Genomic DNA, 144,179 nt, shown 5'->3' on the forward strand with positions numbered 1-144,179 from the left:
TGGAAGAACCCTCCTTTTTCTGGGTGTACATGGAAGATTATGGACGCAGGATGGAGTGTACATGTGTGTGGTGGGGAGCGTGTGTGTGCATGACTCATTACCTTGACGTAGAGCGAGATCTCGTAGGCCTGGTCTTCAGGGGCTGTGCTGTTCCTCATAGGAGGCAAAGGACTCTCCACCTTCTTATGAGAGAGCAGTTTTACCTCCTCTCTCCTCTCCTCCTCCCTCCTCTCCTCCCGCCGGGGGATATACGATTGGCCATCCTCCATCAATACCACTCGCTTTTTCTTCACCTGCTCATCCTTCTTTTTTGGCAGGGATTCATCTTTTATCACAGACTTCAGCTCTTTTATCCAGTCCTCCTTCCTTGGAGGACTTTTGTTCTCCGTCAATACCTCTTTCTTCACCCACTCCTTCCTTCCTCCCTCAGTTCCCTGGATGTCTTTTTTCACAGGCCTCAGTTCTTTCCTCCAGTCTTTCTTTTCCACGGTACTCTCTTCCTCTGGTTGGTCTTTTTTTATCCAGTCATTATCTTTTCTCCTGAGTGACGTCACTCTTGCTGTCCCCCATCCTTCTCTCCTGTTCGGGGAAAATGGCTGCCGCTCAGGACACAGGATCCCATTCTCCATCACCTGCCTCAGTCCTTTCACTCTTCCATTTAGCTCCATCTCTACCTCTTTGTTTTCATCTTTCTGTTCCTCATCCTTCCCTCTACCTGTTTCAGCCCTCCTTCCATCCAGTTCTTGATTCTCTCCATCCTTCGTATTGGCTATGGCACCCTCAGAAGCAGCTGTAGTGGCAGCAGACTTTGGCTCTTCTAATTCTTTACTTCTATCCTCCTCTGTCACTTCAATTTCATCATCTAAAACAGTCACCGGCTCCTCCGCCATGTCTACTCCTCCCTCCATTGCTTCCTCTTCTGCTCCTCCTCTTCCCCTCTCCTCTTCTACAAGGGCCTTTTCTAATAGTTGTTCTCTCAATTTGTCTCCTATGAAGAGCTGGGAAAGCTGTTCTTGGAATTCAACTCCCCGTTCTGTTGTGGACTTGGGCTCCTCTGAAGTGACCTCTCCTCCTGGCTGGTCTGATTCAATTTCACCGCCCTCCTCCATCTCGATGGCCTCTTCCACCTGGTCCAAATCCACATCTTGCTGTGCATCTAAAGTTAAGTCCTCCAAAATCTCTGGTATTGACTGTGGAGGACCAACTTTAGCCTGGTTTTTAATCAGGTCTTCTTTGTTTGAAGTTTCAAGCTCTAGAATCTTCCGTTCCTCCATTGCTACACCTCCTCTTCCTCTGTGCTCCTTCTCATCCATTACTTCCCCAACAACATTATCACCTGTCTTCTCCTCCTCCTCTACTGTCCTCTTCCCTCCCCCATCCATCCCTGTTAGAGTATTAACCCCAACCTGTTGCTTCTCCTCCCCCTGCTGCCTCTGTTTGATCCCTCCCTTTCCTGTTCCTTCGCTTCCTCCTTCTGTCACCAGTGGGTGTTCTGTACATGAGCCAATCACCACCTCTATAGCACAAGTCTTAGTCAATTCACCCTCTGGAGTTTGAGTCTGAGGCTGTTCTGCACATTCATCAACCTCCTCTTCTAAAACAGCAGGTACAGAGGCCAAATCTGGTTGCTCTACCTTTTGTATCGTTTCACCTCCTATGTCTAGAACATCATCAGAAATGGACATTGCATCTTTCACAGGTTCATTGGTTGCTTCATCTTCCACTTTTGCTTCTCTGCCATCCTCATCTTGCCATGTGATGTTATTATTAATAGACTTAACTTCCTGGTTGTTGGCTTGAGAGTTGTCCGTCTTGTTAATATTTTTCATACTTGCTTCATTCTCATTGGTTGATTGGCTGTTCTGATTGGCCACCACTTCCATTGCAGCACTTGTCTGCACAGTTATGACATTGTCACTAATAAATGCAGTTTGGCAGAAATCATCTTGAATTTTCACCTTTTCATTTATCCCCATGGTAACAGGGGTCAACACTGACGACATCACATCTATTGCTGCATACTCAACACTTCCTGTTAGCTCACAATTAGTGGATGGAATAGCAGCCTCTGTTTTGTCAGTGTTATCAAAGGACAACTTGGTGCTCTTTGTCTTTCCCAACTCATCCTGTCCACACTCCACATCATTGCAGGTGGACAATACCTGGTCATTTGACCCCCTGTCTCCCTCGTCTTTCTCTCCATCCCTCCCCTTTTCTGTCGCTTCCTTTTCTGCACTTTGTATCACTGTCTCTTCTATATTTTCTTCTTTTCCCCTGTCTTCTTCATTATCTCTATCTAATGATGGTTGGCTACCTTTCTCAACCTCTGGCGATGCTGATAAACAAGATGAACTCTGAATGTTTCTCCGTGTTTCTTTTGACTCTTCCTCTCCCTCCCTTTTGCACTCTCTTTCAGTTTGTTCATCTGTCTTTTCATGCTCTTCCTCCATCACTTCCATTCCTCTTTCACCCTCTTCCCCTCCTCTTTCTCCTTCTCCTCCCTCCTCCACTCCTATTTCTCCATTCGGTAACAGGGCCACTTGGATAATTTTTATTTCCTCTCTTTCTCCCTGCTCTCCATCTCCTTCTCCCTCGGCTTGCTCCTCTCCTGCTTCTCCCATCATCAAAACATCCTCCCCTACCTCTTCTGCTAGTTCCACCTCCTCATCATCCTCTTCTCCTCCCTCCTTGTCCTCTCTCCCCCTCTGGGTATCCAGGTCTGAACAAGAACCTACAGGGCTGTGGACAGCTGTGCCATTTGACAGGTCTGGGCTGGGTTGGGAGTCCGATTGAGCCATTGGGGCAGTTTTGGAAGATGTTGGGACACTTACTTAGGAAAACTGGGTGCCTGAGATTACAGGATCAGTCCGATGTTCTGCAAGATTCTGAAATGGGTCCAGTATTCCAGATTGGGTCCAAGAGGGATTGTAGAGTATGGAGTATTTCTGATGTACCAAAGCAGAAGGCTAAGATTCTGGAATGGGTCCAATATTCCCAATCAGGTCCAAGATGGATCTCAGCGTGTTTCCGTGGTTGACGAGGTTCCACAGATTCTGGAATGAGTCCAATATTCCAGAATAGTCCAAAATGAATCTAAGACTCTGAAATGGATCCCAGATTCCAAAATGGGTCCAAGGTGGATCTTAGTGTGTTTCTGAGGTTCCAAGAGGCCTCGGATTCTGGAATGACTCTGAGATTCCCAGCTAGCTACAAAATTGCTGGAATTTGAATGAGAGAGAGGGATTCTGCAGTCGGTTGAAGTTCTGCAAAGAGGATATGATCTTGGAATGCTTCCAGTATTCCAGAATGGATCCAAAATGGTTCTCAGAGAGTTTCCAAGGTTCCAAAGATTGTGGAATGCCTCTAAGATTCCCAACTAGTTCCCAGATTCCGGGCAGACGCCAGAGATTCTAGATTCTGAGATTGCAGGTCCAAAATTCCAAGGACAATGTGTATTATCCGGGTATAGATGTTTAGAGTTTGTATGAAATTTACAAACTCCTTTTGCTTGTGGCTATGGGGATCTCTAGTCTGTACTGCGCCTTAAGCACAGTTGGTCAACAATAAGTACAATCGACCCCTCTCTCTCCCTTGATTTCTCTCTCTCTCTCTCTCTCTCTCTCTCTCTCTCCAGAGGATTAAATGGAGGTTGATCCCCACATGACCAGGAGCTTAAACCCCTCTGCCACCCAGGGACCAGCACCACTCAAGTTAAAGTTCCTTACACGCACACACACACACACAATCACACGCTACATATACATATTATATACACAGCACACACACACATACCTACAGCAGACACATGAGTGCACACATACAGTATTTGCACTTACACATACAGTATATAGAATACACTCACATGTTCACACATACACATACAGAGACGCAAACACACAGCATTCCACTTCTTTAACAAAATCCCCACAATGGCCCCCTGTTGGTTTAAATATTATTTTAAATCTTTTTGAAGACTTGCAGGGACTGACTGAGTTTCCCTGGCGCAGTGAATACAATATAATAAGCTCTAGCCGAGTATATTTGCTTTGTTTTCAACCCTTACCGGGCAAGTTGCTCAATTTTACTTAAAGCAATATTCCACTTAGTTTTAACATGGGGGTTATTTGGCACTTGACCGCCATGAAATCCATAATATAAACTAATCACCATGATTGGATGCAGCTGGGACGAGTTTGTAGCGTCCAGATTTTTATTTCCAAATCATTTGAATGAGGCCACGAAAATAGCCTGAAAACTGACATTTAACACGTTTGTGAACAGATTCAACAACAGATCCCGCTACTGTGATTTTCAACTGACGTTTGGTCATATTTTTTAGAGCATAATTTCACCAAATAGCATTTTTATTGATAGAAGAGAACATAGCGGAGGCATGTATCCCTCCACTATGTTCTCGTCTATCAATAAAAATTGGGCTCTTGGATTGGACTCTCTGGCTCTACCTTGACCTGGTTTCAGTCCTACCTCTCTGGTAGAACTGAATATATTTCACTGAGAGACTACAGATCCATGGCACACCTTGTCACCGGCGGGATCCCACAAGGGGTCCTGGCTGTGTCATAATCATCAGGCTTGAATTTAAAACCCTTCTCCTGACTCTCCAGTGCATCCATGGAAATGCCCCACACTACCTCAAGGAACTTCTAACCCTCTAACCCTCAGGTCAGTGCAGCCTCTAAGCCCCCAGGACTAAGCTCCACACAGCTTCATACATAGGAGACCATGTTATGAACTGCCCGACCACCAGAGGGCACCTCAGACATTGGGCTTTTTGGCTGGACCGCAACAGCGGGGCCAGCCCTATAAACGCGAATGTCTGTCACTCACTCACTGACTGACTGAGTGACTGACTGAGTGATGAAGTCACACCAATTCAATTCAATTCAATGTGCTTTATTGGCATGAAAGTTCACAGACAATATTGCCAAAACATCAAGATGAATATCAGCATTGGTCGGCCGTGGCACGTGGCACATCATAGGATCACAGAGCCAGACATTTAAGATTCATTTTCTCGGCCATCTTGTTTCTCCGCTGAGATCGGGAGCCCGTTTCTCCCACACAGTAAGCAGGCTGACCAATATCATGCATGTAAGCTGAAGCTAAAGTAGAATCTATACAATTATATCATATCGCGGTTTATTTCGATGCATATGCGCGAGGTCAGTCCACCTGACAGCCCTCTGTTCTGTCGGCGGAGAGAGAGACACAGCCAAGCATGGAGGTTTCGGCGCGCTGAAGGCTACTGCTGACGCTTCCCGGAGTTTCCTGGGGGCACGGTTCCGGCCAGTGCCGATAGCTGGGCGCCGATTTGTTCCCGGTGATCCGGCCGAGATTTTGGCGGGGGTTCCGATGCCGATGCGTCACCGGGTGTCCGGCGAACGCCATTTTCGGCACCGATGGGTACCAGAGCGACTGGCGCTTGGTTCGGGAGGATCAATGCGGGCCGTGGCCGCGGTGGAGAGGACAGCGGCGGAGAGAGGAGACGGGACGCGCTGGAACGGAGAACAGTATGGATGTATGGACTATTATTCTGTATTAACAGTCTACAGCGGAGTTAGTTACACCATTGGTCGGCCGTGGCACGTGGCACACCCATACACGGTCCAGCCATATACTAGGTTTTGACCTAGTCTTGTTTTTTTAAACAGGCCTGAAAACCTTTCTTTAGACAAAAGGCATTTTCTGCACACTAGTAAATAACCTGCCACTTCTTTGCTTTGCATTTCATTTTCTTTCCTGTTGTGTTTTACCAAATTTTACTCATCTTTTTCATGAAGCATTTTCGGGTTAGCTTTAAATGAAAAGTGTGTTCTAAATAAAATACATTAAAAATAATAAGGTCCCTTGAAATCCAAGGAGGTGGTTCACAAAAATTTGCTCAAAGGATTGGCATTTTGAATATCATTTTTAGTAACCCTATACTAATTTTGAAGGGAATAATGTAAGTTTATCTAATAAAATTAATATGGGAGGCACTATAGGCTACATATGACTCCATTAATTTTCCAGTGCAATTTGTTATTCCAGTTACATTGGTCATTTTACAATTGCCTCGAAGGAGTTCTGTGGCAGTCTTTTTGCTCACTGACATTAAACACTAAACATCTCACTAAACATTCTGCACATCTCAGTTCCCTGCTGATGCATCCTATTCAGTAATTACACACTGTGGAATGTGTTTCTTCTATTTATTTTTTCCAATAGCAGAGGTGGATAGGAGTCATTTTGATTTTCATTGTTTCCATTTTGGTCTCAGTGTCCATACAGTGTAGGTTGTAGCATTAAAATAGGTCTTCAATTATTATTATTTTTTTTTATACATAAGTGGTTTTCAGCATTTATATTCAGCACCCTTATAATTATATATATATATATATATGTATATATATATATATATATATATATATATATATATATATATATATATATATATGTGTGTGTATATATATATATATATATATATAATATGTATATATATATATATATATATATATATATATATATATATATATATATATAATTATAAGGGTGCTCTCCTGAATGCGCTTACATTATGCATGGTAATCTTCCATATATTCAGATTTCAGTATCAACTGCAGGTTGTTAAAAGTTGTAATATTGAAGCCTGCCACAAGAGGGAAGAGTAGTCTATTCTATTCTATTCTATTCTATTCATGCACTATACTTATATTTGCCATATGAATTTTTACAAAAACAGCATAACAGTAATACTATCAGGAGTAGTAGTAGCAGTAGTAGCAGTATATTGGTAATACTATTACTCTTATAAGTACTCAAGTAATTCATAGTATCCCCATTATGTTACATGCATTTCCTACCAATATGGTGCTTTACCATATACACAGCTAATTGGCTGTGGCTGTCTTTTGATCATAATCACCTGTTAATATATTACAATCACCTGTTACTTTCCAAGAAGGCCGCGTGGCGATGCAACAGAATACTATGAATACGTGACGATATAAAATACAACCGAAGTATGAAACAGTTGCTACTAAAGAGAGAGGCCCTAAAATGACAAGGGGTATCTGAGATTTACAGTATCAATTTCCAGCACAACTGATAGACGTGTCTTGTCTCATAAATATGTTCTTTACGATTCATATCATTTGTAGATCTGTGAAAACGTTGTGCGAGCATTCTAAACCGGAAACTCCCATCAGCTGTTACTGGCAACTTACGTCATCTCCCTTATCCGCATCCTCTGGGCCGTTGCTAATAAAATTATCCGCGGTGCTACTTTTTAGTTAATATTACAGAATACTGTCCTGCTTTAGTTTAAAATATTAACTATTTCCAGCCTGTCGGCTTCGTCCATGACTAAGTGAGTGAATGTATTTATGGAATATCGTGTGTTTCGCTTGTTTAATAGCATCATTTCGTATCCTAGGTTAGCATAACTTGCAAGGCATCTTAGTGTGGGTCCCACATAATTACTATCAGCTTGTATTACACTCTCGAGAGTAGAAGGGTTGTTTGACTTCTGGAGGACCATTTAACTCCAAATTGTCATGAAATAACGTCTACAGCTTTGTTGGTATGTATGACTGCATATTAATTGTTATGTAAGTTAGCCATCTAGACGTGCCTGGTTTGCATTAAGTCGGTTTTCTTCATATCTGAATCAGACTGACTAATGTACATGTGTGAAATTCAGCGTTGTTGAAATGGTGTACTCCCTCTATTTGCAGAAAACAGTCTAGGTAATCCTAATCGTGATGCAGAAGTCAGAGAATGGCGGCGAGGAGGCGACGGTAGACGTCCAGTTTACCGATTTACCCAACGCCCTCATAGCCTGCAAAGTAACGGAGGATTTGTTCAATGACAACAGCCTGAAGGTAAGGACAAAGTGTCGTATATCTGTACAGTGCAGCTGCTAGTTTACAATTGCGCGGATACATGACCCATAGGCTCTGATATGTCCTGTTCTGAGATCCATACGCCGAACTCTATTCAAAATATGCCAAATAAATGCACCCTTACTTCATCGGCAAACATATACACCTCGTAGAACATGACTTACGACCTTTTGCAAATTGTTAGGGTCCCCCGGTAAATTCGGTATACAAGTGATCCACCTAGCAGCATTTTATTAATTAAAATCTCAACTTTTAAAACTGGTTCGCACTGCTCGCTATGCCCTCCTCGTATTTTGGTGGAAGACTGAATTACAGGCAAACCAATTCTGAAAGTTCAAGTTATATTGAAATAAGTGCTGCCTGGTGTATTCGATGTATGCCAAATTGAACAGTGGATCTAATCGATTAATAAAAGGTCTTAAGTGGTGCTGTATGAGGTGTGTATTTTTTGCCAGTACACAATGTATCGTTATATGCCTGATTTTTGAATGGCATTCAGTGTGATGTTCTCTCCATGTAAGAACAGGGAGAACAGCATGTATTGGGGCCACATGACCCCCAGGTTGTGTGAGAGTAGTGTTAGAGTGAGAGAGATCTAACATCCTTCTTTGTGTGAAAAAGGCATTACATTTTGTCACTTTGATTTCTGATATGCTCCAAGCGGCTTTTGGGATCACATTTTAGTCGTAGTTTCTAGATATTGAGATTCTGTTTTAGCCCGCTATCTGCCCAGTATCTGGGACAAGTATGAGAATCAGTGTCTGTGCAATTTTAATCAGATGAAGAAAAAGCCAGGTGGGAGGCCCTTGCAGGTTACTTTATTTAATGGTTACAAAAGCTACAGCCAACTCGACATGCTCTCTATTTTCATTCAGAAAGTGTCACCCACAAGAGTAAGATTGTAAATATCTGGCAGAGAAAATGTGAAGTATAAAACATTTTTTATAAAGTTGTAATGGGCCACAGGTTAGAATTAGTGTTGTTTTTTTCATCACAAAGAGTTGAAGTAACAAACATTTTAGAGATAGAACCAACACCAGGACCAAAACACATACAGACTTGGAACCAAGTCCAAAAATACCCCCAGCCATCACTGCCACCAAAAATTGCACTGGAAATGCTCCACCTGAGGCTATTTTGAATCATGATCCCTACAAGGTGAAAATGTTGTGAACATTTTGGGTTGAAAATCCAAAGCTGGAGGTTGGTAGTGCCTCTGTGCATGCTATGTGAACAGGGATTGATGTACATGCAAGGCTAGGTTAGCACTGCTTGGTGGGCTGAGAATACTCAATCCAGGAGGCTGACTGTGATGATGACAGCTTGTGAAAATCTACTGTGAGTCAAGGAGACAAGTCTTTTCCCTCAAAATCTATAGATACGGTATCTAGAGATATATGTGAGGCGGGGCAAAGTGGGGAAAAGTCAGTTTCAGCCTATTTAGATTGTTATGAATCAACACATCTTTTTTTGTATTTGCGTAGCTGTCTCCACTGTAGTGCTAACAGAGAGACGGGTAGCAAAGCTTGTAGCAAGCTGTAGTGCACAAGTACTCAGATGGGCCATTTGAATGCAGGGTTTCTCTTGCAAAGGGAAATTTTTGATGGCTGCCAGAGCATTTTCCGCTAGCGCCAAAGTGCAAAAATGAGGAACTGAAAAACAAGCTGGAAAAAAAACAGCGCTTTGAATCAATTGAGTTTTGGCACAATGTGACTGTCGACCAAGAGAGGGTATTAATAACACAATTGTGTAATTGGCTAAGTGCAAGGAGCAGCAGCAGGTGCATCCTCATTGGTTGTGTAGTAGGGACTTCCCGCTGTGTGGCTTACTGGGCTTTGTCACTAGATTTGGTGACTTTTCTGACTGTAATAAATCTAGCTACTTCTTTGCACCATGGGTAAAATGCTGACTCTCAAAGCCTTTGGCAACAAATTCAAGGTGTCTGCAGATCCTGTCTTCATATGTCTTAAACTTGATTACCTATATTCAAAGACTTTCACTAGAAGTCTTTAGAAATGTTTCTTGCCAGCCCAGTCATTCAGACCTGGGCAACACTTATTTTCACATTCATTTCAGTGGCAAAATTTAGTCTTACATTCCATTCTAACTGGCATTAAAAAGGCCTTCCATGTACATGAAACTTCCAGGCATCCTGAAATTAGCATGTGACATCATCTTGCCCTCTAAACATGGGCATCAGCAAAGACCCAATTTAAACCAGGAAAACCCCTGTGTAATTAACAAAAGGGGATACATTCAGTAAATTGGGCTTCACCCCTGACCCCCCCTTTATTCAATTGCCTTTGCTTGGTCACATAGTCCATTACATTCTATTCCTGTGAGTAGAATTGAGTAGAATTCCTGAATACAAAATTGTAGCTGAGTCATTGAGGGTGTGGCAGGGTGGGAATGGTGGTTTGGACTGTGTCATTAGTGTGTGTGTGTGTGTGTGTGTGTGTGTGTGTGTGTGTGTGTGTCTGTGTGTGGCAGGTGTCTTTCCAGTAGAAAACAACAGTCAGACAGTGGAAAAACAGACACAGTGGAAAACAGCCATGGACTCTTTAGGGCGCCGACCAAGCTCTATATACATATCATTAAGGAGAATTTTTTTTTCTGGAAGAAGTGGTTCATCTGGGGGAAAACAGTGCTACTTCTTTAAAAGAAGTTGGATGTATTGTATTCAGTGTGCTGTACAAAAACATAACTTGTTCATCTTCCTCCAGCAAACAGCCATTATTATTTGTTGATTAACATCTTCACAGTTCATACCTGCTATTCACATCTTTTTGAGATGATCCATGCTGTGTTATATGAAGAATATAAAGTAAGAAACCATAACATTTTCATATAAATAAATGTCTGTCTATGGCCAATTGATATACCACAATAGTGACTCAACTTATAGCCAGTTCATGACAACTTTAATATTTGCTGTTATAAACACTTGGTGTCTGGTTGGTCCTCTGGCACACAAACATTTTACGTTTCTGGTTTCTTTAGAATATTAATAGAAGAAGAACTGGGTAGTTAGCATGAGCAGTGATAGCCACCATGGCTGAACAGACAAAGAAAAGAGCGTCACCTACAGAAACTCAAACTTCATCAACAGAAAATCCAAGGGAAAAGATGTTGCAGTACTGGACACACTGTTTGATTGACAGGTGATCTCTAGGAAGTGCAGTGCAGAAACACCACAGCGATGAGTGGTTAGCACCAAAGATGGAGACTAAGTAACAAAAAGCCACAGATTCCCACTTTAAACGTGGTTAAAGGAAGATGCCAAACTGTGATTTGATGTGACTCATTAATAATTATATGGTTGTAATACTTTGACTGAGGCATCATTGCGTTGAACTGCTGAGTAACTGCTCAGCTCTACGGCTTCCTTACATGTTGTAAAGATCACATTCAGACTTACACACGACAGTGTTTTTCTGACAAAAAATGAAAACTAACCTCCACATTTGCAACTCTTCAAATGTTGGCTCTAGCAATACATTAAATATTGACAAAAAATAAAAAAATGTAAAATGGCTAGATAACAGAAAAATTGGCATAGTTACTAAAAATAGGCATAGTCTCACAAAAAATTAAACGTAAGCTATACATTCTTTTACAGATAAAGGCACCTTTACAAACGGGTACTTTTTTTTTCATGATCATCTTCACGTTATCATTATAGCACCGCGGTTCAAGAGTGGCAGGTTGTAGTGCAGGAAGCAGAGCTTCTCTTTGTGTTCCCTGGAGAGGGAGCTCCGTTTGTCCTCATAAATGTTTCCCACAATGCTCACCAGGAAGGGACGGGGTGGAGAGGTGAGGAATCTCCTTGCCTGTAGTGAGAGGTGATGGAAACAACCACTGTTGTGGCTCCACCACTCGGATAGGGTTGCCTGTTGTCCTGTATTGACGAGTCAGCTCTGCTCATCTCCAGAGTGGTCTTCTCAAGTAGGCCCAAGGTGTCAATTTGTTGGCGATGATGTCCCACTCTGCAGACAGGTGAAATTCCCTCGCATATGCAATGATGACACTCCTCTGCAGCGGATGATGGCATTCCATCTGGTGAGCACAGCTTGTGTGATCGAATGCAAGGGGACTCCAAGCTGCACATTGGCACAGTTTCTCAATTTTGCTAGTATGTCTTTCACCACTCTGTGACTCAATGCCACCATTTGTCACAAGCTGGAGAAGGTGTGGGCTGCAGCTCAAACCAGGCATATCCAGCAGGCTCTTAGCCTTAATCATGTTGAAGCCACTTTCACAGAGCACCAGCAGCACATGCTCAGCTTCAATATCCCATTCTTCCAAAGGCTGATGAACTCACCAGTGTGGGCCCCTGACATTGCCTTGACATTCAGGATAGCTTGTATTTGTTTCCAATTTTTGTCTATGAATTGAGTAGTTAAACTCATTAACAGTGGACCCTGACCAGCAGTCAGTCATAAAGGCAAGAATGCTCCCAGCAATTTCAGTGCACATCATTTCCTTTACCTTTCCCTTGACTTTGGTGTGAATCTTGTTCAGCAAATCTGTACAGAATTATTTTTCACTTTTCAGAATGTGTCTTGGTTCTGCTTTTGTCATTAGCCTTTTAAAGCCAATATTCTCTCTTACATTATATGCTAGGATGTCAGTAGCAGTAATTTCCATGATTAGTTTGTCTGTTTCTTTTGTTCTTGGGTCATATTGGGGAGAGTGGGCTGCCGTAGAGATGACTTACCTTGTGCTGCTTTTTGCTGTGCCTCATGCCTCATATTCCTTGCTGTTTCTTCAAGTGGTATCACACATTGCTTGTATTCATCAGGCTAGCTTGATCCCTGGCTAACCTTTTGTCACTCAGCTAATTCCAACAATTCTACCCGTAATTAATTCATATATTGTCACGGCATTCAAAGCTTTATTTTTAGCAGCAAGTAGCCCAGTGCGTAGCAGGGCTGTCATTTTTATACTTAAATTTGACATTAATGAAGATTTGTCATGGAAAATTTGATTCAATAGTACTCACCTAACTGACATAGCGTAGACCCAAATGCATTATGAAATTGTTGGTATGATTTAAGCTGTATGACAGCATCGACAAAACATGATGATCGGCATGTTATTCAACACATCTGACCGTGCCAGTCGGTTCACTGTCCTCCGTACACGCAGTTGGAATGATTTAAAATAGCAACACTCATTGGAACACTTAAGCAGCTTTCTCCCCATCATTTGACTTTACTAACAGGAGTTTGTAGTTAACACTAACACTGCTAAAACTATTGACCACATTATGGTTTCACAACTGACCAAGCTCCTAATGCAACACGTTGCTATGCATGCATACTATATCCCACAACGGCAGTGGTGTATTTAATACTTTCAGTTTCTAGTCTAGTTTAATTTCAAGACTGCAAGAGTTTTGAAACCTATACAAATGATTTTCTTTGGTAATGCATTTACTCAGAACAATTTGGAGGAAGGAGACAGTCCAGTTACACATTAGTCTCTTACTGTTGCATCCTTACAAACTACTGAACTGCTGTAAACGTGACACAAATACGCGAACTTTAAGACAGCCCGAGTCTCTTGGATTATTTTGCACATCTTTCACACAAAAAGTAGACTGCTGCCGTCTTAAAGGGCTGCTAATACTGCCAAAGGAATACAATTTAGGTAATGGTCACATTTGGGAGCTTTCACATGAGATGTTGCTGTTCATTGTTACGAGGGAGTATCTTGCTGGTCTTGTCACTACTGGCTGGCTGAGCATTAACTCCCTTGCTAGCCAGTTGTTATCTGTTAGAGTGGCTACAGCTGCTCCCATGCTAATGAGCTTCAAAAATCACCTGCTGGCATTCAGTGATTTGTACAGGGCAAGTGGTATGGGACATTTGTTTCCTGACAGTGAAACTTAAATGACAAGGTCAGTCATTTTGTCTACCCAGTTGTTACCTTCAAATCTGCTGACTCAGCAGCTGGCATGATGGAGGTGGCCTTGGCTCTGTATTAACTCGCGTGGAGCTGTCGAGGCTTTTGTTTACCAAGGGTTTTCTGAGTGAACAGCGACTTCGCTGGCCAAATGCTTTTACTGTGTGAACCTACTCACTGCCACAGGCGATGGGTATTTTCACCATTTCCAAGGAGGAATTCTATTGGTGTGTCATCGGTGGCACTGTTCCGATAACAATATATCTGTAAAAGCTTTATATCAGCCGATAATATTGGCTCACCAATGTATGTCGAGCCCTAATATCTCGTAGAAACTAGCGTTAGTAGTGGCTAGTAGTTGTATGTTAATATTAACATCAGTGTCTTTGCTAAATGAGCCTGCTGACTAGTTAGCTAGCTAACTGATTTTTCTCAAGCTACAACTCAGAGTGTTTTGGAGTAGAGACTAGGGCTAAAGACAAACAAGTTTACTGTGTCACAGTAACCTTGGAAACAAATCCACCTCATCAGACTATTCACTTTTACTTACAAAGTTACCGTCGCAACATTCACAATAAAACTCTTAAATGCTGCAGGACACTGATACATTCTTAAACCACTGATCTGAAAATCCACCCACACACACATGCATACACACAAAAGCAAGAACAAACTTGACATACACACAAACACAAGGAGACAATTACACACACACATGCGTGCACGCACACGCACGCACAAGCCAGCGAGATGAGCCAGTCGGTGTTTGGTGGCATGCTATAGGGGTTTGCTGACGTTGATGGAAAAGGAAAAACAAAAGAGGAGAAGGCCAAAGGGCGAACAGTGAAAAGATGACTCTCCTTTTTTTTTTTTTCTTTCCTTCCATCCGTCCCGCTGCTTTTCCACTTGTCGTCTGCAAGGAATTCAGGGTCAGCTGACAGCTCATATGGCAGAATATTCCATTGTGTATGTGTGTGAATGGTTTGTGTATTCCTGAGAACATTTAGTTCTAGTAAGGGGTTTGTTAAGGAATGAATGTAGCTCATTGGAATGACCTTACGTTGAGTGCAGCAATACAAGTGTGTGTGTGTGTGCGTTTCAGTGTCTGTGACTATGTGCCAAGACTATTTTTACCTCCAATGTGGTTCTTGTCAGACTTTCTTCATACCAGGATTGAACAGCAATCTTCAGAGGCAATAAAGAAGGGCAATTTTGCAAACTTTTAGGACCAGCTAATTTCTCTCAACCAAATTTTCACTAAAATGTGAATTTTAAATTAGAATTTTCACCGGTTTCACAGAGAGTCCATGTTTTTTTTTTTATGCTACCGAAATGTGTTTTTGTTCATTATTAGAATAACTTCTTCATTCATTCATTCCCTTTTTTGTCTGTCCGGAAAGTTAGGGAATTTATTCCGTGGAGAAGTCAGGGAGTATGAGGGAATTTTACAAATGGGTCACTTTACAGGAATATAGCAGAATGTATTTTCCAACTTGTTTCACACATGCATTACATTAGATGTAACTAAGAGTGAAAACCAGACTGAAAAACAGCATTAACAAACGAGAAAGGAAGAACATTTTTAGGTCATAGAAGAGTGCCAGCTGTGGTTGAAAATCAAAAGTTGGAAAAAAACCCCACAAATAATCAAGAGTGTATGATCACAATTTCCAATGGAATGATTGGGATCATTCATTTTAGCCATAATAGTACAGCGCTGCACTGAATCTTTCTAACTCCGGCACTATGACTAATAAGGTAAAAACCACACCACATTTCCCAGGTCACCAGCACAAGAACAACAGGTTGAATTAGCCAATAGGAAAGTCTGAGTGTTTTTTTTTTGTTGTTGTGTATGCACTGACTCAGAGTTACTGTATTTCTGTAGAGAGACAGAGATTTGATATCGTTGACATCCCGACATTGCCCATAAATTAGCTGATGGGGAAAAATAGCTGCCTGCACTGTATTCTATGACTCCCACTACAGGTTTCCCCCAGTGTTTTAAAGCAATATTCCACTTAGTTTTAACATGGGGGTTATTTGGCACTTGATCGCCATGAAAACCAGAATATAAATTACTCACCAAGATCGGATGCAGCTGGATGAGTTTGTATGAGGCCACGGAAATAGCCTGAAAACTTACATTTAACACGTTTGTGAACAGATTCAACAAAAGATTCCGCTACTGTGATTTTCAATGGACCTTTGGTCCGGCATTTTACATAATGTTGCCAAATAGCATTTTTATTGATAGAAGAGAACATGGCGGAGAGATACCATTTAGGAGAGAGAGTTCCTGTTTGGGAGACCGGATCTACTTTTATTTTTAAACACAAATTTTAGTGTAAACCAAAAATAAAAATGCAAAATGAGGAGGGACAATTTGTTGTCTTAAAAGCAGGATCTGTTGTTGAACCTGTTAACAAACGTGTTAAATGTCAGTTTTCAGGCTATTTCCATGGCCTCATTCAAACACTACAAACTGATCTTGGTGAGTTGTTTATATTCTGGTTTTCATGGCGGTCAAGTGCCAAATAACCCCCATGTTAAAACTAAGTGGAATATTGCTTTAAGTAGGTTAGGTTAAGTAGGCCGGGCAGCCCACCTGGCCTACTTAACCTAACCTCTAACCACCACTACACCTCTACACCTAGTCTACCTAACCTACCCACCTCTACATAAATGCATCTAACATCACTTTGGCATGACTTGCATTCAGTCAGCATTTCAATGGTGTCTTGCTTCCGTAATTCAATGTAATTCCAGTTGAAACAGAATGTTGGGCAGGGACATAACATGGGGAGGGACTGTTCAAAAGTGGGGCGGTTGAAACATGAAAAGAGAACGGCAATGAAGGCTGTTGCACACTGTGTGTAGCTGGTGAAATAATCCACTGTGAGAATGAATAAATTCAGCCATTGGGATACAACCATGATGTCCATGAAAAGTAAACAGGGTTTTCACTGCCATATCATATTGCCACTCTGTCACTTTGAAAGGTTTTATGGGAGGGGTGGTGGGTGAATTGTTCAAATATCTGTGATGGTGAATCTTTATGTACTGTTTTTCAAGGAAGTGAAAATCTGAGAAAATACAAAGTGTATCATTCTATTGGCATTTATTGTTAAGTAGGTGTACATTATGATACAGAGAATTTCTAACGAGGTGAAAACATTATTTTTCTGAAATTAAAAAACTTTACAGAGCTGCTAACCCACCTACTGTTTCACAAGTATGGCTTTCAATGGAGCATTTTAGTGTCCCATGTTGGTCTAAATGCTGTTGCAGAGGCTTTTCCACCCTGACAAGAATAAAATTCTAGGGGAAACACTGAATACCTGATGATGAATGTATTTGCTGTTGGTAGTTTCAATCCAAAAACATCAGGATTGGTATCAGCTTTCAAAAAGCCATATCAGCTGAACCCTATTGCTTACACCCAGGCTTTGGAAAGAAGAGCACGGTGCAATAAACTCCAGGATAAAAATGTAATAAAGCACCAATCAGTAACACAACACAAGGTTGTGTCCAGTGTGTGTGTGGGTGTGTGAGGCGCTCAAGAATTTTCCTAACTACATTCTTGTGAGCTTTTTGTGTGTGTCCGTGCGTGTGCACACCTGTGTCTGTGTGCGTGCGCGTGTGCCTGCTTGTGTGTGCGTGTCTCTCGCCTGCCTGCCTGTCTGTCTATCTAGTGAGGGAATGGAAAAAATGGGAAGATGAAACAAAAACATAGGGATGGAAAAAAGGCAGGGCTGATCTCTCTCTCTCTCTCTCTCTCTCTCTCTCTCTCTCTCTCTCTCTCTCTCTCTCTCTCTCTCTCTCTCTCTCTCTCTCTCTCTCTCTCTCTCTCTCTCTCTCTCTCTCTCTCTCTCTCTCTCTCTCTCTCTCTCTCTCTCTCTCTCTCTCTCTCTCTCTCTCTCACACACACACACACGGCCGCAGCGGGGTGAGATTGAGGTCTGGAGATGATTAGCACCTACATACACATACTCACACGGTAATGTTTAACATCAACAAACAACACTTACATGAGAGCATCAGCTTCACTGTTGGGAGGCTCACCACCATTACACCACTCTATTTTCCACACACTCATTTTCCATCCAACACACACACAAAAATGCACAGCACGATACTATTAGTCATTTCACTGTGCATCAACACCTGCAGTCAGTGTGCCATACAAATCACATGTGCCTAATAGTTTACGATGGGCACGTTCCAACTGGTTTACATTGCGACCAGCTGCTAGATCTCAGCGCCTGGATAGATGTCTGACATTTAGTTCCTAAATGAAGGGTTTGCAGCCCCAAGAGTTCCTTTTAATGGTCAATCAGGTGAGATGGCATGATGTCTTGGTGTCACAATTGATTTTGTGTCTGTGGACATCAGTTTCCCCCCCTGTCTAAAATAATTTATTGAATTTTGGTTTCAATAGCTGTTTTCATCCAACTGTGGATTTTACGCAAACTTTAGAACTGTCGCAAAAAATATATGCAAATTAAGTGTGTTTCCATCAGCTGGGTTGAAGCAAATAAATAGGCGTCCTAAATGTCAGAAAAAAATACATAAATCATCCACCAGAAAAATGAAAAGCCTTTCAGGAATTGATTATAGGGCAAGTTGGTATTGTTCTTTAATGCTGGTTATATTGCATGCTTTCATCTGAAGACCAAAACAAAGAAATGTACTGTATGTAATGTGCCAACTAATGGTCATACAACCACCATGGAGACCGTGTGTTAGAAACACGTATGACATGCGAGGTCATGGTGGACAGATATTTTACAGAAAGTCCAAAGCAGCTGTCTGGCAATGAGATTAAACAATTCATTCCTTATCAACAAAACAATATCCACTTCAAGTAAACATAAAAACTTTTGTGATTTTCCAGTATGATACATCATAATTTGCAAAAGAAAACGTTGACGGAAACCTATCTATGGAGACTCTTGGCAGCACATGGTCTAGATGTTTCACAGGTGTTTTCATGGTATGTGTACTTGTCTTCTGCCGTTCTTTGTTAAAGGCTCATGAACTCAAAGGATGAGAACCAGTGACAATGGTGGAGAAATGGTAGAGCTCCCAAAATAGTATTATCAACATACTAAGGTCATAGTGAGAAACGCACTGTAGGTGCCAGACACATGTACTCAATGGCATGGCTTGTTTGTAATGGCCCAATGCACACTAAAAGCATCCTGTCACCTTAACACGTCCCCTCAGAACTTGGTATGATTTTGGAGTGTCTGCTGGACCATTGACTTATTTTTAGGTAAATGATTTACAATAGTAATGCAATGACTGCTAAACCTGTTGTCTCCCTCTGGGTCAACAGGGACCAATATGTCACTTTGTGGTTGTTTATTGTGTGGAACAAGAATAACTGACAAGGAGCTGTCAGTCAGTGGAGTGGACTTTTGAAATGGACTTATTTATGTAGTCATTATTGCTGTCTTTCACCTAATCAGAAAATGGCAATGAAAAAGCATTATGCTCAAAACTGTTTTTCAAGAAACTCAAAATGGCTGAAAATTCTGTATAGTGTACATTAATGGTCCTGGAGGCAAATTGTAGAGCAAGGTCCGCTGCATATGTGCACCATTCATGTCACATTCATCATCTCAATATGAACACATCATATACAGTATATTGTATACTTGCTGGTCTCAGATGTAAGAGGCAGTCTGTATAAGGAGCGCTTTGTCTTACTCACACAGCAGCCATATTTGATTCACGTCATAATTACGTTGTATTTATCCACAAACCAACAAGGTCTAATTATGTAAGTTATAGCTGACAATTTGGTTTCACAGTAGCAGTTTTATCCAGCTGAAGTAACGCAGTGCTAGCGTTAGCTAGCAGACACAGCTAACATAAACTATGTAACTGTCAAAGAAGTGCCACTATGAAGCATAATGTTAGCATATTCCTAATGGTAAAGATAAAGGCTGTTAATGCTGACCGTTAAGAAGCTGGTTTGGAGATAAATTAAAATGTTAACAACATGAAGGAGCTGACTGCTAACATTAGCTAACGTTCTGGATCAACATAATCCTGTTGCTAGCCTTTAATTTGGAAGCTTCTCCAGCTCTGCTCATCTCTCCACCATATCCAAGGGTAATTTTGGTATAGATTTTGAATTTCTTGTCCAAAGACCGCTTGAGTTTGCTTCCGTTTCCATCCGCTTCATTGTCTTCCGGGTATGCTTTCCCACCCCCCAAGTACAACGAAAATCAAATATGGCCACCGTGTGAATAAAGCGAATGGACCATCTTTTATGCCGCTCTGTCTCAGACGGCAAAATCGCTGGTCGGTTTCTAAAAATAAAAAACGCTGTTGCTGACTTTTAATGTGGGAATGTGAAGAGGGTTAAACGCACAAAACGGCAACGACTGCACTTTGTCGCAACTGCGCAGACCTCATGTTCTCAATGAAGTATTGTTTGAGTAGGCTACTCAGACACACACACACACACACAGGTGCAAGTGTTTGGGAATTGGCCGCACAGTCTGGTCTTGTTTTTTTCCAAGTGCAGGCAACACACATACCCCCACCCCCACTCCATGCTTTCTGCTATTAATACCTCATAAAAGCCTGTTATCAAACTGCATACTTTCCATGAGCACCACCTCTCTTTCACCTCTCTTTCTATCCTTTCATCCTTCCATCCTGCATTCTTCCAACCAGTCATCTCTCTTTCTCTTCCCTCTCTTTTTTTTCTATTTCTGCCTTCCCCTCCTCCCTGTCCTCATTATATCTCTCTCTCTGCCTCACTGTATCCGTCCATTTACATCCCCTATCTCTCCCTTTTTGTCTCAGTGTCTCCTTTCCTCTCTCTCTCTTCCTTTCTCCGTCTGTGTCTCTTTACCACCTTCTCTGCCTCTCTCTGCTTCATCCATATTTACTAAGAATGACGTGTGTTTTCCGAGTCTTGCTCCATGCACTCAGTAGTCAAGTGCACCGATAAGCTTGTTCACTCCTGCGTGTGTGTGTGTCTTAACATCGAAGGGCAAGAGAGGCTTATTGTCCCATATTTTCCATTCCAAAAGAAATATTTTTGTTGCAGTTTAAATGTGAGAGAAAGGAGATTAACACGTCAGTTTGCTCGGTGGTGAGGTCATTATTTTCCAATATCTCTCTCTCTCTTGCTCCCTCTCTCTTTACACATACACATACACACTGTCCCTCTTTCTGTCTGATTAGTCAGCATTGGGTACTATCTGACGGTAGAGGAATAGAAAGAAGGGAAAAAAAAAAAAGAAAGACCCACCCCCTTTCACAGGCGATTGGCTTTGAGTGAATGAACGCATGAATGGGACGCGGAAGACTGGAGGGAGGGGACTGTGGGTAATGCGTCATCGGCTGGCAAAGGCTCATATAAGCGGCTGTAAGGCAGGAGAAAAGAGAGAGAGAGGGGAAGAGAGAGAGAGAGCTTAGAAGAGGCTGGAACACAGCTTTTCCTCCCCACACTCAAATCTCTGGAAAATTCCTTCAGTTTGCAGAGCGTTGCAGAGCTGGTTGAATAAGAAAGGGGAAAGAAAAGGGTTGAATATTGACTGACGAATAGACAGTGTGCATAACTGAAGAAGAGCCAGACGTTGGAAGACTGACAGTTGCATCTCATCATTGAAAGTGTCCACAGTCAGGCTGACACTAACGAGAGTAGATAACCTTGGAATCTGGGTTAGGAGGCTAGGAGACCAAGGATACTGGAGTTTACCAGTAAGAAGAAGAAGATACCAGAGGAAGAAGGACGAAAGCGAATTAAGCAGGAACCAGCGGCGGCCAAAACAAACCTATTTCCTGTTTGGGAGCAGCTACTACTTCCTGGTTGCCTGTCACCCTGGGGAAGGCAACACCCCCCCGATTCCCCCCTTCCTCTTCATCATCATCGACACCATCGTCCCCGTCCCCTGTCAGCCCCAGTTCCGCTTCCCGCCGCGCGTCTCTGACCTCAGGTATCAGGTGGAGAAGGTTCCGCCTCCCAGGACTGCCCATCATGCACATCAAGACCACCAAATGCAACCGCTTCTGCCTGGTCGCCTCGGTGACCAACCAGGAAGTGTTCGACCGCCCCGAGGCGCAGGTAAGGGAGAGAGCGCTCTGCTTCTGGTGTTCCCCGTCTCGTGATTGTTGGATCGCGGATGTTTCCTTAGTACTATGAAAATGATTGGAAACTGTCACTACACTGTGTTGCGTTTAGGGTTCAAGTGATATGGGTTTTCTCAAGGCCGATGCAGATACCGATAGTTTGGGATTAAAGCTGCTCATAGGCTCCATAAAGTATTCAGTATTTCCCCCCAGAATTTTATTCTTGTCAGGGTAGAAAAGCCTCTGAAAGCATTTAGACCATGAGACACTAAAACTCTCTACTAATAATAAAATATATTCATTCATACTTGTGTGGATCCAAAACGCTTCCCATAGACAACCAATGTAGTATTGATCAATTCTACAACAAGTATGTAATCAAACAAACTGCATCATATCAGAGGTGAACCACACTGACTGGACCAGATCTGTTTTTTAATAAAAGGACAATATCTGCCTCCATACAATATCTGAACTCCATACATGCAACTTTTCAGCTAAAACTGGCTGATTTTCAATGTGGGACATTGATGATATGGCTGTGGGTCATGGTAATTGTGTGTATGTGTGTGTGGACATCTAAGCCATTTTATCATAACCTCTGCTCTCAGCACACTCACGGCTTCCCAAACGTTTTTATGCCAAGGAGCTCCGGATAGATGCACATTGGCCCATAAACCCCTATTTGATACTTTTTCCCCCCATTTTTTGTTTTTTAATACTACTGTACTGTACTAAATCATAACTGTCTATACTGTAGGTGGATAGATAAAAAAATATGGTACGTACATTCTCTCATTGGGCTAGCTTCTATTAAATGAAATACGAGTGACTTTAAACTAGGGCTGAACAATTAATCAAAAAATTAAATATTGTCGTGCTGCAGAGATGTCCTGGCCTACACATCATATTCTACAGACTTAAGAAAACATCTTTGTTTGGTACAGATCCCCGCAAAAATCAAACCATAATCATTTTAATATGTTTTTCAATGAAAATGAGAATAATGATGTAAAAATGATCATTCCCTCTAATATCGCAAATCATATCGCAATTGCAATATCAGTCAAAATAATCGCAATTAGATATTTTTTCAAAATCATTCAGCCCTACTTTAAACTATCTTTCATTTTCCTGGAGTCCCATTGGAAACCCTTCGCAAGGACACTGGAGAGGGAAACGGCGTTTTTGGAGGAAGAACAAGGAGTGCCGACCTGCAACGTCTCGCTTATGACAGACTGGAACACGGCAGGGTTTTCCTACAGTACCCTAGAGCGTTAGGTTTGAGTGGCCAGTGTGTCGTGGGTTTTGTGTGGTAATAATAGGCTTGAGGATGTCCCAAGGCCAGGCTGAGTACCCCTCCCTCCTTTGGCTTTCCCATGACTCATTGTACAAGTCCACGGGAATGAATGCACTTTTACTGCAGTGCAGTCCAGTGTTTCCAACAGGTTTGCAGTTCACTTAAGTGGAGGGGGCAGAAGTGATTGCTCTATTCAAATAACGACATTCAACACTTTTAGTCCCTCTAATCAAATATAAGTCGTCTGTATTTTGGTTGCATTTTTATTAGGGCTGCAACTATTAGTTACATTGAAGATTCAAATAATCTATAATCAAGAGCATGTTTTTTTTTGTTACATTTCAATGTATGTTTTAAACTAAATGGCCCAATAAACCCAAGTATTAAGGATACCAAAATGTAAAAAAGCAGCATGTTTGTCATTAGCTGACTATTATACTCCCATCTGATTATGGCAAGGTTTTTTTTTGTTTTTTTGTTTTTTTTTTTTTGTTTAAGCAAATCCAGTTGTAAATAGGCTACCTCCTCACATACACCGAAGTCCATCATTAGGCTACATTTCTGTTTCTACGTCTTCGCGTCTCAAAGGAGCACCAACTACGCGCTGCCATTCAGGCAGTGGTTAATTTCCCTGGGTGGGCCGCCCAAATATAATGACTATGGGAAATCCTGCACTCCAGCATTATTATGGCTGTCTTTTAGGTGGTGTAACTGCTCATCATATTGTTCTGTTGTAGTTTTTCTCCTAGTGTGTATACACTGACCCAACTAGACTAAAGACTAGAGTGAGAAGATTGAGTGGTTGGTGTGTGTGTGTGTGTGTGTGTGTGTGTGTGTGTGTGTGTGTGTGTGTGTGTGATCCACTGAAACGAACTGCCTGGATAGATAGCCTCTTCTGCAGCAACTGTTCCATTAAGTGTGTGTGTGTGTTTAAATAGCCTGTTTTCAGACACTGCTATTTCAAGGTGTGTGTATTTCAGTATTTCAGCCTCTTCAATTTCAGATATGCTGCCATCTCAAGTATGTCTATGTAAAAGGCCTGTTTTCAGCTACTGCTATTTATTTGTGTTTGTGTGTGTGTGCGATCTTGGGAGTGGTAGCCAAGGCCAGCTGTCTGGTTTATTTTTCTCTCTTAATTAGGTTCTCTGACAATAATTGGTCATCTCAAATTGAGGCCATAACTCTCCGCAAGACGCACACAGACACACACACACAGGCTACAGACTCTCCTGAGGTGAGAGGAGGGACAGATATAGTGTCTGGTAATAGAGGCTATTTTTATTAATTTTATTCATAGCGGCTCCAAGCTCATAACTTTATTCATGGCCGCCTGTGGCTCACAGTATTTAGTATTTTTAGATAAGAAGAGGAGACAGAAAAGCTAAACAGACCAAATGGTGTGTAACTGGACAATTTTCTGTGGAAACACTGCATTGTATCTTGTTTTGCTTTTCGTTTAACATGGAGGCCAATAAAGACTCAGATTCTTTTGCTTCATCTTTTAAAGTAATAATCTTGGACATTTCCATCTATATAAACAGAGAGGAGAAGAGTATTTATCTTTACTTTTGTTCATGCGCATTATGTTTTTTTGTTTTTTTTAACTCTGTCCTCTTGTCTTCAAGATTAAATGGGTTTTTTTAAGCATCTCATAACTTCTGAGTACATTTTAAATTAGCTACTTTTTACTGCTTTTTACTACTTAATAACTTTACTTAAAGCTACACTGTAGTTTTGGTAGTATGGCAGCGATTGATAACTTTGAATTCTGATTAATTCTCTCCCTCTCTGTTTCTCCCTCGATATCTCCCTCCTCCTCTTCCTCATCTCCCTTTCTCCTTCTTCCCTTCTTGTCCTCCTTTCCTCTATATCTCTACCGTCTCTACCATTTTTCTCTGCTCCTTTCTTCGTCTCTCGTTTTCCAGGCCAGTTTCGAGGCCCTGTTTCGGTCCTTCGACCCGGAGGTCCAGTTCCAGTACTTCAAGTCTTTCCGCCGGGTCCGGATCAGCTTCGGCGATGCCCTGGCGGCGGCTGAGGCGAGACTCCGACTGCACAAGACCGACTTCAACGGCAAGGAGATGAGACTCTATTTCGCTCAGGTAACTTTTTCCATTTATTCATACTGTTTTTATGCTGGTCTACAAGAGGCAAATTGAGTTCATTCAGTTCTTCAGTTTGAATTTTTTGTCAAACTGTTACCTCTAGTGTAGCTCTAATCACACTCTTCTTTCTACTCTGCAATCACCAACACTTGTGTGTGTGCCCCTCTAACTCTTCCCCCCCTCCCTCCTACAGTCCGTCCACATAGGAAGTCCCCGGCTGGAGCCTCCCAAGCCAGACAAACAGTTCCTGATCTCCCCCCCCGCCTCGCCTCCAGTCGGGTGGGAACAGTCGCAGGACGCCATGCCGGTTATCAACTACGACCTGCTGTGTGCCATCTCCAAACTAGGACCAGGTACAACACACGCACACACACACAAACATCTGTATTACTGTAATCCGGGTTCCCACCGGTCATAGAGTTCCTGGAATATCATGGAGTTGTATTCCAGACAGGGAAAGTTGGATAAATTCTCTGGGGAAGTCTGGGAATTTTACAAATGGGTTATTGGCTCATAAATGAAAATTAAGAGACGAGTGCACAGCCTGCAATTCCTACAGCTGTTTGTTCCATTGTAAAAGCACAGGAAGGATTAAAAAATCAAAGCTGACATGAACTGAATTAAACATCCGGATTTGGTCAAGACTTTCCATTTTGGAAACCATTTTGTGGACACTAAGGGAGAAAAACGTACATGTTACGGTAAAAATGATGGTAAACTGTAAAAAAGACAGACACGGCATGATTAATTTCATGAGAAACTGAAATGAGAACAGAACAAGGTCAATAACATTCATTGTTAATTGTAAATTCTTTGAGTTAAGATTGGATTTTGCAGTTGTAGGGAAATTTTCAATTAGCAAGAATCTACCTATAACTGATTAACTCAGAAAAACCCTGCATTGGGTCTTTGTTTCCTTTTTGTGTGTGTGTTTCCCAGGCGACAAGTACGAGCTCCACACCGCCACGCCCACCACCCCCAGCGTGGTCGTCCACGTCTGCGAGGACGAGCGCGGCGACAGCTCGGGCCCCGACGACAGCGACCACGACGACAAGCCCCGCCCGCCGCGCCCCAAAATCATCCAGACGCGCCGCCCCGACTACACGGCCGGCGTCAAGCAGTGAGCGGCGGCCCGAGGGGAGGGGGCGCTATTTAACGGCTTCAACATCCATCCCGAAGTGATTCGTCAAGAGCAAAACAAAAAAAAAAGCTCTCAGAGCTCTGAAGAAGGTTTTGGGACTTGTGACGCGCCTGAACACTAGTGGGCGCTGTGTTGTCCCGTAGACGTGCATTTCATAAGAAAAAGATGGAGAGAGAGAACATAGTGTCTAATGCTGCATTCATGTCCCATGGGAAAAACGGTAGATATGAACTTTCTACTTGAAAATACTGTTCACCTCAGCTTTCAGATGGTAAATTCTACTTGGGAACTCGACTTCTCCGACTTCTGAATTCTGACGTCACCAACAAGAAAATACCTGTCCTGAAGTGTAGGGAATGATAGATTAATTTCAAATGAAACCAACAAAATGATTGATTTTCATCACGAGTCATTTTGTGATCACAGCTCGTAAAAAGCCATGGCAGGACACAACTACTTGCTGGATTCTCTGTTTGTGGTTGACGTTGTAATGTTCAGTTTGCTGTAAAACATGAACACAAACGCATCATCAGTAAGCGCATGTGTGTAAAGTGTGAAAAAGCTGATCAGAGAGAAAGGAAAGGCTACAGAAAACTACAATTGCGACGTCTTGACTGTTTCAAACCGGCTCGAACACACGGACGCTTCCAAGCCGTCGCTTTGAGCCGCCGAGTCATTCCGACGGTTATTCCCATGTGGCATGAATGCAGCATCATTATGTCGAGTCATGTTTGCGTTTTTTTCCTCATCTATAGTTTTGAACTAAACGGACAGACTGAAGAGGGGAAAGTTGAAGAGAGGAAAAGTGGTTTTTGATCAGATTTATTTTGTTGTTTTGGACCGTTTTGGATCTGTTTTTTTGCTAGGGTGCTATATTTATGTCGATCAGTTGTAGGCGGTTCAGGAGCTTAAACAGAAGACAGGGATTTCTCGGTTCTCCTTCACAACTGTAGGCTTCATGGACATTGCACTCCCCTTCATCTATTATAATGATTCCTAAACAGGATATCTTGGCACTGCAACTTCCCGCTATCCTTCACAGCATCGCCTCTGCAGCTATTTTGTAGTGGTCTTACCTAATATGTAGTCTGTTTAGAAAGTAAAAGCTCACCTTATTCATATTTTATAGGCAACTCCTTGGTGTATACTGCTTACGTTGGAACATTTGTCCCAATCAGGATTCTTTTGCACCCAGTATTGCTCCTTTAATGATTTCGAACAGTGGTATTTGGGGATTATTTTTGTCTGTCCTGTAGGTTGCAGTACAATAAAACAGTTCTTATTTGTTATGTTAAACGTCCAAAGCAGTAGGACTATACTATACTTTTTTGGGGGGGGCTTTGAGGTAGATGGAGCTAAATGACATTGTTTCTTATGGAGCGGTGGTAGGCTTTTCCTTTTTGAATGTAAGACCCCCATCCCCCTCTCCAGCCCTAGGTAATGTGAGGGCTTAATGTGTACTAACCATGGTAGTTTTAAAACAAAAAAACAGGGCTAACTTTTTTTTTTTTAGTTTATACTCGGGCTACTCCTACTTGAAAGAGCATTGTAAAAGCTGCGTTCTGAGTGAGTCTCTCAGCAAATATAGGTCATTCTGTGTGAAAAATGAAACGGAACTAAAAGCACTGTTTCCCAAGCTATGACTCAGGGCCCAAATTAGCTCGCCGGCCTGTTTCTGCTGGGTCCCCCATATAATAAAGAGCGCTAGTGCGTTTTAAACTAGTTCCCAGGGCAAGACTTTAAAATAATCCGTTTTGGTCCGAGATGAGAAGGGATTTGCCTGTAGCTCACATCTTGTCGTGTTTATACAGGACGTTTGTAATGCTTGTGTAACACCACTATATGTAGGAAAATATGCACACTCATTGTGCGTGTGTGTGTGTCTTATTGATGTTCAGACAGGTGTGCGGGCGTTGCTTCCCCAAGCACTGAATAAGCAGCAAAGAATTTCATTACCACTGGTTTCATTAGTGTTGTCTAAGTCGTCATCTAAGTCAGGGGTTTGCAAACATTTTCATGTCATGGACCCACAGAATAGATAATTTGGATGACCATTTGTTAAGATTTTGTCAAAAAGACTGCATATAAAAAGACCGGGAAGACTTTTGTGGTTATTGTTGATTATTGAATTGTAGAACTGTCTACACTGTACCTGGAGAGATAACAGTGGTGAGAGTGAAACCTAGGGCTGTAATAGTCATTATTATACTGTACATTCTCTAATTGTGATGATTTCAACTGAATTCAATTACAGTGAAATGAAACTATTCCCCATTTTGCTGGAGACACTCCGAACCCGCTGGAGGATCCTGCAATCACAGGACGAGAGGTCGCGACATTTTTCACCTTTAAGTGCTAATCCACCAATGAAGAGTTCTTGGGGCAACACTGGTGTGAACAGATGTATGTGTGTGTTATTGGGCTCCGTTATCTGTATTCTGCCATTGCTGTGTTAGCTGTTCTACTGTATTCTATGTGTTGCCTCACTTAAAACATCACACTCGCCTCAATCACAACAACAAACACTGAGTGTAAGAAATATAAAGATCGCCTTCCTAATATTGACTTGCACTTCCTTTTACAAAAATGATGACAAAATGAACTAAACATACCGAGACAAAGGAAAAATAGATGGAAAATATACCAGAAAGTCAATAGTAAAATCAATTTCATGAAAAGAGCTGGTGGTCCTAATGTTTTTTACACTCTGTGTCGAACACACTGTTCATGGCTGCAACTAGCCAAGCTGATTATTTCCATTTGACCCCATTCATATTTTGAATAGTGAGAACACACTTTGCATGTGTATTTACATGGCGCTCTATCTGTCTTCTTCTGTGGCCAGTATTGTCTGTTGTCTTGGCTTGAAAAACTATATTTTCCATTTTGGGGCTACTTGTAGCAACCGATAATGTAGTACGTGTCAGATAATGTAATATAATAAGATAATTTTGCAGCATAACATGTCAAAATGTAATAAAACATCCCTCTAATAGGGTTGAAAAGGGAATAAAACCCGTTATTTTCCCAGATATAACATCTTCAAACTGATACTGTGTTAATTAAGTTACACCACTTGTAATAATTGTAATAATTAATTAAAATGTAAACAAAAAAATACATTATGGGGTTTTATTACATTTGTACTCATTTATAGGGACATTTTATTACATTTTGATAAGTTCTGACATTATTTGACAGTTTATTCGATTATCAATTGCTACAGGCCTTTTGAATTATCGTCATGCTTTTCTTCTCCAAGAGGACTTTTATGCAGGTCTTGAGAGAAGGACTGCGGAGCCCTTGTTGGCTAGTGTTAGCAGCACTGTGAAATGCATTATGCACTGCCAGCACATTGAAAAGAGCTCATCAGTCCCAGAGGAGAGGATCGGAGGTTGCATTTGGCTTGGTCAATTTAGCTACTTTTTTACTACTGGTATTTTCAGTTCATATATCTTGATCCAGTAATTAACCTTATTGAGTTACCATTGAATAAAGATTTGACCATCTACTAAGTTGTGTGTGTCCTTGTGATTTGTATCAGTCAAATAATAAATCGAGCAAAAATAAACACTATCAATACATATAGTGTATGTTAAAGTGTGGAGCCTACTATCACTCAAAATAGCGCTTAAGTGTTAGAATAAGGCCTACTATCACTCAACATAGTGTACGCTAAAGTGTTAGCAAGGAGCCTACTATCACTCAACATAATGTACGCTAAAGTGTTAGCAAGGAGCCAACTATCACTCAACATAGTGTATGCTAAAGTGTTAGCAAGGAGCCTACTATCACTCAACATAGTGTACGCTAAAGTGTTAGCAAGGAGCCTACTATCACTCAACATAGTGTATGCTAAAGTGTTAGCATGGAGCCTACTATCACTCAACATAGTGTACGCTTAAGTGTTAGCATGGAGCATGGGAGCCAATGGACACACGGATGATTTTCATGTCCATGTATGGTAAATTGACCATTGGGACAATATCCCAAAAAAAGAAGTGGTATATTCCTTTAAGCCTGGTGGTGGCAGCATCATGCTGGACAGGGGCTCTGAGGGAAACGAAGAGCTCTAGATACCAACATATTTTGTGTGAATGGCTGGAAAAAGGAAGACAGGTATCCTAGACTCAGACCCCAATCCTATAGAAAACCTTTCAACTGACCTTAAGGGGATTGTACATAAGAGGTGCCCTTGCAATTTAAGTGAGTGATAAGCTAAGTTTGTAGACACATAACCAAATAGACTTACTGCTGTTATCAGAGCAAAATGTGCTTCTACTAAGTGTAAAGGTGTGCACACTTAAGCAACCAAGATGTTTTAGTTTTCCATTGTTAATACTTTGTCAGAAATTAGTAGCATGTTTTAGCATGATTTTGAAGGTTACTATATCCAAATGAAAGTTGCATTTGGATTCCAGGCCTCAAAGCAAGAAAACTAGAAAATTGTAAAATTACCATTTATAATAATTAAGTCTATTATAACACAGCATGACATATCCCCAAAATTAAAAGTTTACCTGTTCACCACCTCCCTGTCACAATTCAACCCATTCACTTTGTCCCACTGCTGCCATCTAGTGATGCTTCCTGAGTTATGACATGCAGAGTTTTATTCTGTCACTCAGTTCCTCAAGTAGAAACCTCTCATCACTGAAGTTTAGCTGATCAGACTCGCATCAGTAAACTCTGGTAGACAAAGTAACCAAGATCACACAAACACACTTTATTTTTTTCCTTTCTTTATCTACAAACAGAGGTGATCCATTGTGTCTTAAATGCAAATATTGTATCAAAAAGAAATTAAATATGAAAGAGACGAGCTATTGCGTTGTGGAGAGAAGCATTTTTTCTTCATCTTTGCAGCAACTGGGTTGGTTTTCCAAAAACATCTTAGCACTAAGACTGGATTTACACAAACATAAAAGCTCTGGGTTTTTTATTTTATTTCTCTATGTAGCACAGATCAGAGACAAACCACACATAATCTGTTTTTTCCATGTATAGTCTGCCAAGAGGGGACCAGATCTGTGCCGTAAAGAGTTAAACATCAGATTGTTCCATGTTCCTGAGTGAATCCAGCCTTAAATCACCTTTGACTACAGGATTACAGTAGGGCAGAGATATGAGAATTACCTCTCTTTAATTACACTCAGTCAAGGTAGCCAAAAACATCAAAAATTGAAAATAATGGCCTCATCTTGCACACCTCGAATAAACCTTTAGTTTCTGCACTAAAGTGAAAAAGCGGTAAAACCAACAGCTGACAGTTTTATCGCTATTCCTCTCTCCGATGCTCATTTTTCAGAACAGACAGCATAACTAATGAGAAAAAGTGATACGCAAAGCTGTTACAGAAAACATTTCATATTCAGAATAAATAACCATGATGCAGTTAGGTACATAGAAATAAGCTTTGACTGGGTTTGGCAAGCCTTGATCTTCTTACTACTGGTTGCTTGTAATGTTGGCGAGTACAAATTCAAACTTAGAGAACTGAGCTCATCTACAGTATGCTGAAAAGGAAACTTTCAGTAGCTTCCTTTCCCACAGGGATTTGGTTGCTTATAAAAACACAGACAAAACCTGTTTTTGTAAAATGTTGAAACTACACATACAAAACTGACTTGGTGAACAGTCCTGATAGGCAGCAGTCATGGACATGGAACTGCAAACAATTTCCCGAAACACAGAATGGCTTCCTGTTGCCACCAGTCAGTCGGACAGCAACATGGTTCCCTAGACAGAGGAGAGGAATAGTAGGAAAGTCAATGAGATGGTTCATCGTCGATAATCTGTTAACTAACTAGCTAACTCGCTGTGTGCTATATTGACACACAAACTTCACCGGTGTTTCGACTGACATGAGAGTGAGTAGACAATGACGACATTTTCATTTTTGGGTGAACTATTCCTTTAATACTAATGTGCTGACCTCATAAATACCTCATTCAAGAGTAACTTCAGGAAACACATTTTATAGGGAATATTTAGACCTGTCTTGACTCAGACTAGCTCTATCAATCGTGTCGATCCAGATGTCCTATTAAACCTTCCAATTAAACTCTTTTCTTCTTTTGAGCGAGTCTTGTGTACACAACGCCTCTTCTCACCTCCTCTCCTCCCTCCTCAGTCGTCCTTCTTGTTGTCTATGAGCTCCTGCGTCTGCTGGGCCAACCTCCTCCTCTCTGCCTGCTGCCTCTTCACGGCCTCCTCCGCTTTCTTGCTCTGGTAGATCTTCACCCCGGCGAAGCCCAGACAGAGGAGCAGCGTCTTCAAGGCCAGGATGTAGAAGAGGAGGGGCACGTTGTCCAAAGCCTGAGGGCGGACAGAGGAGGGAAAAAGAGAAAAGGTGATAATGGAAAGCAGGGACAGTGGACTTTCGAGTTCTTCTGACTAAAGGCGGAAATTAATTTCCGCAGGTTCTTACAGACAAAAGTGCACATTTGCGGAGAAAACGAAGCTGCACATTGGCTTCAGACTCACAGACCCACACCAGCCTTCGCTGTGACCTACTGTGATTGGTCTAAAATATCACCTGATTTGTTGTGTTGATTTGTTGTGTTGGGAAAGCTTCTCCATTTGCTCTTCTGGTTCATTGTCTTTGTTTCTATCCCTGTGTTAAACTCTCCTGTGCAACTCTTTTCAAAATGAATAGTTCGGAGGCTCAAGCTCTGTTGATTTGACCAAAATTGTTGTCATTTTGCAAAATTACAAGTTCTTGCAAATATTGCTGTGATTGGTTAAAATTTGCATTAATTATTGCAATTGTAAAATCAAAAAATCTAGACTATTGGTGACAACAGAGAACTTTTCCCATCGACTAGAGGAGACACAGAAGAAGTTCTTCCATTGACTGGAGGATACAGAAGAATTTTTTCCATCGACTAGAGACAGAAGAACTTTTTTTGCGACTGACCAAGAGAAAAGAAAAGAAAACTGGAACATTCAGGGATCCTACAGAAGATGCCCCCCTCCCCACGAAAACCACAAGACTCAGCTGCTTTAGATGGGGAGAGAGAGAAGCAGCTGCAAGCCATGTGCATTCAGGGGTTGTAGTCTTGTGTCATTGTCACTCACACAGAAATCCAAAGGTTTTCCTTGCTCAAATAGGGCCAACTGCATTCAAAAATCTGCCAAATTATTGCTGCCACGCAAATCGACAAAAGTACATACCTCATAAAATGCGACTTAAGATATTTCTAAATCGATAGGAGCCACTCTTCAATTCGGCATACATCCAATACACCAAGCAGTTTTTATTTCAATAAAATGTCAACTTTTACAACTGGTTTGCCTGTTATTGTCACAGTCTTGTTTCACCAAAATACACCATGGTGGGGAGGTAGCGAGCAGTGTGAAACAATTCTAAAAATTGAGATTTTATTGAAATAAGTGCTGCTTGGTGGATTATATGTATGCCGAATTCAAGAGTGCCTCCTAACGATTCAATAAAATGTCTGGAGTCACATTTTTAGGTATGTTCTTTTGCCGACAAGCAAGGCAATATTACATTTCTGTAATTTCTGAACAGAGTTTGGCGTGACTCTCTCCAAGTGAAAAAGACACGTATTGATACGAGGGTTTCCCTGCCCGTTTAGCTGCCCACCCAACTGCCTTTTCTGACCGCCAAAGAATGTGAAACCTTAATGTAGTATCCTTACATCTTTTAAACATCATATCAGTGTCTATTCCATTGTCTTTTGTTAGTCAAAATCGATAAGCAGAAAGGTAGCAGGTCTAAAAGAGAACGTATAATTGTAAAGGTTTCGTTTATAAACGTGAAGTGTAACGGTATAGTAACAAATACATGGTGAGAACGGTAGCTAGTGGTCTCATTACATGCTAATGCCAACTTCCTCAGGTGTAGTAACATTGGCTAGTGACAGTCAAGACAACCAAACATTTATGAAAAAGTAAAAAAAACGAAGTAGTTCTTATATATCAATAAGCAAACATGCATCAAGTCGTTATAGGTCTGTGAATTTGAGCTTATTTACCTTCCAGTTGATCATTGTAGCGGTATAGCAAGGGCTTCTTGCTTAGCGTGACAAGAGGCTACTAATGTTCCTTATAGGATGAGGCGGGACTTGTAGTGGTGCGCCAATAGCGACGCACGTTTTGTTGGACATACTTTATGCTGCATTCACTTCACTTGGGAAAAACTGTTGACAGCTGCTCAAAGCAGCACTGATATATCATAACCTATACATGTATTTCCTTGATAGTGACGTCAGAATTCAGGAAGTCAGAGAAAGGAGGGACAACTGGCAAAACCGGAGTTCCCACGGATTATTTACCATCTGAAAGCTGAAGTGTACAGCATATTCTAGTAGTATTTACCAGCTGGCACCTGAGGTGAATGAGATTTCCATATAAGAAAGTTTATTTACCATCTTTTTCATGGGACGTGAACGCATCGTTATCCTGGTCCCCGGAACGCCATGCTAGGCAAGAACAGCTGCAGAAAGTTCTGGCACTTTCATGACACCTCGGAATTGTTTCAGTTTCTTGTTTAATCTTTTCTGTATCCTCTCCTGGCATAAACACATGACGTCCCAAGAGCAATCCTGTGTAGATTTTCAAAATCACACAGTTATATTTGTATTTCACTTGACAGCTTGTTGGCCTTCTCTTAAGTGTTAACTTGTTTGGTAGTCCTGACCTCTTTACGCCCTCAATGCCTCTAACTACCCCATGCCTTATCTACTCAATCTGTCTCTTGTCATGTAAAACCACATCATGCCACCTTCCTAAGCTTTTGACAGGCTTCTCTCTTCTCGCATTAACATTATGTAAAATCATACTGACAGTAATAAACATGATATCTTGATAGTCAAATGACTATAGGAAGAGCTGTAGTCAAGTATAGGGAATGATATAAAACCATCAAGTGATTGATTTTCATCACATAAGTCATTTTGTGATCACAACTCTTAAAAAGCGATGGCAGACACAACTGCTTGCTGGATTTTCGGTTTGTGGTTGACATTGCAATGTTTGGTTTGCTGTAAAACATGAACTGAAATGCATCACTAGGTTTATGTGTGTGTTAAAACGCAGATTAAGAACCAGAAGCTAGCTACATTTTACCCGTGTCAGAAAGTCTACACGACGTCGTTCCTGCGATTTGTGCCATGTCACATGAATGCAGCATCGACGCAAACAAACGATAAGGACGGAGGTACACGCACATACATACACACACTCCAAACAGCGTTAATTTTATAGCTTCCTCGTTTTCACACACACGCGTAAGACCAAGTAGAATGTGTCTTCTTCATTACAAAGACACTCCGTCAAAAACTGGGAAACTCGGTACGTAAAACGACTCCGAATGTGTTTGCTAACACGGATAAAATGTTTTTTTTTTTGTTTTTTTTTTTTTAAACAAAGGAATAATATACAAACATTCAGGTAAACAATAGCAGCACATATAGATCAAATTTAAGGACACAAATGTATATGAGGAACATAGAGGGATAATTTAAAAGACAATTACATAAAAATAAAAACAGGAGTACACATACACACAAATATAACATATTTAGTCAGAGGTTTCAGGGAAAAAAGTTCAACACGGATAAAATGTAGCTTTGAGGCTAAGTAGCGTATAACGTTATCTGTAGCAAACAAATGTGTAGCAAACAAATATCTTAGAATAGCTTCTTATCTTCTGATATTCTCCAAAATACAGATCCTGATGGTAGTATATGTTATATATTCCCCTCGACTCCTCACACATGCGTAGTCACGGTGGCCGAGAGGTTAAGGCGTTGGACTCGAAATCCAATGGGGTTTCCCCGCACAGGTTCGAATCCTGTTCGTGACGACCTTGTTTTATACAATTTTGATAATTGGTACCAACAATAACTGTGAAGATTCACATGATACGGAGCATTACTACATTGTAGGAATAGGCAGATGTATCAGTTTGTAGATTTTAAAAACCAGATCTGGTCCAGTCAGTGTGGTCCACCTCTGATATGATGGATATGATGCAGTTTGATTGATTACATATTTATTGCAGAATTTATCAATACTACACTGGAAATCCTTAACCTGAACTGATCCTAATGAGACATTTTGATCACATTACACACAAGTACACAGTAAATATTTATTGTAATCATCCTGGATTTCAGTGGAGAGTTTTAGTATCCCAATGCTGTGTCAGAGTTTTTTTTCACCCTGATAAGAATACAATTTTGAGGTAAACACTGAATATTTGTAATGTTTTTTTAATTTTTGGCATGAAAATGGTCAAATTGGAAGATACTGGATATGAGCACAAAATATTGTCTATTGGTGGCTTCAATCTAAAAAGTTTTCAGTTTTCAGTGAAATAAAAATCAGGGATGGCCTTCAAAAACCCATATGAACCCCTCTAAGTAAAAGCTGATCTGGTGTTACAGTATGAGGAGAGATGGCTGACATGGAAAAATGAAGCTCTCAACTTGTTAATCATTGATGTTGTGGATTAACTACAGTATATAGGCATTTTTACTCAACTAATGATGGTAAATTTTTTCTATTATTTTGTGTCCCACTACAGTAAATTACGGAAGAGTATTAGGTGTAGGTGAATTTTTTTTTTTCACTGCAGCCGGGGGGGAGTGGAGTAATATTTTGAGATTTTGAGTTCTCGCAAATTTCTGAGTGTTTTTTTCTCTTGCAAATTTCTGACTTTAAACTCAGAAAAAAAAAGTTTTTCTCAGAAGTTTTTTCCCCTCCTTCAGGCTGCCTTAAAAAAGGTTCTGTAGTAAATGTATAGTCTGCTATTCAAACTAAAAATGTATATGTGCTAATAGCTAACTTTAACTCTCCCACTAAAGGAGCGGAAGGCACTTTGAATACATTTTTAATTCGATTTTTTTTTTTTTTTCATTTTGATTGAACAGAGTACATCGCACAGAATTCAGCGCAATAATAATCCCTTATGCATTATGAAATATTTTGCTCGCACAAAAATGTATGAAAAGTGAAGTGTAATAAATACATTTTGAGCGACTGACAGATGAAAGCTCCTCTGATTAAACAACATTGAGACAGAGAAAGAGATAGGACAGCTTCTACTATATGACACAAATATTTATTTACAACAGCAAAACAAAACATATGTACAATCTTGAAACTTTTCTGTAAAACATGCTGTAAACGAAAACATAAAACACGGAACAACTATTCTACAGCTGTGCAGCTGTGTGTAGCATTTTTGTCAAAAAATGATGGCGGACACACATTACAGGATTCTGGGCAGATTTAGCCTCAATTGGACCACAATAAACATACTTAGAGGGTGAGGGAATCATTATAGATTCATTTAATAACTTGGTCCAGAGTAGTAAACTACATCTATGTATATATATGATGTAAAACCCCAAGACATAGTTGTCCTTGTAAGCTTCCTGGGTTTGTTTTGGCTGGAATAACCACAGTGAGGCTGCACTGGGTGAGAAAATCTTGTAATCTTGTGCTCACCCTCATTAGAGCTTCTTGGTGACTCTTTAGATTCCAGCGGTCTCATCTACATGATTGCAGTGTTATTTAGACAGTAACAAAGAAGATAAATGATAAAGGAAATTTAACGGTGTTGTTGATGTCTTTGTATTGAAGCTGCCAATAGCCTATATTTTGTGCTGATATTTAATATCTTTAAATTTATAGCTTACAATTATTCAGTGTTTCCCCCAGAATTTATTCTTTTCTTATTCTTCTTTCTCATTTACCAAATCCAGTAATCTGAGTAGGAAATATTCAATATATCAAGCAACAGATCCAGCTGGGTTACGTTTTGCTGCTGTATAATTCTACTGGAATTACAAAAACAGGGAGCCATGACCTAATGGGTTACTAGCAATTTGATTGTCTTCTCAGGCACTTGTGAAGGCTTGGGCACACTGGGCGCCATATTGGGCAACTTGACGGAGAAACACGTTCCTACTGACAACAAATTATGTTTTTTTTACTGTAATTGAAAGCTGCCATTTTGCCTCATGTTTAGGATTAGTTTTGTAATCCCATCAAAAAGTCAGTGCTGGGGAAAAAAATCAAAAGGTGTCTCTCATTTCCTGAACATTTGACTTTTTTGGAGATATTCCAGCAGAACAATGAAGAAATCTTATCAAAACCTTTAGGGCAAAACTGTTGCCCCAACTATCTAAGTATACTATATGGCAAAATATCAGCGGTTATGTGGAGAATGCATACTGCAAGAAAAAAAAAAAGGACCTGGACACTAGTTTTCTCTCGGTTTGCAATGGTTTATTTTACTCAAGCTGTAACCGAATCCAACAATCTGAGGAGTAAATATTCGGTCGAGGTTGTTTGGACGCAACCAGATGCCTCACATTTTGTTATTGTCTATAATTAGATTGTCATAGTGGAAAAAAGGAGATGTAACTTAAAATGATACTAGGGTTCACATCTTATCAGAGGCCATATGGATGCATTCTACCTGAACCCCTATAAATACATACATGCATACACACATAGATGTGCTGCTATAATGCACATCAATCTATAACAATGGCTAAAAGAAGAGATTAGATTGCACATTTTGTGATAAAAATAAAAACACCATCAATGGTTCATATTCAAGTATAATGTCATATCTGTTGTGGGCAATATTTTTTGAGCTTGGAGTTATAAGGTTCTATCTGAGTGGAGTGCAATTCTGAGATATTGAGCATCAAAGATTTGACATACCAGCTGGAAAACTGTTCCTTTCTATCTTTTTAAACATTAAAGTTTTTTTTTATTATAATTGAATCATCCACATATTCATGATCTTGGAATGCTATTTTATGCATGTGTGGTGTTATTTAAAAAAAATAAAATAAAAAGTCAGATAGAAAAAACACCCTGTGTTTTCTAATTATTCCAATTTGTGATATATGTTTTTTGTGTTATACAGTGAAGAGAAAACAAAAACCATGGTTCTGTGTGAGCATGCTTGAGGGTTGTGAGGATGAGGAATTACTCTTTCTAATTTTAGCAGACAGTCAAACAAAAATGAAGAATGGAATTGAATAAAACAGCAGTTTAAAGGGATGCGCGTGCAAACGTGTGTATTGGCCTCGTAGCATGATTTTGAATGAGCAATAAAACATGGAAATCAAATAGGAAATAATCTGTACAGTAACTGATAGGTTCTATATAATGGGTTGCATTCCAAATATACATTTTGAAAAATAAGATGTATAATAAATAAATAATGTCAGCGTTCCATGCCAGCAGCCATTTACTAAAGTAGATGATAATGTTTTCAAATGGCGGATACCTCGTTTTGGAATGAAGCTTTCCATATTCACTTGGTATTTTCCATCAGCTACGTATCCTAAGCTATGGCTTGGAGTCCAAAATGAGGTGGCGGGGAGGAGTATGTTTTAATGAGCCTTGGTTACAATAAGTCAAAGCGCTCCAGAGCTGAAAAAGTTGTAGAGGGCCAGACGTTCTTTATTCTGCTCCGACCATAACAAGAAACCTCATGAATGTGTCACTGTTGTAACCATAACAATGGTTTCTGAATATATGAATTCTGGGTGTATGCACATGCAGTCTTGAAGGGTATGACTTTCAGACCCCACAGTAACTCTACATACTGCTCCCATGTTTACAAGTAAGGCAAGGGACACACTACATGACCTTAAGGCTGATTTTAGCCACAATTTGGCATCAGAATGAGGCTGTACCACAGGATTAGCCCGTCTCGACGACAAGTCTTGACGACAAGTCTTGTAGTGTGAGCTGGTCAACCCCTCAAATCTGAATGAAGACCAATGAGAGTTGAGTGCTGTAGTAGCGCAAGAGTTTGTGTTTTCATCAGAATGGGGTGTTGCGTGACATCCTATGGGAATAACTGTCAGAATGACGTGAAGGTGTGAATTTGTTTGAAGCTATCAACATGCCATGACTGTAGTTTTCTGTAGGCTTTGGTTGCTCCTGATCAGATTTCTCACACTTAACACGCAGGAACATAGTGATGACACATTTGTGTTAATGCTTTAAAGCAAAAACAAACATTGCAATGCCAACCACAAACCAAAAATCCAGCAAGTAGTTGGAGTTTGATCAGAAAATGACATATGTTGAAAATCCTTCATTTTGTTGGTTTTATTTGAAGTGAGTATTTTCATTCCCTACACTTGAGTACTTGAAGGTATTTCCTTGTTGATGACGTGAATTCGGGGTCCTTTTTTTCCATAAATGTTCACCATCTGATATGAATGCTATCCTATTTACCATCTTTCCCATGTGAACGCAACAACTCAGGTAGTGTGGTCCAACTTATGGTCCAGTGAGTGGGGAAAAAACCCCGACAAATTCTGAGAATGCCAGTCGTTCCGTAGGTTATGCCCAGTCTTTCCGGTCTGTTCGGTCGTGTAGTGTGTCTCCAGCTTAATACAAATATAAAGAGACCCCATGAAGTTTCAAAAATATCTTGAAACACATGCTGTCATCCCTTGCATCAAGAGCTCAGTCATTCAGGTTGAGAGTGAAGAAATTACTTCCAATATGACTTTAATCTATGAGTCAGCAATGGGTCAAAGTGCCACCCCAGGGTGCCCTACATTGTTGTGGATTGGGCCTTTAAACAAGAGAGCAGTCACACCGATGTTTTGGCTCCAAATGGCTCAAAATCCATCCATTAATTTAGCTGACTAAGAATCCTATCCAGCTGCCCACACATCTATGTGTCCATTCTTTAGTCTATCCATCCAACTATGTATCCATTTATTTATCCACTGATTCCATTTATCAATCTGTCCATTCTAAAGTCCATCCATTTTTCCATTTATGTCCATCCAATCATCTATCCATCCACTTCCATCTAGTTATCCTTTGATTCGGCGGTCAATCCAACCACATACCCATTCATGGGATGGGACGCTCTTAAGATCGATGTATTTTTACATAAAAATATTTCTTAGTACAGCTTTAAGAGAGAATGTGCTGGCACCACCTCAGAAACACTGCCATGCAATGGATCACTGATGATATTCAGCCATTTGTTCAAATTGAACCAAGGAGATAGTGGGGAGGTAAACTGCTGTTTTCCTTGCTTCTCTTAAAAAAATCTACAATTAGTAAGGGGGATGCATTCAATTGCATTCTGTATCCCAAACTAAATCCCTGCATCCCTCCTAGAAAGCAGAGTTGTGGCATCAAGTGAAAGCCAAGGACAGATCAGATTTTCAGAGTTTCACTAAATGAGTTCTATCAGTTTACTTGTCCTTCCTTAACCAAACGCCCTAGCAATGCAGTGGTGAAGTGTTTCCCCGTAGTGTCCTCGATGGTAGGGAGGAAAGACAAATCCTGTGATTCCACTGTCTGCATGAGCCGAGAATGACAAGTTTATATTTGTGTCCTTTGTAGAGAACGTTCCTCCCAAGTTTGAACTAACTTATTAGGAAATGTAAGAACAGAGAACATCTTTACAGTTTGAGATGGGCAGGTGTTCATTTTCCCGGCTGTTTCAACCATCTCTGGATGATACACTACAGCGCTGTTAATTTGTCCTAGCAAGTTTGGACATGATGTGTCATTGTCGCAATGAATCTTGGGGCGTCCCATTCGTTCTCGTCAGCCAGGTCACCGGCCGATGCATCCTCGAAACTTTGAGGTTGGCAATTAAACTTCTGGCATTCCGTCTTCGTGTCCTTTTGTTTTGGAATCGTACTTTGGCCATTAGATATTATGTCAAACACGATATGGAGAACACACAAGAATGCACAAGAAAGCATACTGAGAAAAATCTTGTATCCAATTTCCCTGTGGTGCCGCATTAAATATCTTTCCTACTGCTATGCAACACCTTCAAATCTTGCCTTACAATAAGAAGTGGAGGAATTAGAGAGGCCGTCTTGTAGTGATGGTGGTTCCCTCCATAAATCACACATATCAAGAGGTAGGGTGTTGCAGTAAATATGTTCCCCTTGCTGCTCTGTCAGCTTTGCCATGGTTCCCTGGGCATATAGTATGAGGGAAGAGACTTCCTGGGGTAACAGTAAATATGCTCCCCCTCTCTTTACTAGTGGCCATTATTATTTCCAATGGATACAGTTAACAGCAGAACTTCCTATGGTGTAACAGTACTGCTTCTTCTTAGTGCTCATGATAGTTCCCCGCCCTCCACATGGTGGGTGGTAAAGGGAGGGCACGCCCCGTGGTGTTGTGGCAAATGAGTTCTCCCTTGCCCATGGTGGTAAGGTAAGGAATCCCAGTGAGCGTGCTCAGTAGCGCCCCCTCTGGTTCGCCCTGGACATGGTGAGTGGCAGAGAGACGGAGGAGAGAGAGGAGACCTCCCAGTAGAGAGAGCGAGAGAGGAAGAGCTGGTAGAGAATCACCATGGAGATGGCCTGGCAGAGGATCACACCGATCGTCACCACCTGGAGAAGGAGAGACGACACGGGGAGGGAAGAAAGAGAGAGAGTTTGAGTGAGAGTGAGGGAGATAGAAAGAGATGAAGGGAGAGGCAGGAGGGGGTACAATATAAGCAAGTAAGCGTGAGTGAAAGATTGAAGAGAGAAAGAGAGAGGCGAGGGGAGACCGTAATAAAACAAGAGAAAGAGAGGGAGAAAGACAAAGAAAGTGAATGAGTCGGTCAGTTTGAAATCAAGAGGAGAGAGGGAAAAAATAATGCAGTCCTAATCTTTATATAGCGGCTTTACAGTCTCCCAGCAGCTTGTCTGGCTCCATCATGGACGTCCACTGGAGAATTGGCTTTGCACAAATAATGTCTAAATATATAAGAACCAGGCTGGAACTGTGGGGGCTAACTCACTCTCTTTTTGTTTTTGTACAAACTTCAATGGTGTTTCCACTGACATGGGGGTGAGTAGTTGGCTGAATTTTCATTTTGGGGTGAACTATTCCTTTAATGTTAACATGCAACTACTACACTGAACAAAATTATAAACGTAACACTTTTGTTTATGCTCCCATTTTTCATGAGTTGAAATAAAAGATCGAAGATTTTTTCTATGCACACAAAAGGCTTATTTCTCTCAAATTTTGTTCACAAATTTGTTTAAATCCGTGTTAGTGAGCACTTCTCCTTTGCCAAGATAATCCATCCACCTGACAGGTGTGGCATATCAAGATGCTCATTAAACAGCATGATTATTGCACAGGTGTGCCTTGGGCTGGTCACAATAAAAGGCCACTCTAAAATGTGCAGTTTTATCTTAAAAAAAGACATTTATTAGGCACTGAACTATGGATCTCACATGACTAGGGCTACAGATATGCATTTTTTGAAAACCAGTCAGTATCTGGTGTGACCACCATTTGCCTCATGCAGTACGACACATCTCCTTCGCATAGAGTTGATCAGGTTGTTGATTGTGGCCTGTGGAATGTTGGTCCACTCCTCTTCAATGGCTGTGCGTAGTTGCTGGATATTGGCAGGAATTGGAACACGCTGTCGTACACGCCGATCCAGAGCATCCCAAACATGCTCAATGGGTAATATGTCTGGTGAGTATGCAGGCCATGCAAGAACTGGGATGTTTTCAGCTTCCAGGAATTGTGTACAGATCCTTGCAACATGGGGCCGTGCATTATCATGCTGCAACATGAGGTGATGGCGGTGGATGAATGGAACGACAATGGGCCTCAGGATCTCGTCACGGTATCTCTGTGCATTCAGATTGCTATCAATAAAATGCACCTGTGTTCGTTGTCCGTAGCTTATGCCTGCCCATACCATAACCCCACCGCCACCATGGGGCACTCTGTTTACAACGTTGACATCAGCAAACCGCTCGCCCACACAACGCCATACACGCTGTCTGCCATCTGCCCGGTACAGTGAAAACCAGGATTCATCTGTGAAGAGAACACTTCTCCAAAGTGCCAGACGAAGGTGAGCATTTGCCCACTCAAGTCGGTTACGACGACGAACTGCAGTCAGGTCAAGACCCTGGTGAGGACGACGAGCACGCAGATGAGCTTCCCTGAGACGGTTTGTGACAGTTTGTGCAGAAATTCTTTGGTTTTGCAAACCAACTGTTGCATCAGCTGTCCGGGTGGCTGGTCTCAGACGATCTCGCAGGTGAAGAAGCCGGATGTGGAGGTCCTGGGCTGGCGTGGTTACACGTGGTCTGCGGTTGTGAGGCCGGTTGGATGTACTGCCAAATTCTCGGAAACGACATTGAAGACGGCTTATGGTAGTGAAATGAACATTCAATTCATGGGCAACAGCTCTGGTGGACATTCCTGCAGTCAGCATGCCAATTGCACGCTCCCTCAAAACTTGCGACATCTGTGGCATTGTGTTGTGTGATAAAACTGCACATTTTAGAGTGGCCTTTTTTTTTTATCATGCTGTTTAATGAGCATCTTGATATGCCACACCTGTCAGGTGGATGGATTATCTTGGCAAAGGAGAAGTGCTCACTAACACGGATTTAAACAAATTTGTGAACAAAATTTGAGAGAAATAAGCCTTTTGTGTGCATAGAAAAAATCTTCGATCTTTTATTTCAACTCATGAAAAATGGGAGCAAAAACAAAAGTATTGCGTTTATATTTTTGTTCAGTATAGCTACTATCAGCTACTAGCTACATAACATTAGCTACTGTGCAAATCAGATGTGTCAAGAAGACAGCGATGGTTATCTGGCCAGATGCCATAGTTAGCTAGCTACATTACCAAAACACAAAATTTGATCAGTGATGAAATGATCAGTTCCCAGTCAAAAACAGCACAGAAATGAACCATGGCTATTCCATACTGTTGAGATGGCCAAGCCCGAAGTTTAGAAATACAATCAGCTGTCCTCAGCCATTATTGCCAAGACCAGCGGGCCTCCAATATGGCCGACTGAGGCCGTATTACACCACCTGAAAGCCACCTATACTGTAAATACAACTTAGGCTAGCTCATAAAGTAGACACTTCTTTGTGGCTTGGCTAAAGTGTGGTTTGTCTGTGTTCGCACCTTCTCCTTCTGGTGCTCGTTAAAGACGATAGAGATGAGGACAAGGATGGGATGACAGAGGAACCACAGGAAGCATCCCTGCAGAAAACATAAGTTACACCACAGGACATATTGTACGTTACAAAATAGGATATATTCTTCATAGTCAGTTACACCATAGGACATTTTGTACAAAAGTTACACAATAGGACATATTCAATAATAGACAGTTACAACATATGACATATTCTATGATCATCAGTTACACCTAGTCTTTGCATCAAATATTGCGGTATTTCGTGAATATCGCGATATTTTCCGCGGTATTGAATATCGCTTGGTTGATGTACATAAAACATCTAATTTAGAATAATTAATATAAACATTTTTAGAATTGTTTTGGTATTGTTGTTGAGAAATTGCTGAGACAAAAACTCGACTGACCTCCCTACCCCCGTATAATATTGTATATCGCAATATTTTGGCAGGACAGCATTGTGATATTAAATGTTGGATATCGCCCAAGCCAAGTTACACCACAGGACATATTCTATAATTGTGACAATGTAGGACATATTCTGTGATAGTTACACCAGAGGACATGTTCTGCTGCAACACAGGACATCTATAATAGCCAGTTACAACATAGGACATATTATATGATAGTCAGTTACACAGTATATTCTACAATATTATACCGCAGGACATCTTTTGTAATAGCCAGTTACAACATAAGATATACGGATTCTACAAAAGTTACACCAAAAGACATAGTCTACTAGCCAGTTCCACCATAGCACATAAAGCTATTATTACCTCTTTGAAGTTGGAAGCAGGTTATACTGATAATAGAACTAATGATAAATGATAAACTTGAACTATTGATATAGCACTTTTACAAAAACTGCACTGCGTGCATATAAAGTAGTTTACCTTGGTGAAGGTGAGGTAGAAGTCTCTTTTCAGGGTGCTCCTCTCGGTGGAGATGATCTGGTAGAGGACAGAGGCCAGCAGGAGGGCCAGGCTGACTCTCAGGGCGATGAGGAGGATACCGGCCAGACTCCGCTGGGCGTGGTAGCTGTGATGTTCAGTCTCGGAGTCTGAATACTGCTCCCACAGCAGCAAAACGCCCTGAAAACACCACCAAGAATTAACTCTTCTAGTTAAAACAGCTCCGGGATCGTTAAGAATCTGATCATATCCATCATATCAGAGGTGGACCGCACTGACTGGACCAGATGTGATATTTAATAAAAGGACAATATCGGCCCCATATATCAGCTAACCAAGATATGGGTCTAACCTGAGTGTTCACTTTAATGCGTACCTGTGTTACGACCCCCCCAACAGCGACGGCCCTGGAGGCCGGAGACGAGTCCCACTGCAGAGGCCTGGACTGAGTCTTCCTGCCTCGACTCAGAGTCCAACCCATACACAGGCTCAGTAACATGTACAGCATGGATACCTGGGATACCATATCCCAGACTGCACAGGGACAGGAGGGGAAAAGAAGAGGGAACATAACAAAGATTAATTTCCTGCCCACTTACATATGAATTATTCTGAAATGTCCAGGTACAGAAGTTCCTCTTATTGTTAGTACCGAATCAAGGTTCAGAAGCAGACATAAAACAGATGGAGAGAATTGGAAAAGTTTGGAAATATTTAAGAAAGAGAGAGAGAGGGAATGTGAGGACTTACACTCTGCTAGGCTGCCCATCAGCGGAAAACCAACGCCGTCCCTGGAATACCTGCAGCAGAGGAAGAGGGAACAGAAATCAGCATTATTTCACATCTTTCAGTATTATTTCATATCTGAGTTTCAACCACAGGTGCAGCTGTGTGTGTTTGTATGCCTTCCAGTATCTCTGCATTAGGATTCGACCGATTTTTAAAGCCTAATGCCAATACTGATATTTTTGAAGTATTCAGTGTTTCCCCCAGAATTGTATTCTTGTCAGGGTGGAAAAGCCTCTGAAACAGCATTTAGACCCTCATGGGACACTAAAACTCTCCACTGAAAGTCATACTAATGAAATTCTTTTTGGTGGGTCAGCAGTTCCTTAAGGCAGGGTGAGGCAGGTTTTACAGACCGAAACCCATGAAGCTGCTGAGTAAAAAAAGAAGGAGCCTCCATCGTATCGGAAGCAGACGACACTGATATCCTGATATGCCAGCAGGCCAGCATCTGCATGATATATCAGCAAACTGAGGTGTGCTTGATTTATCTACCTTGCCAGATGGATGTAGTTGCAGAGAGCGGAGCCGCCCTGCAACGCCAGCGCTGTGGACAGCACTTTGAGGACAGTGTGCATGGGGCCGCCTTTCCTCAGAGCCTGGTACAACGGCTGGATGTAGATACAGGAGGCCACGAAGTAGGCCAGCAGCAGGATGAAGTAGAAGCTGTGGAGTCCTGAGGTAGAGAGAGAGAGAGAGAGAGATAGAGATAGAGATAGAGAGAGGGAGAGAGAGAGAGAGAGAGAGAGAGAGAGAGAGAGAGAGAGAGAGAGAAACATGTCATCCCTTGCAAATGTCGCCGTTACCCTTTGGGTAACAAATCAGTGATTGTATTCTGGGAGTATTCTGGGATGTCTGACCTGCCTCCTCGGCACTGAAATGCTCCAGAGGGTTTCCTGCCGAGTCGGCGTTAAACAACAAGACGGTGAAACTGAGATCAGCATGAGAGGGAATCGCCATACCGTCCTGGAGAGAGAGAGAGAGAGAGACAGAGAGAGAGAGAGAGACAGAGACAGAGAGAGAGACAGAGAGAGAGAGAGAAAGAGAGAGAATACTGAAAGTAATATGAGTAATTGCTGCTCCCAGTAATATTATTACTTTTAAAAATGAGTAACAAGTAGTAAGTAATATATTCCTTTTTTGAGTAACAAGACCAACTACTGTTTCTACTACTACTGCTTCTACTGCTACTGTTTCTACTACTGTTTCTACTACTGCTGCTACTGTTTCTACTACTGTTTCTACTACTGCTTCTACTACTGTTTCTACTACTGCTACTACTACTGCTACTACTTCTACTACTGCTTCTACTGCTACTACTACTGTTTCTACTACTGTTTCTACTACTACTACTACTACTAATAATAATAATAGTAATACTACTACTAATAATAATATTGTTACCTGACATGTGTATCTGTCAGCGTAGAGGGTCTGCCAGGCTGTAGGGGAGGACTGACGAGGAATTGTCTGGTTGTGTTCCTCCTGACTGAGAGAAACTGGAGGAGGAGGGAGAGGAAGAGGAGGGAGAGGAAGAAGAGGAAAAGCAGTGAGATATGGTGATAGTTTAGAGGAGGGTGAGCAGGAGATGGAAAGGGAGGACAAGGGTGGGATTAAGAAGAAATGGTGAACATCAAAAAGAGGAGAAGAGGAGGTGGTTAGTTATCAGCTCTGTGTATGTGTGTGGCATACAAGGGTTCAACCAAGATGGGGTTTAAAAGCTGATATTGATATGTTTGCATCGTAGCTGCCAATAGACTAAATGTTCTGCCAATATTCAATATCTTTAAATCTGACCATTTTCATGCCAAACATTCCAAGTATTCAGTGTTTCCCCCAAAATTGTATTCTTGTCAGGGGGGGAAAAACCTCTGAAACAGCATCTAGACCATCATGGGACACTAAAACCAGATGTGATTTTTAAGAATAGGCCAATATCGGCTATATATATGAGTCTAGCCCTAGTACTTACTGGTGAGCTGGGCTCTAGCGAGCCTCTCAGAGCAGCTGAGGTTGTCCAGGCCTTCGTCCATATCCTGGTACAGCAGCAGTCTGGACTCTTTCTCCACAGCTAGAGGAGAGTTGTCCAGCCTGCACACCAACAGACCATGATCTCCTAGAGAGAGACAGGAGAGAGGAGGAGGGCGAGTGGATCAGATGGGTGATAGGATGAATGAACATGTGTTGCACTTGGTTCATTTAGGTTCACACTGCCCAATAGTCATCTCAAGTGTTGTCGTCATTTCGGGGCTTTCGGTTTATATTCTCTATGGCAAAAATGAATGGATTTTGGATCGCGTTTGACAATTGTTCTGTTCTTAAAAGGGGTGAAATAATGTCAGTAGAAATGACCTATGACAGTTATTACAAGTTATTACATTTTCATCTTCAAAGCCCTTCTCAACAATAAAAGAAACTTGCATTACATAGGAACCCTCAAAAGCAAAAATAGTCAATATTAGCTCTGGACGTAGTTAAAGGCAATCCGACCCTATTCATTTTCACATTTGACTGAAAGGAGGCAGGATCCAGAATCCCTTATTTGGGCCAAAAAATGATGTCATGTTTGAGAGGACAATTACAAGAGAACCAGGGCTTGTAAACAAAAGTCACATGACTCATAAGTAGCTCATTTGTTGGACAGAGTCTTGGTAACCCGTCATCCCACCAGGTTAGGGGTGTGGCTTAATATGAAGAAATAGCTGAACATGAGCATTGAGCATCAGTCCAGACTTAATTTTGTTCTGCTAGGCTTTCCAAGCATGAGGAGCTGCTGGCTATCAGATGTCAACATCCGTCTCCTTCTAAACCCTTGTGTTTTGGGGTTGTTTCCTGTAGTTTGTTCAGATTACGATTTCACTCCTAACGAACCGCACCTCACTTCTCTTGTTAGAGGACTGAGTCTCACATTTTCATGCGTCTCGGTGCCGTTATTTGGTGTCACCCGAGTTCGAATGACATTGTTCTCACCTGGCCAAACCGAACTAAAGGAGGAAACGCTCCAGAATTCAAATAAACCGCTCAGAACATGCCTGGCGTGAATGCATCCCAAGACACCCTGGCCTGAGATTTTTCTTTCTGTCCACATCGGATGTGTTCTCTCTCTAACTTAGGCAGGGTTGCCTAGTGTAGAGGCACCGCCTTTCAATCGGGCAAGCATCCACCCTGCTGACCTCTGACCTCCCTGTGGAGAGGAGGCGAGAGAACAGACTATTTCCCTACTGGGATCAGTGAAGAACATTTGGATTAGAGAGGCTGTCCTGTAAACGGAAGGTCTCAGGTTCAATCCCAGCAACTATGCGACCTGTCAAAGTGGCCTTGAGCAAGTCACTGAACCCCTAACTGATCACTTTGGATAACATCAGCTAAATGACTAATGTAAATCCTCTGATGGAGCTGTTGAAAACCAGACTTCAGCAGCAAACTGATCAAGAGAAACTTCTGTGTGGCTGTGAAACGAAGGAGTAGGCTACTCATCAATGCAAACATCGTCATCAGCTGAAGTGATTTGATAAGCTAGTTGCATTGATGGGTGAGTCAATGGCAAGTTAAAAGAGCAAGAAAAGCAACAGTGCTGGTGAAAACACAAAAGCAGTGAATTACACAAATGCATCACCGTCATGTTTGACTGATGAGTAATGATTAACCACGGCGTTATCAGAAGTGACACGTTAGCAGCAACACGTCCAGTATCATTACCTTGGTACATGAATTTAGTGATGAACTGGCCGTTCTGCTCTCTCGCCACTTCGCTCTTAAAAAGTCCCGTTACGGTTTTTCCAAAAGCCTCCGGACTCCAAAGCACAGCAGCTACAAGTGCGGCTATTAAATAAGACATGTTTTCCTATTGTCATTGGACGCTATCAATAAATAAACGTTAGCTAATCAATTGAATGGTCCACGAAGCCAGAAGTGAAGCAGTTGTGTCAGGCTAGCTAGAGTTAGCCAGGATAAAACGGGAGTTAAGGCGATTTTACCTTCAAAATAAAAGCACAAAACGTGTCACTTTTGAAAAAAAGGAACAAGTAAGAATTGGGGTGTATAGAACAACACAAAAAATCATAAAGACACACTCACTGGAATCATTACATCAGATAAGGATTAAAACTATAGTTGTAAAATGGATTTATATGGATTTATTTATATTGTATTGGTACATGGTATTTCCTAATGAAAGAATGTCTAATGGACAGGTAAATCCAAGACTTAAAATACTATATCGTGACTCAGAACATATAAACATACTAGAAAGCTTAAGAGGATATCTATTATCTGAAATAAATTCATTTAAACTCATAACAGTGTCACAAAATGTTCCCAAAGTCAATAAGGTTTATATTTTGAAAGCTGTGAGCGGAAGTTTTACCATTGTATTCTAACTAGCTTAACACTGGTAAATATTGCCCAGCCTAGTCGGCACTGTTTTACAGTTTGATTGATTTAGAATTTACCCTATCAGAGAACAAGGTATTTTAGGTGTCACAAATTACAACCAATCAGAGAGCAGACTGAAGCTGCACTAAAAGTCACGCGTCCCGCCCAGTTTCCTACGTGTCCACAATACCGTAAAACGGCTACTGACTGTCGCAAGTTACACAATGTATCTACTGTACTAAAGAAGAGTAAACGCTCCAGATATCCAGCAGGCTGGAGAATCAAATCAACAATATAACAGCTAAATCTCCCATGTTGGAGTGTATAAACGAGTAAAGATGTCGTTATTGCGTCTATAGGAGACCTTACTGTGACTTGAAATCAGCTGGTCAAGTGTTGTTATGACCAGAAGATGGACTTCAACAGGACTGTTCTGGTGACTGGAGGCTCTGGATTCATGTGAGTTCGTGGATTCATGTAGCCTAATTCATACAGTCTCATAATTAACACATTTATCATTTGAATAATCGACGAGGTACAAGTGGTATCAGAAGTTAACTGTTCAGTGTCAATAGGCTACGAAACTTTCACCCTCTTTCAGTATCACACCAAGCTCAATTCAAAATCTGACAATTTAAACAATGTAAACAAACACACCTCAAAGAACATGACTTAAGACATTTTGATTAATCATAGTTATATTGTAGTAAATTCGGATTAACTGGATTCACGAAGTAGCACTTTATTTCAATTAAATCTCAATTTTAATTGGTTCGTACTGCTGGCCTCCGCCCACCACGGTATATATTGGCGGAGGAAGATGAAGGAATAACATTCGAACCAGTTAGAAAAGTTGAAATTCTATTGAAACAAGTGCTGCTTAGTGTATTGGATGCACGCCGAATTGAAGAGTGTAATTATTTGTAAAATGTCTTAATTCATGTTGTGCTGGGTCTGTACGCTTGCCTATAAGCAAAGCAGCATTAAATTGTCATCATTTTTGATAGTTTGGTGTGTTTTCAGACGCAGCCTGGTTGCTATCACTTGTAGGACACAGTTACATTTACAGAAGAAATACACAAGTACAGTTTGACGGGGCACGTGCAGGCACTCAAACCTGTGCCCTTGTGGTTACAGGGTATACTAATTTGCGGTATGTCTCTCACCAGTGGCTCCCATCTAGTGTGTTCTCTGGTCAACAGACACCCTGACTGGAGAATCATCAACTTAGATAATGTAAGTCCTTCTCTTCTTTCTCTCTGTGGGATATAGGGCCAATATTGTCCTTTTATTAAAAATCAGATCTGCTCCAGTCAGTGTGGTCCACCTCTGATATGATGGATATGATGCAGTTTGATTGATTACGTTTTTATTGTAGTTGATCAATACTACACTGGTTGTCTATGGGAAGCCCTTAACCTGAACTGATTCTAACAAGACATTTTGATCAGTTTTCACACAGGAATATATCAGTAGTAGTATTATCCTGGGTTTCAATGGAGAGTTTTAGTGTACCATGATGATCTAAATGCTGTTTCAGAGGCTTTCCCACCCGGACAAGAATACAATTCTAGGGGAAACACTGAATACTTGGAACTTTTGGAATTGAATATTGCGACAAAATATCAGCTATCAGCAGCTTCAATCCAAAAATATATGTATTGGCAAAAAATCATAAATGTGTATATGTGTGTGTGATCTCTTCCAGTTGGACTACTGCTGCAGCCCCAGGAGTCTGGAGAGTGTTGAAGATAGACTGAACTACACCTTCATCAGGGTGAGAACTGATGACATTTATATTAAATGTCTAGAGACAACCTCTGATACCAGCTGGCTGTTTCATATCGTACATATTTTCATTCATGTTTTTTTCTTTCTTCAATATGTTTGACTGCTGTTATTTTAATTTCCCTCATGTTATTTTTATTTTCCCTGTTGTTTCTACATTTCCTCATGCTGTAATTATGCTGTAACTCATATTGTTTTATGCGTTTCATTCATAAATATGTGCACTTAATATGTTCTTGAACCATTGGAATGGTCGGTATACCCTCATTTGCTCTATTTTTATATTTCTTTGCTGTATCCTATTACTAATTGCTGCTGCAGCAAATTCTCCACAGGGATCAGTAGAGTTAACTTATTTTTTCTTGTGTAACTCTGTGTGTTTTATACTAGTCATATACTAGTCATATCTATGACTCTCTTTAACAGGGTGATGTGTGTAATCCATGGCTGGTCAACCACATCTTCAACACAGAAAACATCGATGTCGTCTTTCACCTGGCGGCCAAAACGCACGTTGGTGAGCAGCAGTTATTGAAAATAGGGTTAGACTGAAGTGGGGCTGATATTGTCCCTTTATTAAAAATGGGATCTGGTTCAGTCAGTATGAACCAGGTTGGTCATGGTGCGGTTTCTTCAAGTTCATTATTGGCTTACCATGCGTTGTGCCTCCTCCTCCTCCTCCCCTCTCCCCTCCCTCAGAGTCGTCCTTTGTATCTCCGTCCAGTTTCCAGCGGGTTAACATTGATGGGACCAGGGTTGTACTGGGAGCTGCCCATCAAGCCCGATACCAACCACAGCGCTTCATCTACGTCAGCACAGACGAAGTCTATGGAGCCAGTCTGGATGAGGCCAGTACACACTTAGTGATCCATGGATTGTTTTTTTGGCTGAATGAGTAATTGATTGATTGATTGGGGACCAGGGTTGGTGGGTTTGGTTGGTGGATGGGTGGGTTGGTTGGTCTGTTGGTTGGTTGGTTGCTTGGTCTGTTGGTCATTGGTTGGTTGATTGTTTGGTCTGTTGGTTGGTCTTTGTTGGTTGGTTGGTGGGTCGGTTGTTTGGTTGGTTGGTTGATGGATAGGTAGAACAACCCACCAGGTCTCTACTGATAAGGTCTATGGCACCAGTCTAGATCAGCTCAGCACATGATACTTATAAATCCTTGTACGTGCTGACTGGTTGAATGAGTAATGACTGACTGGAGATCAGTGGATTCCCATGCTAAACAGAGACAGACAGAGCTGGGATTCATCATGTCTGTCCTGATGAAGTTCACTGGATGTCTCCTCTGTAGGTGTTTGATGAGAGCAGTCCAATGAGGCCCTCCAACCCGTACTCCACTACTAAAGCTGCTGCTGAGTACCTGGTCAGATCTTACTGGGACAAATATAAGGTACACACACACATACACACAGGCAGCAAGGCAGCTTCAGAATGGCAGGTTGTACTGAATCCTAAGGCGTAAATCCAGCTATTAAGTGTACACAGAGTACCTATGAGTCCTTAAAAAGTCTGAAAAAGTCTTAAATTAAATGATCTAAATTGAAGGCCTTACAAAGCATTTATGTTGTAAATATGCAGCTATAAAATTAGATAGTGGTATTGACAGATTTTTTACATTCAGTGATATTTAGTTGAGGCAGAGTTTTTGCCAGCTTTGTTTTATTTTGTTTTTTAAATTGGTGTTAAATTTGCCTTTCTGAATCTTGCACAGACCCTGATACAGGTTATGTTCCTCACGGTTCCCCTGTTAATGCCGGTCTGCTTTTACATCACCAGTTTCCCATCATCATAACCAGGAGCAACAACATCTACGGGCCCAGGCAGTACACTGAGAAGGTACAGTATACTGTCTGACACTGCTGCCGCTTTTTCGGGTTTTTAGAACCAACAGTGAATGGAGGTTATTGTTGTAAACTATGGATCGAACCTCCATTCATTATGTGTTTGTGATATCTCAGATACTACTCATTGAATTTTGACAGAACTTGGGGGAATGGTGCATCTCACCGCTGATGCATCTTAGTATCAAATTACTATTACTATTATTATTACTATTACTATTGATTGGCCCAAGGGTGCCGCTCCAATTACAGGTGAAAATTAAAAATGGTAATAATCAGTCATATCTCCAACACCACAAGTCTGATTGACATGAAATTTGGAGCACATATCTACTATTGTTGATCTACAAATTTGCCCCTAGGACCATCAATGTAGGTCATATTGGGTTTTCAGCCATTTTCAGTTACAGTTTCAATAGTTTTTCCCTTTAAGTTTTTTTTCATTTATTTACTGATTGGTCCAAGGGATGATAATCAACCAATACCAAAAAGACTAATTAACGATGTAAATTAAGTTTATGAATTTTGTGACTGTCAATTTGTTACATATGTATGTACTGTGATGTCCACTTGATTTTAAGATCAGAATGGGATGCAACCCGATTTTCTGAGAAATCTCATCTCACATTGATAAACCGATTCTGTGCCTCCGACTGACTTTTCAAGTACTCAAACATCGTCTTGTTGTTTCAGGTCATTCCAAGATTTCTAACTCTCTTGCAAATGAACAAGAAATGGTAAGTGTTTTGTAACCTTTACTTATTTATCCTGCTCTACATACATTTTCTTTACTGGTTTGGGGATTTGACCTGGCAACCCTCTAGTCATGAACTCACTTCCCCAATTGTTTCCCACAGTATATAAAGAAAAAAAAAACAGAAATAAATATGGTATTAAATCTAGATTCCTCTCATGCTCCTCTCTGCCTCAGCACCATCCAGGGAACCCTCCCGAAATCCCGCCACTTCCTGTTTGTCGACGATGTCATCGAGGCCTTCCTGGCAGTTCTGGAGAAGGGGATTGTGGGCGAAATCTACAACGTGGGGACAAGCTGCGAGGTTCCCATCACGCAGCTGGCCAGGGAACTGGTCAAGATGGTGGGTGCAGTCAAAAGAAAACCCCGCCGCCAAGATTTATACTAATTTAAACAAAATTTTTCGTGAGAAATTAAAGGCACACTACTTCAAAGTGGCTTCATGTGGCAGCAATAGGTGCGGGGGAGATGTAAATATGTACAGAAAGTGTCTACACATGCAAACGTGTTGTAAAAACTATTCACCTTATCAAATATATTCAATTTGCAGATGTAGATAAGTACAGAACGTGTAGATTTTGATATGTGCATTACTATCTGTTCACATTTTCAGAAACTCGTGCATTAAGGTCTGTTCTCATAATCGGAACATATTTATAGAGGGATACAGGGCATACATACAGAAAAGTCTCCAGAGATATATATATTTGTACCAACTCATATTCAGACAATGTGCAAAAATATGCATATATATATAAAATACATGGAATTATTAAAAATCTGTGTGTGTGTTACAGGTAAAGAACGTGCCCGACTCTGAGCTTAATGACTGGCTGGAGTTTGTGCCTGACAGGTGAAACAAGTTTGATTGATTGCATATTTATTGTAGAATTGATCAATACTACACTGGTTGTCTATGGGAAGACCTTCACCTGAACTGACTCTAATGAGATGTCTTGATCACATTACACGCAAGTAATTCATGAGGCTCAGAATCAAACATCTGGAATATCAATGAAAAATACAGAACAGTCATACTTATTCATAGACGTGACTGAACTTGGATGGAGCGTTTGAAGTATGGAGGTAAACACGTCGATGAATATTGACGTTTTTCCCTCTGATGCAAGTTTATAATCAACAGGTTTTGGCTTGACAACCTGTGTGCCTCTGCTCATGAATATTTATAAGAACACCAAAAATATAGCCCACATGAGAATAGAGGCTTTACTGTCTGTGACACAGTAAACCGTCTTGTCTTTAGCCCTAGTCTCTACTCCAAAACACTCTGAGTTTTAGCTTGAGAAGAAGCACAGACCTACCTCACTTTGCCAGTCGTGACCCCGTCTAACCTTTGACCTCTGACCTGTAGGCCGCGGGTCGACCTGCGCTACCCCATCAGCTCCGAGAAGCTGCAGCAGCTGGGATGGAGAGCCGAGGTGTCCTGGGCTGAAGGCATCCGTCAGACCGGTACAGCAATATCATGATAATAAATACTGAAAATAGAATTGATATGTTAATAACCTGGGCTGATGGCACCACACAGACAGGTACATGAAGAAAAAAGGAAGAAAAATCTACAGCCTTTGAAAAACAAGAGATAACAGAATTTTTATTAAATGTGAGTAAAAACAAATTTAAGATAAACAACTCCATAACCACATTACAAGTGAATGGGGTACAGTCACAAATATGGCACCATTTATCAGAGGGTAATATTTAAGAGAAATTACATCATACCTCAGCTGTTTGGTTGGTGTTTTTCACACTGGGCTGGTACAGTCATGTACACTGTATGTTTAAATTCTACTGTAAAATGTGGAGCGAAATAATGTAGTTCATACAAAATAATTAATTAGCAAGCAAACAGGAATTATAATTTATGTTTTAATCAGGAATTTGCTGATTAAAACATAGGCTACTGTATATATTAAAGCAGTGATTCTCAACCTTTTTGATATCAAGGACCCTAATTTAGTCCACATTAGAGCCACGGACCCCCATTTGATGAGATTTTGTCTCTCGGACCCAAATCTGAGAATATTTTTATTGTTCGGTATGATTTTGTCCAGAATTCCATGACTGTCTGTATTGTAGGTAGAGAGTTAACAGTGAAACTATGATCAAAATAGTCATTCCTTTACATTCTCTAATTGTGTTAACTTCTTGTAAATTAAATAATGGTGAAGTTGAATAATTCGTCAATTTGCTGGGGACCCCCTGGAACCCCCTCAAGGACCCCTGGTGGTCCCCGGACCCCACGTTGAGAACCACTATATTAAAGAACACTGTAAATAGTATAAACAGTTACACTTAAACCAAGGTTTGACTGTGTGTGTGTGTGTGTCCTCCAGTCAAGTGGTACCAAGACAACCCAGACTTCTGGCCAGATGCATCAGAAGACCAAGGACCAATCGGTAGCAAGCTTGAAGATGCTACGGACCAATAAGGATGCAAGATGCAGATTGAACTGAGATACCAAACAGTGATTTTTATTTTCACTTAGTCTGCAAGTCTGGAAGCTGCAAATATTCATTATTTCTTCATTATTTTTTGGGGATATTTGTGTCAGATTCAGTCTTTTAATTTGACCATTTCCATGCCCAAAAAAACAAAAAAATTACTCAGTGTTTGAATTTTATTCTTGTCAGGGTGGAAAAGCCTCTGAAACATTGAAATCCAGGATGACGACAAAAATATGAAAAAAATACCTGCATACTTGTGCGGAATCTGATCAAAATGTCTCATTAGAATCAATTCTTACAATGACTGGCTGATATACGACTCAATTATTAGCCTAATATATCTGCAAACTGATATCAGTCAAATCCTACAGCGCATTATGTTTCTTTCTAGTTTTTCCTAATTTTCCTTGGTCCAGCAGGCCCTGAACTGCCGGCCAATAGGAAAGCAGAATTTTTCCAAGACCCTCCCTTCAAACATGAGAACGAAAAGAACTCAGTATTTGACTTCATAGGGACCGGTAAGCAAATTGAATGTTTACACGATTTTAATCAACTCTTTTCTAATCCAGTCTTAAGAATCAGAAGTTGTGACTTTTTTCTTCTTTCTCTGATAAATTTAAGGTCACACAATGGATTACGAACATGTTAAAAGTAATGCTGTGTAGCGCTTACAGTGTATGGCGCCATGTTGACGTGAAAACTCTGGGGCTTCCTACTTCCAACTTGAAGGACCATTCTAATGCATTTTTGGTAGGAAGTCAGAATTTCTGACTTTCCAACATGCAGCATTAATATACAATGCACACATGCAGTCAAGAATGTAATGAAAGCAACATGGATATGGGGGTGGTGATAGTCTAACGAGAAGTTAGAGAAGTGGGCTTATGACAAGGTTGCCAGGTTCTAATCTCCAAATCAGCGAGCAGGGACACTGAATGGTGGCTGTAATCTCAATCAAATGTTATTTATATTGTTTTGTACGAGATCCAAAGAGATATTTTTTTTCACACAATGTATAATGTATTTAACTGGAAATAAACTATTAATTCAACGCCAGTGTTTTTATAATGGATCTGACTTCATTTCTGCTCATTGGAAAGGTGGATCAGTACGCATAAAGAAAAGACAAAACACTCGGAACACATTTGCAAATCCAAACTTTTAATTGTGGTAAAATCAGAATAGATGCACAGATAAGTCTTTTTTTTTTTTTTTTCTTCGTGCAGTGCTCCTCTTCGTGCACAACTGCTAAACTAATACATAAAGCAAATACTAACTACCAGGCCAACGGTGCTGTGCGTCCACACTGAGGAGTCTGGCCAGTCAGTCGTGCTCCATTCATTTTCAATTCAATCACTTCAAAATGTAAATAGAAACTGAAGTCTATTTGCTAACTGAAAAGCATTCATCCCCATTATTTTTCTTTGCTTGGCTCAATATGACTACCTACTCAAATTGTTTCTACTAGTGGAACTTTGGGGGAAAAAAAAGATTTGATCAAATTGAAAGTGAAGTGAAGCCAGCCGCAATTCTTAGGCTGTTTTTCTTGATTTCATGAATTTACATTAGGAGCTGAAAACATTCCAATAGTCTCATATTTCCTACAAGTTGTTCTGTGTCCTTGCTGAGTCTTAAAGGAAAAATCCCCCCTCGGATACTGTTATATATAATCAATCTGTGATGTTCAATGCATTCCAGGACTTACTTTGTGATGAAGTGTTGTAATCTACTTTTTCGGTGAACCCAATTTCCCTCAACCTGCCTCATCTACTTCTACTTCAGTTAGTGATTTCCTACGTTTCCCAGAATGCCTTTCGACAACCCCCAGAGAAGGGACGTGAATTTGTTGCAGTCAAGCAAAACACCCAAAACAACATGTCTTGTAGCTGCATTGCATTCTGGTCTATTGGACCCAGGAATGCAAGGTACATCACAAGTGTCTTAGTATTTTTAAGCGGATTCTTCCTTTAAGTGACCGGATGTCATCTTGTTGTCTACAACCAATCAGGTGCATCTCTGGTCACTTTTAAATACATTTCCCCCCATTTCTGATTGGCCATAAATTTCCAGAGTAGAGCATCAACACAAAGAGGCCTGAAATATGCAAATTACAACAACATAGCAATAGAACCACATGTTTAATTCTGTTATAAAGACTTTAAAGATCGCCACTTGCCAGACATTCACAACAAGGGTGTTAAGGGGAAGGAAAAGGAAAACAACTCAAATGAAAAAACAAAAACAAAAAAAACAACTGAATTGACTTTGAGAGAATCTGGACACTTTTGTTTTTTGTACTGCATGTTTTGTCTTTTTTAGAAAATGGTTTTTGATCATAACATTTTATTTGAATTGTATTTTTTTTTTTAATCCAAACCTTGGCATTGGTGGTTGTATTGTCGCAAATTTCGTTCGCCAATTAAAACGACGGATTTCGGTAGATTATCACTATTGGCAATGGATCCTGTTGCAGGAACAGGTTATGGATCTGATATTGAGTCCAATATGACTTTAAAGGTAACCCGTGTAGGATTTTCTCTAAATATATCACTGTCAAATCGACTCCGATCACAACCGTCAGCGCTACGCTCTATAGCCTTTTTTTTTTTTATTGTCCTTTTTCATCATTTCTCCTTTTGGAAACATTTGGTGTGTAATTTAGCAGTGTGACATCTACCAAAAGGGATTTCTTTCCAATCGAATAACGGCGAAAGTTTTTTTTTTTTTTTTTTTTTTGGCTTGCATTCAAATGTGTCATCACAGCTTGCTACACAGCGATACATTAAAAAGAGAAATCCCTACACGTTGCATCTTTAACATTAAAAAGCTCACACTACCCCAGAAAAATAGAAATTTCCACTCATACCAATGACATTCGACATTCAAGAGCCAGTGTTTTTGTTTACTGTCTTTTGGTCAAGTCACTTTTAAAATATCAACTTTTTATTAGGCTTATAAAAATAAATATTTCTCAAAAATGCTTGATAAATTACACAAACTAGCAGCGAAAGTAGACTCTAGTATTCTGTGTGTGCAAATAGCTGAATCCCTCAGTTACTGTTAACTAGAATTCCCCCTGGTCCCAAAGAAACTCTGCTTCATTGCTGGGGGAACGCTTCCCCAGTTTAACACGCACGCACACACACACACACTCTGGAAGCTGTGAAGGACCCTTTCCTTTTTATGACACCTAATTGCACTCAGTTGCAACCGCTCCATCTCTTTCACTCACACACACACACACACACACACACACACACACCTCTTGGAGGTTTTGAAGGACATGCGCTCCAGAAGACATCTGTTGAACATAAAACTCTAAATGTGCAATAAAATAAAGGTTTATTTGTAAAACTTGATGGGATTTGAAGTTTTACCAGAAACAGAGGAGCCGCCAGGCCGCAGCGATGGGATTATAGCACCATTAATTGTTGAGTGACCATGGAAACACCGCTGCTGGTAAGTCGGTTACCAATGCGATGCGGACTCAGTTGCCATGGTGACACTGTCAGTGTGTCTGTTGCTGTGGTGATGCTGTATAAAGTGTAACCGCCTTCACTGTCAGCTCCATTAGGGCTGGGTATCGCTGAATTTAAGGCATCACAAGGTATCGACTCAAAGTGTTGGAGTTTTCAAATGAGAACTTGAGTATGGACATTTTTACAGAGGAAATCAATTAAACATGGTCTGATTCAATTTAGTAAAGCGGATGGCACTAACAAATGTTACATATAAAATTATCTACTAGTGCATAATGAAATTGACTTTCATCCAACCAAGAAAGGTATTACAAAAACTATCAGTTTAGAATAGTTTGTATTGAATTTTAGATCTGGTAAAACTTCTAATACCCAGCCCCAACCACCATGTTTCAATCTTAAGTGATTCAGTAATGTCAAGGCACCATGCACTTCTCAGAGTATGGGTTGCATTCGGTTGCACCATTTTGTGCTCCAAAGCCAAGCGGGCGCAGACTAGGGACGCAAAATGGGTGTAACAAAATTCATGCAGAGGGTCTCGGTGATGTCAAAGTGAAAGCAAGCCACAAAATATAATATTGACCTACTGCGCTTAAAAGGTCAGTCCGGGTGGTGGAGGGGGTGACATCAGTGGCGTAGTGCTACTTAAAGAGGTGGCCACCATCCAACACAGGTCAATGGTAATATGGGCTGATAGGTGGGTTTACTCTATCTGCCCAGAGAAAGATGTGAGTATACTGCGTATTTATGCATATACTCTCAACTACACTAACGCTGCTCTTACGAATGAGATTTGGGGATAAAGTGAGGTCAACTAAAATTTTCTCTCCCCACCATTCCCTTGTTTGATGTTAACAAATTGCCTGCCTACACCCACTCATGGGCTGCATTTCCCTAAAGTATCTCAACACTAACATTATACCATGGGTTATACCAACAATATCTAGCTTTTATGTCATTTTTAAAGGGATACCTTGACATTTTCTTAAATTGTCCAACGGTTACCATAAAAATGGCGTTTTAGCATTTTTTATTGAAATAGAGACGCCACTAGTTGCACTAGTACTGAACGAGCCTTCATGGATCACACTTAAAAACACTTTTTACCTCTAAGAGCGATTGGTATTGGGAAACGAGTCCCTGGCTTTTTGGCCAATGACTGATTCCCTAGACAGAATGGGAAGAGTTGAAAAGAAGACGAGCTCATTGTTATTCAGTCATTTCTTTTTTTTAAATTACACTCTAAGGTAATGGATTTCAGTTTGCCATTTATCTGCCCATTTATTCCGTGTATGGAGGAGGCTAGTTATTCTGTTGGAAGTGCATCTCTAGTCATCCCTGATAACTGCCAATTTGTTTATTCGTATGCCAGGAATATCACTAGGTTTTGACGTGGCAAAGAGACCAAAGGTGACTTTTCCAAATTTTGACACTCATTAACACAAGATCTCTAAATGGAAAGGCTGCATGACCACATTTGGTGGTCCAATTTACTGCCAGAACAATGACTCTTTCCCCTTCCCATGACAAATGTATGGTCAACATTCTAAAGAAGAACTCTAAATTTTAAGGTATCCCTGTAATAATTATAAATGTACGACTTAAATTAGGCAAAGGAAATACTGGTGCTGAAGCAGGTTTTGGGAAACTATGACCTGGAAAGAAACTCTTTGCCCTGCATTTTGGGACTCGAAGCTCCAGCTGAGCTGTCCTACATTTTGAAACAAGCAGTAAGCAACATGGAAGTTGGCAGCCAGTTTACATAGCTTTTATGCAGTCTTTATTCTGGACTCCACACGAAAGGAGCAGTTAACTCGCACTGCAAGCAAAGGCCTGGTAAAGGCTTGGTGTGGTGAGGATAAATCTGAAACTGGTACTAGAAGAGGAAATGAAGACTTTGGGTGATGAAACATCTTCTTGGACCCCAAGGAAGCCAACCAAGAAACGCTAACCACCAAGGACATCTAATTAACCCTCCAATATTAATCAGATGTTCTTGAACTGAGTGGGGTCATCACCCATTTGGATTTTAATCTGCCTAATGCAAATTAGCAAAAGCCTAATAGTAACCTTCAAATGTGAAAATAAACACAAAAATTCTCCATCCTTTGAACCGTATTCCCACGGCAGTGATTTTGAACTTAAGTCACACATGGGAGTGAGCAAGTACAGTCCAGCCATGTCCTACTGTTGTGTACCAAGATCTACATTATACAAATGTTGGGAATTGGACAAACATTTATCATTTCACCACTGAAAAACCTTTCAGAAATGAATGGATCTCAAGAATCTGGAGGGATAAAGGTTCACATTTTACGGTAATATACCTGGTGCTCTATAGCTAGCAACTGGAATCTAGCTTTGATAGCTAGCTGCTAGCAAACTCCCCTGCTAAATTGTAGTTGTTGCAGAGATTGCTAGCTGATTTGATAACTGTTAGGTCTATCAGAAGTCCTCACTTATGTGTTGAAGTAACGCTAGTTTCATATATACATGTATGCCAATCTTCCAGGTAGAGTAAACTTCAGTTAATTGCAATTAATCCTACATCATGGTTATAATAGAACATCATATGCGATTATCATATACAACACGTTTTGTAAGGCCTTCACTTGTACCAAACAGGATTTTTGGAGAAAATTTAACTTTAATCCTTCAAAGAATGTGTAAAGTATGCTTAGTTTTTTTTCACTCAAGTCATTCTATAAGTGATTGTCATGTGCACTTTTCTCTTCAACTTACTGATTTCTGTCTTCCTGTTGGTTATGCCTTCCTACTGAACAGCAACATAAGTTTTTTGTGAGAAATACTGGGTGGAGGTCATCCCCAACCATTGGTGCGGGGAGTAATTACAAAGTGTAATCAGACTACTTTCTCCAACATTCCTAGCTGCATGTGTGTAGTTCTTTAGTTACCTTGCATGGTGTGGGTTTTCCAAAAGTATCTCAGCACCAAACTCATTCCTCCCATCATGAATTAAAAAACAAAGAAGTTGGTGTCTGCACCAAGACGCCAAGATGCTTTTGGAAAATGAAGTTTGTAGATGACCTGCTTTCTGCTTCAACTCTGAGGCCTCAGACACAGTCTAGGACTACATTTTGCAAACTTTAATGGTTTTCTTTTTCATGACTCTGCGGTCAGAGCCATCAAACTTTCCAAACCTCTCTATCAACTGTACTCGCGTAGAAGGGTATAGTTTGTGTCAGAGTTTAAAGTTTAAACTGAAAATTACTTCAAAAGACTTCAAAAGTAGCCAAAAAACATAGAAGACAGGGAAAATTAAAATGTGTACAAAGTGTTGTAACAAAATTAAAAGCCTGCTGTGGAATTTCCATTTTTGCTTGGCATTTTAACTCCTTGACCAAAAAACAACAACACTCGCATGTTTTATTGCCTTGGTCTGGCCTTGGCATTTTTTGAATCCAGTGGGCAATTTGAGAGGATGAAGGAGATGGCATCTTCCTTGTGAGCATAAATTGGTAATTGAATCCCCCATGTTGATTGAGGATTTTAGAGAAACTGGCCCATAATCCTGTGATAAATTTGTACAAATTGCCCACTGAACTAAGCTGACCAGGCACTGTATGGTCCAATGGCAAGCGATCCATCTTAACTTTCTATATGTTAAGTGTTGTTTCATTCGTGATTCCTATTCTGTTTTCATTGGAGATTCTTGTCTCTTTTGTCATTTGGATTTCTTTATCAGTTCAGAGTTGTTTCAATCTGTTTTTCACCATTTACATTTAATCTATCAATTTCCTTCCACTAAAGTGGTTCATGTAAACAAAACAAATTAAACCCCTGATGAAAATTAATAAACAATTTCTCCCACCAGGCAGCAACAGAACGTTTTCTTTGCCTTGCTCTGCTGCAAATTTACAAAGTGGGGAACTGAACTTCAACCGCTAAACAGTCCAAATGTTCAGTGGACTTTCTTTTAGAATCTCAATCAGGGCTGAAACCTAGACATCCTGGGCACTAGTCGACTGCCCCCTATAACCTGGTTCCACCACAGGGCCAAACAGGGCTATCAGGGCTTACGCACTGATTACATCACTCAAACATAAGTTTCTGTGATCATCTTGTCGCCAAAGAGAGGCGTTTTGTCAGTTGGGCTATAGTTTGAGTCCTGCTCTATCCCTCTGGAAGCCCCAGTTGTCCCTGCTGTGAAATGGGGCAGATTAGAGTAGCCCTGTCTATATTTTTATCCCTGACCTAAATGTATCATCTTAAAGACCTAGATGACTAAACTGGAATGGCTTATTTTAGAGAAGACTCTTCATGTAACTCTCCAGGATAGAGTGAGCGAGAAAAAATTGAACTCTTTTAATCTTTTGTTTTTTTGTGTATCCCCTTGAAAGACGCTTTTGACAAGGGTTTCAACGTCTGTGGTGGAACTGGAGCCAGTTTCCCAAGAGCATGGTGGCACTAAGAGTAAGTCTACTAGCTACAGCCACTGATTCCAAGAATTTGGTCGTGGCCGTTTTCAGCGGCAGCCATGTTAGATCCGCCAGCCTGCTCCATGGCTGTTGCTGAGAAACGTGACTCTACTCTGATTTTTATGCCGCGTTCACGTCATATCGGAAGAAGCGGAAGAACGGGGTGACGTCTCGTTGCTACAACATGGAAGCATTCATGTGTTTAGCTAACGAACTGGACCGCTCACATCGGAAATAATTTAAATTTATGAATTAAAAATCAACCGTGAACAAACTTCTGCAGATATTGCTGGCTTTTTTGGAAGCAGAGTTGATCGTATCAGTGTGAATCTAAATGATCATTTTGATTATTATCCTGGACTGTTGACATTGGTAGATTTGCTGCCATGTTTACCACCTGTGTTGAAACATTTCTGTGATTCACGACGCCAACTGATAGATATCGATGCCTACAAAAATATTCCCACATATCCTACTTGTAATTGCCACTAGGAGGCAGAAGTGAACAGTTATTCCCTGTGGGCAGCTCATATGCTAAATTGATGGTAAATCTGATATGACGTGAAGGCAGCATTACACTCTTTGGTGTCTCGCTATGGTACATTATGGAGGACATTGTTCCATATTCGCAGCCACATTTTTTAATGCTCGAGAAGGAGCAGCAACATGGCACCCGCTGCACGACTAGGCTCAACTCTTTATCAGTGGCTCTGCTACTGACATAAAATGATCCAAAAATTAGTGACAAGATGGCTTTGGGAAACCCTAACTAGACCCCAAAGCAGAGCTCTAGATGTGACATATAGGTCAATGAACAAGGCTTGGTTTCCCAAAAGCATATCACCACGATAATAATCCTTGTTCGCAGACTTGTAATTATAACGGCTGTTTTGTTGTCCCTAGCACTTTTACCAGGCTAAATGTGATTTTGGTGATACACATTTATTTTATTGTTTTACTGTATTCTATTGATTGCACTGGATTGTTCATTCCCTCGTTCATTCCGTCATAACCCGTGCAAGTTACTCTTGATAAGGGTGTATTACAGAACCTGTAAATATAATTATAGTAGTAAGATGCTTTTGGGAATCAGCTCATCAGAGACCCTGTAACAAATTTGAACTTCATTGGACGAATGAGGAATCGCGTTGAGTCGCGTCATCGCAGTTTTTTTTTTTTTGCCAAGGTTTGATTTAGTTCAAGCCTAGTTTGTTTTCCTTCCAAATAGAAATAAAACAAAACAAAAAACACATTTAAACCGAAATATTAAATTAAATACATATTTTAGTCACAGTTGGCCAATACTTCTAGCCAGTTATATATGGCAATAGAAACAAAGACAAATAACTACGAGAGAAAGTTCTAATTCTTAAAGGCACAGTACATAAACAAATGATCCTCCATTTTGTTTTGTTACAAAGAAAGAAAATGCAGTCATTTGTAGCTGTGAAATTAAGAACCACAAGTCCCAAGATTCTATGTTTGCTAGCATCATTGCTAAGGGGCAACCATACAATGTCTCCTGGCAGACCCACTGACTGGGCATTTCAATTTCATTTCCTTCAGTCCTTAGTCCCTTCTTTCTCTATGTTAGACCTCTTTCTCAGACCTGGGCGAAATAAGAGTTGAATACATTTTGAACAAGTGAAAAAAACAAAAGCATCTTGCGATTGATGTGGCCTCTTTTGAGGCAGTTTAAATATTTGTCATGTAAGTGAACATCTCAGCCAGTTCCCGTTTTTTAAACCATATTTTGATAAAAATTTTGCCCAGGTCTGATCTCTTGTCCATCTTTCTGCTCATTATTTTGGAATCACAGCCTGGTCATGTACTGAATTCAGAGTTCAGATGTGGAGCTACACAGGAAGTCTGGCTGGCTTAGGGTGGATGCAGATTACAAGACTTTGAAGCCAAAACTTAAGACCAAAGTGAAAATCTATGATGTTTTCACCCTGATCTTCTACAGGTGCATGGGAGGACTCAACTCATTCAAAATCTTAGAATCTCCACCCACTCTTACGGGGGTAAAGGAACACCTTGAATTTGGAATTTAGTTGGTAATTTTTCTTCAGACAATTGTCACAGTGAGGAAAAGTTCAAAATGTCTCCTTCAGGTTCCCCCACAATGGCTTGTTAGCATTGGCAGCATTCCTCATTGAAACCATAGGGCGCTGCTAGGTGGAAGCTAACGAGCAAGTTTGTGGCTAGTGCTGCCCATTGAAAAATAACCAACTCAAACTGAGGAATCCCTTTATGGTGTGGCCTCTTTAGGGAGGTGAGATTTACCAGGAAAGAAGGCAGGGAAGGAGGAAGGGGTGGGGGGACTATAAAGAGGAAGGTGGAGATGGAGAGAAGGACAGAAAGGTAAAATGTAAAAAGGAGAGATGATGAGGTGCATAACGGAAAATGATGGAAGAAGAGATGTATAGATGGATGTTAGTAGTTTAGTAGCATGCATGTGGGCTCTGGGGAGGTGATGACTTTAGGGAAGACGTGGTGTAGAGAGGAGTGTGGAGAGAGGGAAGAAGGAGGAGGATGAGAGTGAAGGGAGAGAAAGGAGGATGAGTGAGGAGAGATGGAGGAAGCCTAGTTGCCCCACCAGTCAACCTGGGAGTGGGAGTAGTTCCCTCCGTAGCCGTCACTGCTGTAGAAGTTACCAAAGCCACCTGAGAGGGAGGGAATAGAAAAGAGAAAGTTAACAAAGTTACAGTCACCATGTTGTTCCCTATGAATGATGCAGTCCCATTTTGGACCAAGCAGTAACAAGTTCTACAAATGTGAAAGAGGTCAAAGTTTCAATTCTTATTGTGTTATTATTATGATGGTGCCTCCTATTGGCTGATTGTACAAATGATGCAGTCATCCCTTCAGGCCAATCAGTAAATAAATGAACAAGACAACAGTAATCATATCGTCTCCCATGAATGATGCAGTCCCCCTCACGATCAATCAGTAATATGTCACCTTGCTTTGACCTGTAATTGTAGTACCCCTCTTAAGGCCAGTAAGCTTTGTACAGCAAGTATAGCGGGATATGTGCACTAAATGCCGTGTAATTACAACTTACAGTGTGGGAGATATCACTGGTTATTGCAATTTCTTAATTATGACCTGTAATCTTATCGCCCCCCCTTAAGCAAATCTGTGTAATTTTGAAAATGCTCCAGCAGTGGTGAGATGCATCGTTCCTAAGTTTAGTCAAAGCGTTGTCTGAGGGTGTGACCAACGAGCAAATGGATCCATAGTGCCACTGCCAATTTCACTGTGAGGGTCAAAAGTGAGCCCATGTTTTTGAAGTTTTTGAACCAATGCATTATTACCAGTTTGACAATTGGACCATCATCATGTTAACAGTATTTCCACTACAGTAATAGTTGGGGGGTGATTTCCATGTTAGCGTCATGTCCTGCTATTGATCCCTGTTTTGGTTGTAGTGCTAAACTTTTTATATGGGCGCTGTTAATGTCCAAAGCTCTGTCTTTAAATCAGAATATCTGCAAATTTTATTTTAATGCCACTGAGAATTAAATAAGACACCAATTTTGCAAATGAACTGAATATGAAAATGAAAACCACTGTAGTTCTATCAGAATACAGGTACAGCACACCAAAAGTTCTAAGACTTAAAGGCTGTATTTAACAAAAGCACCTTTAAGGCCTTTAATTTAGATATGTTATTTCTTTCACATTTTCTTTGGCAGTAGTGGGAATTGTCTTGTTGTAGCAGAATGAGTATAGAGTATATGACAACTATGAATGCATGAATTACTGAATGTTGTAGAGAACAGATCCTCACCTCCTCCGAACCCACGGGTCCCTCCATGTCCTGATTGGTTGCGAGCGCCACGACCTCCAAACCCTCCACTGCTGCCACCGGCGCTTGTCTGGCGATAATCTCGTGCTCCAAAACCACCGGAGAACCTTTAAATTAACCAAATACACAGTGAACTTCACAAGAATTTGGACAACAACTCAATGTTTCATGTTTTGGCTACATATTGTTATTAGCAGGGATGTAGTGGAGGGCTAGACTCCGTTTACTCATCCTTTTTATTGTGGGAAATAGTTTACCATCTTTGTTAGTCTGGCATAAATCTATATAGTACACGGCATGGTAAGTGGTATCCAATTGATATAAGTTATATTAAGATAGGGTCTTTTAAGGAAAAAAGCTAATTTTATAATTTATTGCTTTTCTGAAAATAATGGATTTTTGTTCATATTGGTGGTCGTTTTTGAAGTAGAGACTGACTGCCAGCAGCCAATATGAGCAACTCTGTACCAAAAACCCTGAAGTCCTGAGTCCAGCAACAGAACAGTTGACACCAAAATGCTCCATTGAAATAAAGAGGAACTAAAGCAACCCTATAAGTGTCCTCCGTTACTACTCTTGTATTGTCTGTGGCCCAGACTGTTTAAGAGGAGACTGTGTGTGTATACCTCTTAGAGCGTCCTCTGTTGCTGCTCTTATGCTGGTGTTCATAGGCCAGGCTCTCAAGCCATGAGGGAACTTCCTGTTTGGCCTCCACCAAGATGTCCAGCAGGTCTTTAGTGATGTTCCCGTTCTTGTCGTTGAAGAACGACGTGGCCAGACCTACAGGAAACACACAGACTCTTTCAGACCTTTTCCAATGCTACCTAGAATTGGATTTAAGACCAATTTAACAACCACAACTAAGAAACAAAAATCTGGCAAAAACAAACCATTTCTGGCCGAACATAGCTAAGGGGCAAAGGGATGACTGCATCATTCGTGGGGGAACAACATGTTTCAAGCATTTAATATGGTAATTTAACAGTTGTGTCAGAGCTGTTTGCTAAAATTAACCATTTCAACATTACAACATGTTTAGTATAAATATATGAATTAAAGTATGAAAAAATATCAACTTATTATGAGCATTATGAGGGTGTGCAAAAAAGCAGAAGTAGAACAGACAGACAAAGAAAAACAAGTAAACATGCCATTCCCCATGAATGATGCAGGCACGCCTTGGGCCAATCAGTAAGAAGATGCATCATCCCTCCAACTTTCATCAAAATTGGACTGTTGGTGTAGCAGTTATGGCAAAATTTTCAAAGTTTGAAAATGTGACTTTTCATTACAGTACCCCATTAGGCCATGAGTGAAATTTTAAAAAGCTGGAACACAGTGCGAAGACGCATCATTCCTCCAAGTTTCATTAAAATCAGACCAGTGAAGCATGAAGGCCAACATGAAAATTATGAAGAGTTAGGCTGTGCGTCCTCCATTCAAATCATTTAACATACTCTTATTAATTGTAGTCTTACCCAGGTTTCCTACGCGTCCTGTACGTCCAATACGATGGACATACTCCTCGATGTCGCTGGGCAAGTCAAAGTTAATGACATGCTTCACATTGGAGATGTCCAGACCCCGAGCTGCTACCTACACACAGAGAGACAAGAACAGAAAGAAAGAAAAACAAAGTGAGTTTGATAAAGGAGAGGTCAGAGGTAAGATTTTTTCGCACACATTCACCTTCACACGCAGTGATACTCTACACTTGGGTTCGACAGATTTGAAGGCCAATACTGGTACCGATATTTTTGGATTGAAGCCGTCAACCCAATACTCGCCCCATAAATCAGTCTAACCCAACTATTCACCACTGTAGCAAGCAGTTTAGAACAGTTTCTATCTGCAACACACACACACACACACACACTGACCGCTGTGGCCACCAGAATGGGGCATTTTCCTGATCTGAACTGGCTTAGCGCCTCCTCTCGGTCTCTCTGGGAGCGGTCGCCATGGATACTGGTGCAAGCGTAGCCCTCCCGATACAGGAAGTCCTCCAAGGCGTCTGCGCCTTTCTTGGTCTCCACGAACACCAAAGTCAAGGAATCCTTACCTGGACGACAATATGTGACACTTGATTAACATGTTGATTTTCATTTGCTGAGAATAAAGCAGAATTAATGTGGCTCAATCATCCATAATTACAATTTAAGAAAAAGTTCAAAGAGCAGATTTTATCGCAATGCTGTTAGCATTTATTAGTAAGGGCCACCGGCTTTATTTACCTTTCCTTTTAAGTGATTATACAATAGTAACTTTGAAAGGCAGTAGAGATAGACAATATTTCCATCAGCAGCAACAGTTGCTAGTTATTGAGATAAAATCTATGTGGGGTATAAGGCAAAAAGGGGAAAATAACTTGCATTTTCAGCAAAATTATCCATCTACTTTGTTTCAAAACCGTGCATGTATATCATGTCCTTGACATTCAGAGAAGAGATGAGTGACACAGCCTTTGAGTTCAAGAACATTTAAGCTGTTCATCACAAACATTTTCTCTGTGTTATAGGAAGGCAAATATGAACTCTGCTCTGGTATTTTCGTTTACTAGCATCTGGGTTTCAGGAGTTACTATGTCAAAATTATGTCATGAATCCAAACACGGATTTGTGATTTTGAATCATCATTCTGGAGCACCTGCAGAGGTTCAGTGATTGGTGGTGGATGTGTCAATATTGCACAGCCATGCCCACAGAGTATATGCTGCAACAAATGGGACCGTCCTAGTTTTTGCTTGAATCCATGGCTGACATTGAAAAACAGGGATCATTGTGTGTTACTCAGCATCAAATGTTTGATGTACACATGGACAGCAGAGACTTTCCTCCGCACAACCAACTAAACCAGCAAAAAAGAAAGACACCAGCTGGACCGAGAAAGCAAATGACTAACAAGTAAGTTCCTTCAACTGGCTCAAATATGAACTTGACAAATATAATACATTGGCAATAATAAGCTGTTATTTATTATCTGACCTATGGGCTGCGCTTGTATAATTGTATGCACTTTGTTATGTTTTGTGAAAGGCAATCACTATTTTGGTCACCATAATTGTTTAGCCAACATGATTATGCTAAGCTAATATTGTCATCCCTTTTGCAAACTGTAGGTAGGCAATGTTAGCTGTATTTGGTGTGCATTGGTAAATAAACCAGACCTGACCACGATGACAACAAATTGTAAACACTCAAAAAAGGATATGGAGTACGTGATTCATCTCATCTTGTAAGCAAATATGTGCCACAATATTTTGACACAATTTGAACATTGTGTTATTGTCATCAGACAAGCATAAGATCTGAATAACTACACCCGGTTAGCAAAATTCCTCAATCAATATGGACATTTCAAAAAGTAGCAAGTCATCATCCACCTTATCCATTTATTTGCTAATATTAAAGAAGAAATAAGTTGCCTAGCTAAAATATGTTAGATCATATTGCCCAATTTATTTTCAGTTCTTAATTTCCAATATTGTGACAATCTTGTATGGTAAATCCTTGATGATTTAACTCATATTACTAGCTGAGCATATTTTTACAGTCCTTCTTGCAAGTGATGTGTCCACTTGTGAAGTGGTTTTAGTTTCTGACGAGATAAATGAGATAAATCAAGATGAGATGCAAATCAACTCTCAAGTAGTTCAATTTGTTTAGACCACATTCCAACAGAATTTTGCTGGGAACAGAAGAGTGCAGCAGGCAGTACAGGCAACAAATAACCACCAGAACAAAAAAACTAACAGCATCAACACAGTGTTTTCTTTTAAGCACTGTGACCAGAGCCACTGATAAAAAGAGTTTGGTCATAGTGGTTTTCCTCCACAGTCCTGCTCCATAGACATTGTTATTGCTAACTGGTGGTGTTAGCGGAGTGCGCGGGTCCATATTTATAGCCAAAGTCTTGTTAGAGAAGAGAAGTAGCAGCATCATGGCGTTGACAGACATAACCTGACCAGACTCTCTCCATTGAGGCTCTGGTTCTGACATGAAGACATCACAGAGACACAAATGAAGATGCCCAACACAACACACAAAACTCAACTAAACCATCTCGAACCAAGAAAAAAGAAAAGGGAAAAAAAAAGAATCCACAACTGAAACAGGCATGATCGATTTAAGCCAAGCAAACTTGACTCAAATATGAAATGGTATATAGAACCTAAAACAACAGGCTAAACAAAGGCTTCTACATCCAGAGAGGAAAAATATTCATGGCAAGCAAAAGTAAGTATGGAATGATAGAAAAAAAAAAATCTTGGGTAAAGAGCTTACCAGGTTTCTCTATGTTGTCTCCTGTATTGTCCTGTACCTCGCTGGGGATCACTTGGGATAAAACCACATCAAACCACCAACATGTAAACCACAACGAAGCACCAGTAGAAAACCACTTGGAAATAAAAATGTTCCTGATAGAACAGGGCTTTCCCTTCTTAAGAAGAAACTTTTAACCAGCACAAACAAGTCATTTTTCGGACCTAATCCCACTGTGTCATGTTAAAAAGGGTTCTTAATGTGACTTAGGATACTTAAGGAACAGCACACCTAACTTGAGACTACAAGTAGGGATGGATGTGGCAAATATTTTAACTTCTTAATTGCTTTCCTGAGTTCCTATACTTTGATGAGGCCAGGAAAACTTTGCTCTAATAAATATTTGACACATTTTCCTTGCTCAAGGCTTGTTAATTATTGGCCTTACTAAGAAGCTCTATCTGCACGTTTCAGTAAGCCAAAATTAAGACTTTTAAAATCTTTTTAATGTTGCGTGGAATTAAATTTAAGACCATTTTAAAAACCAAAATAAAGAAACAAAAACCTGCCAAAATCCAGCCCATTTCTCACTGAACATGTCTGACATACACTGACATACATTAACCCCTTTACATATTCATCTAGTAGTGGCACAGTGGAAGGTGGTCCCAGTGTCTCCCTATGTGGAGCTTGCATGTTCTCTCCATTTTTGCATTTTAATACTTTAAGGACTTAAATTAAGAGAATTTAGAGACTTTTTCTGACTTTTTGAGGTCCTGCGGATCCCCTGTTATCTCCTGCCTTGTTTGAGAGACCATCATGAAATTTTGCAATGACATGCATCCATTTCTCATGAACCCCTATGAGGTCCTCTAATTACATTTTCCAAAAATTAAGACTTTTTCCTCCCACATAATGGACATTTTAATTGTCATCGATCACAGGTTCACTGTAGGCTGCAGGGTAAATGATGATAGTGTCTAGTGAGTTTCTACGGGGGGATACCATCCCTGTTCATGACGGTACACATAGAACACTGAAAAATCTGCCATTTAACAGTTTCTAGTAAAATATGGTTGGAGCTCACGTATACTTTGCTGCATTTTAAAGTCGGTAAACACATGGATTTGAATTCAGTTTTGACAGTTGAGCAATGTCCTAATTTAGCTTGGTTTATATTTAGTCTAAAACCTTATTTACGGAGGAATAGTATTATATGGGGATCTCATGTAATTAATGAATTACCCCCCCAACCTCTGCATTTTGTGAAACACATTTGAACGGGATAATGAAATTCACTAAAATTGCCATTGCCCCGGACACAATAGTATGAGTTGAAGATCTTACAATTTGTCATGTACTAATTTAGCAAAGCAAAACTTGAAGAAAAAATGCATTCAAAACCTTCCTCTATAGAGTCAACTACTGCCTCCATTTTTCTTGACAGTAAGATGGAAATCATGTATCTAGAAGAAGAAAGAGCCAGTGTGTGCCAAAAACTAATTTTGGCTGAAATTAGAATGCTCAATTCACACTGAATTAGTATCATCAGGGGACCTCTCTCTGCACAAAAACACAATGGGCAATTTCAGATGGAATTTTGACTTTACAAATTACAGACATGACAGATTCACACGGGATTAAATTCACTGACAATCTCTACAATTATTACAAATCATTGGGCGTCCCCACATGATATTTGTCCTGTGCGAAGAGGACTCATCTCAAAATAAAGTACACAAACTCATAACCATCCACCATCCAACTCACAAACCCACGCTGACACACATAAAACAACTCAGAAGGAGAATTTTAGCTATAGCATGTTAGAGAAAATGCAGAGGCTGTGGTCAAGCGTGCATTGAACCCAAGCAGCTGTAACACAGTGGAAAAGATGGAATTGTGTTCCTGCTTTCTCAGTCTTGTATGTACAGACTATTTACTTTTTTAGCGCTGTGCCAACCGCAGATGTGAGGATAAGGATGTGTGTGTGGCGAAGGGATAGGGGGAAAAAACCAACAACCGCTGTGTGAGTGTCTCAGCAGTAGCTCTACATAGATGTAGAAATTCCACTGAGTGAGGTTGTATTTTATACTGAATGTGTCTCTCACCTGCAGTGCAGTACATATGTAGAGGTTCTAGTGAGTTAGTAGTGTGTGTTTATGTGTGTGTCTCACCTGTAGCACTGAGCAGGTCCAGGAGGAAAGACCTCTTATCGCTCTCCTCCACCCACACCACTTTCTGCGTGATGTTTTCGGAGGTGGAACCCACTCTGCCCACGGCCAGGAAGATGTACTCCTCCAGGAAATCCCTGGCCAGGATCTGGAGAGGGAGCAGAGGAGGTGTTTATTACTTGATTTACTAGCGCTGGGTTTGAAAACATTTCACTTCACATTCAGATCCTATAAATCCTGAAACGAGTACTTCTAACCCCCATTGTTTTACAGAAGAGCAGGTTTTGTTTTTATCTTTAAGCTTTGCCATTCAGTATTAAAATACTGCAGAACACAACAAATTTACACACTTGTCTAGGCATCAATTAGATGCTAAGTCTGACATAACTGTGCCAGTTTACTGTCGCTCAGGTAAAGCCCATGTATGGGAAACACTGTAGGGATACATAAGCATACTAGTTGTATTGAATCGTGAACCCCATATCGCATATTGAATTGTATCGTGATATCGTGTATCGCATATCATCTAGGGCTGGGTATCGGTACTCAATACCTTTAAGGTATCGACCGAAATAACCCAGTACCAAGTAGTATCGAAACTTCTCCAGTCAAACGATACCTGCATTCGATACTTTTTGTACACAGATCTAGAAAAAAATGACTATTTGTATGGTTTTGCTCGCAGCCAATCATCGCAAGCGTTCTTCGATTTAATGCGACGTGTGATTGGCCCACTACCGCAGCAGCTACAACCCATACAGTCTGTGGTGGTGAAGACGAGCGCGGTGCATGTGACGGAGTTGGCAGTTCAGCGTGCCGAGATGCCACCAAAACGTTAAAAAAAAGGTATCGAATGAAGTACTCTATTGGTATCGGTATCACTTTAAGGGTACTGGTATTGGTACTGGTATCGTAATTTTTTAAACGATACCCAGCCCTAATATCATCCCATCCCTACCAAAGTGTCATTGCGAAGTGTACCTGGATCTCTTTAGGGAAGGTAGCGCTGAACATCATGGTTTGTCGGATGCCTTTAGGCGGCATGGTGTCCTGTTCGACAATGCGTCTGATCTGTGGTTCAAATCCCATGTCCAGCATACGATCTGCCTCATCCAGGACCAGGTAGCTAGAGTGAAGATGACATGGAGGCAGGGTTCTCACTATATCTGCATTGTCATGTATGGCCACAGACTGTTATTGTAATGGTCCTCATTTTAATAGTCCCCCATTGCTTTCCACACACAAAAAAAAAAAAAAAACATTATCAGCAAAATCAGTGGTGAACAAAAAGAAATAGGACAAGCATAGCGAAAAACCCAAGGTAGACAAGAGCAGATTTTAGCAAAACAATCTACCTATTCTACATAGCCTAGCCTTGCCATAATGTCTATTGATCTATCCTCCTCCCATAATCCATCACCCGCAGTAGTCCAGTCCCAATTATCTATCATCTATCTATCTCTCCCTCCATCTCTTACTTGCAGTAGTCCAGTCCGATTTTGCCTCGCTCCATCATGTCCACCAGTCTTCCTGGTGTGGCCACCAGTAGATGGCAGCCTCGCTCCAGATCTCTGATCTGCTGGCCGATGTCTGCGCCTCCATAGACAACACAGGGACGCACTCTGGACCGATAGGAAAACTAGCAAGACAAAGATAAAAAGAATGTAATGGATTTTTCAGGGTTTTCTTCTTACATTCTTACTTACATTCATTCCCAACAGAGATTAGCAATTTTCTTTTTTTTACTTTAACTTTCAATAATATTAAATTTCATGTACAATCATTTTTATGAATTATGTCTAATATATTAGACATAATTGGAAGAGAAAGTTGAATCTTTTTTGCACATGTATTTTGTTAATCATTCCTTCATAGGGTCTACTTTTTTTTTTTTTTTTGCTTTTTGTCACTGTATTGATTTAGGCATAAAATATTGTTTAACTAGTATCAGTATAAAAGCACAAGAGGAAAAGAAAGAGAGAGACAGACAATATTTTATGTTGATCAGCAATTCCTCTAATCCACCCTGTCCGTCTGGTCAAGCCCAGTCTGGTCTAGTATTATCTGTCTTGTGTGTGCATGTGTGTGTGTGTGTGTGTGTGTGTGTGTGTATACCTTCCTGGCCTCGTCATATATCTGCAGGGCCAGTTCTCTGGTCGGAGCCAGCACCAGAGAGATAGGGTACTGCTTGCGACGTCCGTACTTCCCATTCTCCTGCAATACAGTTAAAACACAACAGAATGGCTAAGGATGAAGTATAATAACAGGGGATGTTTTCAATTGAATAAATCACAACATAAACAAATCCAAAGGTGGATTATCACCAGCTGCGAGTTAAAAAAAGTTCAACTCAGGGCAGAGCACAAAGGTGCCCTATATCACGATTGTTTTTTTTCCTCTACTGTCCAGTGGGATCAACGGAGAGGCGGGGCTACTCCGGAGACTCTTGCAAAGAGCTTTACGACTCTAAACAGAAAACAGCAGGACTGGAGGCAAATTAGAGCTACACTCGAAATTTCTGGTAACTTTTTATCATGGATTTTTATTGTTCATAATTATTTTTAACTAACTCACATTGACACTAGTCAACACAATAAACAACAGCTGTAGGCTTCAAACAGGCAGGGCAGCGCACCTCACATTGCTCAGCCTTCAAAATGCATCATGTGTGATCTAGACCTAAGACATCATAAGCGCATTCTAATCATGAGTGCATGATAATTACTATAAGCATGATATACTAAACACAATATGCAAAAAATGTCGGAGGGTTGAATACTTTAGATGGCAACTATAGTTAATTACATGATATTACACTGAATGTAATTTTCTGGTGTCTGGTGATTTTACTGTGAGAAAAGTTTATTTCTGCTTCCAATGGGATTATAATTTGCTTGTAGTGCACCATACTGCACTAGTATCACCGTTTTTTAATTTCCATCTATTGATTTCATTTAAATTTCATCTATTGATCAATGCTGTTTTACTCCTAGTTATGCTTGATTTTGACATTTTAGCTTAGACTTGGAAATCTAAAGGCCTGTCTCTTTGTTTTACCTGTCCAGAGGCTTTGGCTGCAGCCAGGGCTTCTCCTGGTCCATCGGTGTAGATCTGGCTGAGAATTGGCAGCAGAAACGCTGCTGTCTTCCCAGAACCTGCAGACACACAGTCAACCTCATCAAGTTTCACATACATACAGTACAGTGGGCTATTGACAGCATTACATGTGGAATCTAGCAATCAACTGCAAAATGGCTAAGTTCAACACAGTGGCTCAATACAATACTATTTCCTATTTCAGGAAAGGTTAAGTGTGTGTGTGTGTGTGTGTGTGTGTGTGTGTGTGTGTCCTACCTGTCTGTGCGCAGGCCATTAAGTCCCTCTTGGACTTGATAATAGGAATGGCATATTTCTGGACAGGGGTTGGTCTGGTGTAGCGACTCAGAGCAATGTTACCCATAACGATCTCACCCATCTCCACGTCTTGGAACTACACAACATACACACACACAATAATAAACACAGGGACCACTGCATAGTGACAATGGATGAGATTTGTGACTAAATTTCATGTATATTCCCACAGATTCTTGAAGTTTGAATGGCTCCATATAGCCATTACAGGCTGGGGCTTTAGCAGAGCGTACTGCTGTCATGTAGATTATTTCTCATTATGTTTTGCCTGTCAGTGCACATACGCGCCTGCTGTTTGCTGTCAGACAATCTATTCAATGTTTCCATACAGGAAACATTGTGCTTACCACACACCTCACTTTAATAAGCTGAGCCACCGAGTAGAGCGCGTACCATATAAGGCTCAGTCCTTCCCGCAGCGACCCGGGTTCGAATCCAGCCCGCGGTCATTTGCTGCATGTCCTCCCCTCTCTCTCTCCCATACCTTCCTGTCTCTCTCTCACTATATGTCAATAAAGCATAAAATGCCTGAAAATAAATCTTTAAAAAAAAACAAAAAAAACGCAAAAGCACATCTACAATTAATCTAAAACAGCATGTGTGTTGCACACAGCAAAACCTTAGCCAATGATTTCTGCTTGAGTTTTGAGTTTGTTTAGAAAGACACAGGAGTTACTAGCAGTTAAGGGGTAATGGAGGGTAGAGCTGCACGATTAATCAAATTAAAATCGTGATCCTGATTCATACCTCTATGCGATCTCATTCCTAAATGACAACGATTCTGCCGCATGTTCATTAGGGACATCCATTGCATCAAACCAAGCGCTCCTAACAAGTGACAACACTGCGTTACACCATGTGATGAAATGCACACATGCAGAGCGGGCAGAAACCGGCAGAAAGGAAAACAACTCCAGAGAGAGACATGATGGAGAACAGTAGACACACACAGTAAAACACTTGTTCAAAGGTTGTGTTCTAAATAAGAGAAGAAGAGAGATGTAAGTTGATTTTTGTCTGATAAGTGTTGGATTCATCAAGCATTTGAATTAAGCTATTTTGTCTGTTAAAAAACAAGCGCATATCTTTGACAGGCCGACAGCGCGTGTGTTGAGCTCAATTCAATTCAATGCATTGTCACATGGTTATCAATTAATTCCACTAACGTTACTTAAATACCACAAGGCAATGATGCTACCTACCGTTAACGTTTGTAGGGCAGCAGATCACGAGTTATCAGGTTACTGTTTACATTCGTGATGTGCCGGTCAGGTTTTTGACCATCCGCGACCGTCCAATCCCACACATGTATCCGAACCCGCCCGACCCATTTTCATACATAAAACAACGACCCGAAACGAGAGTTACGCATGTAACTACGGTTCTATGAATTCTGGATGACCGCCAGAGGCAGTGCTTAACACTGGATATCATCCTTCTCACGCACGCGCAGGTCGAGTTGTTTATACCAACAGAGTCACCTGTGACCCAGGATGACATAGGGCGCTACCAGCCCCACCGTATAAATGGCTCCGTCATCCTGAGTTTTATCCCTACAGAATCTTCTCGTCAGGATTCTGAGTGACAAGGAACTCTGGCGGTCATCCAGAATTCATAGAACCGTAGTTACATGCGTAACTCTCGTTCTATATCATTCTTCCAGACCGCCAGAGGCAGTGCTTAACACTGGATGACTATTACCAACAAGGTCACGAGGAATCCCTCACCCACCTCACTGAGAGCAGGCCGCCATCGCTTGGGGAGCAGCGACATTGACCCTGTAGAATCTGGCAACGGTGGACGGCGAAGCCCAGGTAGCCGCCGCGCATGTGTCACCTAGAGGCACACCCCTTAGTGCTGCCCAGGATGTGGAGACACGGCCATTCCACCAGACACTGGCCCCTAACATTAAAGGGTACAGGCAGGCTCTTTGATCTGTATGCCTGAGCGATGGCTTCCACAATTCAGCTGGAAAGCCTCTGTTTAGACAAGGCGTGACCCTTCCTGTGCCCACCGTAGCAGACAAACAGCCCATCAGACTGGCGAAAGCTAGCTGTCACCTCCAAATACTGCTTAAGGAACCTTACTTGGTAGAGCAGCACTGCTCTCTCACTTGCTTCACCTTGCATGAGCCCAGGATCATATGCCACTAGCTCAATGCCCCAATTGGCATAGGAAGTAGACAGCGTCTTTGACAAAAAGGAGGGGTTAGGCCACAGGACCACCCCTGAACCATCAGAGTTCCAGCGCATGCATGCCTGACTCACAGACAGAGCATGAAGCTCACTCACCCGTTTTGCTGAAACTATGGCCAGCGGAAATGCTGTCTTAGCAGACAGCCATTTCAACTCCAACTGCCCCACGGGCTCAAAAGGGGGTTGGCAAAGGCCTTCAAGTACCAACGGCAAATCCCATGAGGGAACTCTCATCAACTGTGGGGGCTTCTGTCGCAGAGCCCCCTTTAAAAAATGACCAACAAGGCTGTGGGCTCCAACAGTCTGGTTCCCCACCCCTACATGCCGAGCTGAGATCGCAGCTACATACACCTTCAGGGTCGAGACCGACCGATTGCCCTCCAACAGGGACTGCAAGAACCTTAACAACATGGGCACGGAGCAACGCTCAGGGACCACCTCTTGAGCCCTACACCACTCGCTAAATAACTTCCACCTATTTGCATAAAGCAGCCTGGTGGAAGGTGCCCTGGAGTCCAAGATCACCTGAACCACTGCCTGGTCGCAGTCATTCAGAAGCGGGTCCGACCCCTCAGAGGCCAAACGTACATCTTTAGACGCTCCAGGTTCGGATGCCAAATGCGTCCCCCCAGCTGAGACAGCAAGTCCTGCCTCCTCGGCAGGGGCCACGGCTCCCCGTCGAGGAGCCTGTGTAGCATGGGAAACCAGGGTCTCCCGGGCCAATACAGGGTCACCAACAACAGTCTGTGGTTGCCCTCTTGGACTCTGTGTAGCGTCTCCTGGTGGAAAAGCATAAAGGAGGCGGTTCGGCCAGGGATGGCCCAACGCGTCCTGTCCTAGTGGGCTTGTAGTCTCTGCCAAAGAGAACCAGAGGGGGCAATGTGTCGAGGCCTCCGACGCATAGAGGTTGACCTCCGCCCTGCCGTATTTGCCCCAGAGCATGTCCACAACCTCTGGGTGGAGCCTCCATTCCCCTGCAGGAGGTTTGTGGCGAGAGAGGAAATCTGCCACAGTGTTCTGTAGGCCTGGTAGATAGATGGCCCTGAGACTCGCCAGTCGAGGGAAGGCCCATAACAGGAGCCGCCCTGCCACCCGCAGTGACTGGACAGACCTGGTGCCCCCCTGGTGGTTTATATGGAAGACTGCCGAAGTGTTGTCGGATCGAATGAGGACATGCTTGCCCTTTAGAGATTGCAGGAAGTGTTTGAGCGCCAGAAACACGGCCCGGAGTTCCAGCACATTTATGTGCTCCTGTCTCTGCCGTGTGCTCCACAGCCCCCTTACCATTCTGTGCTGCCACACCGCCCCTCAGCCAGAAGTGGAGGCGTCTGTCACCACCACCTCCCGACGGGAGGGGATCACACCCAAGGGGACACCCCTGGTCAGATACGCCCTGCTCCTCCATTGCCGAAGGGCAAGGATGCACCGCCCGGATACCCGGACCTTCTTGCGCCTGTCCCGTCTGGGGTCCAAATGCAGGCCATTTGTCCACACCTGGAGAGGACGCAAATGTAGGAGGCCCAACGGAACTACAGCTGAGGCAGCTGTCAGCATGGCTGTCAGACAGAGGAAGAGGCTATACATCAGTTTCCTGCCCTTCTGAAAACGAAGGAGTAGACTGAGTATGTCCTCCAGCCACTGTAGCGACGGGGAGGCCCTCATCCTTTGGGAGTCCAGCAACAATCCAAGGAACACCACGTTTTGGCTGGGTGTGAGGGAGGTCTTGGTCAGGTTGACAGTAAGGCCCAGCTGGGACACATGAGAAAGGAGGGTTGCTGTGTCCTGTACTGCACGCCCCGGAGTCGGGGCACAGATTAGCCAGTCGTCCAAGTACGGGAGGATACGAAGGCCCTTGGCCTGCATCGGGGACAGAGCTGCCCGCATGCACCTCGTGAACACCCGAGGGGATAAAGAGAGGCCGAATGGGAGCACCTTGAACTGATACGCCTGGCCCTTGAAAGCAAAACGCAGGAACTGCCTGTGATGCAGTGCCATTGGCACATGGAAGTACGCGTCCTTCAAATCGATGGATGTGAACCAGTCTCCCTGCGTAACCGCCTGCAGAACCTCTGCCGTGCGCAGCATGTGGAAGGGCAAAACCTTCAGAAACTGGTTTAGCCCCCTTAGATCCAGTATCGGCCGCAAACCACCGTCTTTTTTTGGAATTAGAAAGTACATTGATTAGAACCCACCCTGCTGTGTTCGATGATCTACGGGCTCTATGGCATCCTTCTCCAGGAGGGCAGATATTTCTCGACTGAGCACCAGAGATTTTGCGGGATCGTTGATCACAGTCATCCTGACCCCGAAAATTGGGGGCCGGCGTCGGAATTGGAGATTGTACCCTTGGGAAAGTGTGGCCACCACCCAAGGGTCTGATGTGTGCTCTTCCCAGTAGCTGAGGTGCTGCTGGGAGAAACGACCGACGTGGTCTCATGCATTATTCCCTTGGCCTTTAGGGGCTTAGGGTCAGCAATGTCATAGCTCCTCGTGAGCAGATCGTCCGTGATGCGACACTGCGGCCTGGGGCAGCGGGCTGCAGGTCTCAAGGCCTCATCCGGCGACACAATTAGGGAAGCAACCAATGGTTCCACAGCAGGCATGCGGTCCAGTCCATAGCTGCCTGCTTCCTGCATGGCGGCAAGGGCCCTGCTGTCACTGGTATGGTGAGAGAGGGATCTAGGGTCCGGCCAACACCTCCGAAGCTCCTCAATGTAAGGCTCTGAGGGTGGTACTCTGAAGGCAGAAGGCTGTGGAGCTCCCCTAAAGAAGGCACTTGAGGAAGTAGCCACCACTGGGGCCTCGTCAAGCCCCAAGCGCACTAGAGCCATACGTATTACCAGCTTAACTGCAGCTGGGCCGGCCTTCGAGCCCTTCCTGGAACCGTGCTCAGTCCCCTGGGAATTGGCCTCAGATGTGTGGGAGGTAGCCTCTGCCTCTTCCTGCTCTGTTCCCATCCCATAGAACTGACTGCAGGAGGCTCTGGTGGATAGAACATCATCATCCCATTCAGGGGCAAGGGAAGACCTAGCAGGAGGGCTGTCCGCTGGGGCCCTTTCCATCACTGTCCTGTCCGGCTGGAGATTAAGAAGCAGACGACAAAGTATCCACCTTAGCAGCCAGAGTGTCCACTCTTTTTGCCTTCTTCTTTGGGGGGCCCCCCCTTGTCTCAGCTGCGGGGCGTCTTGGCCCCGGTACAACCGCCACAACACCAGATGGGGGTAGCTCACTTGGATTAAGCAAAAGTCCCTCCACCCCTGCTAGCCTGGCCAACTTCAGAGCCCTAGGCATGAAGCTACAATTCATGCATGGGTTCTCTGACAACCCCTCCCTCAGGTGTTCCACACCCAGACATGAGGGGCATTCATCATGGCCATCATCAGCCTGAAGAGGAGCCATGCAGGTACTGCAAGCATGAGCCCCGAGCATGATATCGAACAAATTAAAACAACACAGAAAACGGAACGGAAACACTCCCTCTATAAGTGCTGCTCCAATAAGTGCTAGCCGCCTCCGGGATCAGAGCGGCCTTCTCTCTCTTTCTCCGGCGTAGCCGAGACAGAGCCGGTATTTATCTGCCGAGGCAAGCGAAAGCACCCGCCGATACCTGCACCGCTGATGGCTATCTTATGGCTGCGAGCGGGACGCTCTATACCTGGTGATAGCCTCCGCTACACGAGAATATGAATCAAGCAACTTAACTAACTTATCTTTCTAACTTAACTGGCTATAATACCCACCTGTGCCAGGGCTAACTCCCTGCTAGCGCTGGCCGCTGAAGCGATCGTCAGCTCGTGGTAACAGAGACCGGCGAAAACACCGCTCTGACGAAAAAATAATAAATAGAACAGACAGCTGTCAGCAGGTCGCAGCCTCTGGAGGATGGAACCCATAGCTCCAACCTATTTGGTTACGAGGCTTCCACACGAAAAACCGCCAGCTAGTCTTTGTCTTTAGCTTTGTGCTACTTTTCACCTGTATTCGCGAATTTGTATGAGAAGACAGAAGGGATAAAACTCAGGATGACGGAGCCATTTATACGGTGGGGCTGGTAGCGCCCTACGGCATCCTGGGTCACAGGTGACTCTGGTGGTATAAACAACTCGACCTGCGCGTGCGCGAGAAGGATGATATCCAGTGTTAAGCACTGCCTCTGGCGGTCAGGAAGAATGATATAGAACCAATCCGCAACCCGGAAAAAAGATTCAGGAAGCAAGGTAATTTCCCAAAGACAAAGCGTAACTAAGGCTGTAGGCTACTTAATGCTGCACTGTGCAGCGTGCACAGAATGTAATGTATGGATGGCGGGATAAACCAGCTGGAGATTGGAGAAGTTTATACCATGAATTAAATTTAGTCTATAATTACATTGTGTGTGTAGCCCATTTGACCCGCAAAGTTGATATGACAGTCCCATTACAGTCATTATCATATTTTTTGTTGTCAGGCAAAAGAGTGCAGTAAAAATGTATATTAACAATTGTTTTGCTTAAGAATCGTGAGAGAGAAATGTGATCTCAATTCTACGCAAGAAAAATCGAGATTCTCATTTTATCCAGAATCGTGCAGCCCTAATGGAGGGATGTCCAAATTCAGTTTTCTGAAACTATATCCAAGCATATATTATAATCATGACTGGTGGAATGACGGTCACAACTATAGTTAACTCATACAGATTAAAGAATACGTCTCTGGAGATGCATTTAAAAATGGATGGACTGTCAGGGGTACAGCCATTGGTATTGTGTTGTAAGTGACAGAGAATGGTAGTAGTAACAACAGTAACTTACACTCTCAATGTGGTGAGGGCTGTTCTGTCCTGTGGCTTCAACAGGAATGTCATCGTATTTCTCGAAGTTAATCCCTGTGTTGCTGCCGGAGAACAACTCACTGTGGAGGAACAAAGGGGGAGAAAGATAGAAAAGTGTTACTCAGTCTACAGCAATGATCTGAAAAAACATAACTAATAATAAGTAATAATATTACATTCTTTTACAAGCCTGACAACATTTCTACACCAATGCAAAAATCGAAATTAAGTATGACATTTCCATAAACAATATTTGTGTCTCGGTTTTGTAGGGTTCACTCACTGTTTTAGGCTTTCTTTTATCAGCAGTGAAGACTGGGGACACACTGAACATTTAGACCCAGTATAGACATGACTTTCAAGTCATGATTGATTTTCCAGATCCAGATTTTCCATAGAGTCGGTGCTACTTTGTGGCAGTCAAACAGATAGTCTTTAGTTGTGGGAGGATTCAGGAATTGAATCTCTTACTTGGGACAATCACCATTATTTCAAACATGCTTGATTTTTGCAACACGAATCTGGACAAGTCCTGAAATCCCGCAGGGTGAGCTGGTCAATCATAGCCAATAGCCAATAGGAGCAACAGCGCCAGAAGCCACAAGTACATTGTCAACCTGTGGGAAACACAGGTCTGTCATTGGGATTTTATTTTTCAAGTTGCTATAGGCCTCAGCTGTTGGACACCCCTTTTCATTTATAGAAAAATGTGTTCAGTTTTGCTATGCCTGCATGTTTAGTCTGCATGTTTGGCCTCATGTTTAGTGTGTACGTCCTCCAATTAAGCCTATGAATAATATAATAAATCAACTTTCCCTGTCTAGGATCCACCTCTTAAAATTCCAGGATATTCCAAAAGTTTCATGATCAGACTCACTGTTCCAGGCGTTCATTAGGTGGCGTTGGTTTTGACCAGTCTTCGTCATCTCTGGACTCCTCCACCCAGCGGCTGTTTCCTCCTCCTCCTCCGCCGAATCCACCGCGCTCGTACCTGAGCACAACACAAAAATACCACTGAAACACTGATTTCTAGAGATGCACTGATACTGGACTTTAATTGAAAATCAGATTTATTAAACCAGAATTACTCTGGACGCTTGTGGTCATTCTTATCCATCTCCAACTATTCAACACCATGCTGGGAAACTAAGACTCCTGTCTCTATGGTTAAGAGGAAGAAATACATTGCCAACTACAGGCCTGAATGTCACACTACTACTTTTTTTAACTCCAGATTAATGTTCAGTTAAATTAGTTCAGTTTTAACAGTCTATTTAAATATTGTGTATCCTGTGTATTGTGTGTGTTGAATCATGGAACATGGAAGGATCGGATTCAGATAATGACATCCTCTTTTTCTGATATGCAGTCCAGTGTTTTATCAGCCTGATACCAATACTGAATACTGGATCGGCACAACACATTTCTTTTACGATTAACAGGGATGTCATTAGGACAGCGTAAAAAAAAGCACTTCTGTCCCGTATAATACACAATCTCCCCTTAACGAAGATGTTGCATTTCTTAATGAGGGAATACGGAATGCAATTTGTTCCATATTTTCCTACTTAAGTGATGAATGTGAGAATAATACAATCATGAATAATAATTAAAGCGGTATCATTCTGAAACGTGACTACAGGAAAATCTAGAGCCGGCAGGCAGCTCTCTCTCTCTCTCTCCTCCTCAGTGTGCTTGCTCACTCTGTCTGAGGGTGTGCTTGTCTGCATTGGCTGTTGCCAGGTTACAGAGTCGTGAGCGGGAGGGTGGCGGGAGTCGGACTGTAATTTAAAAGGGGCCTCTTCCTTTTCTTCAAGCCCTCCTCAAAAACGCAACAAATTGAAAAAATATCACCGTGAATGTGAGGCTAAAATGAAAAGCTTGACAGTGTGGGGGAGAATGAATACAAGGTGAACTGCAAAGTGTAGCGCAGGGTGTTTTCTGTCGCCTATTGAGGTTAATATGTGACATTAAGCAACGTGCTTCAGGAAACGGCCATAGTCAATGCATCAGAGACCATAAGACTCAAACAGCAATGTCACAGTTTCTGACACTACAGGCATCACCTGAAGCAAATATGGTAGTGAGATTACAGTTGTCTGTTTTTATTTTATATGTGGAATATGAGCTAAAAACAGGATTTTAGGTGTCTATTTGGCTGTCACTATAATGTAATTGTTGTTACTACACACTGGAAGCACAGCATACTATTTAGGACTATTGCAGAAAATGTGCTGTTTACAGCATTATTGCTACTTAAATTGTGTAAAATCTGTAATTGATGCAATCTGATTAATGATCATAGTGATCCCAGTAACTATGATTATTAATACTGAACAACTATGCTTAACTAATCATGGAAATGACAATGTTCCTGTCTCAGCAGTTTTACTGATAATGTAGCCTAAATATTTGAGGAGAATAATTATTACATTCACAGTACACAGCCTACACAATAAATAAACATACAGGACATACACATTTATAAACTAGAGAGACAGAAACAGACAAAGAGAAATTATTATTCTAAATAGTTGCTGTAGATTTATGACAGTATAGCCTGATGTTTTCTATGGTACTCATTTACATGGTAGTATATCATTCTGTTAAACTGTCACCTGTGGTGCCTCACCTTAACCAGGAGACGATAAAGTAGCTGGCAACAATTTCAGAGATACCATGTCTATACAAAAATCCTAGAAAACTTACAAACTGCTGCTTTCACCAGGTTCTATGTGGAGATCATAAAAACAGAACTAAGGAGAATGAAAACGAAAGACAGAGCAGCTCCTATGATGGCAGTATTCCAGTTTAGAACCGTCTTCAGTCAGTTTGTCTATGTGTATAATCTTACCTCCCTCTGTTGGCGTTGCCTCTGTCATTGAAGAATGCTGACTTCCCTCGGTTGTTGCCAAAGCTGCTATAGGCGTCCTTGGCTGTGTTCCAACCTCCTGTGTCTGACAGTAGAATAGATGACAAAGACACTTTTACACATATGCATTAAACACTCAGGGTGCAATCACACCTACAGTTGGTTTTCTGTGGTCTGAACCAAAAGTTTACTTTGTTGCATTTCTGCATTTGGTTCCTTTACGTTCACGCTGCTCAATTACAAAAGAACAAGGGCACGTCGACTCACAAGTAGCTTGTTTTTTTCCCCCTCGCTCACTGTCTTTTTAGCCACTTCATTGCACTCTTTTGAAATGACTTCAAAAAATGTTTTAAGTACAGGTCACAATTTTACCTTGAACTTTAAGATAGTTTTCTATTTTGACTGTAAAGTAAAACCTTATGAATGTATTCCAAATTTGATACTTGCATCATAAATTCTACATGAATGTACAAAACATAAATGTAAGTTTTTAAATGCTATACCAAACTTTCTTGTTTCACTTGGAATTCATCTCATTACTCATAATTCTCAATAATGAATCTTATAAGAATAATGAATTCTTTTATTTATTTATTTAATGCCTACATGAGTCTTTTGCTGTAAATTTATTTCCAATTTATTTTGTCTATGTTTGTAATGGCATTTCTCATTGGTTAATTTCTGTACTGAAAAATAACTTTTTATGAAACTTTCAAGTTAAAATAAACAAATAAACAAACAAACAAACAAACAAACAAAACAAATAAATAAATAATGTTTCTAGTTTTGGGAAACGCATTCATGTTAACCAAGCAAGTGGGAATAACATAGATTCTGGTTCACAATTGATTTCCCCTTTAAGTTTGGATGTGGTCGTGCTGGAACCCACCTTTATTCTCGTAAACACCAAAGCCCATCGGCTGCATTGGGTTGATGGGGTTGTAGGCCACGCCCCTGTTGCCACGGTAACCGCCTCCTCCGCCAACCCCTCGACCCCGTTCCATGCGAGGAGGGCCGCGGTTGAACGAGTTGCCACCATTCATCCGGTTATCGTGGTAGCCGTTAACGAAGTTGTTGCGCGCGCCGTCCCAGCCACTGACGCCATCTGCAAAGGAGGAGAGGATGAGTAATGATGAGGAATTAAAGTGATACCGATATCCAAGTACACAGTTTCTCACCTAGTTAGCTAATGATACTTAGCTGGCTACTGATTCATAAAGCATAAATTTAAAATAATAAAGAAAAGCTAAGAAATCAATTCCAGTGACTCAATGATTACTTGGCCAGCTGCTGAGATTTCTGGCTTTAAAACTCACTTTCTAATTTCCAATTAAAGAAATAAAATGACAGTTGATGACATAATCAATTAAGCACACATTTGTTGCTATTTAAGACCTTTACTGTTGAAACAGAAACATAAGCCTAACATAAAAATATTGTACAAAACAATTTGTGGCTGAGGGATATTGAAGAATTTGGGAACTATATTCTAATGGAAAAAAAACCAAGTATTTTCCATCCATTCATTTCCAAAAGGGACTTATTTTATTTTTCTCAAATCCTCACACTCTCAAGGATTTTCAAGGCCAGTGGGAACCCTGTATATTTCAGTTTTAGCTGCTGCTGGTCATTTGCCATTGGTGGCAGTGCTTCTCAATTGCTTTTGCATCGAGACAACACTGTCGAAAACTAAATCATTGGTTTGGTGAAAAGTCCGGGGAGGAACTTACAGTTGGCTCCGGGAGCCATAGTGTAGCCACCCGGTCGACCGGCAGTAAACGCATTTCCTCCTGAAAGAAAGAAAAGACAAAACATTAACTTTCTAGATCAAAGTGAAGCAACCTCAGCAGCACATTAGTTTATCCATCCATTTATAGTGACGGTCCATACACACACACACACACACACACACACACCTGGGAGCTGTGCAGTTCAACCAGTCTAAAACTGTGGGCCATTGAGCAAGTGCCTTGCTCAAGGGCACTTTGACAATATTTGCTGAGGGAGGGGAACCATCTGTCATTCACTTCCCCCACCCAGTTTTTCCCTTCCTGCGGATTAAAACTGGCACCTATCTGATCATAAGCTTAGTTGTTTTCACCATTTAGCCAAGCAGTGCCTCCCTGTGTTGAGGTGTGGTCTCCCTCAATAATGCAGACATTTTTTTCTAACTTGATCCTACTCACCATTTTTGGAAGACTCTTTGTTCCGTAAATGTGGAGGAATGTATCGCCCTGCAGAGAGTGACAGAGTCTGAGTCTACCATATGTTCAATATTTTCCTTTACATTGCAGGGTATCTGCAGGTTTCAGACATTGGATTTATGACCAATTTCAAAATCAAAAATCAAGTTGGCAAAACAAGCCTTTTTCTGATTTGGTGTGTAAGATGCCACATACTACGGGTAGACTATCCCAATTGGTCAACAACATCATGGGTTCTCCATGTCGTAGCCACCTCATACTATGTAATTTTGAGGTTGCATCACAATGAAATAAAAAAAATAAACCTTCATAACGTGCAAAAAATACCTCACACAATTCCATTCAAATAATAGCCTATAAATGACACTTGATATTAGACTACTTACTACCAGTGCCTCCGCCTTGTACGTCCCCTGAGTGCAAGTCTAGGACAGCAAGCTGGGAAAACAGAGATGCAGACAGTCAGGAAAAAGACATTCTGTCATTTTCAGCGGAGCAAACTTATCTAGCAGGTTTTCTGTCATTGAAAAAGAGAGGGCCCAACAGCTCCCACTGCCTCCTGACAGAACAATCAGGAAGTTGATGTTACCACACAACAAATACAACTTCGCTCAGCAAGCGGAGTTCTGGTTAATATTGCATAGGAAAAAAATTTTTCAAAAAAGATTCAAAAAGTTTGACACCTAAGCTTCAATGGTTAATGCCTAACAGCTTAATATTTTTCACATTCAAATTCCTTTTCTTCCATCTAACTTCCATCGTACTCTGAACAGTACGTTTATATACCTATCTTTTGTATTGTGCTGATATTTTACTTGTATACAATTAATGAACAAAGTAAAAGTTTGATTATTAGACATTAGCTCAATATTCATTAATACTCCCACAATCCTTCATATGAGGAATGATCTAATTGACCGTTCGGCTTGGGAGGGGGGGGTTTGTTGTTGTCGAGTTGATAACTTTACTGTTGGTTTCAAACTAACCTAGGAGGAGCTAAGTTTATCATGGTCGAAATTTGCTAAACAACTATACACTGGCTACGTTTACGTGCAAATAAATAATGCAACTATCAGTCTTACAATGTGTTTGAGGTTTCAGAGTGCTGCTTCTTACAGGATAGGAGCCAGGTTTGAGACCTAGCCAAAACTACAGCCAGCACGTGTTAACTGCATATCTTTTGTCCGTCTCTCCATCATGATGACCATTGCGAATGCTTTACTTACAGACAGTGGCTGAATTGTCCAGATTTAATGTTTACTATTTGAAAACTGTTTGAACTTCAATACCCAGAAATCCTGTAAGTTGAGGTCAGTACACTGCCACAGCCCCATGTGGTCTGTGGTGCTTTATGCCAAAGGATTCAAAAGGGACGAGAGAGACAAAACATCTAATGTTGGTGAGTCCAGCTTTCTCAGGACAGAGAGCGCTCGCTGTGGGAGGAAACACTTCTGAAGAGTCAGAATTACATATAGGAAAATGGGATGAATATACAGGGGGGACAGGACGCTCTTCTCTGCTGCAGCCCCAGTTAGTGATTCAAGCTGATATGACAGATTGATTTCTGCATAAAAATTTTGTCTTGAGTAGCTTTAACTTGGATCTCAAGTTGAGAAGGGGGATGCATAATTAGTGCAAAGAAGGTGGATGCCATCCTCAAATCCTATTTGAGGAATTAGACCTTTCAAATGTGTATTTATTAAGTAATTAAAGCGTTTTTTGCTATTCCTCTTGTATCAAACAACTCTGACCAGCCAGACAGCAGCTAGTTGGCTTAACTTACCTTACTGGTGACGCAGAAGAAATTATTATTTTTTTTAAAGCGAGAGGCAGTCGAGCTAGATAGCTATCAGTATGACATATGTTGATGTTGCATACTATCCGACAGCCAGTAACTATCAAACCCTGCTTTGTTTATGTGTCCCGCGAGCTCCAGCACCGCATACCTCCATTTTATTATTTGATCAGACTGCACAACAAACGCAGTGAGAGATGCAGCTGATAGCTAAAGGGTGCGTTTTATATTCCAAGCGGGTGGGCCGACGGGACCAGTTGGGCGCTATTTACCATTTGGCCTCTCAATTTACAGCCAGATGGTCCACAGTCTCTGCTCATACGGTTCATAGCATTAACAATGACCCGAATCTGCGCCAGTATAAGGTCTGTGTGCCACAGTGGATTAGCACCGATACACTGTTCTCTCTGGTATAGAGAACGTCACGCCAAGCTCCATTCAATAATCTGGCAATCTAATACGGTCTTGATTTTCGGCAAAAGTACGTATCTTAAGTCATTAAATATGACTCAAGAGTTTTTCTAAATCGTTAGGAACCGTTGGCACACATAATCCACAAAGTAGCACTTCTTTACATAAAATTTCAACTTTTAGAATTGGCTCGCCATTGCCTTCCACTGTGTATTTTCGTGGAAGAAGACTGTCAAAATAAGACTGGCGACCAATTATAAAAGTTGACATTTGAAATAAATGATGTTTAGTGTATTGGATGCATGGCCAACTTTAAGAGTGGACCCTAATGATTTGTAAAAAGTCTTCAATCATGTTTTCCCAGGTGTGTACATTTGCCCATAAGCAAGGTAGCATTAATTTATCAAATTTCTAAACGGAATTTGGCAATATGTCTGTACATACAAGGGAACGTAACGTATCAGGGCTTAGCGTTACTATGGTTTTCTCATGCTGCGGGACGTAAACAGAACATGAGGCAAACTGCTATTTTCTTCTACGTGTGTCCTTTGTCATATGTGCATTATTTTGTTTTTACGTCTGCAGCCACGGGCCCAAAGGGTTTTCACTTCACTGTTCGTTCCGCCCTCACTAGTCCCGTTTGGTCATATCCGGATTGTACTAACTAACAAGCGCACCCAACGCTAGCTAGCACGATAGCATCTCGTTAGCGTTCTGTTTCTGGGCTAAGCTAGTCGGCAAGCTATCTGCCTGTCCACGACAGTTAATGGAACACTTTTCATCAGTTGACACTGTAATACAGATTAATTTGACGAGTCTTACCTGCTGCTCTAGACCGTGGACATTTTCGACGGCCACATGACTCATAACTATTGAATATGGAGGAAAAATGTTGTCGTTGAGAAAAGGACCTCTTTGTTTGCCGGGTTTGATGTAACGTTACTTCTCCACTGCTTCTATCCTCTGTCCCGTTTCTCTTCGTCAGATGACAACAGTTCAGCCGACCGAATAGCAATGCGTAACTTTGGAGAATGCTAATGTCGAGTTTTCTTGATGATAAATTACTGTATATTTTAGCTACGATGGTACCCCATCCAAACTCAGCTGATGTCGTTTCGCTCTACAGCTGGAGCTGTGGGGAGCGCTGTCATTTACCTGTCAAGTCAGCCAGAATAAAATAGAGAACTTCCGGTTAGGACAAAATAAAACCCGAACGTGATTCAACGTTTGCGGTTGTTCTTTTTGTCCATTATAGCATATGTTACATTGATGTTAGCCACATCAGGCAATCACAATAAGCCTCCACTAAAATGCTGCAGCTATGTCCGAATTTCAAAACTCAAAAAGACACAAGCACTTTACCAGACAACTTGGAAAGATGTACATTACCTACATTTTAGCCCATGTGGCACATTTGTTCATAAAGCTTCATAAATAATGGACTCTCTACATGGAGGTGTATAATGGCTGACATAAATCTGCCAGGCTATGGAGGGTCCATTCTATAGCCTTTAAGGACAAATATGCCACTTACATGGGGTAAAATTGACTTCTTTTAGAATCTTTCAAGTTTTTTGTGCTAAGTAAAATGTAATTTTAAACCTTACGTTTAGCCATATTTAAGGCAGCCTTACATTAGGAAATACCATGTATTGTCATATACTCTTTTTAGTGTTTGAGTTTCACTTAGTATTTAATGAAAGAATTCCATATTATTTTTGTACGATTTTTGTTCTTCTGTACACCCCAATACATCTTTTTTTTTCCAAGTGACAAATTTAGGCTTTTATTTTGAATGCAACTCAATTATACTACTTCCGGTCCTTCTCTGGCTAACGCTAGCTAACATGACGCATCTGCACGGTCATTAGTCCAGACACCGCGAGACTTTGGTTTATCGCGATATCAACACTTGCCAGTCAAACGATCTACAGTAAAAACCTCCATGAGTAAAACAGTAAAAATAAAAGAATGATCCTTCCTCAGTGTAATCTGTTACCGTTTATAGATTACATAAATTGTAATTTGAAGGTCAATGTAATCCAGTGGATAACTCCAAAGGAACAGCACTGATTTTTTTATTTTTTTTTATCTTAAACAGCTAATTTATCCCACTTGGCAGATTGTAATTTGAACATGATGATCCTTTACAAAGATAATTTGAAGCTGTGTAAAGTGATTTGCATTCTTGATTTTAAAATAAAAACCCTTTTAGGATTTTTCACTTCAAAGATGCTTCTGAGTAAAGTAACAACTAATATGCTATGTGAGTACTGGGACCAGTTTCCTATATCACATCACATTACTGGAATCCAAGTAGCCTATGTGTTATTCCTTTTCTTCCCCAACCCTGAGAATAAGGAATAACACCATGTCAATATAGGCCTTTATAGCCTATATCATTGAGTTATGGTATTTAAGTTACAGTAATGCTATAATACATTTTAATAGGATACATTACAAATATCACAGCAAACATCCCTATATAACCCCCTATTGGGATATTATAGTGATACCATAGCTGATACAAAAATACCATAAAATATGATAAGGTCACTATAAACTCATTATTGAGCACCATAGACACACTATAAGAACCTATCAGGATATTCTACAAATATTGTAGTGATTTTTCCTTAGGGAAAACATTAGCATTCATGTCAGTATCTGGATTTCAGGGGAATTTTTTTGTGGCAGGGTGCATGTTTCCCCACAGGTTTCCCAGAACCATCACTATATGGTCATCTTTGTCAGCTGACTTACAATGGAAGAAGTGCTTGACATGAATACAAGCCACCAGCCAATGATACTTCCTTGGTTGCTGAGAGATCAAATTGGCTGGTAATTTTGAAATCGCAAAGTATTGCAGCCAGCTGACAAAAAGGTTAGTCATGGGAACTAATATGTTAATTGCAAGGAGGTCTCATTTGAAAAGGTTCCTACACATTGTTTATGTATGTATGTACAGTTGTGAGGGAAGTTTGTGAACCTTATGTAATTAGCTGGATTCCTGCAGTAAAGAGGCATTAGGTAATCTATGACTTTTATTGCCCTCTATTGGCAACCAGTAGGAATTGCAACAACATTGACAGGTCTTTGGCACAGCTTACGATGGCCTGTAATTGACATAACATAAGTAATAAAGTCAAACACTCCGCTAACTTCTGAATAGGACATAGCCATATGTCACGTTCATGTCATATGGGATTTACCTTAAATACAACCTGCTAACTGCGAGAAAAGGTTCACATCAACCAACAAGTGTGTCAACACTGGAAGTAAACACTGCAGTGAATCCACTGATGTTGGCAGTCCAAGACAATAAAAATCCAAATTAGGCTATTGGCTATTTTCACAGTAATAAAATAACGTCTACTTACAAAAAGTGAGTAATGCACTTTGTTTATGGTTGATTTTAAATTCATTAAAATAAAATATTTTGAATGTGAACTTGTGTTCCAACAAGTTAAACAAATGAACGCTTCCAAGTTGTAGCAACGAGATGTCAACTTATTCTTAACGTTTCTTCCCATATGACATGAATGTGGTGGTGTATGTTAAAGTGTTAGCATGGAGCACTGGAGCCAATGATCTACCAGGGACACTTGGATGATTTTGGTGTTCATGTTCTTGGCACTTAAAAGCTAAGTTGACCAATGGGACAATCTACCAAAAAATTGCTGTGTTCCTTTAAGTCATTTGGCTCTGTTTCTTAACCATCTCCATCATAATCCATTCAAGTGATTAATATTTCCCAGGTTTCGATGTACGCTACTAGCTGATAAGGGGCTGGTAAAATTTTCAGCCTTGGATCCAGAAACTCCATTTGTCCTTTTAACCCTGCTTGGACATTCCTGACAGTGGTGACAATGAGCTGAATAAACACCATGGCTATTGGGTGAAAGGCTGACCCTCAGTCTGAATAGTGCAAAGAGCTTTTATGGGATGGAGTCCCAGGTCTAAAGCTCTAATCTAATAAACCAAACTCTGGCACAGTCCTGACAGACTAATAACATTTGATTAGATTGCATCCCATGGAGCCCAGGCTAAGAAGATTTTTGTTACCTCTGCCAACGAGGTTGGAAGGAGGTTGTTTTCACCCGTGTCTGTGGGTTTGTTTTTAGTAAGATATCTCAAAAAGTAACAAATGGATTTGGTTGAAATCTGGTGGACAGACAGTCCTTGGCCCAAGGATCAGTTGATTTGATTTTGGTGATGGTGCGGATCTGAGAAAAGACAACAAACCTAGCTAAATTAACATCACCAAATGTCAACAAAGAGGCATATAATCTAGTACAAAGTATTAGGATTAATTTGTAGTTTGTCTCCCACACCCACTACAACTACAGACATAACTAGATGTAACTGATATAGACAACAATAGTGACATCAAGTGGTCTAACTGTTCATTTCTATGTAGTATTTAGTTAGGTCTAATGCAATTCCCCCTATCACTAACAGGGTGGAATAAAATTATAGTTTGGTTCTTCATCAGTTCAGTGATCGGATTTCATGCTGCTGTTGTAAATTGTATTGTATTTGTTCCTCCAATCCTCCAGCAAGTTTTTTCACATAGATGTTTTTTGTATGATTCTGGAGTGAATATGATGTAATTTATATTATAAATTACATCAAAATATAAACATTTAGTCTACTTGAATATTACTATTTGTGTTTGTCTGACTGCATACTTGATGTGAAAAACAAAATTTAAACAGTTTTAAAGAGAAAAAGTAAACTGACTACCAATATGTGATCTAAATGTAATCTACTACTAATACTGTTGCTGCTGCTGCTACTACTACTACTACTACTACTACTGCTACTATACAGCTACTACTACTACTGCTACTATACTGCCACTACTACTACTGCTACTACTACTACTACTACTACTACTGCTACTACTACCACTACTGCTACTGCTACTACTACTACTACTACTACTATAACTCAACAGGGAGTTGCGTGCAATATATCGTTGTTGTTGTGTCTATCCCTGTAAAAATAAACCTGGAATACATATATAAATCAGTTCCACTAAATATCTGACTGATGACTGACATGATATTATTATATGGTCGATGTGATAAATTATTAATCGTAGGGACTGACAAGATATTATTTGACCATGTGATAAATTATTAGATGTAGTGACTGACAAGGTTACTATTTGGTCAATGTGATAAGTTACTAGATTTAGAGAGTGAGAAGAGATTGAGGCTCTGAGGCTCTTCTAGCACATTAACAGCCATCTCTGGGTCGGCATAGTGCAGTTAATACATGAAAACACACTGTTCATTTCAGGATCCTCCCATGCAGGCTGGCTGTGAACACACTAGAGACTTCATTAAAACACGAGAACGTCTGAGCTTGGCTTAAGGCTTCCCACTTGTGGTGGAAATGAGGATCTGCAGTTTCCGCTCTATTTCTTCACCTCTGTTTTCAGTGACTGGAATCTCATCTGCAAGCCATGAATGCTGAGGTTTAATACCAGCAAACTGAACCAACAATATGTGACAAACGTTGTTGCAATGTGGACTGAGACTAATATGATCATCGCTTGTCTGAGACTGCTGTATAGAATTTGGTAGGCAGTGTTAAGTCACACCCACACAGTATTGATCAAGTTTAGTGACTTGATAGTGGATGTCAAATGCTGAAGAAGTAGAAATTGTGTGGTTTGGACGTTTCACAGCTTTTATTTGTGTAATTTTGCATTTATTGTGCCTTTCACTTGAAAACCAACCTTTGGGCAAACGGTCAAGCAGCTAATATTAACATTAGAGTTGCCTTCCCAGGCTTGTTAACCAAACCTTGTGTCAACATGATGGCTATAACGTTAAAACTGTCATACAATTAGGTGCTAGTGTGACCCTTGGTCTCTGGTTCTGCTTACTAGCCCAAGTACTGCACAGGAGCCAGGATGTATGGAGCATTCACAGTGGTTTATTCTGTAATAGTGGGACACACACACAACCACAATCGGTTGGCATTAATGGAAAGTTGGTCTGCTATTCGCTCCAGCTTGAGCCACAGCATGAGAATCCTACTCTGCTGTCTTTTACTTTTACATTGGTGGTACATTGGTAGATCAATTTAGATCTGAGCGGACGGGAGACCAACTTACCCACAGCATGAGAATCCTACTCTGCTGTGGGTCACCCACAATGCCCTGCATATAATACAAAACACAAGCCTTGGATTTCCGCTATGCACTTTCATTAGAAATAAAAATGAAGAGAGAAATTATGGTTGGTGGTCCCAAATTAAACAGGAATTGAAATATATACATAAATTATTTATTCATACCATTACACTAGCTACTGTGCTTTGTGTCAAACACGGCCGGGAAGACAGACAGGCTGCTCCGTGCGGGCAGGCTTCTGTTCGGCCCGGCTGTTCGGGTGCAATTAACGTTACAGCAAGGTCAATCTGGGAACCTATAGATCAGATATAAACACTATAGACAGTAGTATAAATATGAATACACTACTGTCTATAGTGTTTATATCTGATCTATAGTGTGTACATCGTATTCTTATAATACCTCGAGCTGTTACTCTGCATTTCCTAGCGTTTACATTTCATATTGTCCATACTAGTGTTCACACTGTAGGCTATATATCTTAGCGTATTCATACCACTCTTTATACTGTTCATTCTGTTAATACTGTTCATACTGTATATATTTTAGCACATTCATACCTACCCTTACTGTTTATTCTATTTATATATTATGCATATGTACATTACACTGCACTGCACTTTACTGCTTCTTTTGCACTTCTGGTTAGATGCTAAACTGCATTTCGTTGTCTCAGTACTTGTTACTTGCAATGACAATAAAGTTGAATCTAATCTAAATATCAATCATGCCAGCAACTGCTCAATTTAAGCCAAGAAAGAAGTTTGGTCAATAGTACAGAATATACAAGGCAACCAATTGCATTCAACAAAACATTTTATTATAGCCTCTCCATCTCTCCACCAGTCTGGTCATCGCTCCACCAGCCTCTCCATCTCTCCACCAGCCTGGTCATCGCTCCACCAGCCTGGTCATCGCTCCACCAGCCTGGTCATCGCTCCACCAGCCTCTCCATCGCTCCATCAGCCTGGTCATCACTCCACCAGCCTGGTCATCACTCCACCAGCCTCTCCATCGCTCCACCAGCCTCTCCATCGCTCCACCAGCCTCTCCAATCTGCATGTGGCTCATATCCATGTTCTTTTTGTCTGTCCTAGGTGATTCGGCGCTTGACTGCCTGGAGGTCTCTGAGGGACAGCATCGTTGTAGCCGAATGATAGACATTCTCATTCTTTCTCTCTCTCTTTTCACTCTCGTTCTATCTCTCTCTTCCTCTCTCAGGGCAACAAAGCTTTTTTTGGTTATAAAGTCAGACTAAATTGACAAATGCTTACCATAATATTCTGAAAGGGCTCATGAAATGCCAATATTTGCATCTCACATTAGCTTGGAATTTGAGCTAATATGTTCATAGTTTTATAAAACATTTAGAAGCATTTCTTTGTTTTTTCATGCATACATTTTTTATTGTAATGTTTTTGTATTTGGGGCTGTAACAAATATATTAGACGAAAAGTAGCTAGCCAAGAATGGGATCCAGCCTATGGATCCCAACCATCCACAACAGTACACTTCAGTACCTAGCTGCCAGGGCCATCATGAAGCAAAGCCTGGACTACAAGGGCCACTTCCCAGATAACCTTTAGTCCTTTGTCCTGCTGCACAGACAGTGGATGGAGGGGAGTGATGGACAGAACACAGGGGTTGGATGGATGGAGCAGGGAAGTGCGTGTGAACAGAGACAAATAGAAATGGATGGTAGCTGCTTGTCGAGATGTCTGACTTGCATGGTATCCAAGGATAAAAGACTAGGGGAGTATATTTTGATGTTTTGGATTTGAATATGTAAAGTAAACTTAATATGAGGTTAAGAATGTGATTCAGTTATACATTTTGGAAATTGCTAATAATTAACAAATTATTCAAAGTTATTCAATATCTGACTATCTGATTAATCCTGCTTTGTGAAATGCCCCCCTGGTTATGGTCGGTTGAGTATAGGCATTAGACAAACGATAATTGGAGGGTTCAAGACAATAATTGCCCATATAGAAACTTTACCATTCAGCAGGACTGGATTTATAAGATGGGTGTACTAGATTAAGGAACGTCAACTTGATCGATTTTTCTCAGTCCCTCCTTTAATTGAGCCGTAGTGAAAAAATTATAATCATAGCCCTATCTATGGGGTTTGTACCCCTTAGGAGGGGATGGCACCATGGACATGAACAGTCCCTGAATTACCTGAGCAAGGTTTCATTTTTTCCTCATGGAGACTTTTCTCCATGTTGACCTTAGTCCTACTTTTTGTCTTCAATTTTCATGGTTTTTCATTCAAAGCAAAGATGGAAGCATTTCAATTTTGAAGATTCTTTTTTTTTGTTCCATATATTTCAGATATTAATAGGCCCGTTCTCACTCATCTCAGTTGTACAAAATATTCTTCTTTGTTCTGAACAATGTATCAGGGTTCACAATGAACATGCAAATTTGGATTTGGTTTTGCTGCACAGCATTCCATATACATATATCGAAGCAGGGCTGGGCAATAATTCAATACCATTGTTTACCATCTTTCAATGGGATCATATTGTGATACAGAAATCTGTTGTCCAAATTGATAATAAAATACACATATTAACAAAATTTTCTCACAAAATTAGATCTGAAATACCATTTGAAAATTGCAGTTTTATATTACACTTTACATTATCATGCAGTTTAATGTGATTAACATCAACTAGATTACATGACCCGTGATATCACATGTGAGCTGATATAGTGATATATATTGATATTGAGAAAAAGTCCTTATGATTATTGTGATACTAATTTGTCCATATTGCCCAGCCCTATACTGAAGCATTTTGAGCAGGGTTTGCTTGCTTGCTTTATTGTTCTTTAGCACAGATGAGATTATTAAAATTACAGACTGTTCTGCTCTGTACAGGCTTTATCCATTCAAAAAAAAATAAAATAAAGATGCAAAACTGTGGTATTGATTGTTCTATGCGTGACACACATACAATTACAATTGTATGTGTGTGACAGAGTGCATGTTATGATTGATTGCTGTTTTGGTTGAGTTTACAGACACCATTGGAAAACAGCGGTTGATGACGTTGCTTTAATAATAGATAATAATAGAGTTAGTAGTTACTCTATTAGTTATAATAGAGTTGCAGCATGACAATGCTGCAACTCTATTATTAAATAGAAAAGGTTCTGACTATTGCATTTGTTTTGCTATTTCTTTGATTGATTTATTTCCGATTAAAGAGCAGGTGACTATAAGAATTTGTTTGGCAATTTATTTTGTTTTATTTTCACTACAAGAGCAGGATTTGCATGTGTTATCTATTACATGTAGGCTTCATCTGTATGGTTTAATGCATGACGACGCAATGTAAAGGCATCAAAGAGTAGGTTACAATACCTATGCATTAAAAGGCTTTTACTTAATTTGAAAAAAGCTATCTCACATAAACATAAAAGCTATGTTTTAGATTTTTCACATTGCTGCTAAGATAAATGCACTCAGGATCCGGGACCTCCCAGATTGGGACCGGCACCTATTTGATTGGAGCCAGCACCTCCTTTGTCACTATCAAAATCTGTAAATACATTTTGTGTAATATTTAATGTTATCTGTTCTGTCATTCTTTTATTTCCCTTACTGTAAGGCCCACAGCTAAGCAAGTGGGCGTTTGTGCTGTGAAATGGTGAAATGAGTATGGCTAAATTAGGGGGTGCGTGTGTAGGTGTGGCGCTGTCCATAGTACTGAAATGGAGCGGCGCTGTCCATAGCACTGAAACGGAGCGGAGGAGATCAATGACGGATCGTAGTTTTCACCTAGTCAACAGATTTCATGAAAACTACAAATGTATATACTACTTTAAAACATTACAGAATCCTTTACACCCCAGTTCAGGGTTCATCATGGGTCAGGACCAATAATGGGTTGTGGGCCTTCTTGTAGTGGGTCCCCACATAACAGGAGTAATATGTTTTCAGAGGTGGAAAGAGTACAGAAATATATTGATCAAGTACAATTTTACTTGCGTGAGAGTAAGAGTACATAGAAAATTACTCAAGTAAAAGTGTAGCACTCCAAAAAGTACTGAAGTATTTAGTACTTCAAGCAAAAGTTGTGAATCAAAGATTTTATGCATGCTCTAATATCCCCCAAAATGAAGTAGTACTTCTGGTGTGGTCTTTGCAAATATTTTAATCAGTCCCTATAAGTCACCTTAAATTTATTCAATTACAGCAACTATAGTAAATGTAATTAGTTACTTTAATTTGGGTCCCTGACTTGGGTCCCTGACCTGAAAACATGTTCCAACACTTTAAGAAAAGACAGAAAAAACATTTCAAATTCTCCCTCAGTCGGGCACATTCACCTGTAGATTAAGTTACACAGTTATGGTCGAAATACGTAGCTATAAATAAAAAGCAGAATTACTACAATGGGCTGCATGGAAAAAAATAATATAAAAAAAATATATATATATATATATACACACACACATACACACACAAACAGGGCTTTCATCCATCAAAAATTAACAAAAAATAGCTACTCAGTTGATATCTGAAGCAAGAGTACATCATTTTTTACTAACACAAGTCAAAACATTTTGCTATTATTATATATTAAATATATTAAACTTTGGTAGTGGACTCAGACTTTTGGATCCAATTGTTTGTACATAACTAACCGCAGGGATCATATATACTGTATATACATACTCAATAAAAAGTCACAGGAAGCTAGAACAAAAAAAAAATCCTCTTCTAAAAATACAGGGAAAAGGCAAAAAAGGGGAACAAACTACAACAGAAGTCTTATTTCTGATATTATTCACTGCAATTATGAAAAAAAGAATGAGCAGTCTTCTTTAAATGTGCACTGTGAGGGAGGGGAATTTGTTTACATTTGCAGAGCCTACAATTAGTTTAGAAAACATTTACTACACATGTAATTCTACCTTATGTCCTCATAAATCAAAAGAATATAAATTTGAGGCACTGAACAAAACATATGTTTAGACTATGTTTGTAAACAAAATTGCAGGCCCAACAGAAAAAACAATAACTTTTCAGGTGCAGCGGTAGGGTTAAACACATAATATCCCCGACACTGTCGTTGCGGGGATATAATAATGATTTAAGACAATGATAGTAACATTTACACATAGTAACATTACTCAGATGACAGTCTGCAAATTGTAATACATTATCTGTTTTTTTCCAATTCCTTACATTTAAGTGGCAAAGTAATCCTAAAGTCATTAAATGTAATCTGGTAACGTTACTGTGTTGGAGTAATCCAATCAATTATGTTTCTAATTACAATTATAAGCAGGTAATCAGTAATCTGAAGCGGATCACATTTTCAATGCAACCTTCCCAACACCGGTTGTACAACTAATCCCCCCCCCCCCCCCAATTACACAGCGCAGTTTGAGAATACACTATCAAATTTAAATAGTCTTTTAGCAAATGACACAAAGACAGTGTTTATGTTAAAGAATCTACACGGCTGCCATGACAACAATGACAGTAATAAACTATGCTGGAGGGGGGTCCTACAGCTGGGGTACAGCATATGTACGACTGATAAACATATCATAAGGTGATATACAGGTGGGTGAATGTAGTCTTTCCTTTGCTACCTCCATCTCTCAATGTTTAAAAGTGTAGTCAGTTCTTCTCTTAGGGAAAGGTAGAGGTCAATTGCTATGAATGCATCCACAGGAACATGGAGATTGTTTTGTGCCATTACGTAGGTGCACAGGGTGAACACATCCTCATCACAAGCTATGTCACGGCGGTGGATACAGTCACCTTCACAGCTGGTACGATCTTCCTCCGACACCTGACACAAGTAGTCGTCTGTGCCATATAATTTGGGGATGACATACATGACACCAGGTTGACCATAGGGAACAGGTTCATTCCTTGATGGACGAATCAGGTGGCTGTTCCAGGAGTCCTTAGTCGAATCCAATTCATCCTGCAGAGGTGAAAACAGTAGAAATTATCAAATGATAATTATTGATGTATTATTTTTCTGTTGAAGAGCTGACGTGAAAGCATGGGAGACTAACTTTGATGACCTAGCAAGCCAGCTATCTATAAAGGATCCAAAAAGCAACAAGGTATGCAATTGTCAGTTATATCTGTAGCATCCAAAACTTAATGCCAGTGCCACTTAAATAGTTGAAGATGTTTGAAGATACAGTTAGACACTGACACAATTTCTGCTTATATAATCCCTGTAAGATATGTGATATAGCCTAGCACTTTACCATTTCTGTAGGAGCAATGGCGAGGCTGGTGGAGACATGGACTGGCTGGTGGAGCGATGACCAGGCTGGTGGAGAGATGGACCGGCTGGTTTTTATATTTCAACCACTATAATGACGTGTGTGTGTGTGTGTCCAATCTGAGGTTTGTGAGCGGCAGTCGTGACAGCAAGGCCAGGATGGGGGAACAGACTGGACCTTTACCCTCTCCCTGGACATATTATATAATAAAATGTTTTGTTGAATGCAATTGGTTGCCTTGTATATTCTGTACTATTGACCAAACTTCTTTCTTGGCTTAAATTGAGCAGTTGCTGGCATGATTGATATTTAGATTAGATTCAACTTTATTGTCATTGCACAGAGTACAAGTACTGAGACAACGAAATGCAGTTTAGCATCTAACCAGTGCAAAAGAAGCAAACAAATCCGTTCGCACGAATTTACACATCCGAGTTTTTTTTTTCTACCATGTGACCCCAGAGGTACGGAGCCCCTCTGGGGTCATATGGTAGAAAAAAAAACTCTATGTGTAAATCCATACGAACGGATTTGTAAACTGTGCGAACGGATTTCTAAACCGTGCCCTCGGATTCACAATCCGTGCGAACAGGTTTCTAAACCGTGCGAACGGATTTGTAAACTGTGCGAACGGATTGTGTTTACAAATCCGTTCGTACGGATTTACACATCAAGTTTTTTTTTCTACCATATGAGGTTTTTTTTCTACCATGTGACCCCAGAGGGGCTCCGTACAGAGGAAAAAGCCGGCTCTAAAACTAAGCTAGCCTCACAAAATTTAGAGAGGCAAAACAACAAACACTCTTAGATACAACTTAGATCGCTGAACCACAGCTTGACATGAAGACAGCAAAACTTCTCAGTAATGACTGCACAAGACTCAGCAACTGGAATGAAGAGCAGACACAGTTATATAGACCCAAGACCAGGTGGAGACAATACACATTAATGATCAGGCTAGTCTGAAGCAGGTGAGAATCATGATCACTGATGATCAGGACTAGTGATGCTGTGTGGGTGTGACTCACTACCCACCCACATCAAAGATATACATACACCTTTACAACACACCTTAAAACATGGCTCTCTGATAACAACTGCACACATTAATCTCTTTTTTTTCTCTCTCTCTTCTCACTTCCTTTGTTCTCTTGTTCCCTTTGTATTGTTGTTTGAACTTCATTGATGGTACCCCTCTATGTCTTTACTACCTGCCTGCATAGGTTTGTATGTCCTGCCCATTTGCTTGTGATTGCTGATTATTTTCTCTTCCCTTGTTCCCTTGTCCCCTTTGTATTGTTTTTATCTCATGAACTCCATTGATGTCCCTTTATGTCACCCTTACCTGCCTTCATGTGTTTGTATGTCTTGCCTCCTTTGTTTGTGCTTGCTGTGATTGTGATTATTATTAGTATTTTCTTTTTTTTTTTCTTTTGTCTGTTCTGTTTTGTTTTTTTCTTTTAACTAATCTATTTTAGGTTGCCTTTTGTCAGCTGGCTGGGGGCAACAGCTGGAAATTAGTCATGTAGGCTAAAGCTGCCCCATTTACTGTTACTGTTACAGTTAATTAATGGGGACTGTCCACAACATTATAAACTAATAAACTAAACTAAACTAAACTAAACAGTACCCCCTCCTCAACGGACGGCCCCTGCCCCTCATCCGTGACTTCCGTCTTGGATCAGCCCAGGGTCCAAGATGTCCTGTGATGAGACCCAGGAATGCTCCTCTGGACTGTACCCCTCCCAATCGACCAGGTACTGGATGCGTCTTCTATGAGTCCAATATCTTCCTCACTGTGTATACTAGGGAGTTGTCCACAAGGCGGGGAGGAGGTGGCGAAGGAGCAGCAGGAGACAGTGGGCTGGAGGAGACCGGCTTGAGAAGGGATGTGTGGAAAACCGGGTGGACCCTCATGGTCCGTGGGAGACGGAGACGGTAGGACACTGCGTTGACCCTCCTCTCCACCTCGAAGGGCCTGACATAGCGAGGAGCAAGCTTGCGGCTCTCCACCCTGAGTGCCAGGTCCCAGGCAGACAGCCACACCATGTCCCCAGGTTGGTAGGATACTGCAGATCTTCTCCTCCGTTTAGCGAAGCAGGCCTGCCGGGACCTGGCCCACAGCAGGGCTGCTCGGGCACATCTCCAAGTGCGACGACACCTGCGGATGAAGTCCCGGGCTGCTGGAACCTCCACCTCGGACTCCTGCTCAGGAAACAGCGGTGGTTGGTACCCCAGCTGACACTCAAATGGAGATGCCTGAGGATGATCAAGGTAGGCTGTTGTGGGCATACTCTACCCAAGCCAGCTGGGAGGCCCAGGAAGCAGGATGGTCCAAGACCAGGCAGTGCAAAGTTGTCTCCAGAGCCTGGTTGGTTCTCTCCGTCTGGCCGTTTGTCTGTGGATGAAAACCAGAGGAGAGACTCGCCGATGCCCAGAGCAGCATGCAGAAGGCCCTCTAGAACCTAGATACAAACTGCGGCCCCCTGTCAGAAACAATGTCTCTTGGCAACCCATGGAGACGAAAGACATGTTCTATTATTAACTGGGCAGTCTCTTTGGCAGTGGGAAGCTTGGACAAAGCAATGAAATGTGCAGCTTTGGAAAATCCATCAACGATGACCATGATTACTGTTTTACCTTCAGAGACCGGTAGACCAGTGATGAAATCCATGGAGAGGTGAGACCAGGGCTGCTTGGGGACCGACAGGGGGCATAGTAGGCCTGGAGGGCACTACCGTGGATGTTTCTGTCTGGTACATGTGGAGCAGGCTGCCACAAAGTCCTCCACATCCCTCCTCATCGTTGACTGCCTCTTTAAGAACCCGAGGATTCGGTCCGTGCCAGGGTGACCGGAGGTGAAACGACGCTTCAGTTCAGTGAAAGCCCGGTCTGCCTTGGGGATCCAGTGGAAACCAGCTGGGCTCTTGCAGGTCAGGGCAGTGATTGGGGCTGCTTTGGTAGAGAAAGAGCGTATAAAGCGTCAGTAAATGTTAGCCAGTCGACCACTGCCTGCACCTTGCCTGGATCCATCTGCACACTCTTTGGGGTGATGATGTAACCAAGGAAGGGAACTCTGGTGGTATGAAGGCATTTGCTGGACGTGTTCCTCCTGGGTCCGGGAGTAGATAATAATAATAATAATAATAAAACTTTTGTTTTGTATAGCACCTTTCTAAAAACAGAGTTTACAAAGTGCTTTACAGAAAAAATAGAGTAGTACAGAAGTACAGAAGACAGTAATACAAAAGACAGACAATAATAATAATAGCGCAGAGTAAAAACATAAGATTTCAAAACAGGATAAAACAATTACATGAAGGCCAATCTGTAGAAATGTGTCTTGAGAAGTGATTTGAAAGAAGACACAGACTTTGCTAGCCTAATTTCCTCTGGCAGGCTGTTCCACAGTGTAGGGACTCTAATGGCAAATGCCCAATCACCTTTAGTTTTCACTCTGGACTGAGGAACAGTCAACAGAGCTCTGCCTGAAGATCTCAAGCTGCGCCCAGGCTCGTAAGGGGTTAGTATGTCTGAGATGTAGGTGGGTGCTAGGGCTAGACGAGCTATAAATGTGATCAAAAGAATCTTGAAATCAATTTGAAAAATTAGCGGTAACCAGTGGAGGGATGCGAGAGTAGGAGTGATGTGATCCCTACGTTTGGCACCTGTTAAAACCCTGGCAGCTGCATTCTGGATGATCTGGAGGCGTGAGAGGGACTTCTGACTGAGGCAGGAGTAGAGGAGTTGCAGTAGTCAACACGGGAGAAGATGAAGGCATGAATAACCTTCTCTAGATCAGTGGGAGATAAGAATGGTTTGATTTTGGATATGTTTCTCAGATTAAAGAAACAGGACTGCATTACCCTCTTCACCTGCTTGTCAAAAGGTCAGGTTGGAATCAAAATAAACCCCTAAGTTTCTGGCCACTGGCTTCAAGTTTGCAGAGAGTTTATTTGAGAGTAAAGTAGTAGCGGAAGGTGGACCGAAAACTAAGATTTCTACTTTGTTGTCATTGAGCTGTAAGAAATTTTAAGACATCCAGGACTTTGTCTGCAAGACAGTTGTGAAGGATATCGAGGCGGTCAGGGTCGGTAGGTTTGAGGAGGAGGTATATCTGGGAATCATCAGCATAACAGTGGAAAGAGACGTTGTGTTTGCAGATGATGTGACCAAGTGCGAGCATATACAAGGAAAATAGGATGGGGCCTAAAACTGAAAAATAGATGAAGATGTCATCCAGGTAAACAAATACACAGCGGCCCAGCATGTACCTCAGTACATCGTTTACCAGGGCCTGGAAGACAGCAGGGCCATTGACAAGACCAAAGGGCATAACAAGGTACTCATAGTGCCCAGTTGGTGTTGAACGCTGTCTTCCACTCATCCCCATCCCGAATGCGCACAAGGTGGTAAGCGCTCCGCAGGTCCAGCTTGGTGAAGATGGTGGCGCCACACAGGTGCTCGAAAGCAGAGGCCAGCAAGAGGAGTGGGTATTTGTTCTTAACTGTGATGTTGTTGAGTGGCCTGAAATCGATGCATGGACGGAGGCCCCCATACTTCTTACCCACGAAGAAAAAACCCACCCCTGCAGGAGACATGGAGGGACGGATGATTCCATTGGCGAGGGCCTCAGTAATGTACTCCTCCATGGCCTTTGTTTCTGGGACAGAGAGAGAGTAAAGGCGACCCTGAGGAGGGCAAGTACAACGTAACAAGTCTATAGCACAGTCATAAGGATGGTGAGGTGGCAAAGTGGTGGCTCCCCGCTTGCTGAAAACCTCTTGGAGGTCTGTATATTCACTGGGAACGTTAGAGAGATCTATGGTTTCACCAGACTGAGAGACAGATGGATGGCAGACAGTGATCTCTGATGGCTGTAGGCAGACAGGATAGCTGTGTGGACTCCATGACACCACCTCTCCTGTGACCCAGCTGATGTTGTGATGCGCCAACCAGGGATAACCTAGAACTAAGGGCAGGCTGAAAGAGTCTGTTAGATGGAAAGAAATAGTCTCTAGATGGTGCTTACTAGGGGTGTCACGATTCTCCAAATCCACGATTCAATTTGACTTTCGATTTTAAGGTCACAATTCGATTTAAAAAACAAATTCAGCACTGACGGCTATGCCATTGTTAGACTATCAAGTCTTGATTTGTAAAGATCAACAGATCATTGGTTTTATGTCCTGACAACTGTCATTTACATTTTAAAATTCTTCTTTAAAAAGATGGTATCAAGTGTGATATAACTGCCATATTTTTTTTTGGAATGTACCACACTAAGGCCATATGGTAAAAAATTTTCAAAGTTTTTCCATTTAAAAAAACACAACTTTCCCTTTAATTTGGTACCAAATACATGGCAAGGCGATTCAGGGCGTCTCCTTACTTAAGTGTCATTCAGAGTATGACAACAAAACAGATCCTTCCTATCTTGGCCAACGATAAGCTTTCAAAATACATAAACCTCCAGCGCTTCAGCCCACACAGTAATAAGATCAGACAATAATAGTCGCCAAACAAATATGGAAAAAGTCACCAAACTTATATGGATAAAAATTGCTGCAACCCGGCCAGTCTTCCTACCGACTCTTCGGCGCACTGCCTCCCGGAAAACAGCATCTGTCTCCGGCGGTGAGAGCCAGGTAGGTCCCGCTGTTTAGTGAAGGTGATCTTGTGTCTTGTTTTATCGAGCAAGAACAAGCGATTTCGATCAAAAGACTTCAAGTCACAATGTCTTCGTAACTTTCCACTACATACGGCGGGTCAGGTTCTGTCTCACAGCACAATCTGACAGCTTCCAGAAGGTTTTAAAAGCGTGACGCTTAGCCGGCGAAGCCATTTTTACCGGTGGAGGACGACTAAACCCGGGGAAAATCAAACATCTCAGTGTCACCAGATATACAGTATTTTCCGGTTCCGGTTCATCGATGACAACTTGAAGTATATATATAAAACAAAGCTGATAACTTGATTTTCAGTTTTTGGTACATTTTAAACTTTAAAAATGACGGGCGCTCTTGGGCGCTATAGTGAAATATAGAACGGGTGCTCTCTAGCAGCTACGCTGTGTCGCCATTGAAATTTGTTTTTTTTTCTTCAGACGCGTGCAAGTAGGCAGGTGGAGAGAAAAAAAATACTGGGAGAATCGCGAACCTGCTTGTGATTTCGAAGGTCGAAATCGAACGCTCATTTCCATCGATTTTCGATTTAGAATCGAAATCGTGACACCCCTAGTGCTTACCCACCCTTAGTTGCAAGGCTCCACTGCAGTTGGTAACCGTCCAGAACCAAGAGGTCAGCCATCCAATGCAGTAGCCCCCAGCGGCTTCTCTAACTGGTGGACTGCAACCCCCTACTCCTGGGCCTTTGTCCTGTCTAGGAGGTTACCTTCAGCACCAGAATCTACAAATGCTGTTAATTTGTGTGTGTTCCCTCCCCAGGTCAGGATGGCTGGTAGCAAGACCCGGGAGGAGGGAGAGGTGAGAAGGGAGACATGACCCGTCAGGACTCCCCTGTCTACTGGCGGGTCTCCGCTTTTGGCCGCTGGGGGCAGGTGGTGCGCAGATATCCCTGGGATTCGCAATAGAGACAACGCCCCTCTCGCTGTTGCTTGAGCTGCTCCTCAGCAGAAATGTGCATGCCCCCAATCTGCATGGGCTCCTCAGGACTGGGTGGAGACACAGAACGTGGAGCAGGTGGAAAAACGGATGAGGGTGTCGGACTGGATTGCTGTGCTGACTGGTGCGGGATGTAAGGAATGAACTGGACCAACCCCCTCGCTCTCTCTGCGTTGCTCCCTCAGGCGGCTGTCAATCCGTAGAGCTAGCCTGATGAGCTCCTCCAGATTGTCAAGCTACTCCCAGGAGGCGAGCTCATCCTTGATCTCTTCAGACAACCCCTGGTAGATCGTTCCAGCCACTCTCTGCTGCCAGGGTTAGTAGTCTGCTACACTTCCCCTGCCTTGGCGCAGAGTGTGAAGATGACGACCAGCCCCTGGACTGGAGACAGGATGGTCAAACACATATCGGAGCTCTGTGGTGAAGGCTGCGTAGCTCTCACAGACAGACGACCCTCTCTCCCACACAGCTGTGCCCCAAGACCAAGCCCGGCCAGACAACAAAGACAGGATGAAATGTATCTTAGCTATATCAGTGGCAAAACTGGAAGGCTGGGCTTGGAAAATTAAGTCACACTGTACCAGAAAGCTCCGACAGTTTTCTGGTGTACCATCGTATATCTCTGGGGATGGCAGGCTGGCTTCCTGCTCTCTCTGTGGTGAAGACTGAGAGAATACAGCTGCAACGGCCGCCAATGCTGGGGATGCTGATGCATCACTGTCCGCACTACGCTGCTATACACTCACAACGAGCTGCTGTACTGAGCAAGGTTATTATAGTTTTGCATTTTTCATTGAAAATGCTTAGTTTTAGTTTAGTTTTTATTAGTTTCAGTGTTAGTTTTAGTCTTTTTTTGTAATATGGGGTATTTGTCAGGGGCGAGATTCAAAAAGGTCAGAAAAAGTATTGTGTAATAAAAACTCAACAAAACATCATACCATTTTAAAAAATGTATTCACTAGGACAGATGAACAACCATCCACAAAAGACAACAACACCTCCCTTATGATCTCTTTCAATTTCTGCTTTGCCGTATCCATCTTAGCCCCAAAAAGGCTATTGACTCTTGCAGCTCCGGGTGTTTTGAATTTTGGTTCGAGTGAAGTGCTGAACTTTTTGAAGGCAATTGACTCACACAGTCGTGTAGACATCCCAGTCTCAATAAACATATGCACCAATGCTTCCTCCTGCTTGTGGTGTTCCTGCGTATTTACTAACCAGCAGCTATCAGGTCGCTGGTGGAAGCACTGCATTAGTGTTTTCTGGCCTACGGTTGTCTCGTGCTCCATCATGCTGCCTGGCCTGGGGTTGGCTTCTGTTTCGGGGGAGGGGGGCTGGGCGTTCTCCCTTACCTTGTCAAGGTAAACTAGGTTAGCCTTCTTGTGCGAGCTTTTCAAATGGACTTTTAGATTCATGGGATTTTTCCCCTTGAGAAATGTTCCACATATTTTATCACCTTCCACTGCAAGGCACTTGCTCTTATCTGAGACAGTCATATTCAAAGTAATCACAAATGGGACTCTGCCACTTTCACCCGACTTTCGCCGCCATGATGCCAGGCGAGGGGCATGGACTAAAACTGGCACAGCTAAAAAATTGGAAGATAGATTTCATATCCACCCAAAATACTAGGCTTATCTATGAAATAAATTGACAAAGACGAAAACTAAAGACATCTTCTCTATAATTTTAGTTTATTTTAGTTAGTTTTGTAAACACACAATACAATTTCAGTTAGTTATCGTTTTTTTGTAAAGCCTCATTTTTATTTCAGTTAACGAAAATGTTTTTTCACAACTAGTTTTCGTTATTTCGTTAACAATATTACCTTGGTACTGAGGCAGAGAGAGTGGCTAATTGATCTTCAAGGGAGGAACTGCTGCATAGCCTCAGTGAAAGCTTCTTGGGTGCTCTTGAGTTGGTTGGCCAGCTGGCACACGTACTGCAACGCTGAGGAAAGCTGCTTCTCTCCTGCTGACTCCATTCTGGCTGAGTCTTGCTGTAACACTGGTAATAGGACTCAAATGCAGAGAAGACGAGCAGCAGTTGACTGGAGATTTATTCAACAGGCAAAAAATGAACAGAGGAAAAAGCCAACAAGGCTCTAAAACTAAGCTAGCCGCACAAAACTTAAAGAGGCAAAACACACTTAAACACAAACACTCTCAGATACAATTTAGATTGCTGAACCACAGCTTGACATGAAGACAGCAACACTTCTCAGTAATGACTCAGCAACTGGAATGAAGAGCAGACAGTTATATAGACGCAAGACCAGGTGGAGGCAATACACATTAATGATCAGGCTAGCCTGAAGCAGGTGAGAACCATGATCACTGATGATCAGGACTAGTGATGCTGTGTGGGTGTGACATAAACAGATTTAACGAGAAAAAGTAAACTGACTACAAAAATGTGATCGAAATGTAATCTACTACTACTTATACTGTTGCTGCTACTACTACTACTACTACTACTACTACTACTACTACTACTACTGCTGCTGCTTCTGCTACTACTGCTACTACTACTACTACTGCTTCTGCTACTACTACTACTACTACTACTGCAACTACTACTGCTACTACTACTAGTGCTACCACTACTACTATTACTACTGCTACTGCTACTACTACTACTATTACTACTGCTACTACTACTGCTACTACTACTGCTACTACTACTCAGATTAGGTTTTTGCTATTTATTAATGTAAAATAGAAAGAAATGACAAAACCAAAAAAAGCTGTTAATGACCAGCTGTTTTTGTTAAGAAGCAGCAAGTCAAATTTGGTGGCCATATAGGCTATATACCTGTTACTAACTAGTAAGTACAGTCAGGAGTTTCCCACTCCTTATTTTCCTGTTGTACTTAGTTGCAAATAACCTAACTCCCTTGTTGTAATTTCTACCCACATGACGAGAGTAATACACCCTCACAATATATGAAAACTAAGTAGGTAATTGCACTCCTTACACCAGGTTATGACTGATTTGATACAAGTGGTTTCTGAATGGCAGCCCAGCCATACCAGCTTAGAGAAGCTCAGTACAGTTTATGTAGAGACTGTTTAACAGATTTATGGGTCTGTAGTGTTGTGGTGTTTACCATCTATCCTGTTAACTGTGGTTCAAAGATCCATTCTTCATTAAGAAGTGTTATTGTGATTAATCATTAAATAGTTTGTAATTAAAATGGGGATTTGTAAAAGTTTTTTTGTTTTTTTTATGAATTATTTACAGAATACTAGGTATAGCTACTTGATGTGAAAAACAAAACAAACAGAAGAGAAAAAATAAACTGACTACAAGAATGTGATCTAAATTTAATCTACTACTTCTTATACTGTTGTTGCTACTACTACTACTACTACTGCTGCTACTACTACTACTACTACTACTGCTACTACTACTGCTACTGCTACTACTACTAGCTTCTACTTGCCTCCACTGTTCCTCTTGCTGATACAGGTTTTCTGTTTGGGATACAGGCATGGTTTTACAGACTGGTCTCCTTGACATATTAAATAACTTTACACTTTTTGTAACCGATACTCCTGCAATTCAGGCAGCAACTATTTCAAACTCTATTGTAGTAGTAGTAGTAGTAGTTGCCTCATGTTACTTTGTAAACTCACATCTAAAAGTGAATTGTCAGATCTCTTTTAAAGCTGACACCTACTGCTAATTGGTATTCAACTGAATATGACTCATGTTTGTAGCTGCCTTTGTAATTGTGATTTAGTTACTGTAGTTTGACTTGCTGAGCGTCGGTCTCAGGGCAAAGCTAAATGTCTCCAACCTCAGCTCCTGGTGGGAACTAAATCATCATTCTGGGTCGCTGGTTGAATGCCTGTCCTACTTATTTCTTTCTGTGGTCGTATGAATGTTGTTTTCTACGTGTTCAAGTAGGCTAATTACAGTAGAGCGGAAAGTATGGTGTTGCATTTTTCCTATTTGTCAATCTGTCAGTGGTTTTACTGACACACATGCACACATTCACACTTTGGCTTTCTCTTTCACACGCACACACGCACACACACATTCTCTTTATGTACAGTTCTGCACATGGGAAATGCTGGCTGTTGTATTTTTAGGCTTGTTTGCCAACAACTGATTTACCATAGTTTGGTTTGGTCAGGTGGTTTACCAAATCAAACACTGTATGAATTCCCACCAGGTTGCTGGTTTTAGACTCTCTCTCTCTCTCTCTCTCTCTCTCTCTCTCTCTCTCTCTCTCTCTCTCTCTCTCTCTCTCTCTCTCTCACTCTCTCTCTCTCCCACACACACACACACACACACACACACACACACACACACACACAGTACACACACAGAGTTAGAAAGTTTCCAAGTGTGGTTGCAGTCATTAATATTTATAGCCTGGATTGTGGAATTCTTGACCACACACACACACACACACACAGACAAACACACACACACACACACACACACACACACACACACACACACACACACAGGACTTGTATTCAGCTGCTTATATTCAATTTGCTCAAATTTAACAGGGGGTTGTGGACAGCAGGTAAATTACTGTTTTATTCCTCAAAACTCTATGGATAAGAAGGGGGATGCATCACATATAACACACAACTCACAACAAATAATGGCTTTATGATTGCGTCACAAACCTTCCATTTTGTGCTGATATTCAATATCTTTAAATTTGATTGTTTTCATGCAGTGTATTCATGCATACTGGTGTTGAATCTGATCAAAATGTCTCATTAGAATCAGTTCAGGTTAAGGGCTTCCCATTGACAACCAGTGTAGTATTGATCAATTCTACAATAAATATGTAATCAATCAAACTCCATCATATCCATCATATCAGAGGTGGACCACACTGACTGGACCAGATCTGATATTTAACAAAATAATATATAGTATACAGTATATATAAGTAACAATATATCAGTCTAACCCTAGTCCTTAAGCCTTGGGCTAGTGTTACACGGCTGCTAATTGGCTGAGCTGACTACAGGCTAGTGTTACACGGCTGCTAATTGGCTGAGCTGACTACAGGCTAGTGTTACATGACTTCTGATTGGCTGAGCTGACTACATTTGAGTGTTACATGGCTGCTGATTGGCTGAGCTGACTACAGTCTAGTGTTACATGACTGCTGATTGGCTGAGCTGACTACAGGCTAGTGTTACATGGCTGCTGATTGGTTGAACTCACTACAGGCTAGTATAACATGACTGCTGATTGGCTGAGCTGACTACAAGCTAGTGTAACATGACTGCTGATTGGCTGAGCTGACTACAGGCTAGTGTTACATGACTTCTGATTGGCTGAGATGACTACATTTGAGTGTTACATGGCTGCTGATTGGCTGAGATGACTACAGTGTAGTTTTACATGACTTCTGATTGGCTGAGCTGACTACAGGCTAGCATTACTTTTCTTCTGATTGGCTGAGCTGACTACAGACTGGTGTTCCATAACTGCCGATTGGCTGAGCTGACTACAGGCTAGTGTTACACGACTGCTGATTGGCTGAGCTGACTACAGCCTAGTGTTACACAACTGCTGATTGGCTGAGCTGACTACATGCTAGTGTTACATGACTTCTGATTGGCTGAGCTGACTACAGGCTAGTGTTACAGTAGTAAGCCATTAGACATTAGTGATCACTTCCCAATCGCATGTGTTAGAATGGTCAAAGGACATAAATCTAAAGCGCGTGTTATCAGGAACTTTACATGACTTATTTCATGCAGATTTAGAAAAAATTTGCTCAAGTCCTGATTCCGAGCTAGCTTTTGATCAGTTTTCTTATATTTTTAATTCTCTTACCGAGAAATATGCCCCCTACAAGAATTTTAGAATAAAAAATTGTTCCAATCCCTGGTTTTCTACAGAGCTTACCGAAGCCCTTCATATCAGAGATTTGGCCTAATCGAAAGCCAGATATATTGACAATCCAACAGACTGGTTGCACTTCAGGCAACTGCAGAATAGGTGCATCAGCATGATCAGAAAAGCTAAATCTGATCATTACTTGTCCTCTCTTACGAGCTCCCACGGAGATGCAGCCAGTTTTTGGAAAACTATGAATTCACTAAAAACCAGGCCTACCTCCTCTCTCCCTCCACAGATTGGCAGTGAAAATGATCTAATTTTAAACAAAATAGATATGTGTGAGGCTTTCAACCATCATTTTGTAACCTCTGGCCATCTATTTGATAGACTGTCTGCCAATATGGTTCCAATAAACCAATCTCCTAGTCTGGTAACTGAGAACTCATCCAATTCTTGCCTCTCTGATAACAGATTTTCGCTTAGACCTGTAAGTCAAATTGAAGTTTTTAATGCACTTACGCACTTAAGCACAAAGAAGTCAAAGGGTGAGGATGATCTTGATCCTTATCTCCTGCGTCTCAGTGCTCATATAATTGCCTCCCCGCTCGCTCATATATTCAATCTAACATTTATCTCTGGTAAAATCCCCACTGTATGGAAAGCTGCACAGGTTGTTCTGTTGCTTAAAGGTGGTAATACGAGTGACTTAAATAACTATCGTCCAATATCAAAACTATGCTGCTTAGTCAAAATCCTTGAATCCTTAGTTAATTATCAGTTACGGGCTTTCCTGGAGGCATACAACATTCTTCAACCACAACAATCTGGGTTCAGACCAGGGCATAGTACGGTTACAGCAGCAACACTCGTAGTAAATAATATTGTTAACTGTCTTGATAACCGTCAGCACTGTGTCGCACTTTTCATCGACGTTTCAAACGCATTTGATACGGTGGATCACAGTATTTTAATAAACAAGCTATCCTCCATAAGATTGGACGAGCTCACAGTCAACTGGTTTTTTAATTATCTCTCAGGGAGAACACAGGCTGTTGTTGTGACGGTTTTAGATCCAGCTCACTTGTAATTGGTAAAGGTGTCCCACAGGGGTCTATTTTGGGTCCACTTTTATTTACTGTATATGTTAACAACATGGTACCCTCCTCTCCACATTGACATGACGTCCATTATTATGCGGATGACACAATCCTGTATGCTTAGGGTGACCACATTTTCAAACCCCCAAACCGGGACCCTTAAGTGTACCGCATGTTCATGCACGCGCACATGTATGCGCTTATGCACGCACCATAGGCGTTTTCATCAGGATGGGGGACAATTATTTCAGCGCTTAGCACACCTAGTGACTGCACCTTTCAACACCATAGACAGCTCCTCAGCAAACAAAAAATTATGTTTTGTCTCCAAAAATCCAAAACCAAAACATAGTTTATTTGAAAACTGTATAATAACACTAGTAAACACAAAACACAAGGATTGCACTAGTGTAATATAACATATTTATTGATTGTCAGATACCTTTCAAAACTGCCAGTTTCAGATCACTGTCACCGGCGTTTGCCCCGCTGAAGTAGGTCACAACGGTGCTACTACTAGCTTGTAGCCACCGCTTATGTTTGGCCATCTTAATATGATCTTTTATGTCGGCATTTCCACTGTGCACGACCGAAAATGTACTCTTGCAGTGTGTGCAGAACGCAGCATTTTCGTTGCCGGCTACTTCACGAAGAAAAGAGTAAGCCTTCTGGAGGTCTTTAGAAAAGACCGACTTTCTCTTCGGCATGACAGCTAACCGTTAACGTACTGACAGATTCTGTCAGACAGAGCCACAAGCGTCATAGGCTAGCAACAGCCTTGACAACGACACATTGATTGATTGACACACATACAGACAAATCAGTGTTGAATTCAGACGCGTGGTGCATTGTTTATGTTTTTTGATTGGGTTAGGTAATAATGAGCGGGACAGAACATGATAAATGTCTATGTAAGCGCTGAAAACAAGTATAATACTATTATTATTATTTTAATTGTGGTGAAAACCAGGACAATTTGGTAGTGAATGTTGGAAACCGGAACATTTTAGTGTTTTACAGATATTTGTTGAGACTCGGGACACCCATCTTGAAACCGGGACAATCCCGGACAAACCGGGATGGCTGATCACCATATGTATGCTACTGGCCCCACTCTTAGAATGGCCGCTGCAAATCTGCAGTCTGCTTTTGACGCGTTTTAGATGTCTCTTATTGGCCACAAGCTTGTCTTGAACTCTGACAAGACAATGTTGTTTTTGAGGTCTCATGGGACTGATGCCAGTATAGGTAGTCATACTCTGCAGGGTGTGCAAATTGAAATTGTTGATTCTTATAAATATTTGGGCATTTGGCTAGACAATAGGCTTTCATTTCAGACCCATGTGGAACACCTAACCAGTGGTTGCGTTAGACTTTCTCGTTGTCCGTCATTTTGATGGACAGGGTCGTAAAAATTCTGTCATAATCTATTATTACCCGTCATTTTTATTTTCATTTTTTTAATGATAATGAGACATAGCCTATTTAATAGCATTTAATTTTCAAAAACAATCGATCACAATAACATTTAATATACAGAAGAACAAACTTAGATTATGCATTTATCATAGGCTACTATAAAGCAAGGAATCTCTGTCTGTCTGTCTGTCCTTCGCATATCTCGAGAACCGTTCGTCCAATCTACTTCACACTTGGCGGGTGTACTGCTGGGGACGCGACACGTTCAATATTAATAAACTTTGAATAAACAAGCGAACAGCGCTCTGTGCAGCAGCGGCACAAACGGGCACTGCACTAGTAAGAGAGAAAAGATGAACAAATGGAGACACCGACCGTCCTAAACAGGCAAATATGAACGATGCAATTTTACAGAATTAGACAATTACAATTAAAATATGAACAAACCATTTACAAGAAATTAAATTGAACTCAAGTGACCTGCTGTAGCCAAGCCTGAACGCAAACCTTCCTCCTGGTCCGCACGGACTTAAACTGGGTGCTCGCTTGAGCGTAATCAAATGCATCAAGGGAGATTGCTGCAGAGGCAATTGTCATTAGGTTTTGCGTCTTTGCCTCGGACAGACAGCTTGTCATGGCTGTTTTAATTTTGTTCTGAAGGCTGAACCCGCACTCTGCTGCCACACTGGAGACTGGAATTACCAGCGCCACTTCAGCCAGAGTTTTGAAGTCGGGGAACATTTCTCCCAGGGAAGTGATCAGAAGTCGGCAAGACTCTCTGAATGTGGGATTTCCCGATCCTGCAAGCACTCGCTTCACCGGGAGGAAATCCCGCAGCATGCGCTCCTTCTACAGTAAACAATAGCTAATTACTATGCACACTCGCCACCAACTGGACAGGGGGGTCTACTACAGTGTGGTTATTGACAGTGTTGCGTGTGAATTACTTAACGTTAGGGTAGATCACCCTCAGTGTAATCTGTCAAAATGACGGACGGCCTTCAGATTTTTCCGTCATTATTAAAAAAATTCTGTCAATGACGGAAAATATTCGGTTAACGCGACCCCTGCACCTAACCAAAAAGCTGAGGGGAAAGATTGGATTCTTGTACAGAAACAAGTCCTGTTTTTCTACTATCAGTAGAAAGACCATTGTGCAGTCGACAATAATGTCTGTTTTTGACTATGGTGATGTTGTAGAAGTGGCAGGAATGCAGAGACGGACAACTTCTCTCGTTGACTACACCAACTCGTGTGTCATTTATTTTTAACCCACAGAGTAAGACAATTTACCTCGCGCTCAAAAACACAACATTATGTCGAGCTGACGTCAGACTCAGAAAACCAGACTTTCTTAAAGGGACCGTGTCTCGTTAACCCTGAGAAGCACACAATATAACTGCATGTGTTAAACATACCCAAACCACAGATTATGGTGAATAATGTCTATAGAGTCCGCCACAATGTCCTGTATATGCATGCCTCGCCTACTACCTTGAAGCCTCTTGATGCGGTATTTCATAGTGCTCTGCATTTTATTACTGATGATGGGTTTCTCACTCATCACTGTATCTTATATGAAAAAGTGGGTTGGCCCTCCCTTACCATTCAAAGAGAGCAACATTGTCTTTTGTTTGTTTTCAAAGCTTTGTCTGGCAAGCTTCCACTGTATTTGTCTTCGCTCTTGAGTTTCAGTGCTACAGGGTATCATACTTGCTCGCAGACACACATTAGATTAGACACACCACGTATGAACAGTGAGGCAGGAAAGACGGTTTTCAGTTTTTACGCTCCTGATAGATGGAATAGGCTGCAGGACTCTCTTAAACTGGACCGATTTGTCTCTATTGGAGAAGTTCAGGGCGCTTTTAGAGGATGCATTATGTGGGGATTGCACATGCTTCTCATAGTCTTGTTGTTTATCTGAACCTGTGATTTTCATGTGATTTTATATTGTACTGTAATGTTTGTAATGTGTTTTTATATCTTGTGCTGTAATCAGGGCGTCCTTGAAAAAGAGAGCTTGCTCTCAATGGCCCTCCCTGAATAAATAAAGGTTTACATACTTACATACATGACTTCTGATTGGCTGAGCTGACTACAGGCTAGTGTTACATGACTGCTGATTGGCTGAGCTGACTACATGCTAGTGTTACATGACTTCTGATTGGCTGAGCTGACTACATTTGACTGTTACATGGCTGCTGATTGGCTGAGCTGACTACAGTGTAGTTTTACATGGCTGCTGATTGGCTGAGCTGACTACAGGCTAGCATTACATTTTTTCTGATTAGCTGAGCTGACTACAGGCTAGTGTGACTTCTGATTGGCTGAGTTTACTAGATTTGAGTGTTACATGGCTGCTGATTGGCTGAGCTGACTACAGTCTAGTGTTACATGACTGCTAATTGGCTGAGCTGACTACAGGCAGGTGTTACATGACTTCTGATTGGCTGAGCTGACTACAGGCAGGTGTTACATGACTTCTGATTGGCTGAGCTGACTACATTTGAGTGTTACATGGCTGCTGATTGGCTTAGCTGACTACAGGCTAGTGTTACATGACTGCTGATTGGCTGAGCTGACTACAGACAGGTGTTACATGACTTCTGATTGGCTGAGCTGACTACATTTGAGTGTTACATGGCCGCTGATTGGCTAAGCTGACTACAGTCTAGTGTTACATGACTGCTGATTGGCTGCGCTGACTACAGGCTAGTGTTACATGACTTCTGACTGGCTGAGCTGACTGCAGGTTAGTGTTACATGGCTTCTGATTGGCTGAGCTGACAACATGATCTTGGCTTGCATGCCCAAAATGCCATCAATGTGTCAGAACAAGCTACAGCAGAGGGGCGAGAAGAAGGAATTAGTCATGAGAGTTGGCCCCAGGCTGAGCTCTGTCAGCAAACACCAAAGACTTGATTTCTTATCTGTATAAACAACTGAGCCCGCAGGACGCCCCAATACTGTTTCAGAGGTTGTGTTGTGGTTAAGGGGTTTCTGACTAAATATGGCCACACATGACCTGGATCACAGCAGTAGCTTTAAAACTCTTCCTCTACAAGTGGAATGGTAAAAAGGTAATATGATTTTTCACAGTTTCCACTTACTTTTCCCTTAACTAAGGGGGAATTTGGAAACGCATGGAAAAATATTGTTGCACTGTTCTGATATACATACAACTATACATTTTCAGTGGTTTTAGACATCTCACATATGCTGGTAGTTGTTGCTGTGAAGAATAATATTCATGGCATAGTTAGTAGGGGCAAGATGGCTATTGGCGTTAATTATATGGAATGTCAACCAAATCACATCAACAGGTCTAGAAAAGGTATGGAATCTTGACACTGAAATAGGAACCGTGTTTCATGCAACAAGGGGGTGCCATTGCTTTATCAGGTAACCTAAAACTGGCCAGATCAGATAAGACACTGAATCTATAAAAAAAAACAAAAAAACAGTCACTGCAAACAATGATCTAGCAAGCACTTTGTTCTTGTATTCACATTATTCCATTTTACGTCAAATTACCTCACTGCACTACCAGATAAATATGGTGGTTTCAGGCCATTTGACTAGATTCAAGCCAACTTATTTTAAGTTATTTACTCAAACGAGCGTAAATGTCTTCAGAAAAGTTCAAAGGTTCTGCGTCTTCTTTGGGGGTCGCTTCTTGATATGTCTTATTAGGAAAGTTCTTGAAAACAGCTAAATTGATTGACAGTGCTGAAAGATTAGAGACTTGAAGACTTCAGGTCAAAAACACATAGCCCATAGTTAGGCTTGTCATCTTTTGCAGTGAACTTTTGTGGTATGCATCTGCTCAGTAATTTTCCACTTGCATCCAGTAAGTTTCCACTGAGGCAGAGGGCGTTGTGAATAGTAGTACAACTGGCTGAGTGGTGGTATGTTTGCTTGATGTGGTATGTTTCGTGATGTTCCAACAGTTACACTCCATCTGACTTCTCGGGGTTTGAGTAAAACCTGTCTGACCTCGATCTGAAAAAGGCCTTTGCCGCAGGTTTTCCTTTTGTTGAGGTATTGGAGGCAATTTTAGACAGTCAGTCCTAGGTGTTTGCCTAGAGACCTTGCTGTGGTATATATTAGTGTATATGTCAAGAGTCCGATTTCCATGTACTCTATCTAGTGCATCAAATAAGGTCAGGAAACAATAGCTATGACACAGTCACTCATCTCTGAGTGGCATCATTTTGAACTCATAGTGCCTGCCACTATGTGTAGCAGGCATTTCTGAGTTATAGACAAAAACAATTTCAGAGCTAATATGGCAACTATGGCAACAGATGCTGTTGTTGCATGGAGTTTAGTGTGTACTTCTACTGTATAAAATGAAATATGCAGTAATAACTTTTGGTGGCAGTGACAATTTAAATGCTAAGCTTGCTGTGTTTGAATCGACCAAGGAACTTTCCACTGTTGGGTGTTCCACTGACCAAGCGCTGTCTGTCATCATCATAACTGGAAAAGAACCTGTGTATTTATTTTTTTATTTTTCCAATATCTTTACCTAGCATACACACTAAAACGGTAGCCTGCTTCTGAAAACTCCTACTGCTCACTATTTACATACAATAGCCCTCATGGTCTTGGCTGAGGCCTTATGATGGACCAGTGTGACCAGTTTGGTTACATGCTCTTTTTCATTAAGTGATGAGTAGTGAGTACAGAACAGTGTCAAGTTCACTGGCAAATGTAGCTGTACTGTGTCAAAATAACCTTTTGAAGTAAAGGGAACCAACAAGATGCTTCCTTATATTTAAAATGTTGCGGTAGAGTTGGAACACAAATACTTTCTAGCTTTAAAATAATGTTCCTGGGAATGTTATTCGGAATTCAATATATATCGTAACCTTTTTTACTCCCAAAATGACACAGTGAAAGCGTTACAGCACTTTACAGCAATACAGCATTCAATTCAGTTTTGACATTATGTGTTTGGACTCAAAAGAGGTTGCTGCCTGATTTTGGCCAGGCCTCTAAATCCCAATCAAGTAATGAGAAAAGGGAAGCAATGAATTACAATTGCTCTCATTACTGTAATTGAGGAGCTTTTTGTGTACAGTTTTTTTTAAGTCTGTAATTTTACTTTTAATTAAGTGTGTTTTGACTGAAGTATTGTATTTAGCTACATTTTAAATCATCCATTACAGAGTCCAAATTTTATTATTTGCATATGATGAGTTTAGGAAACAAGGTAAGGAAAGTCAGTCAGTCAGTTGCTAACCCATTTTACGTTGTCAGTGTCATCAGATCCAAACCCATGTTCACATTCAGTATTCTGAAAACACTGTTTGAGTATGCTGGTGAAGAAAGTGAAGAAAAAAGGGATGGTCTGTACAGTAACCACCACTAACACAGCCCTAAATTGCATTTTGTAACGTTTTTTAATGAAAAGAACCTGTATAATTTGATCTGTCCTCTTGTCCTTTTTGCATTGGAAAGATCATAGAGTATGTTATGACATTGTTTTGTAACTCAGTAACTTTAACTCGGAGTACATTTTAAATGAGCCACTTTTTACTTGGACTTAAGCAGATTTTTACACCTCTATACTAACTTTACTTCTACTCAAGTAAAATCTCAGCAAAATAACAGTACTTGTACATGAGTAGGATATTTTGATACTCTCTCCACCTTTGCTGTTTTAATGATCCTGGGTCTTAGGGAAATACTGAATTCTTCATATGTGCGTGCTGAGCTGAAAAAGTAAACGAGTTGCTATCCTAGAATAATATTAATGACATCAGCAATAAAAAGACAAGCTGTTCAGAATCAGATTAGAATCTCATTTTTATTATGTCAAATATCATTTTCCATGTCACAACATTCAGATCTGTTGACCAATGTCCCCACAAGCTGAAGTAAGAATAGCATTACATTATAAAGCTCAGCATAAGAAGTCATTTAACCCCTATAAACGTTACCCAGTGCTCTTATCATTGTTCGTACACATACACACCACACACACACACAATCCTCAAACAGTGCTCTAATATAGTATTTTATGGGGTCTCAATTATAAAAATGTACTTGTAATTCATCTGCAAATTGACCTTAAGGTCATTTTTCAAAGTGTGAGTGTAGCTTTTTTGAACTTTTTGGTATCAAGCTCAAGATTTTTAAACAGCTACTTGAATCTCTACACACTACTCTAAGATTCAATACAAGACAAAAGTAAACACATCATCCCCAACGAATGATACAGTCCCCCTCTGGGCCAATCAGTAACACATTTGTAACCTTGTTTTGATCTGTAATTGTAGCGCCCCCTTGGGCCAATCAGTGTAATTTTGAAAATGCTGGAGTGCAGTGGTGAGATGCATCATTCCCCCAAGTTTCGTCAAAATCCAATCAGCAGTGTTTGAGATATTGTTTGCGACACATGGACAAACATTTTTTCACGTCAAAATTTGATCGGCGGGAGTATCGGAAAGGAGACAGATCCATTCCACCCCGATTTCAGCGTGGAGGACAATGATGATAAGAACTTTCTATAATTGAGACCCCTGCTGTGGGAAGGAAAAGTGACAACTATTGCCTCTGCTGGTTGTGCTTATTCCTGAGAAAATCCCCAATCATTTCCACATTGACAAATACCAAATAGTCATTAACAATTAAATGAATTAACCATACCAAAACAGTTGTTCTTGCATAGATGAGGTTCTAGTTTGGTTCTAGGTCATCACTAGTTGTGGAAGACACCATTTTTCACTGTGAATTTCCATGAAATGCATATTCATTATGAAAACATCCTCATAGGGACAAATTTAAGAACATGGTCGTTATATGCAACAAAAGTGCATAAATCACTGCCACATTTGCAGACACTCTCCACTACTGGAGTTGTCATCAACCATACTAGCAACACTGAAACCTTCACTAGTTGGATTAATTAGTTTAATCTGAGACGCAAAGCCAACAACAGTGGAAATGATGTGGAAATATGGGCTGAGATTTTGCTGATTTGATTATTAGCATTAATTATTAATATTATTATAAATATTTCATATACGAGTCCAGTGATTATGTATCTCCAAATTGGTGTTGGTCAATGTAGTCAGTAAGTGATGAGAATAAAAACGGCAACATCATCCATGCTAACACTTTACACAATACACAATATTGAGTAGGCCACTGGGCATTATCCAACATTCGTTTTTTATTATATGATAGTTTCATAATAAAAAAAAATACATTTCATCGTCTCAATATAGCTGATGTAGCTCATTTATTTTTGGATCTATTTCAGGGGAGCAACCATGAATTGTGTAACCATATTTTGTGTAAATTTTACCAATCTCTTTCAGACTTTCAGAATCATATGAGATTACTTACCATAGCTTTAGAGCTGCTATTCAGTTCGGATTTTCTCACTTTTGAGATAATGCTATTCGTCTGCTATCACTCAACATACAGTAGTGTATGTTAAAGTGTTAGCGTGGAGCCTACTATCACTCAACATAATGCTGAAGTGTTAGCATGCAGCTACTATCACTCAACATATGCTGAAGTGTTAGCATGGAGCTACTATCACTCCACATAGTGTATGCTAAAGTGTTAGCATGGAGCTTACTATCACTCAATGTGTGTCTACTGAAGTGTTAGTATGGATTTTTTTGATGTGTAGGATAAAGGCAACATACCAGTTTGCTCCTGTATAAAAACCCTCTAGAATTGTAACATCATCAACACATTAGTCTCCTCTCCTGCAAATTTCACCCAAAGACTTGTTTCTTAAATATCAGACTTAAATATTATCATATTGAACATTCCTTCCTATAAAAAATTCCCATCAGCCAGCCTGCCATCCCACCTGCAGATAAAGCTAATAGTAACTGACTGACTTTGTATAGACAATTCAGTGAACAGAGGTGCGTTCTATTTTTCTTGGAGGGGCTTGCATTGGGCATTACGCAGCAATGCTGACATTTTCATCAAGACACTTAAAGTACATATTTTGAAGCAACAGTATTATCCCAGTGCCAAATGCTGCTCCCTGGGCAAGTTTCCAATAAAAACCAGAGGAGGACAGCATACAGGGATCTGCCATGGAGTTTGGCAGTGGAGGTTTCCAGTGAGATTACGGTGAAGGTTCAGGTAAGGATTCAGTTGCAGCTTTGCAAGCGACCACCACTGTTTGTGAAAGTCAGCCCGACATGTACTTGCACCTTGCAAGGCATCAACAACTATCTGCAGGCACACTAAACAAAACACATGCTTGTGAAAAGTGGGTTTATCTAAAAACCATTGCTGCAGCACATTTCTGTTCTCTGACCAGATGTTTTTTAGTTTGCAGCAAACCCAATTTTCTTTATGAGCAAGTTTTTTTTCCATGCATCACTCCATGTACCCTGGGAACATGCACGGCACTGTACTTTATGGTCTTCTTGGAAAACCATTCTCTTCAGCGGTCGTTCTCAATCACTATAACATAGTGCCCTGTTGTGGATTGAGCTCAGATGCTCCTCAAGATTTTGGTGAAATGCTGGTCCTCTTGCATGATCACAGAAGGCTTTGTGGGAGGTTCTCAAGCATTCAATGATTGAGAGAACCTTTACTTTTCATGTACAATATGAAAAAATTATGTCTCAGGTTTACATTTTTATGATTGCGATAAAAATAATGACATTTCACTTTTATTCAAATTATATTAACAGTGGACATTAACTTGTATTTCCTCTCACACTATTCAAATAAGAATAATGATGTGAACTTTTATCATTACTCATTACTGTATGGTACATATGCATTCACAATACACACAGAAAAAGGAGACATGCATTTGCATAGTTATCACACATAGGCGACAATGGGGGGTTCGAATTACAGAGCATGGTTTAAGTTGCACTAGGCAAGATTTTTATGTCAACATACAAATCTTATCAGCCTAAACATCTCTACTAACTGAGATGCCGTAGATTCACCCTGAATGCCCAAATTAAATTCTGCTGTTGGTATGGTCACTAGTGGGAAACACAACAAATTAACTCAGACCCTCTAAAACGAACCCAACTCAGACCGCCCTAGGAGGTGGTCTGGTCTGGTTCGTTTGTGGTCCGATTGATTCCCATTGAAAAGAGAGCTGAGTCCTCTTGTAAGTCTACTTACATTGTGAACACAAAGACGACTGAGTTCATATGCAGCCGGTTCACTTTTTGGTTCACTTAACCATGACTGAGTTCGGTTCCTTTAAAAAGAACTACAGTATATGTGAAAACACCGGCTCCTCCCAGAGAAAGCTTGGGTGGAGCCGGGTTGGTAAACATGGATTTCTGAGCATTGATGGCAGCCCCTCACTGCCATTTGGAACTGCCAACATGCAAAGTTCCAGCATTTGGACCAGTATCAAAGTGTCCTGGGTAAATTCTAGCTGAGCGGATCTCTTGCCAGTCTTGGCCTGCTATTCAGACAAGTGCAGGGTCTGGTCAATCTAATGGAATGGTGATGAGATTAATTTAACCTTGGCGGATGGTGGAAGTTTTCCTGGTTGTGCCCCAATTTTACAGTTAATTAGGGTGACACCTTTCTTTGCTTGTGTTACTGAGAAATGACATATCACCCAGAAATCACCCCAAATTTTCACTCATTTCTTGAGGATTTCTTGTTTTGTTGAGAGGGTTCCAGGGTCCCCTATAAAAAGAGGAATACTTTAATTTCATTCACGGGAGAATGTATAACAATGACTATTTTCATCACAGGTTTCACTCTCCTAACAGTTATCTCCCTACATACAGTGTAGACTGAATCTTCTCAGGTGGGGGTTCCTGGGCCTAGTACAAATCTAATTGTAGGACGTTGACATGAAAACGTTGGGAACCTCTTCAGCTGGAAAAAGGAACTGGAAAAAGAACCACCAGAACCCCTCTTGTTGAATTTGAAGAAACATGGCCCACTGCCTGGAGTTAAAGGGCAACTTCGCCGATTTTCAACCAGCATTGTATCATTACAATATGGGTAGTATATGCAAATGAACAATGTTTAACTTCCCTCCATGTTGCCTGCACCCAGAGCTCCCCGATCATTTTCGGCAAAAGACTTTGGAGATCGGCCTTAGACTACAAACTACGTTTCCGCATTTTCTGTAGTGGTGCCTTCAAGGACGGTAAAATGTGGGTCTCCCAAGACACTCCTGTCCCATGCTACGCTAGCGATAGGGAAAAGCAGACACTAAAATATCATACTACTAAATACTTTAAAATATCAGTATATTTGGAAGAAAACTAGTTTCATGATACGAGGCCGAATATCGCGCTGTTGAATCAGACACAACAGAGTCTGGAAGAGGAAGCGACCACCGGACTGGAGCGACGTTTCAGCTGCAGCTAAGCTAAGCTGCTAAGGTTCTCCGTGATTCATCCAGAAGAGCTGAATCTAACACAAAAAAACAACTAGCTTTACAATATAATGTCGGAGCAGAGATGTGGCGCCACTATTACAACTTATGAGGCCAAATATAGTGCTGTGGAATCAGACAAAACAGAGTGTGGAGGACAGGGCGACCACAGGAACTGTAACAGCGTCAGCCGAGAGAGCCGGGGGAGGCTGAACACCTGTGCCCGGTGATGATCGTCAGGGGGACAGACAGAAAACTCCGCACTGCAACAAACTTCACGGTGCTTTGGTGAACCTCACTTTGTCTTCTGACAGAATATTATATTGGACTTTGCCAACTCTGAATACAGAACAACAGCGAACAGCGACTGTGTTAACTTTACCTGTAACTTGTGGCTACATCCAGCGGCACCATTCAGCACTCGGTAAGTTGATCCACATAACGTAACTGACTCCAGCGCGCTGGTTTGTTTTATGATCCTTTGAAAACGGGTGCGATTTATCCAGACTCGATGAGGAAAAACGTTTTGTAAATGAAAATAAGCCTCAGTAAAGAGATATAATGCTGCTTTGTCTCTGCTAACTTTGTCTTTGGTGCTACGCTGGCCGTGAACACACTGTCAGAGTCAGTGATGCGTGCAATGCATTCTGGTTGTTGCAGGATTCCCCCTTAAGAGCGATATGGGGAATCTACAGCCGTTTTCTCAGTTTTCTCTGGTCATAGGGCTCCAATTTCAAAAATAATTGCACATTTCTACTACATGGGTTACCTAATTTTAATAAATCATCATATTCACAGCAGCGAAATAGGCCTTTAAGTGAGTCTATACGGAGAAATAGATGAATAGAAAGACCCCGACAGAACAGACCAACAGCAGTCCCACGTTGAGGACGATTCTTGTTCTCGGAGGCTCGTGGAGAAGCTCGTCCACCAGCTTCTCCTCCTCCTGGACTGTGCGGACCTGAGCCTTGGATGGTTTCTCCTGGAACCCACAGAACCACTCCAGAACTTTCATACACCTCCGACCCTCCTCTCCCTCCTCCCCATCCCTCGCTCCTCTTTCTTCTCCCTCTCCTGCCATTCTAGGATCAGTCGGTGTTGTTGAGTGGCAGCCATTTTGGATTTGAAGCTGGGCCTCCATGCCATTGGGTTTGATTGTGTGATCATTAGCTGGGTAACCATTCAGAGGCTTCAGTGTATTCATGTCTTCTGCGTCTTTCTCTTTCTCTTGCTGTTTTAGCTTTCTTCTCTGATGTAGCCCCCATAGAGTAGTGGTTCTGATTTGCTCTTCTCTGGGTGCAGGAGTGCAGAGACTCACAACTACAGCGATTAAACCTGACACCCAAAACAAGATGGCCGCCACATACATAAAATGGACATCTTTGATAAAAGCTGGCCGCTCATCGGGCTGGTCGCAGTGCGGCTCACGGTAAACAAACGCCAGAGCCAGCCGCAATGCTCCGAGTATAAACCCTACCATTCCACCCCAAAAAGCACCTGTCTCATTGCAGCGACGCCATAGGACGCCAAGCAGGAAGAGAGCAGCGATGGGCGGAGTCAGATAGTCCGACACTTCCTGGATATAGTAGAACATCTGCCCTCCCTGCATCTCGATGATGACCGGCACCCAGGCAATGCTGATGATCACCATGAAAACCACAAAGAGTCTACCAACTATCACCAGCTCCCTGGGCGACACTTGCTTTCGCAGCATCTTGTAGATATCCAGCGTGAATATGGTGCTGGCTGAGTTAAAGATGGAGTCCAAGTCGCTCATTAGAGCTGCGATCATCACGGCCATCATCAGGCCGCGGAGACCGACGGGCATCACGGACATGACCAGTCGAGGGTAAGCCACGTTGGTACAACCGGCCTCAAAACCACACACTTCCTTGCAGTGCTCTGGACTGATACAAGCCAACTCATCAGCAAAGAGGATTCTGGCAATCATCCCTGGAATCATGATGTTGAAGAATTAATAATAACAAACAATAAACACCGAACAAACACATACAACAATCAATCAATCAATCAGCAAATCAATCAGTCAAAAATACCATTCCTGAATTCATTATAACAAACGCTCTTTCCATACATAATACAATACATTCAAAAGCTTTTCAACATACTATGAGAGAAATGAGTATGTATTTTTGTGCTTTCTTTCAGTTGAAATGTTACATCAAGATGGTTTAAAACAAAGTTTAAGTGAACCTTGTATAAAGTAATCTAAGTTGTTTCATTAAATGTATACCAAGGCTTTTCAACACACAGTCCAAAGACCTACTAGTAGAGAATTTTGTAAATCCTTCACTGCCACAAGCAAATTTTTTGTTTCATTTTAATGTATTGTTACTTTTATTATAACTTTGGTTATTTTAGTCAATTCACTTGGGATGATGATGAAAATGCGAAGGATTTTTGGGAAAAAAGAGGGCTCACATGCATAATAAAGGTGTGACGCACTCAAATAAAAAACAATCCCAACTACCTGGGATGACAATGATGAACATGGGCAGGATCTTCAGGAAGCCGGCCATGATGGTGGAACCTTTGGCATGGGCGATGTTCTTAGCTGCCAGAACCCGTTGTACAATCACCTGATCTGTACACCAGTACCTAGAAACCAAGGTGAGGAAACATACTGTCAACAAGTAGTAGAGGAAAGTCTATTTCCCTACAGGGAAGGGGCAGAAGAGTAAAAGTACCTGGTTAAATACAGTGCATTCACAAAGTATTCAACCTTATTGACTTTTTCCGCATTTTTTGGTGTTACAGCCTGAATTAAAAATGGATTGAGTTAGTATTTTTTGTTACTAATCTACACATAATAACCCATAATAATTCAAAGCTTAATTTTTTTACTTACACATTTTTACATATTAATTAAGAATGAAAGGCTGAAATGTTTTGAGTCCATAAGAACTCAATACCTTGAGTGACCTTGAGCAGTGACGCTCTAAATTCAGTTTAGGTGCGACCCAATTCCTTTCAATATCCTTTAAATGTCTCCACAACTTGAGTCCACCTGTGGCCAATTCAACTAATTAGGTATGATTTAGAAGGAAATACATGTCTATATAAGGTCCCACAGATGACAGTGTATGCCATAGTAGGAACGCTACCATGAAGTCTACCAAGTCCAAGCTGGTGAGCCATAGATCTGTGGAAGAGTATAAAACAATTTCTAAAGTGTTGGGAGTTCACAAGAGCACAGTTGACTCCATCATTAGGAAATGGGAAAAATATGGAACTGCCCAGACTCTTACTACTGAGCAAATTTAGTTAGAATGGGAGAAAAATATTGACTCAGAGGGTTGAATATTTACTTAAATGAGATATTTCTCCATTTAATTAGGGTTCATACCCCGAAGGGGTAGAACCCTATTGTTTTTGTGCTGGCTTATTAGGGTTCATACCCCGAAGGGGTAGAACCCTATTGTTTTTGGGCTGGTTTATTATTATTATTTGTCTTCCGCTGCGGCTCAAATTCCCGTGAGCTGGAATGAGCGAAAACCACGAAACTTGGCCCAATAACTGGAAGTGACTTGCAAATGCTTCCCGAGAAATATGAGCCCAATCGGCCAGTAGGTGGCGCTGTAATTAAGGCCCAAAAATTACATTTTGGAAAGGCCACGCCCCTCACACCGTAAGTCTGATTGACTTGAAATTTGACACGCAAGTCCAGCTGAATGTGCTCTACAAAAATGCTATTTGGACCATAAAGGTCCGCCTAGATGGATTTTTTGCTAATTTGCATAAAGTGAAAAACAGTAATGTGACATCTACTTTTTGGATTTTGACCGAATCAACACCAAATTTGGTATACAGCCTAAGGGGACTGCGATACACATTTCTATTATAAATTAGTAAGATCGGTTGAAAAACATGGCCGCCATCAACCAAAATATCTTCGCAAAGGGCGGGGCTTAGCAAATATTGGCCATAACTCATTATCCATTTGTCCGATCATGATAAATCTTGGTAGCTGTTTGGGAATAGGTCTCCCGAAGCATTTTGAGCCCGACCCATAGGGGGCCCCACAAATGCCACAAACGTGTACCGGAAAACCCTGTAGACGGAATTTCACCAAAATTGGTGTGCATGCTCTGGGGGTGTGTATTAACCAAAATCTGAAGTGCCGTATTGATCGGTGCAAGTGGGCGTGGCCTATCACATATTTGCTCATAACTCAAGATGCCTTTGAGCAATCCTGATTAAATTCACTGGAGACATCCCGCGCTATCTCCTGAACATACACCGCGAGTTTCGTTCAAATCCAATGGAGGGGGGACGAATGGCGGAACTTTGAGTGCACAATTATTGAAATGCTGCAGGCTTTGTGATGATGAAACGTGTGTGATTGGTCTCGCTCCTTCTTTAAACAGAATGAAACTAGCTGAAGTGACTTTGCTCACCTTTGTGAAGTCTGAAACCCGCTCGTTGCTGCTCGCGGCTTCAATTTTGGCCGATTGAGCTGCTTCCTTCTGTTGACCGCAAAAAAGGTATGAACCCTCGAATTGCCGCTTGCGGCTATATTTATTATTTGTCTTCCGCTGCGGCTCAAATTCCCGTGAGCTGGAATGAGCGAAAACCAAGAAACTTGGCCCAATAACTGGAAATGATGTGCAGGTGCTTCACGAGAAATATGAGCCCAATCGGCCACTAGGTGGCGCTGTAATTAATTCCCAAAAACGTGATTTTCGAAAGGCCACGCCCCCTGAAATTTGACACAAGTCCAGCTGAATGTGCTATACAAAAAAGCCTCTTGGACCATAAAGGTCCGCCATGATGGATTTTTTGCTAATTTGCATAATGTGAAAAACAGTAATGTGACATCTACTTTTTGGATTTTGATCGAATCAACACCAAATTTGGTATACAACTTTGGGGGACTGCGACAAAAGAGCACTGGGAACACAGGGAAAAGGAAACAACGAAAACACAAGGGCTAGACGGGGATCATGACACTTTACATCTAATCTGTTACTGCCCAACCCTGGTAGAATCAATAAAAAAGGACTAGAACATGTTGTACATATCATGAGGCTGGTGCAGGGAACAAATATTTGTTATTTCAAACTAGGAAACAAAACAAAGAGAAAGTTCATGTGAATGTCAATTGAAGTTGTGACCTCCTATACAGCATATATTGTGTAAGGCTGCTGGGCGCATTTCCGCCCATGAGTTTACATGGAAATTTTACATGGAAAGACTGTGACGAATACCAAATAGAAGCAGGAGTCTGGCCCAGTAAGAAACCGGGCCATGGCAGGTCTGGGTCCGTTGGGCCTCGTAGCATCTTCAGAGAATCTGGTTTTGGCTTCACGTGACAGGATTCAGAATAAGTAAGGTTGGGTGAAGACAGCAAGATGGCTGTGATGTTTGGAGTGGCCTCCATGTACTTGGTCTTCACCCCTTGTAAAGACATGGCAGGACATGGTTTAGCATGGGGATACAGAAGAGGATTAGGGCCATGTAAAAAATTAGAGTTCTGAGATTCTTATTTTATTGTCAGAATTTTTACTTTAAACAAAGAATTCTCATTTTATTCCCAGAATTCTGAGATTAATCTCAGAACTTAAATATATTTTTCACGTGGCCCTAATCCTCTTCTGCACAGGTACCGTATGCAACTGATACTTCCAACAAACATAATAAATAACATACTTTTAATAGTTATATCATGAAATAATTCAATTTAAAATAATATTTAAAGAATGTAATGACATATTTTAGATATTTAGATAAATATGTAGTACATTTTAGAAAAGTATTCCAAATCTATTTATTTTAAATATAATAAATTCAACACACAGGGGAGGAAAGGTAAATAAAGACCTTCCAGTCCTCCCACTTTCACGAGGCTGATGACCGTGAGGCAGAGAGCTCCAGCAATCATCAGGAAGGCTTGGACTGTGTCTGTGTAGATCACAGCAACCAGTCCTCCAGTAACCGTTAGCAACGCTGTCATGGTGATGAGCAGGATGATTGACAGATAGAGGTTCCACCCTAAAGATTCCTGGATGAACAAGGCTCCGGAGTAGAGGTCCACGGACAACTTGGTGAAGATGTAGAGAAGCAGAGATAAAGCGGCGAAATACACCTTTAATCGTCTTCCCCCAAACCGCTTGGACAGGTATTCCGGCATGGTGTAGACTCCGGAGTGAATATACACAGGGATAAACATCCAGCCTAGCAACTGGAGTAATAAAAGAGCATTGAATTCCCACGCGGCCACGCCGAACCCGCTAGCGGCGCCGGATCCGGCTAGACCGATGAAATGCTCACTTCCTATGTTGCTGACGAACAGAGAAGCTCCGATGGCCGCCCAATTCATGGAGCGGCCGGCGAGGAAGTAGCCGCTCACTGTGCTCCGATTGGCTCTCCACATGGCCACGAAGCCAATTGCCAGCACCAGGATGAAGTAGATCGCCACGATGACGATGTCCGCCGCTTCCATGGTGGCAGGGGTGGCCATGTTTGGTGCAATTTTGTAGCTATTTGCGGAATTTAACTTACTGCTAAATTGTAAGCACTCTTGTTTTCAGGTGAAATATCTTAGCACTTGATATTTTGTTTGGAGGAAAACTTGAGCTTGTGCATTAAATGGAATACATTTGTAACACTGAGAAGAGGTAAAGTCCTAAAATTCCTCTTTTGACTTGATTTTCTGGTGTGTTTATCAGCCAGTGCCTCTAATTATGAAAGGCTAAAAGGATTTTAGTGAGTCTTCAGTTTTGGGATATAAGAAATGCTAAACAATATTTATTTTTCTTCTTTTTAGTTTCTGGTTATGAAGAAGACTGTACTAGTAATTCCTTGTTCCTTTGGTGTCTGATTATTAATAGTCTTCCATTTCTTTGATCGCAGGTCGTGGTTTTGCAGCAGTTGGACAGGCAGTGCATCGTGGGTTGGTTCTGAGTGCGGGAGCCACAATAAAAAGGTCATCTGGATTGATGGTCCTGCAACAAACACACACATACACAGAAAATGCTAAGTCTTATTTTCAAAGACATGTAAAACAGGCAGTAACTACCTATATACTGAAGTGCGGCCAATGAATTGGCAGTGAAACTGAGTAAAAGATAACACTGTCTCTGCACACCATGTGCCTTGTACACCGCCCTTCCCTTGGCCACAACTCATCAATAGACACTTGTTAATCAAAGAGACAAATATGTGAACAAGCACGGAATTTGTGATAAGCTGCGACCAGCTTGGCGCTTTGAGACGGCGCTCATGTCGCTTTTTTTTTGTTTCAGTCTGTGGCTTCAATCAGAAAACTCCTGGCACAATAAAAAGGTTACTTTAGGCTAGATTCATATATAGACACAGAGCTGACAAGAGTGATAAACTAGGCTACAGAGCATTCAAACACAGAGAAAAATAGGTAGGCTAAAAACGTGAAAAGTTAAAAATCTTAGAATACAAAAATAGTGAGTGTATAGTGAGCCGTTATCATTCATCCATTGATTTAAATCTGGAAACTGAAATGTTGGCGCAATAAGTAAAGAGATCATATAATAGGCTATACTGATTGCCTATTTCTTTATTGTGTGTAGATACACCCACAAGTCAAAATAGTTTATTTCCATTTTTCAGAGACGTAAGCAGCTCCAGCAAAAATAGACAAGACAAATGTCAACTGGGATGGAACGAGAGCAAACCAGGAGCAACCATAGAAATTTCACAGAGGATTGTGGGAAGGTGAACTGCCAGAATTTGCAAGCATAGCGGAGAGGAAGAGTAGACCTCTCAGCTACTTTATGCAAATTTTGACGTTGATTTTTTGCCAACACAGGTGCTAATCAGGTGTAGCCTATAGTGGGTGTCTGGTTGATTAAGTTTGTTGGGAAACATCACAAAACTATAGTTCTGCCTGTCATTTGTTCCTATCAATATGGAGGAGAAGTTCAATATTATATGATCTATCTTTGGCAGAACACTGTGACAAAATAAAAGAGCAGGACGACGGTAGGCAATGCTGCTACTATGAAAGCAAAACTTGCATCCGTTACAAACACACCCACTTCCACACCTATGAGGCGTCCAATGTTTTTGACGTTGTCAATGGACATTCACCATGGCTGCGACACACACACATCTCTGGATCTCTGGAGTGGCAAACCTATGCCTCACCAACTGAACTAAACTCACTTTTTTGAGAATTTTTGGGACCGACCAACCAACCATCGGAGTGACTTAATTCTAGCTGCTGATCGCAAGCTAAAAACAAGGGATAATGGTTTATATTATTTACAAGACACAACATGAAGAATACTAGTCCCTGCCAACACTACAAGGTACAGCCAAGCTGGCATCTGTGGACAGCTGTCAGGGGAACTGCCACTTTCTTGTCTGCAAGCCAAGTTCAACATTTCAGTTTGCATGTGACACTGGGAACAGGCATCCAACAGACAGCAAAATCACTCTAGAATCGCAGCTCCATAGTAACTTCATAGCAATAAACTACTTGCACAATCGCTCTACAGACTGTTCACTACCTGTTCACTTACTGTTTATATTGCCTTCACTGCTATCCGTACATCAGTGTGTAACAAGTGTTTTCTTAGTAGTTGCTTTTCACATCTTTCATCAATTGTAAATCGTGTTTATAGAATGTAGGCAAGTTCAGGCAGAGATGTAGTTCTTTACACAAGCTGTCCGCATGAATTACTGATCCAAGTGTGTAAAGATAATGACCTGCTGTGCTGACATGTTTAGGTTCTCTCTAAGGTTAGACCGATTTATTGGTTTGCTGATATATAATAACATCTACTGTATACTACACTGGTTGTCTATACAAAGCCCTTAATCTGAACTGAAAACGGAAAACTTTTTTGATTGGATTGCACACAAGTGGTTTATTACTATTATTATGTGTTTCAATGGATGGTTTTAGTGCTGCATGGTTTAAATGCTGTTTCATAGACTTTTCCACTCTGACAACAATAAAATTCTGGGGAAAACACAGAATACTAGCATTTTTTAATCTTCTGACATGAAAATTGTCAAATTTTAATTGAATGTCAAAACAAAACATCGGTATTGGCAGCTTTGATCCAAAAAATCCAGTATTGGTACTGGCCCATATAGGTTGAACCCTAATCATCCCCTCCCAGCATTTCTGACAGTTTCGGAACTGGTAAGGGAGGATGCTGATGTTTGGTTGTTCTGCAATGTGAAGCAAGAAACAGTAACCTAAAACCAGGATGTCACAATTTTATGCATCTGATGAATTCTATGCTTTTATAAAGGGTGTGTCACTTTCAACACATCTGTTTATCTAGCTCGGGTCATCATACATACATTACATTTCAACACAACATATGTTAATAAGTTATTACACTTGAACTCAATTCTCAATTCTGATTGGCCAATGTCAAAGTCATTCTGAGGTCAAAAAGCTGGACGTGAAAGAAATCAACAAGATTGAAGAAGACAAACATTAAATAAACATGAAAAGACGCATGGTGGTATAGGCCATGACTGTTTAAAGACTGGCTAATTGAGAAGAAACCGTCTACAGACTTTGACAGCTATGGGGCAGAAGAGATTAATTAAGCGCAATGTTCCTTTTATGCATCGGTGCAAAACACCAATGATCAACCTTACTCGGCTACCAGTTACATGGCAATAAAGGCTGGGATAAGTTGAAACTTCTAAGGATACGACATAATCAAGAATGCTGCCTTCATCTCTAGCAATGCAGTATTTAAAGAGTAACTAAAGCCCAAACCCAAATCTGTGTAAAGCCTGACATTTAATGGTAGAAAGAATGCTACTGAAATTGCCATCTGTTATTGGCTGATCCTCTGTGCCAGGTGATGTTATCACCTGCTGTACTCTATAGTAGCTATAGTACTCTATACTACAGTAGTCTGTACTCGATCAGCTGTGCATCTTAATTGATGACGCGACATTAAGCACTCTGTCCATCTCAAACTGTGAAGATGTTCCCAGTGTTCAAATTCTTGACAAGTTAATTCTCTCCAAGACAACTTGGGAACAACGGCCTCCCATATTGTGGAAAACGGGATTTCCCTTGCCTCTTTGATTATAAAGGAAATGGATGTGCTATCTAAACATTGTTAAAGTATCAAAATGCACTGTCACCAACTAAATCCACACAATCCATATTAGAAAACTGAGCCTCTAAACGAGCCGTTTGGACCTGTAATTTTGTGGCATCACAAAGGTTCGCTCATTATCATTTTTGTAAGAAATAATAGGCTTACAAATTTTTCAAAAATAAAAAAAATTTCGGTAACACTTTCTATGACGCCCATGTCTATAATGCATTATAAACATACTTATAATGCGTTATAATCTGCTTATAGCACTGTATAATTATAGTTATAAGCACTCATAAATATTCATAATGATTTATAACAATAATCACAACACATTATAAAGCATTTTATAATGACTTATAAGGTCAAGTATCATAATACTTCATAATTGCTGGTCACTCACTGACATTTTTTTCCACAAGGATCATAGTGCATTATAAGTATCTTTATAATGCATTATAGACATGGGCGTCATAGAGATGCACTTCCAGACGAACTGTGAAGCCAGTAGTTCGCCTGAGCTATGATGAGCCCGGAAATCCTTCGAACCGGCCGTTCACTATCCAACACCATGGGATGGTCATTCAGTTCAGTCTGAACTCAAAACCTGGAGATGACCCTGAAACAGCCTCACACCCCCAGTCTTCAACCTTTTGCTGTAACTGTAAAGTTAGAAAGTACTCTCGAAGGAGAGAGAGAGAGAGAGAGAGAGGAGTCAGATGAGGACATCTAGACAATTAGAAGGGGGAGGGTGTAGCCCAGGGTGAATTTTAGTTAGTTTATATAAAAAAAATAAGTTATATATATAGTTATAAAATAATTCTAAATTAGATTGAAATTAAATTGGTTTTGCATGTGTGTAGTACAGCCTAACTCACTGATTGCCAAACGGGTAGATATTTGATATCCATTGGTGGTTAAATTGCTATCTTCCAGTCGGAATTTAAGAGAGGTGGGACTTTTTGCTGACTGCAAAAAGTAGGTAGAGCGCAGGGGAGAACATGTGGAAGCAGCAGAGAAAGGACTATCCGTCCTGAAAACAGGAATTCATTAATTTTACCTACTCCTATTTATATATTTGATTGCAATGTTACACAGCTCTGGTTACACATTTTCTTATTCTAGTATATCTTTAATTGTACGTACATTTTTTGTTTTTATTTCACACTTGCTTTGGCAATGTAAACGTATGTTTCCCATGCAGAGAGAGAGAGAGAGAGAGAAAGACAGAGAGAGAGAGAGAGATAAAACATTGTGCTTTTTTCCACGCATGAAAAAAACCAACCGAGCCTGACCCGAGCCCGACATACAGTTGTAACAGTCGCAAATATGCCTACTATGCTTTTGGAAAATTGTTTGGTTGCAGTAACAGATTAAGTCACTGGGTGGCGCTCCTTGTTTTTTACTGAGACTGAGTTACAGCAACAGGTTGAGTAGGCTACTACCAACTACTCCCAGTCTACCCAATACTGACGTCGTCTCGCTCTGTCATGCTATCCAGGAGTAACGTTAGCCTACTTCCCTAAAGCTAACAAGCACAAAGCTAATGTAAGCTAAAGGCCCTGACACACCAAACCGACATCAAAGAACCAGCGGCGACGAAGGCCGACTGTTGCGTCGCCTCACGTCGCCTGTGTCTGGTCCAAAAAGTTGCACTTGAACACACCACAAAGACTACAGCCAACGGCCAACTAGCACGTACGTTCTGCGCCTGCGTGAGGGGAAATAAATCTCCATACCATATGTCTGATAAGAAGTTGCAAATGGCACTGGCGTTGTCAGCCCTTGATCTTTTGGTTGTGGAAGAAGAAAGGAAGAGGCGGAGGCGAAAAATAAGGAGAAACCGCACTAAATGGGTGAAATCATGGATACTCCAGCGACAGGCTCAAGGGGCTTTCCCGAACCTGTGTCGAGAGCTGGAGATAAATGAAACCTCCAATTTTAAAAATTTCGCTTGGCTCTTTCCTGTTCAGTTCCACATGTTGAAGGAATTTATCAGTCCAATCATCCAGAGGCAAAACACGAACTACCAATCAGAGTGATCTCTCTCACCGACGGGCTCCGGCGCCGATTCAACATGCTCAATCGGCCGAAAAGCCGACTAGTGCCAACGGTGCGGGACACACGACCAAGCGTGTTATAGTCTCGGG

The 144,179-nt window shown here is 41.3% G+C and overlaps 6 protein-coding genes and 1 non-coding gene across 11 annotated transcripts; 3 read left to right on the forward strand and 4 right to left on the reverse strand.

The window, feature by feature from the left end:
* Positions 1 to 7,265: 7,265 nt before the first annotated feature.
* Positions 7,266 to 29,966, forward strand: rcan1b (regulator of calcineurin 1b). 3 transcript variants are annotated; one of them, XM_071909603.2, is made up of 5 exons: positions 7,266 to 7,369; positions 7,737 to 7,883; positions 25,134 to 25,307; positions 25,504 to 25,663; positions 26,250 to 29,966. In XM_071909603.2, exons 2-5 carry the CDS (start codon positions 7,764 to 7,766, stop codon positions 26,432 to 26,434), a joined length of 639 nt encoding a protein of 212 aa, XP_071765704.1. In that variant the 5' UTR covers positions 7,266 to 7,369; positions 7,737 to 7,763; the 3' UTR covers positions 26,435 to 29,966. The 3 variants fall into 3 exon arrangements, with proteins under 3 accessions (XP_071765704.1, XP_071765703.1, XP_071765705.1); XM_071909602.2 differs by lacking the exon at positions 7,266 to 7,369 and adding an exon at positions 7,537 to 7,582; XM_071909604.2 differs by lacking the exons at positions 7,266 to 7,369; positions 7,737 to 7,883 and adding an exon at positions 21,245 to 21,903.
* Positions 29,967 to 31,153: 1,187 nt separating this feature from the next.
* On the reverse strand, positions 31,154 to 34,532 carry smim11 (small integral membrane protein 11). The gene is made up of 3 exons (XM_078291112.1): positions 34,452 to 34,532; positions 32,565 to 32,769; positions 31,154 to 32,190 (listed from the first exon to the last, which is right to left on the reverse strand). Exons 1-2 carry the CDS (start codon positions 34,464 to 34,466, stop codon positions 32,581 to 32,583), a joined length of 204 nt encoding a protein of 67 aa, XP_078147238.1. The 5' UTR covers positions 34,467 to 34,532; the 3' UTR covers positions 31,154 to 32,190; positions 32,565 to 32,580.
* Positions 34,533 to 36,201: 1,669 nt separating this feature from the next.
* trnas-cga (transfer RNA serine (anticodon CGA)) lies at positions 36,202 to 36,283 on the forward strand. The gene has a single exon. It is a non-coding gene; the product is annotated as a tRNA-Ser (tRNA).
* A 6,403-nt stretch (positions 36,284 to 42,686) lies between these two features.
* gpr180 (G protein-coupled receptor 180) lies at positions 42,687 to 50,951 on the reverse strand. The gene is made up of 10 exons (XM_071909606.2): positions 50,813 to 50,951; positions 49,086 to 49,229; positions 48,518 to 48,612; positions 47,974 to 48,079; positions 47,609 to 47,789; positions 47,078 to 47,127; positions 46,704 to 46,861; positions 46,310 to 46,507; positions 45,398 to 45,475; positions 42,687 to 42,842 (listed from the first exon to the last, which is right to left on the reverse strand). Exons 1-10 carry the CDS (start codon positions 50,949 to 50,951, stop codon positions 42,687 to 42,689), a joined length of 1,305 nt encoding a protein of 434 aa, XP_071765707.2.
* Positions 50,952 to 51,724: 773 nt separating this feature from the next.
* On the forward strand, positions 51,725 to 59,389 carry tgds (TDP-glucose 4,6-dehydratase). Its single transcript, XM_071909599.2, has 12 exons — positions 51,725 to 51,946; positions 52,657 to 52,723; positions 53,196 to 53,264; positions 53,702 to 53,792; positions 53,975 to 54,123; positions 54,570 to 54,668; positions 55,055 to 55,114; positions 55,813 to 55,856; positions 56,051 to 56,216; positions 56,671 to 56,726; positions 57,246 to 57,343; positions 58,228 to 59,389. Exons 1-12 carry the CDS (start codon positions 51,900 to 51,902, stop codon positions 58,320 to 58,322), a joined length of 1,041 nt encoding a protein of 346 aa, XP_071765700.1. The 5' UTR covers positions 51,725 to 51,899; the 3' UTR covers positions 58,323 to 59,389.
* A 7,214-nt stretch (positions 59,390 to 66,603) lies between these two features.
* Positions 66,604 to 95,321, reverse strand: LOC139919759 (putative ATP-dependent RNA helicase an3). 3 transcript variants are annotated; one of them, XM_071909595.2, is made up of 20 exons: positions 95,030 to 95,321; positions 92,388 to 92,439; positions 91,984 to 92,031; positions 91,528 to 91,587; positions 90,687 to 90,902; positions 89,780 to 89,882; positions 87,803 to 87,916; positions 86,906 to 87,005; positions 79,861 to 79,996; positions 79,564 to 79,661; positions 78,622 to 78,720; positions 77,985 to 78,145; positions 77,488 to 77,632; positions 76,510 to 76,654; positions 74,354 to 74,404; positions 71,951 to 72,132; positions 71,549 to 71,666; positions 70,697 to 70,850; positions 70,053 to 70,177; positions 66,604 to 68,922 (listed from the first exon to the last, which is right to left on the reverse strand). In XM_071909595.2, exons 1-20 carry the CDS (start codon positions 95,072 to 95,074, stop codon positions 68,843 to 68,845), a joined length of 2,232 nt encoding a protein of 743 aa, XP_071765696.1. In that variant the 5' UTR covers positions 95,075 to 95,321; the 3' UTR covers positions 66,604 to 68,842. The 3 variants fall into 3 exon arrangements, with proteins under 3 accessions (XP_071765696.1, XP_071765697.1, XP_071765698.1); XM_071909596.2 differs by lacking the exon at positions 91,984 to 92,031; XM_071909597.2 differs by lacking the exon at positions 74,354 to 74,404.
* Positions 95,322 to 132,772: 37,451 nt separating this feature from the next.
* LOC139919758 (sodium/myo-inositol cotransporter-like) lies at positions 132,773 to 138,434 on the reverse strand. The gene is made up of 4 exons (XM_071909594.1): positions 137,795 to 138,434; positions 137,182 to 137,371; positions 134,445 to 134,572; positions 132,773 to 133,906 (listed from the first exon to the last, which is right to left on the reverse strand). The coding sequence occupies exons 1-4, from the start codon at positions 138,432 to 138,434 to the stop codon at positions 132,777 to 132,779; spliced, it is 2,088 nt and encodes a 695-aa protein (XP_071765695.1). The 3' UTR covers positions 132,773 to 132,776.
* Between the last annotated feature and the right edge of the window lie 5,745 nt (positions 138,435 to 144,179).

This window comes from Centroberyx gerrardi, chromosome 21 (genome assembly GCF_048128805.1).
Source record: "Centroberyx gerrardi isolate f3 chromosome 21, fCenGer3.hap1.cur.20231027, whole genome shotgun sequence".
In the NCBI taxonomy this organism is placed as follows: domain Eukaryota; kingdom Metazoa; phylum Chordata; class Actinopteri; order Beryciformes; family Berycidae; genus Centroberyx; species Centroberyx gerrardi.

What these genes read in the sequence shown, in the direction of transcription:
- LOC139919759 (XM_071909595.2), bottom strand. Translation starts at nt 95,074, where the DNA reads ATGAGTCATGTGGCCGTCGAAAATGTCCACGGTCTAGAGCAGCAG. An exon ending in TATGGCTCCCGGAGCCAACT is followed by an intron (nt 90,903 to 91,527) that starts GTAAGTTCCTCC and finishes CCTCCTTTGCAG; the next exon opens with ATGGCGTCAGTGGCTGGGAC. An exon ending in TGGTGTTTACGAGAATAAAG is followed by an intron (nt 89,883 to 90,686) that starts GTGGGTTCCAGC and finishes TTCTACTGTCAG; the next exon opens with ACACAGGAGGTTGGAACACA.
- tgds (XM_071909599.2), top strand. Translation starts at nt 51,900, where the DNA reads ATGGACTTCAACAGGACTGTTCTGGTGACTGGAGGCTCTGGATTCAT. An exon ending in GAATCATCAACTTAGATAAT is followed by an intron (nt 52,724 to 53,195) that starts GTAAGTCCTTCT and finishes GATCTCTTCCAG; the next exon opens with TTGGACTACTGCTGCAGCCC. An exon ending in TGAAGGCATCCGTCAGACCG is followed by an intron (nt 57,344 to 58,227) that starts GTACAGCAATAT and finishes TGTGTCCTCCAG; the next exon opens with TCAAGTGGTACCAAGACAAC.
- rcan1b (XM_071909603.2), top strand. Translation starts at nt 7,764, where the DNA reads ATGCAGAAGTCAGAGAATGGCGGCGAGGAGGCGACGGTAGACGTCCAG. An exon ending in TCAATGACAACAGCCTGAAG is followed by an intron (nt 7,884 to 25,133) that starts GTAAGGACAAAG and finishes CTCGTTTTCCAG; the next exon opens with GCCAGTTTCGAGGCCCTGTT. An exon ending in TGAGACTCTATTTCGCTCAG is followed by an intron (nt 25,308 to 25,503) that starts GTAACTTTTTCC and finishes TCCCTCCTACAG; the next exon opens with TCCGTCCACATAGGAAGTCC.
- LOC139919758 (XM_071909594.1), bottom strand. Translation starts at nt 138,434, where the DNA reads ATGGCCACCCCTGCCACCATGGAAGCGGCGGACATCGTCATCGTGGCG. An exon ending in GAAAGTGGGAGGACTGGAAG is followed by an intron (nt 137,372 to 137,794) that starts GTCTTTATTTAC and finishes TGTCTTTACAAG; the next exon opens with GGGTGAAGACCAAGTACATG. An exon ending in GTTCATCATTGTCATCCCAG is followed by an intron (nt 133,907 to 134,444) that starts GTAGTTGGGATT and finishes TCATGATTCCAG; the next exon opens with GGATGATTGCCAGAATCCTC.
- gpr180 (XM_071909606.2), bottom strand. Translation starts at nt 50,951, where the DNA reads ATGTCTTATTTAATAGCCGCACTTGTAGCTGCTGTGCTTTGGAGTCCG. An exon ending in TTTCAGTGCCGAGGAGGCAG is followed by an intron (nt 47,790 to 47,973) that starts GTCAGACATCCC and finishes TCTCTACCTCAG; the next exon opens with GACTCCACAGCTTCTACTTC. An exon ending in ACGAGCACCAGAAGGAGAAG is followed by an intron (nt 42,843 to 45,397) that starts GTGCGAACACAG and finishes CTCCTTCTCCAG; the next exon opens with GTGGTGACGATCGGTGTGAT.